This window comes from Anastrepha obliqua, chromosome 3, assembly GCF_027943255.1.
Source record: "Anastrepha obliqua isolate idAnaObli1 chromosome 3, idAnaObli1_1.0, whole genome shotgun sequence".
Lineage (NCBI taxonomy): Eukaryota > Metazoa > Arthropoda > Insecta > Diptera > Tephritidae > Anastrepha > Anastrepha obliqua.
In genome coordinates this window covers 119,842,915-119,987,093 of record NC_072894.1, presented here as the reverse complement: position 1 = coordinate 119,987,093, position 144,179 = coordinate 119,842,915, and the positions used below count along the sequence as shown (strand labels likewise).

Sequence of the window (144,179 nt, the reverse complement as noted above, 5' to 3'; positions counted from 1 at the left end):
GCGACCAAAGATTCCTTCTATGAGCGCCTGGAACGTTCCTATGAGCGCTGCCCCCGCCACGACATAAAAGTCGTGCTTGGCGACTTCAACGCCAGGGTGGGCAAGGAGGGAATTTTTGGTCCCACAGTCGGAAAATTCAGCCTGCACAACGAAACATCCGGTAACGGACAGAGGCTGATCGACTTCGCCGGGGCCCGAAACATGGTAGTCTGCAGCACCAGATTCCAGCATAAAAAGATACACCAAGCTACCTGGCTGTCTCCTGATCGAAAAACGCGAAACCAGATCGATCATGTTGTGATAGATGGAAGACACGCTTCTAGTGTATTAGATGTACGCACGATCCGAGGACCCAACATCGACTCGGATCATTACCTTGTTGCAGCCAAGCTGCGCACCCGCCTCTGTGCAGCAAAAAACGTACATCTACCTACGCAAAGAATGTTCGACATTGAAAAGCTGCAATCACAACAGACAGCCAGAAGATTCGCCACTCGACTCTCACTCCTGCTCTCCGAAAGCACTGCCCAACAAATCGGCATGCGCGAGCAATGGAGCCACATTTCTCGTTCCCTACGTACCGCCGCCGAAGAAGAAATCGGATTCCGGCGAGCCCGAAAAAACAATTGGTACGACGAGGAATGTCATGCTGCCGCAGAAAGAAAAGATGCCGCTTATAGAGCCACGCTGCGATCGGGCGCAACGCGAGCCATGTGGGATCGCTACAGAGAGCTGAAAAAGGAAGAGAGACGTATTATCCGAAAGAAGAAACGAGAGGCCGAAATACGTGAGTGCGAAGAGCTTGAGATGCTGGCCAACAGGAACAACGCCCGAAAATTCTACCAGAAAGTTCGGCGGCTTACAGAAGGTTTCAAGACCGGGGCGTTTTCCTGTAAGAACAAAGACGGCGATCTGGTAACTGACGTACAGAGCAATCTTAAATTATGGAGGGAACACTTCTCGAACCTGTTAAACGGTGACAGCTGCGCATGTCACAGAGAAAGTGAAGATCCCGATACCCCAATCGTTGACGACGGAATTGTCGTTCCGCTACCCGATCATGACGAGGTGAGAATAGCGATAACGCGGCTAAAGAACAACAAAGCCGCGGGCGCCGACGGACTGCCGGCTGAGCTATTCAAACATGGCGGCGAGGAGCTGGTAAGGTGCATGCATCAGCTCCTATGCATAATATGGTCGGATGAAAGCATGCCTGCCGATTGGAATTTAAGTGTGCTCTGCCCAATCCATAAGAAGGGTGATCCTGCAATTTGTGCCAATTACCGCGGGATAAGTCTTCTAAATATCGCCTATAAGGTTCTAGCGAGCGTACTGTGTGAAAGGCTGAAGCCCACCGTCAACCAACTGATTGGACCTTATCAGTGTGGCTTCAGACCTGGAAAGTCCACCATCGACCAAATATTCTCAATACGCCAAATCTTGGAAAAGACCCATGAAAGGAGAATCGACACACATCATCTTTTCGTCGACTTCAAAGCTGCATTCGACAGTACGGAAAGAAGTTACCTGTATGCCGCGATGTCTGAATTTGGTATCCCCGCAAAACTAATACGGCTATGTAAGATGACGTTGCTCAACACCAGCAGCGCCGTCAGAATTGGGAAGGACCTCTCCGAGCCGTTTGATACCAAACGAGGTTTCAGACAGGGTGACTCGCTGTCGTGTGACTTCTTTAACCTGATGTTGGAGAGCATCGTACGAGCCGCAGAACTTAATCGCTCAGGCACAATATTTTATAAGAGCGTACAATTGTTGGCGTATGCCGATGATATTGACATCATTGGCCTTAACAACCGCGCTGTTAGTTCTGCCTTCTCCAAACTGGATAAAGAGGCAAAGCGAATGGGTCTGGTGGTGAACGAGGACAAAACGAAGTACCTCCTGTCTTCAAACAAACAGTCCGCGCACTCGCGTATCGGAACCCACGTCACTGTAGACAGTTATAATTTCGAGGTTGTAAAGGACTTCGTCTATTTAGGAACCAGCATTAACACCGATAACAATGTCAGCCTTGAAATCCAACGTAGAATCTCTCTTGCCAACAAGTGCTACTTTGGACTAAGTAGGCAATTGAGTAGTAAAGTCCTCTCTCGACGAACAAAACTAACACTCTACAAGGCTCTCATCATGCCCGTCCTAACGTATGGCGCAGAAGCTTGGACGATGACAACATCCGATGAAGCGACGCTTGGAGTGTTCGAGAGAAAGATTCTGCGTAAGATTTTTGGACCTTTGCACGTTGGCAACGGCGAATATCGCAGACGATGGAACGATGAGCTGTATGAGCTTTACGACGACATAGACATAGCGCAGCGAATAAAGATCCAGCGGCTACGTTGGCTGGGTCATGTCGTCCGAATGGATACAAACGCTCCGGCTTTGAAAGTATTCGATGCGATACCAGCTGGTGGTAGCAGAGGAAGAGGGCGGCCTCCTCTGCGTTGGAAAGATCAGGTGGAGAAGGACTTGGCTTCACTTGGTGTGTCCAACTGGCGCCGGTTAGCACGAGAAAGAAACGACTGGCGTGCTTTGTTAAACTCGGCCAAAATCGCGTAAGCGGTTCTAGCGCCAATTAAGAAGAAGAAGAATATTGCATAAATTATCTGAAGACATTCAGTTGCTAAAGCCAAGAATTAAATTTTAAATTTGTAATCTATTTACTTTTGTAAAAGAAAAAGAGAATAAATAATTAGCGCGTACACTTCTGTTGGGTGTTTGGCCGAGCTCCTTCTCCTATTTGTGATGTGCGTCTTAATGCTGTTCCACAAATGGAGGGACCTACAGTTTTAAGTCAACTCCGAACGACAAATGGTTTCTATGAGGAGTTTTTTTCATGGCAGAAATGCACTCGGAGGTTTGTCATTGCCTGCCGAGGGGCCAACGCTATTGGAAAAAACGTTTTCTATCATTTTGCTGTTCCATGAACGGATATTCGAGCCTACGCACTTCCGAATGGTAGTCACGCACGCTACGGCGGCCACCTAAATTTTATAAGTAAATAATAATAAAAGTTGGATTTTAACAGGGCTGCTTTTGCAACACTACGTATGATGAGATCAAATTCGATATTTTTACCGAAAAGTTTGGTATTTTTTAGCATAAATTCACATACAGGGTGGCTGATGAATTTTGCTACATTAAGAAACTCAAATAACTTTTTTTTTAGTGTATGGAATTCCTTTATTTTTTTTTTTCAAGTTGAAGGTCATTAAATTTTATTAAATGTAGCTTAACTAGTTTTAAAAATAATTGAATTTAAATGCCCCCCATGCTCGTTGACACAAGTGCGGCATCTTAGTAAAAAGTTGTTCATTGCTGCTTTGAGAGTTGCGACAGGAATAGCCGCAATTGTTGCCCGAATGGATTGTTTTAGTTCATCCAAATTTGTTGGCTTTGTTTTATAAACATCTTGTTTACATAAACCCCACAAGAAAAAGTCAGGTGCAGTAAGGTCAGGCGACCTGGGGGGCCAACGAAATTCGGAGTTTCTTGAAATCAGTTTATTGGGAAATTTTCGTCGCAACTCTGTCATAACAGTCTGGGCTATGTGAGACGTTGCCCCATCTTGTTGAAACCACACAGAGTTGAAAGGAATTCTCTTTCGGCGTAGTTCTGGATAGAAAAATTCTTTCAGCATTTTCAAATAACGGTCTCCAGTAACCGTAACGGTGTGACCATTTTCTTCTGAAGAAACCGCACACCACACTGTCACGCGAAGAGGATGCAATTCCGTCTCGTGGAGTATCTGTGGGTTAGAAGTACTCCATATTCGACAATTTTGTTTGTTCACATTGCCGTTTAAATCGAAATGGGCCTCATCAGACATGAAAAGGCAGTTTAACATGTTTTGGTCTTCTTCCACCATTTGCAGGATCTTCTGGCAAAATTCCAAGCGAATCGGCAAGTCTGCTGCATTCAGTTTGTTAACCATTTGAATTATGTAGGGAAATAAGTCTAAATCTTTGTGCATTATTGTTTGCAAAGACTGTCGGCTGACACCAAGTTGAGCAGATAAGCTTCTTGTTGAAACCCTTGGATTGCTTTGTATAGCTGCAGCTACAGCAGCGATCGTTTCCTCCGTCCGAACTGGTGGGTTTCGATGATAAGGCCTTCTTGCGACTGTTCCTTGCTCAGCAAAATTATTCACCAGTCTCATTATGGTCCATCTGCTCGGGAGATCGCCGCCAAACATCCGCCTGTACTCTCTCTGTACCAAAACTACGGACTCCAGTGCGTGATAGCGGCGGACTATCCAAATTCTTGTTTGCGTGTCCCAGTTATCCATTTTAATAAATTTTAAAGATCAATCCGCAAATTGAAACAAAAATGGAACAGATAACTTGAAAAGAAAAAAAGTTATTCAATTTTTTTTGGTAGCGGCTTTCATCAGCCACCCTGTATAACGCTTCCACTACGAGCTTTATTTGTTTGTTTTTCAGAGTGTGTGAAAAATAACCTATGAAAATTTTCATGCAATAATCTATTACGACTTTCGATGTGGCCACTGTGAGACCACCACACCACACTTAGGCACTGTGGGACGCTGGTACAATGAGTTCCAACGTGGCAGAAACCATCGATGCTGTTTGTCAATTGATAACAGAAGATCGAGGCATTACATTCAATAAGAATACTTGGGCGTCAAGAATATATTTATTCTCCTTAGATACCGCACAATTTGACAATTTCCTAATGCACATGAGCAGGAAATAAAACAGAAGACGCACTTCAAGGCAAATGGTCGCCTTTTTTCGGAAAAAAACTGGTCATGTCGCAATTGTACCACTGGAAAAAATTAAAACAACTTAAACAGTCAATTGAGTGGTACAAAACTTTTTTTTTTGCCAGATGTTTGTGGAGAATTAAAGAAAACCAACCGCCGAAGACGAACCATCCTGCACCAAAACAATGAGATCTCTCGTATCGGCTCACACAAGAGAATCTTCGAGCACTCAAAAGATCGAATTAATAAGTCATTCGCCTGTTTTGGCACCTACTGATTTCCTTTTGGGCCGAATATCAAAAATGAAATGCGAGGATAACGTTTTTAAACGCCTGAAGAAGCTGTTGAACCACTTCTGGGTAGAAAAAGTGCGAATGCAGAAGTGTACTGACTTCCAAGAAAAATATTTTGAACAATAATAAAGCCATTTTCAAGCCAAGATATAAAAAGTAACTCTCGTATTGTTTAAAATATGTAAGAGAAAATGTTCAGACCAAGTAATAAGAATTTGTTTCTTAATTTTTATGCTAAATGCAAGTTTTTAATTCAGTTCTACAATTTACCTATTATTATTGTATGCAAGATATAGAAAAAACGGAGTAGTATATTAAAGAATTTTGATTTTCCCATACTTGGAAGCGTGTACGTTGCTTGAGATATGTAATCTACGCCTTACACAGGCAGATTGGCTGCAGGTTGACAGCCCATAAGACGAGGAGATCTATCGATTAGATAAAGGTAGCTCTAAGAGGTTAAAAATTATGCTCAATGACACTTTTCATAGAGATGTTCGTACAAAATTATTTAGACGAAATCAAAAATTGGGGAAATATCAGTTTATTATAACAACACAAAGTTTTTCTGTAGAAACATATCAGAGACGTATGACATGTGTACACCGAATGAAAGGCACTCCAGAGATAGGGTTATCGCGGTTTTTGCCATTTAATAAACGCTTCCATGAATATCTTCACATTCCTGATTGACACCATAACCAACTAAATATTTTTGACCGACTTCAACACCTTACTCCTTTTAGAAATCCCTTTTCGCGCTTTTTTTATTTTGACGAAAAGTACAATAAATATTTCCTCCTCACTTTTCTCACCATCAAAGCATACTGAGTCGAATGGAAGTCGATTACTCTTAGCGATGACGCTGGATCTAAATTCGTAAACGTAATTCGTAAACGTTTTATAAACATTTGCACTTCGTAAATAAAGTTCGGTTCTTGCTGAACTTAGGCACTCTAATTTGTTTGTTTTATTGATTTTTATCTTAGCAGAATGATTTGTATGACAAAAGGATATATATGCTTTATATATATTACCTATATGGTATATGTCATAGTAATCATCCTCAAGATTTTTCTCCATAGAAATAAATAATATTCATAACATATAATAATGAAGTAAAACACGTCTTCTTCTGTCAAAGAACTTTATTTCACTCTCCTTTTTACAAAAACTCTTCTTAACTTAAAGTTTAACTAATATTTAACATTTAATGAGAATGGGAGAAAGTAAAACTAGCAATGAATGTAGGAATGCATGTTGTGTGTATGTTGAGTCCGTGAGTAAGCGTGTGGGTGTAGAGTGTGAGAAAGTATGTAAAGCAGTTGTTGGTTTACATTAGAGTTAGCATAAGTAATTAAATATAAGAGTAAGATTAAGTTAGAATTAAGAGTAGGTATAATATAGGAATAGGGTGATCATGTAACTAAGTATAGTAGTATGTAACATTATAATATAACTATATACATATGTTCGACATTTAAAATGGGACTCATATAAAGAACTTTTAACTTAAATAAGAATATAAATATTTTTTGATTTCAGTTTGTTTTTATTTATTCATGTGTACTCGCATGTAGGAAGTACAGTTATAAGAGTTAATTGCACTTAAATAAAAAACAATGAAAAGAATTCGATGTTGTATGAAATTTTGCTCACACTAAATTGGGACACTCCGTTTATAACTCCCAAAAGCAACAAATGCATAAGCATTAATATTTTGTATTTCCGCTTATTACCCCAAGTAAGCGCCGTGGCATACTTTCAATGAGTTTTCTGCAATAAATGAGCCACATTTTTCCCATTCCTCCAGGACTGCTTGTTTTAAATCTGACTTACTGCTCATGCATCCTGTAGCAAGTCTTTTTTTGAGTTCTCTCCACAAATGTGCAATGGGGTTCATGTCGGGAGATTGAGCAGATGTAGCCAGCACATTTGAAAGTTTTACAGACAGTAACCAATTCCGAGCATTCCACGACGTGTGCTTAGCATCATTGTCTTGATAAAATACAAAGTTTTCACGAATACCAAGCTTTTCTCCATTGCTGAGAACATTTTGTTTTAAAATGTCAATGTACTCTTAACCATCCAAATTCCCATCAATAATGTGTACTTTTCCGACGCCACGTCTTTTTAATATTTTTGTCCTCCAATTTTTTTCCAGGCATTCTCCACACAAAACGCGTGCCGTCTGATCAAAAGATATTAATTTTGGTTTCATCCGTAAATAAAACCTAAAATGCAGATAAATTCTGGTAAGATTTTGAATGCTAAATTGCTATTTTTCAATGAAAACCTCAGACCAAAAGTCCACATTCTCATATTGGAACTTTTGCGAAAACTTCAACCTAGGCTTTTTTTTCGAAATAAGAGACTTACATCGTGGCGCCCGTGCATAAAATTTGTTTTTTTTTTTTTTGTAAGTAGTGTAGGCGAATCGTTTTCGAAACTTTAAAATATTTTTCCTCCTTTAATTTTTTTTTTCAATCTACAGCAGATAACATCGGATTCTGTTTTGTAAAACGGAATATAAATCTACAACTCCGGTAATTGATTTTCGCTCTGTTTGTTAAGTTAGGTTTTTTATCAAAAACGTTGGCCCTTTTCTTATACCTTTTAATAATATTAAGCACTGTAAACTTTTTTTACCAAAAATTTCACTAATTTCACGAATGGACTTCTTATCTTTGTAGTTTTCTATAATAATTTCCCGTTCTTCAATTTTTGTTTGACGCATTATCGAAAAATGATGTTAATTTGTCGGTAGTCACTGAAATACTACTGGAAATAAACCATTTGCGATTTGATCTTAAAATTTGGTTTCTGTTTATGGTTTTTGTTTTCAATGAAGTTAATTCTTATTATTGTACTTCTTACATACTAGTGTACATAAATAAATAGAAACAAATTGAAATCAACTAATATTTTTTTCTTATTTAAGTTAAAAGCTCCTTTCCCTGGAGTGTCTAATTTTGAGGGTGGCTCACTGTAACTGTGAGGTTTTTCCCCAAATTGATCATAGTCGGCTAATGAACTAAGAAATATGATGCTCTTTGTTTAGTTTTTGATACTGTTTAATCATATTCAATAAAGATTTTTTAAAACTAATACATGGGTGCTTTAGAAGCTAAGTATTACAACATTAAATTATTTTTATTTTAACTTAAAAAATTCAAACTACAACAATTTATTCACAACTTTGTTAAATAATGTCTGGTATACATATGCAGTTCTGCAAATCTGTAGTAACTAAATGTTGCTTGATTTGAATATTTGTGAGTATACTTACATACCTACATCTAGAAGACCTCGTTCATGCGGATGATATTTGCTTATTATCACTAAAGCTCTCCGACATGCAAGCAAAAGTCGACGCTCCGTGCGCCATGTCTGGTAAATTTGGCCTTAAAATCAACTTCGACGAAACGAAATCAAAGAAAATTAACACCAAAAATTACAACAGGCTTACCTTACATGCAGAGAAATTGAAAGATTTTACATAATATTCGCTGAGAATAATGGGTGAAAGGATATTCTGGCCTGAGTAAATAAAGCAACTGGCGCGTATGTACAGCTACGCCAAATCTGGAACTTATCACAAATATCCTTTCAAACAAATATCCAAAGCTTTGTAAACACATGTATGCTATGATGATTTATATAAAAAGTGCAACTTGGAAGTAATGGCTACTTCTATCAGATTACGAAAATGGAGGTGGATAGGCCATAGACTGCGAAAATATGCTACGAAAGTCTGCCAACAAACTCTTGAAGGGAACCCGCAAGGAAGCCGCAAGAGGGCCGCCCTAAGACTACATGGAAGAGATCGCTACAAAAAAGTCGATGAATGCGGGGAATCATGGAACGAATTAAAATTGCTAGCCAAAAACAGGACCAGGTAGAAATGCTTCACTGAGGCCCTATGCTCCAGTGATGATGATATTTACATGCAGTTCATATGCACTCATGCACTTTCAGTTAAGTTTCTACATAAAATGAGTCAATAAAGCGAAATAGTTTTCAATAGAAGACAAATTGGGATAAACGGATATATCAATGCATAGTAAAAAAGTGTTTGAAATAAATTAATGGCGTACCATCCGTTACCGCACACTGCTCGCGTCTGAAAATACTCCAACTGAGACCATACAAAATTCATATTTTTCAGATTTTTAAAAATTTATTTATTTATTTATTTATTTTTACAAGAGTAACAATTATAAATAACTGTCACACGTAAGTACAAAGCGCTGGCTGCCAGGGCCTTCGGCTTATGATAACATAAACTTAAGTATCTATATACTATACATACATAGTAACATACTAATTTGTTTTTTTTGGGTGAGGTTAAAGTTAAGGGAGGAGGAACTATGGTGGAGGGGAAAGATAGTTTTTGGGGTGAGTGTTAGGGATAGCTGTTATGGATTGTATGGCTTGTTCAGAGCTTAATGATCTATATACTTAATTTAGTTTGTGAAATGAATTTACAAATTAAGGAAATACTATTAATATCTGTGTTTCTTAAGGGGTTATACGCAGTTATGGAGTAAATAAAAGACGGGTTGTCAAGGATTTATCCTGAAGAAACTTCAGAATATTTTAATTCGAAAATTTTTGGCGGTTATAAAAGCATCCTTCAAGAGCGTAACAAAATTTTTTATTTATGAAAATGTTGATTATAGAGCGCGCTGCAGGCGATTTCTGGAACCTCCTTTAAAAAAAGACGATTTACGGTGTACATCGTAACTCAGGATTGGATTATCTGAAATCAAAAATCCAAACAAATTTTGTTAATATATTAGATTATCTAGTAATTAATCGTTCGGCTAATCAAAATAGTGAATTTTCACAAAATGACAGCTTTTAAAAGAAATGATTTCGATTTTAACGTTAAAATTTGGCCGTAAATTGATTATAAAATGGAAAATAAGTATCAGATTTACAAAAGGAACGATTAATTACTAGAAAATGTATCTTTAAAGATTGAGTTAAAACGGTTGACCGATCAAACAAGCCGTTTTCGAGATATCGTGTACACCGACTTGAAAAATGCCGTTTTGAAAAAAACACGTTTAAAGTTTCAATACCTACCTTAAGGGGTTAGGGGTAGTCAGAATTTAAAAAAAATCGATTTTTTTTTTTGCATTTTCTTAAAGTATAATGTTTTAAAAATATTGTGTAAAAATTTGAAGTGAATCCGACAAATACTTTTCAAGTTATTCAACAATTAACAAAGGGCGCTCGGCCGCTCCGGAGCCGATAGCAAAACTTTAAATGCGTTTTTCTCAAAACTAATATATGTTTTTCAAACTGGTGAACACTGTAACTTAAAAACCGCTACGTAGATTTCAATAAAATTTATACAGCTTTTGAAAAACATAAAAAACTTGTGCCTGATCGAAGGATTTTTTTTTTTCAAAAATTTCGATTTTTTTTTAACAATTAACTGTTGGTTTTTTTTTCTAAAATCTGGAAAAAATTTTCTGAGGCCGCCATTTTGTTCATTTTGAAAAAAAAAAAAACTTCGATCAGGCACAAGATTATCTATTAATGAAACTAATTTTTCTTGTCCGATTGGTTTTAGATGAATCTGCAAAGACTTGTGATGTTCACCGCAAGGGACTTCTGAAGAAACGGGCTTCACACAAACAGCGATAACTTTTGCAATTATTAATTTTTTTTTTTTTGAAATTTTGGTGAAGTCAAGTTAAAACATGATGTTTTTATGCTATGTTTTTATTTTTGTTAAATAAATTAATTAAGTAGCAAAAAAAAATTTGTGAAAATCATAATTTTTTCGGGCCTCTGACTACCCCTAACCCCTTAAAACGTGCCGAGCCATCTCTACATATTTAGGTATAACTCCGAAAGTGTTGCTTAGATCTACTTCAAATTTCGTGCGTATACTTTTAAATATATGTACATTACAAAAATGCAATAAAAAATCGATTTTTTTGAAAGTCATAACTGCGTATAACCCCTTAATAAATCAGTGGGCTTGCAGTTAGGAAACATCGCATTTCTACATTCCTCCCATTTTTGGCAGTAGTCAGGAGTATGTAGTGTTGAGTAATCGATGGAGTTGCAGTGAGGACAGAGTAGTTTGGGCGAACCATTTAGGAAAAGAGCGTGAGTAGATATTGAATGGCCAATCCTGAGTCGTGTGAATTTTTTTAGAGTTTGACAGGCTATATTAGAGGGATATAAAGGTTTTGCTCCGGTGGGATTGTATTTCTTATAAGGGTGCTGAAAGGTATTCCAATTATTTGCGTAAAATTTATGCAAATGCTCTTGTACCAGCTTTCGAATGTCTTTGTTAGTAATATCATCACTAAAATGTAATGGTTCATGGCCGGCTTCTTTAGCCCTGTTGTCAGCATACACATTTCCTGGTATCCTAGAATGGCCAGGAACCCACATTACTTTTATATATTAATCGAACTTTTTTTATATTAATCGTAAACATATTTTTAAAAAAAGAAGCTTAAAGCTAAAGAGTAGTACTTTGCGATGCCGTTGTGGAAAATTAAAAAAAAAAAACTTTACCTTGCTCAAAAAAAAAATGTAAAAAATGGTCAAAACCTGTATTTTTTGACTATTTAACCTCAAATTGCCAAAAATCCTGATGTGCTGCAGCATTTTCAAGGTCATATTCGTTTTTAGCATAAAAAAACGTTCAAGAACCACGGTTTTACGGTTGTAGAAACTGTAAAAAAGCTAGATTTCGCAGGCCTGTGTTATTGGACTAAAAAGTTCTATAAAAATAAAAGCCATTAAATTTTATTATAAACTCTTAAAAACAGTATAAATGATAAACGCGGTTTCATGCGAGTTTTTTCGAATAATTTAGATCGACATGAAACCAAATTAGGAAATATTCAGTAAAATGTAAAATAAATTGTGACGCTTCGAGACAAAATGCCAAATAATCCAATTAAACCGCATTCTTGCATTTTTTTACTAGTGTTATAAAAACCAACATCAAATTAAAAAATAATCTTTTTTTTTCCTTTGCTTATATGTAAAGTACACATCTTCTTAAACACATTCTGCACAACAAAAATTATCATGATAAAATGCAGGGAATACATAGGAGATTCATTGCATAACCCAAGCGAGGGCACAAGTGATCCAAGCACCGCCCATAAATACCCCTTATACTCTAAAAAATTGGTGAAAGGGCTTGAAAAGTGAGAAATTTCTTTTTCTTTCTGCCCGTAACAGCCGGACTTTTCTTCGCAAGTAAAAATTGATCAAAACTAAAAGAGCATATCAGTTGTTTTTTGATTACATGCAATTGCGAAACAGAATTTAATAAAAAACAACTAAGAATTTAAAATAAAATAATGACTGATGGCCTTGTAGCCTTGCTCTTGTGTCTAAGTTTAATAAATAAAAATAAACTAAATACATGTATTTTTTTTTTTGTGCATGTTCGTACTTCTGGACATTCTATTATCTTTAAGGGGGGGGTAGGGTCACAAAATCGAAATTTTTTTTCTTCACTCATCTTATAGTAAATCATTTCAAGAATGTTGTGTCAAAATTTTAAGTGGATCGGAGCAGAACTCTCAAAGTTATAGCCTTTGTAGGCACTCTACCTCGAATGCGGAGCATCGATAATTTCTCAGAGTCATTTTTTCAAACGCGTTTTTCCCGAAACGACTTCTTAAAAGTCGGTGCCAGTCACAACTCCGAAACTATTCAACCGATTCTTTTCAAATTTGGCACACGTTTTCTAAATCAAAAATACCTCCCACCTACACTGTTTTATGTTTATTTTTTTTTTAAGGTTGTTTTTCACTTACAAATATGGCGAAATTTTTCGCCAAAAATGCTCGTTTTACGTTTTTTTGCCACCAAAACTACAAAAATGAAAAAAAAAAATTTTATTAATGTAGGGGGGAGCATTACGTCATACTTTAACTGAAAAATTCGACTTTTTTAGTTTCAGATGATTCTACGACGAATGCCGATTGGCACCGCAGAGCACCTCTCGAAAAACATATCTCCAAAAAAACTCTGTCATGGGCTTATTTGTCAATATTTTAATATTAATATTTTTTAAAAACTTATTGAAAAGATGTACAATAACATGCAACTGATTTTATTAAAGTATCTTAAGCCATATTTCTGTAATAAATTTAAAAAAACAGTGTTTTTTTTAGCGCTAAACCCTACCCCCCCTTAAGTTCAAACAACCTAATAAGATGCTTTCTACTTAAAAATTACGTATACGCATTGGGAACCTCGAAGTGTCGCAACGTACACCTAAAATTCCTATTGGGTACTTGCGCATAATAACTTAGCGAGAGATGGCACAACTAACGTATACCGAGGTTATGTTTAGTTGGTAGCATCTTTTGGAAGAACACACACCAAGACCAGCCAGACCAGCCTATTTCTTTGTGCTTGACTTTCGTTTGAATCGAGAAAGTCGAGTGATTTTGCTCTAACATCACGACAACGCACCAGCTCACGCCTCAGTAGTTGTGGTCGTAAAATTAATGGAAATAGGGTTTCATTTCGCTTCAGATCCACCCTATTCTTCCTTTCCTTCCTTCTCCTTTGGGTTCCTCGAACTACTATTTGTTCCCTAAAAAAGATGATTGCAGAAACTAATGGCTATTTTTCAGACTTGGACAAATCCTATTCTTTGCAAGGGATCAACAAACTAGAGCAGCGTTGGACGCAGTGTGTAAGCCAAAGAGGAGACTATGTCGCAAAATAAAAACGGTGTACCCCACACAATTATGTAATTTTTATTTTTGCACGGGCTTTTCAAACGACCCGGGCATATTGAAAACCTGTAATTTTCTTAACTTTGAAAGGATATTTTCGAGTCTATTTGGTTAGATATACCATACTATATAGCAGGGATGGCCAACTTGATTAGACCCAAGATATACTGTTCACTGACGACACCCTGTGGGATCTACCAATTACATACTTCTTGAAAACCTTAATAAAACAGCATAGTTCAGTACACAATTATGTAGTCTTTTTATTTTATTAAGAAGAAAAACATAAAAATTACTCTAAAAAACTGCTTATTTAGTTGAGCATTCGTGTGAGCATTGGGTCTGAGCATCTTCTACTAGATTAGCAAAATCAGGTTTGTAGTTGGAAATTGCCAACCTTAAAGAGTCCAATGTATGAGCGTCTGTCAAGCGAGAACGATGTTTATTTTTTGTTTGTTTTAAGTACGAAAATGTTGACTCACATAAATATGTTGAACCAAAACACGAATGCAGTTGTTCAACACATTTCTTCAAATTTGGATATTTTTCGTTGGAAACCACTGCCCAGAAATCTAGACCTGATGATGATCTTGCTTTTAGAAATATGTCGCAGCGCAGAGTTATAATTTCGTTTTGAAGTGTCATGTGGTCCACTTGAAATGTATCTGCAAATTTTGTAGCTATTTCATAGATATCACTATGATCAATGGAATTATTAAACGGATAATTGATGAATTCCACCAACTTCTCAATTTTTTTGAAATCACTAAAGCGAATTTCGAAGTCTGATTCCACTTCCTTAATTTCTGCCGTGTACTTGTCAGGAATGAAATTGTAAGTAATATAGTATGTTTCTCAACATAATCCTTGATGTTTACAAATTGTTGAAATTTTTTTCTTTTCGATGTCAATTATCATAGACGCTACTTGACTTTGAAATGCTGCAATAGAACTTATCATTTCTGTTACTGTTTTATTCTTGCCTTGTAGTTCCAGATTTAATATACTCAGTTTTCCAGTAAAATCTGCTAAAAATGCTAAATCACATTGCCAGTCTAAATCACGCAATTGCTGACATTCATCACCCCTCTCTTCAAGAAATTTTATTATTTCGTCCAATAGATCCTGAAATCTTTGCAAAAACTTGCTTGGACTTAACCATCTTACGTCAGTGTGTAATGCTAAATCTGGTTCCTTCTCATCTAATTGCTGTTTAAAAAGCCGCCTTTGAAGAGATTTTACTGTAATGGAATTTACAATCTTGAAAGAAATGTCCATCACATGTTTTGTGTTTAGTCTCTTACTAGCCAGTACTTGTTGAATTATGCAGTGGTAGCTAATGAAGTCTGGAAAATCTTCGTCTTTGTGACAAAGAGCAATAAAACCATTATGAATACCTGTCATTGCAGGAGCCCCATCTGTTGTCATTGATACGAGTTTATACAAAGGTAGCTTAATCCGGCTAATATATACTGTGAATTCCGTGAATATATCAAGGCCACGAGTTTTTCCTTTTAAGGAAATCATACTTAGCAGTTCTTCTTTTGTCGAGAAATCTTCAAAGACCATCCGAATAAAAATAAGTAATTGTGCAGTATCAGTGATATCTGTTGACTCGTCAAGTTGTAGCGAAAAAGCAACGCAGCGGACGATATCTTTTTGTAGCTGTTCGTTTAGATTCTTACTTATTGTTTCTATTCAGCGCATCACAGTATTTCGAGATAGCTGTAAACCATGAATAGCTTTTTTAATTTCGTTTTTGTTTTTGAAATTAACGAACAGCGAATCTGACACTGCTTCAAAAATTTCCTTGATGTATTCTCCATCGGAAAAAGGTTTGCACTTTTGTGCAATTCTATAGCTTACTTGGAAAGAAGCTTCAGTCGCAGCTTTACTTTGCTCAATAGACCCAGAAAACATGTTTTCTTGGCCTTTTATTTGCGATTTTAATGCTTGCAATTTACTCTTTCTTATTTTGCTGTTAGGTGGAAAGTCAGCTTGATATTTACTATGCATTGTGTTAAAATGACTCGATAGTGCTCAACCATCGATAGTGTCGATAGTTTACCACCTTTAACCCTTTAATGTCAAAAGTTGCTTATAGGCAACATTATATATTTCTACGCGTAGTTTCTATAGTTGTTGTTATTTTTGCTAACGGTTTTTTTTACAGTAACTGATGTGTGTGGGCATTTTCTTGAGAATTTATATTGAGAAAAGCTTAACAGGTGTTCATTTGCGAGCTAGTTGAAGTGGTGTGCTGACGTGTGCAAAAAAAAGTGAAAATAATCGTTCTATAAAAATTCAAATAAAAACATAATACGTAAGATTTTTTTTATAAAAAGTGAATTTTATTATAAATAACAGGTAAGAAAATCAAATAAAGTTTACAAAACTAAAATAAAGTTTTTTGTTTTATGTCAGGAATTTCGCGAACACAATGTTGCTTATAGGCAACATTTGGCCATAGTAGCAATAATATTTTGTATTTTATTATTTTAGAAATGCGTCCAAAAGGTCTTACAGATCTAGAAATAAAACAGATAATAAACTTCGATTGGAATAATTCTGATGATGAAGAAGATGAGGAAGAAGAAGAAGAGTTATATGATTCGAATCTGGAAAAATTCATTGAAGAAACGATGGATAAAGTAATGGAAAGAGGGGAAAACGTTGAAATAAATTTGATAGACGGTATTGTTGGAGAAGATGAGCATGCTGATGAAGAAGTTGAAAATGTTGCGGACACAGAAAATATCGCCGAGGTAAGTTATGAAAAAATCAATCTGGAGAAATTGAGATGGAGGAACGCGGGCCTAACCGTTTTTGAAACTGCTTGGAAAGAAGATCAAGTTTGTCGAGAAGTCAAAGTGCCAATCAAATACTTCAATGAATTCTTCGATGATGAAATAATAAACAAGGTTTGCAACGAAACAAATCTGTATTCAATGCAAACTAAAGGAGTAGAGCTAAACTGTTCGCCATTCGAAATTAGGCGATTCTTTGGTGTACTTCTTTATTTAGGCAGTATACAAGTTCCAAATTTGAGAATGGCTTGGATGCCAAACTTCAGGTTAACGGCTGTTGCAGATTCTATTTCAAGAGCGCGTTTTGAGAAAATCAAAGAATCTTTCCACATAAATGATAATTCTCAACAGCCGGAGCGCGGATCAAATAATTTTGATAAACTGTATAAAATACGACCATTATTAAATAAAATCAAGGAAAAATGTAACAGCATAGACCAGGAGGAATGCCAAAGTATTGACGAACAAATGATCAAATATAAAGGACGTCACAATTTGAAACAATACCTTCCAATGAAGCCCAATAAGTGGGGCTTTAAAATGTTTACGAGAGCTGGAGTTTCAGGTATCGTATATGATTTTGCTCTCTACGTAGGAGAAGGAACATGCCCATCTTTTGGACTAGGGATATCATCAGGTATAGTATTGCATTTAGCCTCAACTGTTCCCTCAAATAAAAATTATAAATTGTTTTTTGATAATTGGTTCGCTTCCATAAGCCTGATGATTGCGCTAAAGGAAAAAGGTATATTAGCAGCAGCAACAATACGAAGCAACCGGATGAAAAACTGTTGCCTTACGGATGAAAAGGAACTTATGAAAGAAGGTCGTGGTTCTTATGATTTTAAATATGAAGCAACATATAATTTAGTTGCATGCCGCTGGTACGACAATAAGAGCGTTCAACTGGTATCAAACTATATAGCTGAAAATCCAATTTCAGAATGCAAACGCTGGTGTCGCAAGCAAAAAAAGTACATAAATATAGCTAGACCTGCTATTGTTGGTTGTTATAACAAGCATATGGGAGGCGTAGACCTAGCTGATATGTTGCTAGAGTTGTATAAAATCAACCACCGTTCCAAGAAGTGGTATATGCGTATAGTGTATTGGTGTCTTAGTACAGCAGTAGTCAATAGCTGGTTGATGTATAGAAGGGACCTAAAAAATCAAGCTGGGAAAACGAAACATATGTCATTGTTAAATTTTCAACTGATGATATCAAACGAGCTTTTACACGCGTCTGATATGGAGCCAGTAAACCAACGCAAAAGAGGTCGCCCATTGGCAGCTCTTTCAAGCATAGACTCATATTCATCATCACCGTCGTCTCCAGCACCATCAAATATTTCAAAGGTTTCATCACAAGGTTCATCGCAATCTACAAAACGATCATATATATCTAAACCTCCAAAATCCATCCGCCTCGATCAAGTCGGTCATTGGGTTGAATGGGGAGCAAAGGGAAGGTGTAGGTTATGCCATACCGGGATTCCAAAATCCAAATGCTCAAAATGTAAGGTACGTTTATGTTGTAACCCCCCAAAAAACTGTTTTGTTTCATACCATACATAAAAAGTTAATAAAAGTAATAAAAAAATAAATAAATATCAATATTCCTTTGTGTTTTGAAATATACCACTATGGCTAAATGTTGCTTATAGGCAACTTCTCATAACTGTAAAACCAGAAGTCCTAGAGCCTTGAAATTGATATCAGTTCATATTTAGGACTCTAACATCAACCTAACGTAGTAAAAATATTTTTAACTGCGCCCACTTTAATTCTGACATTAAAGGGTTAATGCGTGCAGCAGTGTTGCGCAGTCTGGTCCACGTATGTATAATATATTGTATTTATATTTTTTTGACTTGCCACGATCGACTGGACTAATAGTCGCGATCGACCGGTCGATCGCGATCGACCGTTTGGCCACCCCTGCTATATAGTGTAATCAATGTTTCGGAAGCCTCAAATGATGAAAGATTCAAATGATTACAATATCTAACTTTCTGTTTGATATCGTGCCTCTTATGACTTCTCCTCAATTCACAATTCGTCTGAATCTTATCAATACTTCCACGTAGAAAAATGCGAAGAATAATAACACTGTAGGAACGCTATAGCGCTGATAACTTTATTTTCTTTGTTTATATTGTCTCTCAAGAGATTTATCGATTTTGTTTGAATAAAAAAATAGCAGTCTATTTATGATTCTTCCAATATCTAACACTAACCTTTGGCCATTTTCAATGGATTACAATTAATTTTTCCAATTGTGAGCAGTTTTAGACCTATTCTCCCAAATTTTTATATATAAATTTTTTGTATTTTGTGTTTACTTTTCCGAATTAATGCATTGTTTTGCTTTGGCTGTATTGGAAAATCTTTCTATTTTCTTTTTATTGTTCGCTTGCAATCGGACAACAGCAGTCATGGAGTGAATTCTCGTGCAACAAGAATGGGCTTGTTTAAAAATGAATTAAATAAAGATAAAAACATGTTTGAAAAAATAAATAAATTAATTAATTACAACCACTGTTTATGAAAAAAGATTATTATTTTACATATAAACGAACAAATACACTATTAAATAAAAATATATTCACGAAACTCTTCAGAAAATATTTTAATGCAGAATATTTGTAATAAGGGTTGAGGTTTGATACCAGATCAGGTTCGCCCATTGTACAGAAATACAAGCGAAAACGCTCTTCTTCTTCCTATTTTTTGACAGGTACCTAGGTTTGAGTTTGACAATCATCTAAATGTGTAATAGGGTAAGTGCTTGGTATTTTTGCTTCAACGTATAGGCGGGGTTGCTATGGCAAAGTACAATTTTATGGTAACCTAAAATACAATAGAATATCGAAAAAATATAAAGTAATATCTCTGATTTTGAAAATCTACAATACAAATAATTTAATTCTATATATTTCTTAGCTATAATAATGCTTTTTAATTGAGAAATACCTGAATTTGTACGACATTTTTTAGATTTTGTATGAAATTTAATCATTTTATATGCAACCATGTTACACGAAAGAGCGTTTTGAAATCAGGTGATATCAGCTGTAGGCATTTTCAGCAATTCAGCATTTTCGGCAATCAGCTGAGAGTGTTTTTTTCTTATGCATCTGTACAATGCTTGTATCAAGACATATCTATACAAGGTAGTATCCAAGGCATTTCTATACAAGGTAGTAGCATTAGAAGAGCTAATTAATTCGCCTTGAGCGAATTGGCATTTCTGTCAAAAATTTGTGCCAAGGCGAATTTGCTTTGTTTACATATTTCTTTGTTTCTACATTGTTACTCAAAGTATTTGTAGCAGTTATATTGAAACACAAAAAATAAAGATTATCCGTACATAATATCATAGTATTATTGCATTGTTGAATGCAAATATGGTGAAATGTGTATTGTGCGCAAACCTATGGTAAGCAAAATGGGTTCTTTTTTCCTTTCCTTTCTTTTTGTCTTATGTGTTTCAATTTATGTTTCAGATCTCGGTATGGTAGACGCTTATGCTGCAGAAGGCGATGTGCTTGTTTTCCTATACTAAAATATGAACAGCAGGCTGAGCCTCTTGTCCAGTGAAGGTTATGGATTTCATTAGTCCCAATACGTTTGAATAAAACGCAAGTCCTTTGGTGTGTAGTGGCTTCGATTGGGGGTTACATTACAAATGAATCAACGGAATGAAGATGAACAATTTAAATGTCAATTTAAAACACTAATAATGGCTGGTTGCTTATTTGCGGTAAATGGACACTGTTTCAAATAGATTGGTGCTTACGATGACGGTATGGATATATTTGGTGGTAAAAATATTGAAATATCTTTTCGCAATGTTATGGCACTAAAGAATATATCCGCATTTGCGAGTAGGACACATTTTCTGCGAAAGACGGCCCCATTCAGTGCCCGATTGTAAGGATAGCATGAAGCGCAAATCATTACATCCAAAATCCAAATAGTTATTAGTTTGAAATAAACTAATTTTTTATATGCGAACAAATCCACTTTTAATTCGTAAATTAGCAAACAGTTTTCCCCTGCATGTAAACCAATTTATATATTATACATACATATGTGTTCTCCTCATACCCACGTGTCTATTTGGTACATATATATATATGTATGTATACATGTAGTTATATTATTAAAACGCTAGCTTTGTGTAGTACAAAACGAATGTAATTCATATACATAGTTATCATAGTATAGTTCATCATAGTCAACATCAATTCTATAAGTTAAGTAAAGAAATTGTAATAAAAAAGACAAAAGTAGTTTGTAAACCTTTAAGCTTAAATAAAATATGGCTAATTCGAAAAACTGTTCAGAAATAAATTATGTGCTTCTTTTGTATTTTAAGAATACCATTTTATTTTCCTTTATATATACACAGTCTGTAATAAGTTGTTTACGCCCAAACGCCCGAAAACACCCGCCCGAATCCACACGCCCGAATGTATATTTCCCCGAATTGACAGTTTCCCGAATTTTTTTGCCCGAACGTCTTCGCCCGAACCCATTTGCCCGAATCCTTTTACCCGAAAAGAAAAAAAAATTTAAAATAATTAAGAATTAGTATACACTTGAAGTACATGCAAGAAAAGAACAAAAGAGTGCTATTCCTTTATTTATTCATAACAAATGTTGTCAAAATTCTTGTGTCAAATTCATCAGTCAGTCATTCGTTCTTAATTATTCATAAAAATGGAAGAAATTGAGGAAGTGGGACAACTTGTCGGAAAAAAATTAATAATCGGAGGATACATTTATGTCAGATCCAAACCGTCGAAAAATAATCAATTCTATTGGGACTGTCAATTGGTTCGAAGAAAAGAATGCAAAGCGCGGGCAATTACATTGCAGACAGTTTCTGAGTTAATAGTTTTAAAAGGCCCTAAAAAATCTCCTCATGAACATCCGCCCAATCAGGATACAGCGAAAGCGGAATTAGTGAAGGTTTACAAAATTTTGAATTTTAATTATTTATTAACATTTTTATATAAAATTTATTTTTATTTTTTCGGGCATTTTTCGGGAAAATTAATAAGATTCGGGTATTCGTATTCGGGCAAATTTATTCGGGTAAATTATTTTCGGGTGATTGGGTTTCGGGTGAATGTCCATTCGGGCATGTGTTTTCGGGATTTTGACCTGGAATCGTAATAAGTTATTAGTTTAACGATATTTTATAACGTAATAAAGAATTTCACAACTGATATAGAAAAAAAAACCGATTTAGTTTTTCATCTTTAATTTATTCAAATAACATTTGTCGAGACTTTTTATAGTATCCCTTTATTCACTAGCTTTTCGGCAGCTTTTCAATTTCTAGTTATGAAATCCTCATAGCAGGTGCTGCATATAGGAAGTATTTCCTTGCTTACTTGCATTTACATGCACATCACCCCAACGCAGACCCACAAATGTTGATGATGATTCACATGTATAATTTCTGTCTGCAAGATATTAATAATATTCAAAATATACTTTTACACTTATCTCTCCGCAAATTTCTTTTTATCTGCTCTGCTTATTCATTTAATAACAAAATCGAACACTTTGTTATTATGAAAAAAGTTGTTTGCGTTTATTTACTATTCACAATCCAATTCGCCTTGGAAATAATTATTTTGACACTTGTGCCAAAAAAGCAAGAACAAAATACATGTAACTTTTTGTTTTTGTACAACTGCTATTACCTTGTATAGATATGCCTTGGCTTGTATCAACCAGATCAGGTTCGTCTAACTAATCCAGAAACTGTAGTCTAACGTTGGTGAACGTGGCTGCCATAAATGCACGCATTGTTCTGTTATGTACTCCAAATCCATCCTTAAAGTACAATGTTCATTTTTTTACGTCAAAAATCGGAGCAAAATTAAACAGTTGCCGATAGACTTAGGGAGAGTTGTCAAAAATTCTGTAAAAAGTTAACTGGTCAAGAGTATAACGAGGAAAGTGAAGCACCACCAGCCAAGAGACTCAAACAAAACCCCTTTCGAGTATCGAGTGGCTATAAAAGAGTTAGAAAAATAAAAACAACAAGCTCTAAATGTGAAATACATATTTGCAAAAGCCATACCCCTCGAAAATCTGCAGTATGCAGATGACGCTCCATTACTCTCGAATGCGCATCAACATATACAAATAAAATTAAACTTACCTCAACAAGAGTTCGCAAAAGCAGTACTCAAAATTAGCATTAAAAAAACGGAATCTATGCGTATCAAAACTAACAACGTTGCGTTGCAATTGGAAAAGAAACAGTTTTTGCTATTTGGGAAGTATCATCTCCACAGACGGTGGCGCAAAAGGTGACATTTATAACCGAGTTAATAAAGCCCGTAACGCACTTTCTAGACTTCGAAATATAAAGGGTGTTTTTTTTAGAGGTTAGGTTTTCAAGATTAAATAAAACGTATATAATTTAATGTTATGGCCAAGAATTTAGCTTTATTATAAAGATAAGGGTTTGCCATTATGTTTTAAAAATGATTTCGGGCAAGTGGCCGCCGCGGCTGGCTCGAATAAATTCCAGCCGAGAGGCCCAATTTTCGACCACTTTTTGCACCAATTGGGGCCGTATGTCAGCAATAACGCGTCGAATATTATCTTCCAAGACGTCAATCGTCTCGGACTTATCTGCGTAGACAAGCGACTTCACTCAGCCCCACAAGAAATAGTCCAGCGGTGTTATATCGCACGATCTTGGAGGCCACGCCACAGGTCCACGGCGCGAGATAATGCGCTCACCAAAAGTTTCCTTCAATAAATCGATTGTTGCGTTGGCTGTATGGCATGTAGCGCCGTCTTGTTGGAACCAAAGGTCGTCCACATCAACATCGTCCAATTCAGGCACGAAAAAGTCATTAATCATGGCTCTATAGCGCTCTCCATTGACTGTAACATTATGGCCGGCTTCATTTTTAAAGAAATATGGACCAATGATTCCCTCTGCCCATAGAGCACACCAAACAGTGACTTTTTGAGGATGTAACGGCGTCTCAGCAATGGCTTGTGGATTATGTTCACTCCAAATGCGACAATTTTGCTTATTGACATACCCATTCAACCAAAAGTGAGCTTCATCGCTGAACAAAAACCATTATTTTCGAACCGCGCGAACCACCAACCAATCAACCAACCAAACGTTGTTCAGGTGTAAGTCTATTAATTATCAAATGGCAAACCAAACTGAGCATAAATCAAGTGACAGCTGCCAAAAAGACCATCTAGGAAAAAAGTAGTGCCAACTTGAAAACCTAACCTCTAAAAAAAACACCCTTTACATATAGCACTACAACAAAATCATTATGCTGTACGTATACGAAACTTGGCTTGTGACATCGACTACAAACGCAAGCTGCAAGCGTTTATAAACAGATGTCTGCGTCATATTAAAGGGTGATCAATTTAGAGCTATCGGATTCTAAATTGCAATAAAACAACGGAAACTCAAATTGATTGGGCAATCTGTATTATTTCTGTGTAGAATTATTCATGACATATGATAATCTCTTTCAAATGTTGGCCGCAACTGCGACGTAACTCGGCCATCGGGCTGTATGGCAAGTAGCGTGGTCTTGTGGGAACCACTGTTGTAGAGATCACAAGCTCTAATTTTCGGCATCAGTTTATCATGGCGTTCGCCATTTGACATCGTTCGCCATTTGCCGTTACATTGGCGCCAGCCTCGTCTTTGAAGAAATATGAGCCGATGATTCCTCCAGCCCACAGGCCGCACCAAACTGTTGTTCCTGGCTCTTTTTGAATGGCTTCGGGTTTTGCTTATTGACGTAGTCATTAAGCCAAAAATGCGCCTCGTCGCTGAACAGCTATAATTATAAGTTGGCCTGAGTGCGCAATAAACACTTTTCACAGAGTGTCGATTTGCGTAATAAAATTGTAGGATTTGTAATCGTTGTTGAGGCGTAAGTAATGATGAAATGTCAGTGAATACTGAAAAAAGCTATGTATTTAGTTTGACAGTAGTCACGCGTGATCTGTCAAAAAAACCATATTGTACTATAAAAAGTACCTCCAATCTGAACATACAGGAACATCGTTTAATGAACTAAGACCTAGGGTCTAGAAATAGAAATGTTTGGAAAACTTTTGTTAAATTCTTAAGCACCTAAAGGAATATGGAATAAATAATAATGCCCATCCACTCTGCACTCATTTCTACGAATCCATCAATTCAGCTTTACCAAAAACGAACTCAAGCTAAGATTACATATTTACACATTTGAATAGCAGGTATCTTGTTGACATTTGTCTTAATTTTTTCATACAATTTTACTCTATTTGGAAAAATTATTATTTCTTCTTTGTTCTTTCAGCTTTCAGTTTTCTAAATCAAATTAAAAAGCATAGCTTATCAATAATAAGACAGTTAAATGAATGCAACCTTTTATTTCAACATATTTCCTTTCTTTTAGTGAGATGTTCATAAACATTTTTTTTTTGTACCGAATTAATAAAAAAATTTATATAATCTAATTTTTTCCAACTTTTTATAGTTCTAAGTATGATAAATAAGATCATATAATAATAAAATATGGGTGGATAACTGGCTTGAGGACCATGTCCTGTAACTCGCTAAACATAAGACCGAAGTCATCCTGATGACACGAGGTCACATACTCCTTGAGATCAGCATGTAACTAGGCGTACGTCCCTAGTAACTCAAAAAGCGGTAAAATACTCGATTGCAGGCTTACGTTCTGGGCCCAGATACGGCACGCAGCTATTAAAGCAGCGAAGATCACGGGAGTGCAAAGCAGACTAATGGCGAATATCGATGGACCAACACAGAGTAAAAGAAGGCTGATCATGGTGACCACAAACGCAATACTCCTGTACGGCAGAAATATGGGGAAATGCAAGGGGCATCAGCATTCAGAGTTGGTTCAGCCTGCAGCACTGTCTCAAGCGCAGCAGTTTTGTGATCAGCAGAAAGAAACCTATCGACCTCATGGCATGGGAACGAGTGGATGCGAGAGATACCAGGAAAAAAAACATACCACTATTATCGCCGCAGAACGGAGATGCCAAACAGCGATGCGGTGGCAAAGCCTATGAGACACTGAATGGAGTGGTAGACGTACGGCAAAGGTGATTCCTACAATAAGCAACCTTGGTTGCCTTATGACTACTTTCTAATGCTAAAAAGTTATATCCAAGATAGAAAATTTTACATTAAATATAATATAATATAACGACAAATGTTCATACATTGAGCCTATGAACGCAGGAATTCCCCAAGGCAGTGTATTAGGACCAACTCTGTATCTTATCTACACCGCAGATTTACCGGAACCTTCTTCAGGAAATAGCATGATTGCGACGTTTGCAGATGGCACTGCACTAATGGCATCTCTAGAGACCCGAAAATAGCACAAGCAAATTTAAAAAGATTGGAAACTCTGACGCGATTACTGATACGAAAGCTCAATACTTAGGCATTACAATTGACTCTAAACTAAACTGGAAGAACCATATAATAAAAAAGAAGCGAAATTAAAAATCGTTTTCGACAACTGTACTGGCTGCTAGGACCTCATTTAAAGCTCTCGCTGCAAAATAAAACCTTATTTTACAAAACGACAATTGCACCAATTTGGAAGTATGGTATAGTAGTTTGAGGCCCAGCTTCTAAATCCAATTTGACAATACTGCAACGTGCCCAGTCGAAGATACTTAGAACAATAACAAACGCACCATGGTATATACCAAACGCTGACATTCACCGAGATTTAAACATCGATACAGTTGACGACGCAATACAAATTGCGAGCAGCAGGCACATAAGCACATTTCTGACGCACACAAATCCGACGATGAGGAAGCTTCCTGCTGAAGAAAAATTCAATAAGAAGAGACTAAAACGAAAAACCCCAACGGACCTCTAAATGATCTTGAAGTGCAATGGCCTTACCGTATCACTTAACTATCGAAATATCTTTAAAACAAATTACTTATTGTTAATTTAGAGAAGTGTACTATTTTTTGGAAGCAATAAAAAAAACAATAAGCAAATGAGTTGAAAGGAACTTCGGGGAAGTTGGCTATTTCATGACTCAGTTTCTCTCGGGTTACGAATACTTCCGCAAATACCTATACCGCATGGGTAAGGTAAGCGGCCCCAGGTGCATATCAGATAATAATCAGACAGATGGCTCGTGGGAAGAGATGTTTTGAGGTGATCGGCAAGATGCTTGAACACGAGGATAACTGTAATGCCTTTAAAAGATACGTTGGATGCTTATTGCGAAGGTATATGTGGACCTCGACGTAGAACAACAAAGAGAAGCCTCACAGAGACAGAAGAAGACGAGCCTATAGTACGAAACTGGCTACAAGCGTGTTGGACCCAGACGTGGGTGAATAAAACTGGTCCATTCGTCGTTCTGGACCCTGCCGTAGTAATGCAGAAAGTAGTCCCTAGAAGGGAGTCCTCCCAGAAAAGGAGGAGGGATAGTTTTAGGGGGCATATCATTCGACGTAGTAGACGACTCTCACTGCAAGTGCGAAAGCATTTTGAACCCCATCCAACACACCAAAAAACTAACAAAAATGTGGGTCGATAACAACCATAGTTTGTAATGATTTTAGCATGATGTATGCCAGTAATGTAGGGTTAATGAACTACATACAGGGTAGCTGATGAAAGCCGCTACCAAAAAAAAAATTGAATAACTTTTTTCTTTTTAAGTTATCTGTTCCATTTTTGTTTTAATTTGCTGATTGATCTTTAAATTTATTAAAATGGATAACTGGGACACGCAAACAAGAATATGGATAGTCCGCCGCTATCACCCGCTGGAGTCCGTAGTTTTGGTACAGAGAGAGTACAGGCGGATGTTTGGCGGCGATCCCCCGAGCAGATGAACCATAATGAGACTGGTGAATAATTTTGCTGAGCAAGGAACAGTCGCAAGAAGGCCTTATCATCGAAACCCACCAGTTCGGACGGAGGAAACGATCGCTGCTGTAGCTGCAGCTATACAAAGCAATCCAAGGGTTTCAACAAGAAGCTTATCTGCTCAACTTGGTGTCAGCCGACAGTCTTTGCAAACAATAATGCACAAAGATTTAGACTTATTTCCCTACAAAATTCAAATGGTTAACAAACTGAATGCAGCGGACTTGCCGATTCGCTTGGAATTTTGCCAGAAGATCCTGCAAATGGTGGAAGAAGACCAAAACATGTTAAACTGCCTTTTCATGTCTGATGAGGCCCATTTCGATTTAAACGGCAATGTGAACAAACAAAATTGTCGAATATGGAGTACTTCTAACCCACAGATACTCCACGAGACGGAATTGCATCCTCTTCGCGTGACAGTGTGGTGTGCGGTTTCTTCACGCTGTATTGTCGGGCCTTATTTTTTTGAAGAAAATGGTCACACCGTTACGGTTACTGGAGACCGTTATTTGAAAATGCTGAAAGAATTTTTCTATCCAGAACTACGCCGAAAGAGAATTCCTTTCAACTCTGTGTGGTTTCAACAAGATGGGGCAACGCCTCACATAGCCCAGACTGTTATGACAGAGTTGCGACGAAAATTTCCCAATAAACTGATTTCAAGAAACTCCGAATTTCGTTGGCCCCCCAGGTCGCCTGACCTTACTGCACCTGACTTTTTCTGTGGGGTTTATGTAAACAAGAAGTTTATAAAACAAAGCCAACAAATTTGGATGAACTAAAACAATCCATTCGGGCAACAATTGCGGCTATTCCTGTCGCAACTCTCAAAGCAGCAATGAACAACTTTTTACTAAGATGCCGCACTTGTGTCAACGAGCATGGGGGGCATTTAAATTCAATTATTTTTAAAACTATTATAGTTAAGCTGCATTTAATAAAATTTAATGACCTTCAACTTGAAAAAAAAAAAAAATAAATGAATTCCATACACTAAAAAAAAAGTTATTTGAGTTTCTTAATGTAGCAAAATTCATCAGCCACCCTGTACTTCGATCCCTATGCAAAGATTTTAACACTCATTCCAGCACTTTTGATATATCGAACTCATTTTATACCGTCAATCTGATGATTTTGTTTTGTTGGTATCCAACGTTTTAGATCTCTATGCTTAACAAACTTCTGCCATTTTCAGTTCGACATCAAAGTAGAAATTACTTCTACGCCATGCAGTCGTCGTCTCTCGCGTCGGTTGGGTGGGAGAAGGGCTTGTAAAGAATGGATATTACAAATTAATCTTATTAATTAGTCTTTGATAATCAATATTAATAATGACTTCGATAGTTACCATCGGCAAAGGAACAAGTTCTAAACTATTGTATGCAGTTCGAAATAAAAAGTTTTGCATATATCAAAAGAGTATTATAGCGACAAGCTCCCACTTTATTGTAACGTATTTAGGTAATCATCTCCTTATAATTAAATTGTACTACAATTTTAACTAACTTTTTAGGTGGTATTCATATTTATGTGTATGTATATATGTAGATAGGTATTGTATTGTATTTATAGAACACTTGCATATTTCTGGTTAATATAAGCTTTGGTGTGATAATTATGCGTACGAATCGAGGCAGCCAGAGTTTGAACAAGATGCTGATCCCTTTTGCTTGAAGACGAATATGAGTTGAGGTCGCGTCCACTAAAATCGTAGGCAATACACAAAACGAAATGAAATAAATTTAGTGCAATAAATTTATATAAACACAAATGAAAGTATTCAATATTTTACCAAATCATGCAAGTGCAAAAACTACTACTGATTATCTATAAGTAAAAAGTGTTGTCTTTCAAATGTCTAGAGACTGTTTTCATGCGTCGCAATTTACCTAGCATTGCTTGTTCTTAGCACACGTTCAGCCCAAGTTTGTGCTCTTGGTATTTCCCTTGAAACGCCAACTTGCTTCTTATCCAAGTAATCGATAACATCATCATAGTAATTTGTTCTGTAGTTGTACATGTATTTATACTGCAAGAATTGTGGTCTAAAAGAAGAGCACAAAATAAAATCGCATAGTCGCAAATTAAAATTCCATATAATTTGTTATGCCTATGGCAAAAGTCCAGTTGCGTATGTATGTCTTACCTCACCCAGTGACGATATAACTGCACGGGCTTCCGATAGCCATCATCTTCAGGCGGCGGTGGTGGTGCTGCCTCTTCCCCTTCGGCAGCACCTTCAGGTTCTGCTTCGCCACCAACTGGTGCACTCTCAGCGCCACCCGCGGCACTCACGCCACCCGCGGCAGGTGCAGCGCCGGCAGCAGCAGGCGCAGCGGCTGGCTCACTCTCACCCTCATCGAAACCCCATGGATCCTCCTCATCGGCCATTATACGAGTTTACTTAGAAGAGATGAAACAAAAGAGGAAGCAACTACATATTTTATTAATTTGATAGGTATGACACGATTTTAAATTTTTATAACTGCTCAAACTTCAAAGATCAATACAAAATTATTTTGTATCAGGGCATTTCATTGTTTGAGTACTTTTAAATAACAAATTCATAGGCGTAAAAATTTCATTAAAACTAGGAATGTACCAAAATATGTAAATAATCACTTAGATGCTACACAGGTACGAACGAATCTACATCGAGTTGTTATACAGGGTGAGCTAGATAAGACCACCCAATGTTCAACGCGACTAACTTTTGTATTTTCTAATATTATAATTTTTTTCTTTTTTGATAATTGAATTCTTGGCAATTTATAATGGATGCATGCAGCATTCAACATACATACACACAAGCGTTGAAATTATCGACTCACTATTGCTGAATCTGTGGGGATTGCAGATGCAATCGCTATTAAAGGCAAATATCCAACACCCTAATGGATATTTTGCGCTCTAACATGGCCATGCTTAGGAGAGTAGGTTACTCGGTATAAACCCCGCACAAGCTAAAATAATTCTCTTTACAAAGAAACATTGGCTTCTTATAACCTTCCCGCTAGTTTTTAAGGGTATGGAGATTCCTTTGAGGAAGAATGTAAAGTATTTAGGACTCATTAGAGGAAACATTATATACTTGCAAGAAACCAGTCGGTTTTAAAAGGAGTTAACACCTCGTGTTACACATTGGCTCTATATTTCTGTAGTTAGGCCAATCTTAATATTATATATAGAAAATTTGGATTTTAACCATCTGTTCAAAAGGCGAGTTACGCTAAAATCATGAGTGAGACGCAATAGTTGAAAGAAAATTTCTTACAAGAGATGTGACCGCTCGTCTGCAGCAAACAGAGCTAAGCATACGGCTATTAGCGCGGAAGAAATAATTTCACTGAATACATAACTCGCTTCTATCGAGCGCTTTTGTAGAGGCATAGGAGCTATCAATTTCGATGACTATGATTGCATAGCTGAAAATGGAAAACTGAGTTGACATTTCTGTTCAGTAAGGTTTGGCAAGTTATTATGAATCTTTTAATGCTAGAACAACGCTTTTAAATCGTGAAAATTCACAAAAAAATCAGCGAACAGCTCATAGAGCGAAGTGATGAAGAAAACGCCGAAATGTCAATTTATCGCATTTATGCTGATTGGGCTCAATTAGATTTAGTATTTTATTGGAAAAAAAATAAATGCAATCTACGAGATTTCAATAAAAAAAATCATTCTAACAGTAGTTCTGTTTTGTATCATCGGCGGCCGCCGTAGCCGAATGGGTTGGTGCGCGACTACCATTCGGAATTCACAGAGAGAACGTCGGTTCGAATCTCGGTGAAAACACCAAAATTAAAAAAAACATTTTTCTAAAAGCGGTCGCCCTTCTGCAGGCAGTGGCAAACCTCCGAGTGTATTTCTGCCATGAAAAAGCTCCTCATAAAAATATCTGCCGTTCGGAGTCGGCTTGAACTGTAGGTCCCTCCATTTGTGGAACAACATCAAAACGCACACCACAAATAGGAGGAGGAGCTCGGCCAAACCCCCAAAAAGGGGGTACGCGCCAATTATATATATATATATTATCTTTTTAAGTTCTCAAGCTCTTACAAAAACACCCGATAAAATACAAAAAAAAAAATTAATATTGCAGAAAAATAATTTTATTAATTACTTGAAAGCAAATAATTTCTGATTTTTGTTGAATTTTTTATTTGTGTGTGCATGTTTTATTTTAAAACGCAATCCTAATACTTTTTGAATTAAAAAATAAGTGGAAACGCTATTCAGAAAATACTTTTTTAATTCGAATGTTCTCAGTCATAATTTGCGTGATGCCCATATCTTTATACTTAATTCATCTGTTCTGTCATTTATTATTTGCTTTAAGATCTAGATGGCAACGCTGTACACAGCTAATTTTAAAAAGTTTGGGTTATTCTTTTGAGCGCATTTTGTTTAAAACCCATAACCTAAATTTTACTTAAATTTTGTTATTAATTTCTCAATATAATTTAATGATTTTTTTTCTTTAAAATTAGTTGGCAACGCCCTTTAAAATTATTGTTGGCTTGAAGCTATCTTTAAATTAGAATCCATCAGTCTCCATACAAAATCCCGAATCCATTGGAATTATAAATTTTATTATATGCCAGACTAAACAAGTTTTTTTTATTAACTTTATCAGCAAAAAGCACTATTCTTGTCATCCCTAACCGCACCCTCACATTCTCATTTTTATACGCAGCGCAGAATACTAGTGGCAAAGAACCTTATACTTTTGTTTGCATAACGGTTATTTGTAACAATCTAACGGCAGCGCATGAGATGTAAACTTATGCATGTAGAGTTACGAGTTTATCAAGAGTGACAGAAACAAAGTTGCTTCCTTCAGAGAATGAGTGACGTCACATTGGTGCAGCTGCATGAAATAGATGTGAAAATACGAACAGAATGCTAGAAGAAGAAGAAATTACATCAACAACACATAAATAAATTGCACAAGTGCGACGTCACACATGCAGCAATTCTATCAAATTCGCTGAGAGCGAAGTAGCGGTACCACGATCGACGCTATCTTATTATTCTCTCCATCGTGGGAGTTAATCAATTATACCAAGTGTAAGAACCAACACATTGTCCCATCAGCTGTCCCATTGTTCAGTAAAAAAATTGAGTTCTCTCAATAAAACTCTATACACCTGTGGATTTTGAATTTAGTTATTGATAAACGTTGATAAAAGTTTGAGTAGAACTAATAAATATTCCGCCCTATGCTCCGTCTAGGAGCGATAACATCATACGTTCAGGGAGATGTTTTTTATAGAATTCTTTAGTTCTTCCTAAAAATATCATCTAAAAGTATACTTTATGTTAACCAAGGAATAAATATTTATGATTCCCCTAGTTACAGAAAATATTACCCAAATTTATTGGAAAGTGTGATCATAAACAGAAAAGCTTTAATTGAAAGTGTTTAATTAATTTAAATAAATATTCTTAAAACCCACTAGAATATCATTTTCACACAAATATGAGCGGGCGCATATTCGTTTTGGTCACACCTAAGCATTATTTGAAAGCAAGCACGTAACGATATACTCATACACGTAATAAAACTTTTGGCATTGCCAACTGTAAACATATACGAGTATGTGCATATATAAATATATTGAAAGCTTTGATTCCATCCTACTCTATTATTAAATTTTTTAAGTTAAGGATATGGCGATAACTCAAGCAAGTTGTACTATGCAAATTATACATTTTTTGTGAAAATTCTTTGGCATCCTTAATACTCCGATCTCGAAATTAAACTGGGTTGAAAAGTTTTTAAATTAAATACCTTATGCACATAAAAACCTGCTCATAAAAACAATCTGCCGTTCGGAGTCACCTTAAGTCCCTCCATTTGTGGAAAAATAGCAATTATATATACATATATTTATACACACATACACAAGGTGGCATAAAATTAATCACCCTATCGGAAGATTTATAAGCTTTGCAAATGTCGTCATACGTCAATAATAGGTATTATATTTGCTTCTTGTGAGCTAGACAGCTTCAGTATGCAAACTGACAAACAAGGGAGTACGTAAAGGTCATTCAATCATTTTTATTTTATACTTAGGAAAAAAGTTATTCAAAAACAAAATTGAATAATTAATTTTGCGCCACCTTGTATATGTACATTTCATTGCAAAAAGCACATTTGTGAATAATTAAAAAATATTTTTTTAAACTTAATTTTCTTAATAAATTGTTTTTCATAAAATAGCTTCTATTGCACAAAAATGTTTCCACATGTAAAGACTTTAAAATGTATACTGAAAAAAAAACAAAATAAAAAAACAATTGGAGTGTCGTAAGTATTGTGTTGTTGTATGTCGTAAACTTTAAGCGGCTAAAAATATATTCAGGGGTTCGCAAGGTATCGTGCAAGTCATATTATAATTTTTCCCACAGCTAGACAATATTTACTTATCAAGTACCTTTACCTGCATTTATTTAACCATTTATTTAAAAACTTTACGAGATAACAAAATGCGAAACTTGCGACACCTTGTGAACTACTCAAATGATCTACTATCTGTTCACAATTTCTTATTTAATAATTACATTTGAAATACTCTTCCAAAGGAATTTCGGCACCACCAGCTTCACAACTCTCTGTCTCTTCCGCTGAATTTATGTCTCTAATAAATAAACTCTTTAAAAGAACAAATCTATATAAAACTTTTGAAGTTGTAATTAGCTATTTTTGTTTAAGAATGAAAATATGTACATATCGAGCATAATTCCTAGCTGTTTTAGCTGCTTAAGCAATGAGCTTAAAAGATTTATGTTGCAACCCAATTTTTATAAATAAATTTGGCACCAGTTAAATAAATATTTTTAAATTAAAAATAAGTGATAAGTAAAGGAACGTACTGGGTATAGCCAACACCTTTGTTACTTTAGAATCGCTTTAAATTAAAATTTTTTTTAAACTCTCTTAATTACGGTTGTGGGTGACACTGGGAGTTGATTTATTAAAATTAAATTTTTTATTTAATACTTCACTAAAGCGAGCGCTTTTTTATTTCATTTAGCGTTGTAAATATTTTTTAATAAATACTGCAGTAAAAAAATTGGTATAAAATTACTCAACCTGATTGTAACGAAGTATGAAAGGCAGGTCTAAACTATTTTTTGTTTTAAACTCAAACGTAAATACATGGCATTGAAATTCAAAAAATTTAAAAAAAAATCGTTAAAGACAAAAGCTTAAATTAATTGGGTAAATAATTTCACTTGAGTTTATTTTTAAACGCGTATTTGTTTGTTTAAACATTTTCGCACCTGGCGTCAAATTCTAATGTTATCAGTTGCAGTTATGTAATCGATTTGATTTTATGCGTGCACTTATCGCATTTTAATGGTATTTCAATGGTTTTTAGCGTTAAATCTACGGCGCTCGCCTTATTTGTAAAGCAATTAATATCAATGTCAAAATGTTTTCTTTCCAATTTATGTTCACATTAAAATTCTTTAAATTGCGTTGATAGTCGTTTAAATTTGTTTGGCGCCTTAAGCGTTGCAACATTATCAGCTAGCTGCAATTATGCAATCTTTGTCCCCTACACATACATACATATATACACATGCATATGGACAGAGGACAGAGCTTATCACATTTCATTTGTGACATCACTTGCAATTTTCAATTAGAATCCAATGGGGAATTTTATAATTCGTAGCGAGAAAAGTATTCCCTTCGTAGCACAACAATCGAAATTTAATAAAAATGTATAATTTCAAAATATTTCAGTTAAATTTCATATGCAGCTTTGTATGTGTATCACTTTTGCAACTAAATTTTATATGTGCATACATTTGAATGTATGAAAATTTTTGTCGTATGCCGTTGTATGTATTTTAATGCGTATAAATCCTCAACAAATGCACAATTAAATTTGTAATTGCTTCAAGTAATTCGCTATTGATACCTTTAAAAGGTTGATGTTGATTGAAGAGGTATACAAAAAACACTGCAATCGAGAAAGTTAATTTAGAAATTGGAAGCCTAACCAATTACTGAGGCGAAGGATTTTTTGCATTTTATTTTCAATGTTTAGCCAATCAGCGCCAAGTAGACAACTACGCCAATTAACACCTATGCGAAGACACTTTTAGATATAAAGAAAATACTTATTTTATTTGGTGTAGCAATGCACATTGATTAATTACGGTTGGCAAGTAGGTACCAGATAATAAATTTTGAACGCTTGTTGCACGCACAGGGTCCATTGCAATTATTGCATTCAACAAAAGAATACAAAGCATTTGGCAGCTGATTGCTTCAAATTTTAAAGTACCGTAAAGCATTCTCCACATGTTTTTCGATCACACTGAATGCATGGCATTTTTATTAAAACCACATAATTCAACTTAAGCTTTTTTATTCACAATCGCAAAATTTCGTTTTGTTACACGTGAAAATTTTATTGTCGGTCGCTTGCTTGAAGAAGGGGAATATGCAATATATGTAGTACCGCACGCGTTGAAAAAAAATGTAAATGGAGGATAGAGGGGTATATTCCCCATCCTGAAACTAAAAATCGCACGCTTCGGCGGCTTATAGTTTTCAAGTAATTTATTGTTAACATTTTGTAATTCAGAGAAAGGTTAGTGCTGCCAGACACCTCAAATCAGAACGGAGTTTGTATTTTTTTATTGACTTCATTATTTATTGCTTCTGTTAATTAACATTTACAATATTTGAAAACTTATTTTAAAACGCTATTAATTCAGTCATAATATATTTATCATATACATATATGCAACTAAATTTCTCATTATTAACTTGTGCGGATGCTTCTAGTGATGCGACCGCCAACAAAAATATTAAAAAAAACAAATAAATAATTGGCGCGTACACTTCTGTTAGGTGTTTGGCCGAGCTCCTCCTCCTATTTGTGGGGTGCGTCTTGATGTTGTTCCACAAATGGAGGGACCTACAGTTTCAAGCCGACTCCGAACGGCCGATATTTTTATGAGGAGCTTTTTCATGGCAGAAATACACTCGGAGGTTTGCCATTGCCTGCCGAGGGGCGACCGCTATTTGAAAAATGTTTTTATTAATTTTGCTTTCACCGAGATTCGAACAAAAATATTATATAAGCTTAATAGAGTAATTCGAACAGGGTTTTTCTTTTCAGCCTCTTATGACGACTCTCTTCTCTCATTAAACATGTTGCCAAAGGTATTTGGGTGCAATAATATGTAATATCTGTTTACAGCGGGTTGCTGTGTTTTTTATTTATTATTATCCTTAGTACTTTAGACTGAAATGCCTGTATTATTTCAATATTCGAGCTGGCTGCATACCCCATAGCTGGATACCAAATGGGTTTGAGAATGGCCTTATACACGAGGATTTCGTTATGGAGCGACAATTGAGGTTTTTTGATTAGTAACCAGTCGAAAAAGATAAGTTTTAAACCCAAAGCTTTTGATGAGGATGAGAGTTTTCCAAGTGAGTTTTGAATACATATGAATGTCTAAATACATACTTAGTTTCAATGAATTGTGGGATCTCGAAGTCATTGAGCTTTACTGGGTGACAGTGTTCAAAAATACAATCCTCATCAGTCCAACTTTAGCTGCGCTATTATCTACAGTATTTTTGCTTAGAACTCTTTTTAGCGTTGGCAGCTTTCGGCCGCGCTTGAAAAAATAAGCCTTAAAAGTTAAAACGTCATATGTGTGTGTGTAGTAAGAATCAACACTGAACTTAAATACTTAATTTTTATTCGTATTTTTATTTTTATTTGCAGGCATCCGGCAACACAATACTGTTGTCAATTCCAATGAATTGTTATTCTCGTTTAAATTTGAAAAGTCGTGAGAAAGAAGTATAAAAACCAGTAAAAACACGTGTGTGACTTGATTTTTTATGGATTGACGTGAAGTTTAAGAGAAAAAATGAAACTAAAGTTGCTGAAGGCATTTTGAAGGCAAATAATTGCAAAACTATTATTTCCGGAATATTGGAAGTTATAAAGGTTGTTGAGGAACCACTCCCTGACATCTCCACCAACTGTCATTAAATAAATCATTATTTATAGTTTGCCTAGAATTGTTCATACGACATTACACTAAACTCAACCCAAAAAAAATTTAGATACTTGAGAGAACAATTGAGCATCGATTTTTAAGTCCGTTATCAGCCGTGATAAAGAAGTAATCGGGATGAAGAACTTGTTTCGTGGAGGGAGCCTGAGAAACGGCTACCCCACTCCTGAAACGGAGAGGTAACAACGAAATATACTGACATAATCAATATGTTACATCCTTTTTCCCATATAGATCATTGATTGAAGGTCGAGCCATGTTTTTCTGAATGAAAATTATTGTTATTATATTTAATTCCTTCTTTACCGACTATATGTCCAAAGAAAGGCCAGCATTGGCCTTGACACAGAATAGATACTCTCAGCACAGAAAAAGGAGACCGTGGATTATATTGACACAATTAAAACGAGATTTAAAGTTCCAGTTTGGTTTTTTTAGTTCATTTTTGTTATGAATTGTACTTTAATCGATAAAATTTTATAAATGAAATCATGGTCATGATAAATTCCTTCTTTACTTGCCAAAATTTTGTTCCGTAAAATAATTTCAAAATTTATGTTTTGATTATTTTATTGTAATTAACAAAATTAAATCTCATATGAAAATTATTTCATCTTATATGAACATTGAATAGAGTAAATTTGCGTGTATGAGACTTGTAGTATCTACGCATGTGTAAAGACTATACAAAGTGAGAATGCAACTACCCTGAAAACGTTTTAGCCTTCTATTCGTACTGCAGTGCCGCGTGCCCGAGCAAGTTCGAATTCGAAAGAGTGAGTCGTAGACTCCCGAAATCAGTAAGAGTAACTCGGAGAGTGGAGGCATGCGCAGACCACGCGTTAGCTCTGTCTTTCTTACTCTTCAACAGAAGAAAATATTAATCCTGGCAATCCTAATAAGGATAATGGAAAACTTTTATCAAATTATTGCATTGTCATCGGTCCTTGATAGGTGTGCAAAATTCCAAGTCGATCAGATTTTTAGAAGCCAGTGAAAATTAAGCTCAAAGATTCCGTTACATACATACAACCCGAGCTAATAAAAGTGTGTTAAAAACGTCCGCTTTACAAGCACAAGTACATAAGTACTTCACCGAATACATAAAAAGCTTCACTTAAATAATTCGAGTCATAGAGATCTTCAGGGTAGAGCAGCTCAAGGGGCTATATTGCTGCTAAATAGATAGCCCCTCGATTTAATTCGAGTTATAGAAAATTCGAGTTTTAGAAGTTTAAGTTATGAAAGTTTGGATGTATATACTTATACTCGTATATATCGAGCTTAAGACCTAGCTGCTTTAGCTGCCCACGCAATTAGCTTATAAGATTTATGCTACAAATCAATTTTTATAAATAAATAAAAAAATTGTCACTACTTTTTTGATTGAAATTGAACAGGTAAGGTTAATGGATATTTTTCTATTAAAAAATAGGTGTTAGACAAAAGAACGTACAGGGTATAGCCAACATCTTGGTTGTTTTAAAATCTCTTTATATGCATTTTTTTTTTAACTCTCGTAGTAGGTGTAATTTTTTAATACTCACAGTAAAAACAGTAGCTTATTGGCATTTTGATAGCGGCTCTGTCTATTGCTATAAAGGGTTACGGGTAGTCAGAGGCCCGAGAAAATGATGATTTTCAATCATTTTTTTATGCTAGTCAATTGTTTTATTTTACAAAAATAAAAACATAGCATTAATACATCATATTTCGTCTTGACTTTAGCAAAATTAAAAAAAAAAAAAATAATAGTTGTAAAAGTTATCGCTGTTTGTGTGGAGCCCGATTCTCCAGAAGTTCCTTGCGGTGACCATCACAAGTCCTTGGAGATTCATCTAAAATCAATCGGACAAGAGAAATTATCAGGAAATATTTTTCAGATTTTCGAGTAAAAAACTGACAAAACCGTTTAAAAAAATCGAAGTTCTTGAAAAAAAATCCTTCGATCAGGCATGAGTTTTTTAAGTTTTTCAAAAGCAGTATAAATTTTGTTGAAATCTACCAAGAGGTTTTTAAGTTGCAGTGATCACCAGTTAAAAAAATAGTTTTGAGAAAAACGAATTTAAAGTTTTGCTATCGATTTATGCAGAGTTATACGAGTTATTTAATTACTTATACTGTGCCATCTATTCCTGGGCCATATAATAGTTCTTCAGCCGCCGTAGTAGTTTCCAAAATATGGATTTTTTGTTGCCTACGTAGCCTTCTACCACTTTCATACGTGCAGCATCCATTTTTTCAGCATACGAACGCTACGGAGCGCCCGAGCACCATTTGTTAATTGTTGAATAACTCGAAAAGTATTTGTTGGATTCACTTCAAATTTTCACACAATATATTTAACATATTATACTTTAAGAAAATGCCAAAAAATCCAATTTTTTGAAAATCCTCACTACCCCTAACCCCATAAAGCTAACCTACAGCTCAGTGCAATTGCTCAGTGGCCACACTCGATGGAGGTGCAGATAGGTACTATATTTCCAAACAATGTTATTCTGTAGGTCCCGGAGGAGGTCGGCCAAACATCCAAAAAGGGTGTAAGCGCCAATTAAATATATATATGGGGCATTCTTCGCCAACCGGACACCCCCATCTGCCCAGAACAGATTTTATAAAAAAATTTTTTCCCTATGCCGAAATAAAAGCTTATGTCATGTACTTTATATTAATTTGTTATGTGGCACTTTTTAAATACTAAAAAGCCATTCCTTCCAAATCTCAAAAAAAAAGGAAGTGATTATTAACAGATTTTCCATTTCTCCAGAAGAAAAAAAGTTTTACTGTGAAAAAAATCCTGTATTATGAAAAAAAAAATTCCAATTTCAGCAATTTCCTTCAATATTTATATTCAGCAGCGAACCCAGAAACCCCCGAGCATCATGTTTGAGGAGAATTCACAGTAAAACTTTTTTTTCTTCTGGAGAATTGGAAAATCTTTTAATAATAACTTCCTTTTTGTTTGAGATTTGGAAGGAATGGCTTTTTAGTATTTAAAAAGTGCCACATAACAAATTAAAGTACATGACATAAGCTTTTATTTCGGCATAGGGAAAAAAATTTTTTATAAAAACTGTTCTGGGCAGATGGGGGTGTCCGGTTGGCGAAGAATGCCCCATATATATATATATATATAATAAATAGTTCAACAAATCTTTATTTGAATACTGCAACGAAGCTTGGCTTTTAGCGTCATCCATAGTTTTTGAAGTACACACCCCTCATAGTTTTAAAAAGTTATTTGAACGCATTAATATCAAGGTGCATTCCACATGATAGCAATTACAAAATTATTGAAAAATTTCAGATAAGATATATGTTAATTCCATGTGGTTTTAATATTTCAGGCCGTGTTTTCATCGATTTTTGTTCCAAACCCCTCTTTTACTTGATTTTTAATCAAACCGAGCCTATTTCTAAATTCCCTTTGAATTCTACTTCAGCTTCCTAAACAAAACACATCTGTTCTGCTTCACACTTGCCAGCTTTTAAGGCGCATCCGAAGCATCGAATCCATGAATCATAAATCAAATTTATACGAGTAATTATCAGTATTTGGCACAATCGAAAACTCGAAAGTTTTCTCAACAGATGGATTCTAATTACAGTGGCTTAAACGCTTCATCGTACATACTCAGACGCTAACTTTAAAACGCTGTAATAAAGGCCAATGGATTAGAAACTGAATACTGTAATTTTTAAGGGCATAGAATTTTGTACGATTATTCTTTTGGACGTGAACTCTATGGTTTTGTTTATTTCTGTTTCCCACTATAAAAATATTAAATTAAATATTATCTATTTATGTCAATGGAGTGTACTCCAAAGAAGTGACAAATATGCTCTTCTCGAAATTTAATTAATTTACAGTTTCGAAATTCTGTTTTAATGTTTAACTGTGAGTATGTACGATTAAACGTTTGAGCTACTGTACATATTAAATCCTTTGTTTTGCCGAGCTTCTCCACGTATTTGTGGTGTACTTCTAGATGTTTTCCCACAAATGGAGGGACGTATAGGTATATGCGGCCTCCGAACGACAGATGGTTTTTTATGAGGAGCTTCTTCATGGTGGAAATATATTTGGTAGTTTGCCATTGCCTGCCGAGGGGTGACGCTATGAGAAAAATCCTTTCCTATCATTTTGATGTTTCGTGCCCACAGTGAACTTTGAACCCGGGCACTATCGAATGGTAGTCACGCACAAAATATTCTGCTTTGGCGGATGTGGTAAACAAGGTGTGTTAAAAAAATAAGGCGAATTTTCAAATAAAACTTCCTGCATAATAATAAGCAATGAAAGCAAGGATTATATTATTTGCAAAAACACGCATTATTTCAGGAATTGCGGAATTGAAAAGGAATAAAAATACGTATAATATTTATTACCATTTTCGGAAATTTATGCAAAAACAAATTATACTACACATATACATGCTTTATTTAAGGGAGCGGTAGGGTTTTTAGGGTAAAAAAAATCGATTTTGGTTTATTTGAGAAAATGAATGTACATACTCTCAAGAATGTTGTGTCCAAATTTTAAGTCAATCGGTGCAAAACTCACGAAGTTAGAGCATTATAACCGTTGGCCGCTCCGACTCGGCTACCTGCAGAAAACTTTAAATCGATTTTCTGGAAAACGACGTTTTTCAAGTCGGTGGACACTTTTTCTCTGAATCTACTCGACCGATCTTCCTGAAATTTTGTACACACTTTCTCTACATAATTACCGAGGTAACCCTGGGAGGTTTTTTTTTCAATTTTTATTTATTTTACAATAAACAATATTATGCGATTTATCATCTAAAAATCGCACTTCTACTTCAAATGTAAAAAAAAATTGAAAAAAAAAAATTTTTTAATAAAAACTCGACAGGGTTACCTCGGACAATTGATTACCTAATGAAAACTCTTTGATTTTTTGATTTCAGATGATACAATGCTGAGAAAAACTGTCCACGGCAAATTGCCTTTTTTCGAGACGTCTGCGTAGATCTGCTGTCAACGGCTCAATTTTGTATATTTTCTTATGAAAATTTTTGAAAATATTTTTGAAATATGAGTTTACAGTATACTAATTGGATAAATAAATTTACATGAATCATCTTTCCAAAAAAAATTCATAAATAAGTGCATATTTTTAGTGGAATTAACCCTAACCCTCAAATAATTAAAGAAAAAAAACTACATGGTCGTTATCGATTTCCGAAAGAACTGAAACAAGTAATTTTTGTTTTTACTTTCTTCTGGTATCAGAACAAAATTATCGAGTACTGAATAAAAATCGATTAAAAGTATTGCGTACTTTCAAGTGTCAAATTATATTCAAGTATAGCATAAAAATTTACATTATAAAAATTAGGCAATCTTTTGTTATTTTTAATTATTGAACTCATATTAATCTCTCTGGAGTAGTCTAAAACAAGTTTTTAATATTTCTCCAAAAAGTCGTACTTTTCAGTTTCGTCACATCTAGATTCTTTCACTAAGCGGAAACTTTTCAAAATCAACTACAAATAGAAGTTTCAAGAAAAATAATCACAAAAAAAAACAACAGCAAATTGAAATTTACATGGCCTACTTTGACTTGAAGAGATGAACGATAGTTATGGCGTTGCCATATAGCAAATACTGCAAAAGAGTATCGATGCCAAATAAATTGTGGCACATAATTAATCACACAGCTCTAAACTCGAAAAGAGCATCTAGTAAAAAAATTACTTGCTCGCAAAGAAAGTATTGGGTATTGACTTGCAAGTAAAGGTATCGAGGAATCATTAAGTATGACACCACGTAAAGTCAGAGAGATGGCACAACTGCGCAAATCGAGGTCATGTTTAATTAGTAGCATCTCTTGGAAGAACATACACCAAGTTTCAGCCAACTCAGTCTTGTTGTTGTTGTTGTAGCAGTACCTTTGCCCTGTCAGTGTAGTGTAATCACCGGTCGTCTTCGTCTAGCTCATCTAACGGTAGGCCCAGGAAACTAGCTGTTTCGACGGGTTGGGTCCAGAGGGAGAGAGGTGCTAGATGAGTGGATTTGATGGGGCATGTGAAAAGGTGGTTAGTGTCGTGCGGGATGCCTTCACATGCCGGACATATGTTTAGTATGTCGGGGTCGATTCTGGATAAGTAGGAGTTTAACCTGCTACAGTATCCAGAACGTAATTGTGCCTAGATTACGCGGGACTCTCGGGGAAGTTGGAGCTCTTCGTCTGCAATTGGTGGTGGTTGAACGGCATTCAGAGGTCGGGAGCTTAAGAAGGTGGTAAGAGTCTCCCGATGAATGTCGTTTATGGCCTGTCTGTACGCTGTCCGATCCTAGAGTGGTCTGTCTGTTTTGTCAAGGATCTCGTCCACGTAATTTAGGAAGTGCCTCCTGATGTGCCAGTTTGTTATGCTCCTTCACAGGTAGCATATGAGCCTCGTCGTGCAGGTGTTATATGGAGGACATCAGGAGACATCCTGCCGCGGTCCAACTCGGTCTATTTCTTAGTGTTTGGCATTCGTTCGAGTGGATGGAGTCGAGAGATTTTCGATCAGCAGTTGGGGTCGCAAAATAGAATTGGCTGACAGGAAAAAGATTTTATTCAAACGAGGAGGTGATTGCAGAAATGAATGGCTTTGAAACGGCTCAACAAACTAGACCAGCGTTGGACGAAGTGTATAAGCCTAAAAGGAGACTACGTCGAGAAATAAAAAGGTTTACCCCAAACAATTAAGTAGTTTTTATTTTTGCACGGACTTATCAAACGAGCGCTTATCTCTAAAATACCTATAATATATATTAGAGAAGTACGGAATTATTTTATTTTTATTTATTTAGAGGTAAAACAATATATAGTATATACAATAATTATAATTAATGTACTTAGAACATCCTGGCAGTGTCCAACTTAGTCTTGTCTAACTGTCATTGGGGGAACATGTTGAACTGGTCCCTTGTGATTTCGGCTTGTATATCTCTGCGCTTTATCGTTAGCTTTGTGCCCATCATAAACAATACTGTAGCAACCTCGGAACGCAAATCAGCGGATGAAAACTGATTCAGCTGCTCATTCTTACAATATAAAGGTATCTTAAAATAATAATATACATACTTTTTGTAACTGTGGCTACGGCTATTTGCTTTATAGATCAGATGTGCTCATCTATACACAGCAGACTTTACAGGGGATTTTACTTACAAGTTTCGTTTACTGTTGTCAATATTGGTCTTATCTTAAAAGGTCTATCGGCATCAAGATGTTCTCGAGGAAGAATTTTCATTAATGTGTATGAATTACTTCAAATTTGTAAATTTATTCGCAGCCATCCTTTACCAAAGATGTTCCAATTTCATAATTCTTTAGAAAAAATTATATTGGAGTTCCTAATTTCAAAATATCAACAAGTAGTTTTGTTTTTACCTTCCTGTAAAAAGTTGCAAAGCTGATGTTCATTAATGGCAGCCGTAGTACCAAAAAATTGAGAAACCCTGAACTAAACTTTATACCTACATCTCTGGGGATTAATATTGCTCATACGACGTGATTAACATAAATTATATTATATAATATTATATGTATGTTCTCATAGAAATTAATAAAAGTTTGATAAGAGACTTAATAACCTTGTCCATATATTATAGAAGGATTACTAAATCCAGTTTTGGTCGGTTAGTATATCAGAAGCCATTTTCATATCTGACAGCAGAAACGTGTCGAAAAGAGAGAAGCAAAAAACACCGGATTTTCTACTCTATTTCACGCATGAACTTTGGCAATTACATCCATATTCCGAAAAAAACAATATATTAAGTTTTAAGCTCATCAGGCATTTTACCCTTATTATTTTCTAATATATAAGAATACATAATTAAAAATAAAAGAACCCAACAAACACGACTACAACAACAATACAAAAAATCAACCAATTGCACAGTTAAAAACCAAAAATTATAAAATGTTTGGGAACTGTTGTAATCAGATGAAATGGTGTCATCAATTTCCGTTGATTGATTGGACTTCAAATATTCATCCATCTTTGTTTGCTTTGCTCTCCTTCGATTTTTTTTTTTGCATGTTATTGTAGTAAAACATTTCAAAAATACCGTGTTAAAATTTTAAGTCAATCCGAGCAAAACTTTTTAAGTTATAGAGCATAAAGCCGAGCCGCCTCAAACATCTGCCGAGACGCAGCGTAGTCCGTTACAAACTTTAAACGCGGTTTTCTCGAACCTTTTTTTTTAAAGTGCGTAGTCATTGGCATTTGAAAACTACTCAACCGATCCTTTTGAAATTTTGCACACATATTTTACATATAAAAAACCTCCCCCCAAAGTTTTTTTTTCACCATTTTTTTTATATTAAGGTGGTTTTACACCTACAAAATGGCGGCATTTTTTCGTCAAAAATCACTTTTTACTTCAAACGACTACCAAACGGCTGAAAATGAAAATAAATCGTCAAAATAAACGTTGGGGGGAAGTTTAACTCATACTTTAACTAAATTATTCGATTTTTTTGATTTCAGATGATTCTACGCTGAGATATGCTGACTACTGCAAAATGTATTTTTGAAAAGACGTCTACGTAAATGTGCTCTCATTCGCTCATTTTGCAATAGTTTTACATGAAAATTTTATCAAATATTCTTGAAATGAAAAAGAAAACGAAAACATTTTTATTTTCCATGTATTTGAGATTAATTGTTTATTGCTTGTTATAACTTTTTAAATATAAAAGTTAATGTGTTTGAGGATCACATTGTAATAAACGAACAATTGATGGGTCACTCTTCGCCCCCTCTATAAACTCTTCGAGGCTCAATTTGCCGTCTTTATTTCGATCCATCTGTCTAAATATTTTATCCGTTCGTTTCTCTGGCGTACTTTCGTCTTCCGGCATTTTCATAACTGAACCAACCATTTTATAAATTGCCTGCAAATATAGAAAAATAAATATAAGTGAATAATACATATATGTACCTTCTACTCAAATATGAACGAGACGTTATCAATAAAACGGTCCGCGGATGACATATGGCAAAAATAAATTTTTTGTGTTTTGGTAGGACGAAGAACATACTCGAGCTTGACTTGTTTACATTAGCACAGAAAACAAACTATGTGACATATCACGCTGAAATTTGCCATGTAAGCTTATAACAGTCCTACCAAAACACAAAAAATTTATTTTTGCCATATGTCATCCGCGGACCGTTTTATTGATAACGTCTCGTTCATATTTGATTAGAAGGTATACACACTTATGTGAGTGATAGTAGGTATAATAGATTTTGACTGACCGTGACGATTTCCAACATTTCTTGTCGGGAAATGTAGCCATTTCCATCTAAATCATACATTGAGAACGCCCATTTTAACTTCTGCTCTAATTTGCCGCGAGATGTCACACTCAGCGCGCATAGAAACTCTCTGAAATCAATTGTGCCATCGCCATTGGCGTCGAATGTTCGAAAAACGTGCTCTGCAAACTAGATAAAAAATTTTGGAAGCAATTTTAACAAAAGCTTTTCAAAATTCATAACAAAATTTAAAAAAATTCCAAAAAACGTTTTGGTACTCCTAAAAAGTTAACAATAATGCAATAAAAAAAAAATTAATAAAAATTGTCAAATCTTACCTTACTTGCATCACCGTACGGAAAAAAATTCCCATATATTTTTTTGAACTCCTCTACGGAGAGATGCCCACTAGGACAATCTTTTAAAAATCCTTTATACCATTCCTGAATTTCTGCATCTGAAGTTAAAGACAAACATTTTTATGAGTACTTTAGATGAGTTCAGTCAAATTTTTTATAACTTAAATACATACATATGTACACATACTCGTATATGTACGCGTATATAGCTAGAATTTGCTAAGCGTTGCTAAAATTTTATTTAATATAATTGTAGCTATTTATTAATAACACATCTATCGATTATAACAGCACTGTGTGACAGAGCTAACCTTCAAACATAAATATGACATAATACTGCTGACATTCCCAACTAGAAATAATCGAGGCACATCAGCAGTAACATACGGATTGCCTTGACTTGACGCACTAGTTTGGTCCCTTGTTTAAAATATTTTTTCGATGTGGCGTCCGAATTCGTGAGTTATCTCCACAGACAGGCCACTAAACATGTTCCTTGGTTTAAAATTTAAATCTACATATGCCTCTCAAACTTTTCCCATATTTAAAAAAATTCCTGGCAAAACTTGGCCCTACTCTTGTTACACCTTCCCCACTTTTATAGTTACTTGCAATCAAGAGTAGCTTTTTTCAAGCAAAACTTTCGGTAATGCAAACAGCTATTTAAACAACAACAAATTAAGCGTCCGCAGTTCATAGTATCAATTAGGAGGCTTCAAACGGGAATATAAGAAAAAAGTATCCAGGTCCCATCTTCTTTAAAATGATTAGAAATTTCCTTCCTAGCCAAACAGATGAATAGTAGAAATATCTCTGCGCCTGTAGCGTAGCTAATAGACCATGAGGAACAACTACAGTTAAAAATTCTGCTCTACTTGTATATACATCTATATTTATATATATATAGGTAAAACGGTCAATAACCACACACACATATGGCTGTCGTTTCAAAAACCTGAAGATGGAATATTTATCATGCAACAGTAAAAGTTTTCCAAACATTTCATATGCACCTTAAACTATCAGTTTTATTTAGTAAAGCTTTGTGCTAAGATAAGATAGATAAGAGTTTATTAAGTAGAAAACGTTACAAAATTTATGTTATCGCAAAATTTACAGAATATGATATAAGTCTTAATTCTACATCATTATATTTGTATATTTATCACAGGTTTGGTTTTTTAACCGATTTTTTCTTTTTTTTCGAAGAAAAAAACTACTATGAAAAACCTCCGCTATACATCTTACAAGCTAGGGTTAATCTGTACGCATTTAAGTACCAGGGCCTAATTGAACATTAAGAAAGTTCAGTTATTAGTAGTCCGAAAAACTGGAACGAATTTTGAATCTTTTAGTCAAATTTTGTATTTGATCTGACAAAATCTTAGTTTTTGATTCATCATGAAGCTTTCTGGTGGAGAAATGCCATGGGAGTCGTAGCATCATTTTGAGTACCTTATTTTGGCAGATTTGCAGTTTCTTAACATGTGACTTTGCGATATTACTCCAGGCTGGACAGGCATATAATATTATTGGCTGAAATATAGACTTATAAATTATTAGCTTATTTTCATCACTTAAGCCTGAGCGTCTATTTATTAGGGGATATAGCATTTTAATCGCCAAATTTACTTTCTCCTGTATGTACTTTACATGATCGCAAAAAGATACTTTTTTATCAAAAATCACCCCCAGATATCGTACGGTATTGGCCCACGGGATATCATAACTACCTAATTTCAAACCTGTACTTGGTATAAAACACTGACTTCTTTTTCTAGTGAAAAAGATAGCTTGCGTCTTACCAATGTTTAATTTTATTTTCCAAGTACACAAGTAGTCTGCCATGTTTTGTAGTGCATCTTGAAGTTTGGTTACGATTTGGTTACCAAACGCGTGCGAATAAAATATGCCAATGTCGTCTGCGTACATGGCATATGAACAGTTGGCTAATTTGGGAAAATCAGAGCAATAAATAATGTACAGTAAAGGACCAAGTACCGATCCCTGGGGAACTCCAGCGGGTAATTCGATCATGTCAGAGTATTCGTCATTCAGAGACACGCAAAAGTAACGATTTTTTAAAAAGCAATTTATGATTTTTACTAGTGGTAACGGAAATTTTAAATTTATTAATTTGTAAATAAGACCATCATGCCATATCGAATCAAAAGCTTTCTCAACGTCAAGAAGCATTAAACCGGTTGATTTCTTGTGATCGAAGTTAGATTTGACGTGATTATAGATTCGTTTAATCTGATGAGTCGTACTATGATGTTGCCTAAATCCAAATTGCTCGTTTGGTATAATCTTATGGGTGTCTAGGAACACGGATATTTTATTTTTGATAATTTTGTGCTAAATTTTTAGTTTTCTCATCAATCTATTTTTTTTAATTCGTTGCTTTTTATACACAGGCGTTTACATGAAATTAAAATTTAAGTACTGTCATGTTTTTTATCCCAATTTTACAGCATAGAATAATTAAATTTCTGTCAAAATATTTTTGATTTCTAATTTATTTAAATGAAAATACAAAACCAATACAATCAATGAAAATGAGAAAGCGGGACTAAATGGTTTGAAAACGTCAAAAATATATTATCGGCCGCCGTAGCCGAATGGGTTGGTCACCATTTGGAATTCACTGAGAGGTCGTTGGTTCGAATCTCGGTGAAAGCAAAATTAATAAAAACATTTTTCTAATAGCGGTCGCCCTCGGCAGGCAATGGCAAACCTCCGAGTGTATTTCTGCCATGAAAAAGCTCCTCATAAAAATATCTGCCGTTCGGAGTCGGCTTGAAACTGTAGGTCCCTCCATTTGTGGAACAACATCAAGACGCACACCACAAATAGGAGGAGGAGCTCGGCCAAACACCTAACAGAATTGTACGCGCCAATTATTTATTTTTATTTTATTATATATATAGGACATTAAAGTTTCAAAGCACTACATTAAAAAAAATATGGTTTTAAATACTTATACCCACTCCATGATATCAACATGGAAATCAAATGACATTTTTTTTACAATGTCTACATTTACAATGTCTTTAGAAAAATGCATCCTTAGATATTCTTGAATTTTCCTTGTGAATTATTTTGAAAATAATCTATACTAATATAATATTATAAAGAGGAAAACTTTGTTTGTTTGTTTGGTTGTAATGAATAGGCTCAAAAACTACTGGACCGATTTTAAAAATTCTTTCACCATTCGAAAACTACATTATCCACGAGTAACATGGATTATATTTTATTTTGGAAAAAAATAGGGTTCCGTAAGATATTTGGATTTTTCGGACACAAACTGAAAAAAATCTTATATATAAAATAAAGTCAACTATTTGTGTGTGTTCACTAACCGGCCGTGCCTTTGCACCGAATTAAACCAAACTTACACACATTGTTAATAAGGTATTGAAGATGGTTTCCGTGTAGTTTGGATACCTATTGGTGGATAGGGCTCGAGATATAGGTCAAAACGTGGACCCGGGTAACCTTCGGATGTGTATGTACAATATGGATATCAAATTGAAGCTGTTGGTGAATGCTTTAGTACAGAGTATTTTTCATGCCGCTCCGTGACTGGGGTCTCGAGATATAGGTCAAAACGTGGACCCGGGTAACCTTTGGTTGTGTATGTACAATATGGGTATCAAATGAAAGCTGTTGATAAGTGCTTTAATACGGGGTAATTTTCATACCTATTGATGACTAGGGTCTCGAAATATATGCCAAAACGTGGACCCACCGTGTCTTTGCACCGAATTAAACCAAACTTACGCACATTGTTAAGTAAGTATTGAAAATGGGTTTCGTAAAGTTTGGTTGTAATTCGGAGCAGTGGCAACGGGTACAGCGTTCTTTTGAACCAACCATAATGTCGCTTACTTTTTTAACGCTTGGGGCGGAACTGAACTGTCAAATTGACAGTGTGAGTTACAATGTGTCAATATTTCTTTCTGATTTGGATGCCATAAGGAAAAAACGTAAGTGCAACATGTAAAAATTGTTCATTTTTTTGGAGTGGATTTTGGAACAGTGAATAATTTCTTACGAAATTTGAGAATTTAATGTGAAATCCGAATGAAATTATGTGTTCGTGCTCCAATGCTTAATAAAACATATAAATTGAAACGAAAAATTCATGGATGATCAGGAAAAAAGACGATTGTTTCTTAGTTATTCATATGCGTTGATTTGAAATTTAAAAACAATCTTCTTTTTTCCTGATTTTCAATTTATATTTTATATTTACTCAAACACAAATAGAAAAACAAAAAATATTGTTTATGCCAAAGCGCTTGAATAAAGAATAAAGAAATAAATAATATGAAACCCATATATTTTCTGTTCTAAACTATATCTATTCTATTTTAGTGTGCCCAGCGAAGGGGGCCGGGTTTGCTAGTATGAAATAAAGTATACGCAATGGATGCCTCTGTTTACGTTATTTCCTCTAAACCTGTAAAATCCTTTAAAAAATTAAATTTATGAGAAAATTAAAAACTGCGTACGCATCATTACTATATAAATCCTAAAGTTTCACGTGAATATGAAAATTTTCCTTCATAACAAATCAAGTCGATTTTTGTCGCACGGTGTTACATTATACATATTATATGTTGTTGCTACTTGGGCGAGCTTCTCATCCAATTTGTGGTGTGCGTCTTGATGTTGTTCCACAAATGGAGGGACCTAGTTTCACGCCGACTCTGAACGGCAGATATTTTTATGAGGAGCTTTGCCATTGCCTGCCGAGGGGCGAGCGCTATTAACAATAAAACTTCAGCATTTGTAATATTGTGATTGATTTATTGGTTCGCTTGAAGCATTAACCAAATAAGAAAAAATAAACAAATATAGGAATTTTTTTTCTTTCATTTATTATTTAAAGCTTAACAGTTTGTGCTGCCACCTTGTTTATAAATTACTTCGTAAATACATTAATACATACATTGGCCAACAGCCAATGTTCAACCGACTCGGAGAGGCTGACCGGTGTGGGGCCGCTGTTTTACGAAGATGATCTCCTCGCTGACATTGAGGGTGGGGAGATCTCGGAAGAGGACGTCGAGGTCACGATGGTGGAGATAAAACGGACAGATTCTCATGAAGCTGATCCAAATTAATCTCCACCACTCCAAACTTGCGTCCGCGCATCTTTCCGTCCGCTTGGCTGCCGGTGGACTTGACATAGCCCTCATTCAAGAGCCGTGGATATACGGCAATAAAATCTGCGGACTCGGAGTGAAGGGCTTTAAACTGATTGCCGTACAACACAGAGGTAAGATCCGTAGCTGCATCCTCGCTAAAAACAATATAAATATCTTCTTGCTCCCACAGCTTAGTAGCGGCGACATGGTAGCGGCAAGCATCGAGCTCGGGAAAACCGGCTTTTGGCTAGCCTCCGCCTATATGGCCTATGACAGGGATGCTCCGCCGGACGAAGTCCGTACTCTGGTGCAGGAGGCAGCCCGGAAGAACAAACATTTGGTTGTCTCCTGCGACGCAAATGCTCACAACATCCTGTGGGGAAGCAGCGACACTAATGCTAGAGGTGAGTCACTACTAGACTTTATCTTAGAAAATAGAATTAGTGTTTTGAATATAGGCTCAGAGCCGACTTTTGTTACCATGAACAGAGAGGAAGTTTTGGACATCACCCTGGCTTCCGACATGTTCTCTAATCACATTAAAAGATGGCGAGTTTCAAACGAAAATTCGTTCTCAGACCATCGGTATATTGAATTCGAAATCGACACTAAGTCTCCCCAAGTTAGTCAGTTCAGGAATATACGGAAAACTGACTGGGGAGTTTACAATAAAAAATTAAGAGCTTTACTGCCAAAGAAAGCCCCCAAAAACCCCACTACTTGTGGGGAATTGGATGAACTGGTTAATCAGGTAACTAAAGCAATGAATAGCTCGTTAGCAGCCAGCTGTCCGGTTGTCCAACCCAGAGGGAAATCTAAACCACCTTGGTGGTCCAAGCAGCTAACCTCGCTACGACAATCCCATAGAACACTATTTAATCTGGCCAAGGCCACGAGAAGGTCAGAGGACTGGCAAGCCTATAAGGCTGAATTGAAAAACTACAAAAAAGCAGTTAGAACTGCGCAGCGTGAATCATGGCAAAATTATTGCAAAGAAATTGAAGAGACTTCAGAAGCGGCCAGATTAAGAAAAATTCTCTCAAAGACGCCATGCAACCTAGGCTACCTACAAGGTCAAGGGAATACATGGACTAAGTCAAGTGAGGAATCATTAGGTCTTCTCCTAGACACACACTTTCCAGGAAACAAGCCGGTGGAACAAAACCATTCCGCCAATAATGAAAGGCAATCCGACCTAGGAAATCTCTTAGTCACACACTCAAAAATCGAATGGGCTATTAATACTTTTGGTCCTTATAAATCGCCAGGAACGGACGGTATCTACCCCGCTGAACTGCAGCAATCACGGGGCATTGTACTACCGTATATTAAAATTGTCATTAGAAGTTGTCTTAACATGGGCCACATTCCGCTAGGATGGAGGGAGGCAAAAGTCTCCTTCATACCCAAGGCAGGTAGGTCCTCACACACTAACCCTAAAGACTTCAGACCCATCAGTCTAACGTCTTTTCTTCTCAAGATCCTAGAGAGAATAATAGATGAATACATACGGGGTGTCGTGCCTTTAAATAGGCTCTCTTCGGCGCAACATGCCTATACTAAAGGGAAGTCCACAGAAACCGCCTTACACTCACTAGTCGGGTTGGTGGAAAAAAGCTTATCAGACAAAGAGTTTGCATTGGTTGCTTTCGTAGACATAGAAGGCGCCTTTAACAATATAAATGCAAACGCTATAGTAGATTCATTAGAAGACTTTGGAGTTGAACCACATGTCGTAGCCCTGATAGAAGATATACTCATCAAAAGAAAGGTAACGGCTAAATTAGGAAGCACTACTCTAAGCAGAAAGGTCTGCAGGGGCACACCGCAAGGTGGAGTCCTCTCCCCTCTTCTTTGGACTTTGGCAGTAAACTCCCTGTTGCTGACCCTGGAAAGAGGGGGTTGCCACGTCACAGCTTACGCAGATGACGTAGCAATCGCCGTTAAGGGCAAATATCCTAACACCCTTATGGATATTATGCGCTCTAACATGGCTACGCTTAGAAGCTGGACTGAGAGTAGGGGACTCGATATAAACCCCTCAAAAACTCAAATAATTCTCTTTACAAAGAAACACAGGCTCCCTATAATCTCCCCGCTAACTTTTAAGGGTGTGGAGATTCCTTTGAAAGAGAACGTCAAGTACCTAGGACTCATATTAGACAGGAAACTCACGTGGAAATCTAATATTGAGGAAAGAGTAAAGAAGGCCAACGTTGCACTATACACTTGCAAAAAAGCGGTCGGTATCAAATGGGGACTTACACCCCATATTACGCACTGGCTCTATACTTCGGTAGTTAGGCCAATCTTAATGTACGGAATACTTGTATGGTGGCCATCTGCTCAAAAGGCGACTTACGCTAAAACCATGAGTAAGGTCCAAAGAACAGCTTTTTTGTGCATCTCTGGCGCCTTAAGGACTACTCCAAACAAAGCGCTGGAAGTGCTAATCAACTTACCTGCCCTAAATCTGGTAGGAAAACACGTGGCCGCCGCCTCGGCGCTCAGATTAAAAAGTATGGCGCTATGGAAAGACCGGTGGTTTGGCCACGCTTCCATTTTGCACTCTGTGAATAGTCATAAACAAGAAATAGACTACTCTATCCCTAGACTCACCTTTGAAAGACTCTTCAAGACGAGTATACCGTCAAGAAGGGAGTGGCATACAAGAAGGCCATGGAGAAGGGGGGAATTAAACTTTTATACAGACGGCTCCAAGCTAGACGATAAGGTTGGCTACGGAGTTTTCTCGAAGGAATTAGGACTGGAATTATCCGTTCGACTACCAGACTACTGCAGCGTCTATCAGGCAGAGGTATTAGCTATAAAAGAAGTGGCTACTTACCTAAATACGCACGCCCTAACAAAAACGACTATAAATATATTCTCGGATAGCCAGGCGGCCATCAAATCAATGAATGCGGCATTACTAAGATCGAAGGTTGCACAGGAATGCCGGGCAGCTCTAAATGATATTAGTGACGTATTCAAGGTCAGCCTTATTTGGGTTCCGGGACATAGAGATATTGAGGGAAACTGTAAAGCAGATGAGCTAGCCAGAAAGGGTACCGCTCTCCAACTGCTGAGTGATAAAAGTACCATTGGAATACCCATGGCCACGAGTAAACTAATAATAAAAAACCACTTTATCCAAGAGGCCAATAGGTCATGGAGAAATGAAGATACGTGTCTAACAGCTAGGCTACTATGGCCGCAAATAAACAAGAAAAGAACAAAGGAATTGCTTAGTCTCTCAAGAGACAATATCTCGAAGGTCGTGGCTTGCTTAACCGGTCACTGGCTATTTGGCAGGCATTCCTCGAGGCTAGGAGTCTTCTCCCATGAATATTGCAGAAGTTGCAGAGATGAGGAAGAGGAAGAAACAGTTGAGCACTTCCTCTGCAATTGTCCAGCCCTAGCTAAAATCAGAGCAGGTTGTCTAGGTAAATACTTTTTTAATTCTCTTACAGAACTGTCTGGCGTAGGGTTGGCATCAATACTACGCTTCATAAAAACCACGAAATGGTTCCACGAAGGAAGATAAACGAGGTTCCCGTGTAGCACAGTGGTATCACAACGGACCTGTAAGGTCTAAGTGAGTTGGTCGTGCAGACCGACTACCACCATAACCTAACCTAACCTAAATACATTAATGCATGGATTTGTACAAATTCTCCAGATAGCCTCATGAAATTTCAGACCAGGCTGTTTTAATGATTCGAATTAAACCATTTTTGTCTTCAAATTGTTGCCAATTCTCATAAACCTTACGAGCTAGGCATCTCTAAAGATTTTCAATAATGTTGAGACCTGGGAATACGGTGTCCATGCCAAAGTTTCAACGTCTTGAGACGCAATTCAAATTTTGATCACACCCGAATTGTGGACAGGTCCATTATCCTGTTGAAAGAACCAATCAATAGGTCCAAATGTTTGACGAATCTCAGGAGAAGATGATTCCAACAGAGCTTTATAGCTGTTTGCCGCCATTTTGTGGCCCACAATTTTAAATTCGAATGCGGCATAATACGATATTGCTTCCCATACCATAACACCACCTTCGTGGTTGTGATGTAAGTCATGGAAATAGTAATTATATCCATCCGGATCATCCAGATTGAAGTTCTTTTATTACTTTTCCCCATTCACCGGATCGTTATTCGTAACAAACCTCGTAATGTGGTCTCTTGCAAAATTTAGGCGGCGTTGTTTGCGAAATTTATTCAAAGGTGCTTTTTTTTGTACTTTGTATGCTTCAGATGTGGCGCTTTTAGAATAGCACTTCGAACGTTGGATTTAGGCTGCAACATTTTCCATTTCTTTAATTTTTGTGGTTGGAAGGGCGGAATTTGATGTAATCCTATGGATTTTGCGGGTTTCCCTCGGTGGATGTTTTACGTAAAGATCCACAACATTTGGATTTAGACCAATCTTTTTAGTAATTTGTCGATTTGAAAGTCCCTATGAAGTCAAGACTTTGGTTGACCCTTTTTCATCTGTTCCCATTTATTTGAATTAAGAAGGTTTCGACCAAACACAATGAATGCTTAAAAAAACGATCCCTTTTCCCAGCTTTAATGCACAAATACAGGTCCCGCAGGGTCGAAATGTAACCAACTTCAAACCGCTCGCGCAGCTGATGAACGGGCAGCTGTCTATTAGTTGGCTAAATGACAGTCCAGAGTATTGTTTACAAGAGCGCATTATATTTGGCGGGAAGATCACAAACAGCGATTGTTCGTGAACTCAAGCACCTTAAATTAAATAAAGTTTTTGTTTATCGCACCACTATTCGTTACAATGACATTGGTAGCATCGCGAAACGTCATGGAGGTGGGCATCAAAAGACTGCAACGTCATATGAAATGGTTCAAAAAGTGAAAAAGCGACTTGAGCGAAATCCCCGACGAAGTGCCAATCAAGTGGCGAAAAAACTATAAATATCTGACCGTAGCATCCTCTGCATACTGAAAAATGATCTCAAAGTCAAGGCTTACAAGATTCAAAAGGCGCATGATCTCCCACCAAAACAGCAACAAGTCAGGCTTGAGAGAACGAAGGAGTTGCCTCGCTTGGCCAAAAGCGGTCAATTTCCGAACATTGTGTTTTCTGACGAGAAAATTTTTCAAATCGAGCAATTCGTAAACTCCCAAAACGATAGGGTTTATTTTACCGACCGTTCATATGAGAATTTGAGTATCGATTGGCCACCAGGAGGCAGCACCCTCTATAGATAATGGTTTGGGCCGCTGTAACCGCAGATGGGCGCTCTCCAATCGTTTTCATCGAGCCTGGCGTCAAGGTAAATGCGAAATATTATCGGGAAAGTATTCGGAAGGTTGCTTTGAAACCGTTGGGAGACAAACATTTTGGCGGCAGACCATGGACGTTGCAACAGGACTCGGCACAGTCTCACAAAGCTCGAGTGAACCAAGAATGGATAAAGAACAATGTTCCGAACTTCATAACGTCCACACAATGGCTCTCAAATTTACCAGACGCGAATCCGATGTATTATTATCTTTGGGCGATTTTGGAGAACAAGGTACAAACTAAGATTCAAGAGTCTCGAGGCGCTGAAAAAAGCCATTGTCCGCCAGTGGGCCCAAATACTTGCAAGTCACATTCGGACAGCTTGCGATTCGTTTCTAGACCGTCTCAAAGGCCATAAGTCAAGTCAAAAAGTGGTAATATCGAACAAAAGTAAACTTATTCTTAATTTTGTATTATTTTCACACATTTTTTACTTTGAATTGAATACAAGTAATTTTCCAAACTAAATTTATGGCCTTTTTAATTGGTTACACTTCGAGTGCCGGACCCGGTAATGTAGCAAACTGAGTGCCTCTGAAGTGAACCAATAAATCAAGCACAATATTACAACTGCTGAAGTTTTACTACTGCGAAATACCGTTAGATGGAATAACGTTTTGATGCATGTTTAGTTTCGAGCAAAGTACAGTCTTCACCTGAAGTGTCAGAAACCCTTGTGGTACTAAATCAAACCGGACTGTATATCAACCACTTTTTATAAAGCTTTCTACTGCCCGAATTTAAGATAATTTTATTTATCAAACTTAGTTATATATTATTTTACGTTTTTGTTAAATTCTTACCTGTGAATTCTGTGTTTTGTTTTAGGTCCTCTAAGACTTCTGGCTTCAATTTACTGTTTTGCTTTCCCATTTTGATTACTCATGCTTTGATTTCTCTGAAAAGGGTAGGAAGGAAGCAAATATGTATTTTCAACAACATTTTGTAAAGAATATTTTTATCATTAAATGTCTACAGAAAATAATTAAAAACTACTAATTAATATATTTTGACTTTATTACCGTTTATTTTCAATCTGATCGTCTTGCCTTCGAGCTTGAACAGTAAATTATTTGCAAGCTTGAATGGTGGCTTGAATGCACATTCGAAAAATACGATAATACATACATATAGTAGATTAATGGGCAAAATTTTGATCTAACACGAGGAAGCTGCTTAAAATTCATCATCTCAACTAAACTTTTTGTAGTTAGTTTACGAATAAAGCTGTAAAAGAATTGCTTCGAAAAAAGTAAGCGATTTTACGAAATTATAAAACATTTGAATTTGTGTTTACTAAATTCAAATACTTATTTGTGTTGGTACTATAAAAAACAAACTGCTTAAAACAAACCTAATATAGTATTGAAGAGTAAGCTTAAAAAATCTATGATATTTTGAGCTTAAGCGTAGAAAAAGCCAACTGACTACATATACGCCGTCTTAAGCACGGATATGGAGCTGCAATTATATTACATATACGTACATATATACCCAAATTCGTCGTCAGTCTATTGAAATCACTTGTTGGTGAGTGGTAAAAATAGCTATTATTTTATTTTTCTACATTCGCATACGAAGAAACAAACACAATGACTTGTGCGGAATTTGTGGAACAAATTAGTTTCAGAGGTTTTGCACTTTTTTGTTTACTTATTGTTAGTTTTATTAGCTAAAGTGCACTTACACGCTAAAACGAGCATTTCCGGGCAGAAGCGTAAAAACAGAAGTAAAAAACAAATAGAGTTCGATACAAACACAAGAGGTTATTTTGACGATATTTTGCAGTTTTTCTTACTATACTTCTGAGTAACTTTATTTGGTAATACTTTTTTATCATATCTATTTTTCGCACTGCAAATTTCGTTATGTATTTTTATAGCACGTCATTCGCTGTTTTAAATAATATTTTTTAAATGAGAATTTATTTCAATGAACAAAACTTATTGAGGCACTCAAATTAGACGAATTTAAAAAAGCCAATATTGCAATTTTTCACGAATTGTTAGTGCATTACAATCACCCTGAATAATAAATTTGTGATAATGTGTAGTAATATATCTTTCAGTGTGTAAGCAAAATATTTATGTATATATTTTTTGGCAGCAATTACCATTAATAAAATAATAAAACAAATTTAGGAAAATATTTTTAAACGAAACAAAACGAAACGAATCGAAAGCATTGAGCTACACAATAATTTAATAATTTTATGGCTACTGCTTCTGCTAACGTAAATGCCTACAAATATTTGTTTTTACTTAATTAGGTTTACTTTTCATCAACTTTCTCGCAACAAAATAAATTAAACAAATAATAAATAAAAAAGTGTCATGTATACTTAACGCGCCGAGTTGAGGTGAAAAAATGTATCACTTAGAATGAGACAGGGTATGACATAACCTCAAATTAATATACCACTGAAAATTGCACATCCTCCAAAAGCTCCTCAGAAAAACCATTTGCCGTTCGGAGGCGGCATAAAACTTTACTTGTAAAACAGAAACATCAAGGCGCACAAAACCAATAGGAGGTCTGTTAAGCACCCAATAAAAGGTGTCAGCGCCAATTATATACTTATATTTATATGTAGATGTATATACCTATATGCACAGTCACCGTCCAAAGAAAATGTAGACCATTGAAAAGTTTTGACTATTTATTTATTTCAATTATTCTTTTATAACAACAATGTTCATACTACAATACAACAAAAACCATATATGTAATGCAAAGTTTCACACTTTTTACAAAATTTGTAAGAGTTCGGCAAATTTTCATCAAAATTTCAAATTTTTTACTCAGAATTTCGGAAAAAATTGCAAGCATGCAATTTTGTAGCTCACAGCACAAATCGAGTTGCAAAACTTAATCGCACAGGCACAATTTCCTATAAGAGCATACAATTGCTGGCATATACGGCTTTGACGACCGCGCTGTTAGTTCTGCCCTTTCCAAGCTGGATAAAGAAGCAAAGCGAATGGATCTAGTGGTGAACGAGGACAAAACGAAGTACCTTCTGTCATCAAACAAACAGTCGGCGCATCCGCGTATCGGCACCCTTGTCACTGTTGACAGTTATGATTTCGAGGTTATAAGAGACTTCGTTTATTTAGAAACCAGCATTAACACCGCTAACAATGTCAGCCTTGAAATCCAACATAGAACCTCTCTTGCCAACAAGTGCCACTTTGGACTAAGTAGGCAATTGAGTAGTAAAGTCCTCTCTCGACGAACAAAACTAACACTCCATAAGGCCCTCATAATGCCCGTCCTATCGATTGGCGCGGAAGCCTTGGATAACAACATCCGATGTGGCATAGCTTGGAGAGTTTGAGAGAAAGATTATGCGGAAGATTTTTAAACCTTTGGAACAATGAACTGTATGAACTTTACGACGATATAGACATAGCAAAGCGAATAAGATATAGCGGCTTCGTTGGCTGGGTCATGTTGTCCGAATGGATACAAACGCTCCAATTCTGAATGCTTTCGTCTCCTTTGTGTTAGAAAGATCAGGTGGAGATGGAGTTGGCTTCACTTGGTGTACCCAACTGGTGCCAGTTAGTACGACAAAGAAACGACTGGCGCACTTTGTTAAACTCGGCCAAAGCGCTTAGGCGGTTATCGCGCCAATTAGGAAGAAGAAGAAGCACCTTTGGTATAGTAAAGTGCAAGTTTAGTTTCAAGTAGGTCAAATATATCATGATTCTTGAGAATTTTTATTGGTCGCCTTCTGTGCATTTTGTCCATTTTTTAATGTAAGAAAACTCGCAACACCGTCAGAAGAAATTTTTTTTTTAAATATACTCAATTTTTAAACCACTTGAAATCAAAATTGAATGATCTATAAAACTGCGCCGGCCGCCGTATCCGAATGGGTTGGTGCGTGATTACCATTCGGAATTAACAGAGAGAACGTTGGTTCGAATCTCGGTGAAAACACCAAAATTAAGAAAAATATTTTTCTAATAGCGATCGCCCCTCGGCAGGCAATGGCAAGCCTCCGAGTGTATTTCTGCCATGAAAAAGCTCCTCATAAAAAATATATGCAGTTCGGAGTCGGCTTGAAACTGTAGGTCCCTCCATTTGTGGAACAGCATCAAGACGCACACCATAAATAGGAGGAGGAGCTCGGCCAAACACCCAAAAAGGGTGTACGCGCCAATTAATATATATATAAGGTTGTCAAAAAAGTCTTTCGGTATTTCCGCAAGCTTGTCTTTGCAAGCGCGTAGTTCTAGTTGTATTCGTCGCATCGGTTCACGCTAGAGCTTTTTGGAAAGCTCTTTTCACGTGCTAACACGTGTTTGATTAATTGTTGTTTGCTTTTAGTCGTTCGTGAGTTATAGCGTCGCAAACATGGAGCAAAATAAAGAGAAAATACGACATATTTTACAGTACTACTACGATAAAGGCAAAAATGCATCTCATGCTGCCAATAAAATTTGTGCAGTTTATGGACCCGATACAGTTTCCATTTCCATCGCACAACGATGGTTTCAACGTTTTCGTTCTGGTGCAGAGGTGATGGAAGATGCGCCACGGTCCGGAAGGCTTGTCGTCAAAAATTGCGATAAAATCGCTGAATTGATCGAAAGAGACCGGCATAGTAGCAGCCGTAGCATCGGCCAAGAGCTGGGCATGAGTCATCAAACCGTTATAAACCATTTGAAGAAGCTTGGATTCAAAAAGAAGCTCGATGTATGGGTGCCACACGACTTCACGCAAAAAAACATTTTTGCCCATATGGATGCATGCGAATCGCTTCTGAATCGCAACAAAATCAACCCGTTTTTGAAGCGGATGGTGACTGGCGATGAAAAGTGGGTCACTTACGACAACGTGAAGCGCAAACGGTCGTGGTCGAAAAGCGGTGAAGCTGCCCAGACGGTGGCCAAGCCTGGATTGACGGCCAGGAAGGTTCTTCTGTGTGTTTGGTGGGATTGGCAGGGAATCATCCACTATGAGCTGCTCCCCTATGGCCAAACGCTCAATTCGGACCTGTACTGCTAACAAATGCACCGCTTGAATGCAGCACTCATGCAGAAGAGGCCATCTTTGATCAACATAGGCCGAATTGTCTTCCATCAGGACAACGCCAGGCCACACACATCTTTGGTGACGCGCCAGAAGCTCTGGGAGCTCGGATGGGAGGTTCTTTTGCATCCACCGTATAGTCCGGATCTCGCACCAAGTGATTACCACCTATTTCTGTCCATGGAGAACGAGCTTGGTAGTCGGAAGTTGTCCACAAGAGAGTCCTGTGAAAATTGGCTCTCCGAGTTTTTTGACAATAGGGAAGCGAGCTTCTATAAGAAGGGCATTATGAAGTTGGCATCTCGTTGGGAACTCGTCATCGAACAAAACGGCGCATATTTGACTTAAATCGCATTATTATAACCAATTTTATGAACAATTGAAAATTCAATAAAAATGCCGCAAGACTTTTTTGACAACCTTATATATACTATATATATATATATATAAAACTGCATACACGAAATTTTTTTAGAAATTCTGAGTAAAAAGTTTGAAAATTTGGCGAATTTTTACAAATTTTATACAAAGTTCGAAACTTTGCCTTATATGGTTCTTGTTGTAATAAGAACTATATTTTTTTAAAATAATAATTCAAATTACACAATAACTAAATCGTCGAACTTAACCAAATGTGGTGTACACTTTCTTTCTCCCAGTATATACCTATATAAATTGCATACAAAAGACATAATTAATTTGAATATGATATTCAATTATATGATATTCATTATATTATGAATAATGAAATAAGAGATATATTAATTACATATTTATATCCTTTTAAGCCCCAATCTTGCCACACACGTTTAAACCATTAAAACAACGTTTAGTTAATGTCTGGGAACAAGATACCCTGCCTCATACTCGCCGGTTTAAGTATGCATGCATGTATGTATGTATGTATGTGTGTATAAAACATTGAAACACAGTGTTAATTTTTAGTAGATGCCTTAGTATTCATTTTAGGAAATGTAAATTTATAAATTTTATGATATAAATGATTCAATAAATTACATAAACCGCAATGGGTTATTTTTATTTTTGTTTTTAATTCATTTTGTTTCTTTTGTGTTTTCTTTGGTTTTTGGGATTTGTTTTCATGGTGTTTATGGGGCCAACATTTTTGAAAGTTCCTCATCTTGCAGACACCCTTTCAAGAATTCATCTTGAGTTAATTGACCATCATTGTTTTCGTCCATTTTTGCGAAAATATTTTTTGCACGCTCTTCAGCAGAATCTGCTGGTCGATTCGATGAACACGCGCCAAGCATATCGTATATGGCCTGCAAAAAAAAACCAATACACATACACTGAAATATACACATACGTATGTACATAATTAAAATTATGAACACAACATTGAAGTACAAATTAATAGGCAAGAGAGCTTAAATTAATGGTTTGAGCAAACGTGAACTGACGGTATAAATTAACAACATAATTACTACATTTGAGCAAATAGACCAAAAAATAAAAAATAAATAAAAGCACACAAACACAAAAGGAGTGTTGTTTTTTTTTTGTTTTATTAGCCTTGCCAAAGGGTGACCAATTAGCAATGACAGTTTTTCCAATGGTTATGTTTCAGCAGATGCCAATCACCATCAATCTCTAGAGTTCCAAGTTGGAATATAGAGTGTTAATGTTGAGTAATGAGTAATGTTTTCCAAGTTTTCAATGGCTTCCAGTAATGTTTGCCATTTTTTACGCATAATTTTATATTTGTCGAACATTTGGAAATTATTAACGAAATTTTGGCTTTGTTGTAAATACAGCGATCCGAAGATTATCTTTCCGAGGCTAATTTTTCGCCCCGCACAATTCACAAGTGTTCTGCCAGGCATCAATGCATCCACAAAGACTAACTGTTTGTGCGCTTTATGGCATAGTGGCTGCATCGATCTAAATGAGAAAGGAATCAGGATTACCGTGAACGATCTTCGCTATAGAGCCATATTAGCCGACTTTGTGTGGTCATAGCTCGAGAACATAAATATATCAGAATGCGTCTTCAATAACTATAAAGACTATAAACTGGATACCCATTTGAATGTTGAGTTTTTTCACACATCATGGCAGAAATGTAGTTTCAAAATACAGAATTTATATTATCGTCCCCTTAGTATAATAATAGCCTATGTGCTCATAGGCTATTATTTTTTTATTGAATTTTTGGATTCTCCATCGTCGATTTTATATGTGGTCAAAATTTTGTCAAATTCTAGTTCCACAAAGTGGGTCAAAACGTCAGTCAAAAAATAATAAATATTTACAGACATAACGAGATTTGAGTGAGAGCTACTTTCGACAAAAAGTTTGAAACTCATTTTCTCAAAACATCAAAAAATTTATAGGCTATTTTAATACTAAGGGGACGTTATGTTCCACCGGTTGTTGCTTTATTAAAATTTCTTTTCATATTGTTCTTATCTGGTCACCCTATAATTACTTTAATAACTACTATAATGAATTTAACTCAAATAAAAAGAATAATAAACACGCACAGTGTATGTATGTATAAATGCACGTCATATTTGCAGCTATTTCACGCACATGTTTAAAACACATCGTGTTATTTTACTACCTGAACAATTTTCGTCATTTCTTGTATGTCAATAACGCCGTTACCATCTACGTCGTACATACGAAAAGCCCATTTAAGCTTCTCCTCGGGAGTGCCGCTCGATGTAACGTCTATAGCAAGAAGGAATTCCTGTATAAAAAAATTTAAATTGTTTAATGAAAACAGAGAAATGGTAATTAGTATTTGAGAAAATTTTAGGCTAGTTTAGTTTACAAACACTTATAAAACCAAAAATAAGAACGAATACCAACAGAGAAAACTAACTCTACTCTCAATAGTTCTTCTGATACATCAATACTACCACCATTTTAGATTCAACAACTCATTGGCGCTATATTGAGAAGGGTTCTTAGTTATAAAGTACACAACTATTTAATATAAAAACTAATTGTCAAATATATATTATTATATATGTATGTATAGTTTAAAAATTCTCTTTGACAGAATTCAACGAGTAAAAAAGTTTTTTTAAGTATGCTCTCTTTTCCCTGAATTTCTCTAATCCAGCCTCATCATATAAATCCCGCATAAACAAATAGAGAGTAGAATGCCGATTTATCGCTGTATTTTTTGTTGAATAGCATTAAGAGGGAAACTGACTGTTCCTCTCTTTTATAAATGATTAACTTTTCGGTTCCTATCAGGTCTTTACGTAATAAATATCCTTTGTTTAATAATTGTAATTTAACCTTTTGATAATGATATTTTTGTAGTGAATAAAAAATATTGTACAATAAATAAAATTAATTTTATTGTCAAATATACTTTTGTAATAAGGAAGAACAACTGTTTATTGATTTCAGAATAAATAAACAAATAAATAACCTTTGTTTGGCCGAAATATCTAATTGATAGGTAGGTAGCACATGTATACAGGGTTTGATTGAAAAGTAATGAGCCTTATTTTTTTAAGCAGTTTTATTACTCGTAAACCTTTTGGCTTATACAACTAATATTCTTCAAAATAGAACCCTTGAGCGTCAATAGACCGCTGGTAGCGGTCCTTCCACTGCAGGAAACATTTTTTAAACTCATCCGCCGGAATCGCGTTCAATTCGGCTGTCACAGTTTTTTGGATCGCTTCGATGGAGTCGAAATGCCTCCCCTTCAGCTTTCTTTTCAGGCGCGGGAACAAGAAGAAGTCCGGAGGGGACAGGTCTGGGCTGTCGGGAGGGTGGGGAAGCACCGGAAACCCCATCTTCCCCCCGGTTCACATCTTCGTCTGTTTGCGTCGTCGAAGGCCTTCCAGATCGCAGTTCGTCTTTGACGTCCTCGCGGCCTTCCTTGAACGACTTGTGCCAGCATTTTACCTGGGCACTGGACGGAGATTGGTCCCCGTAAGCCTCCTTGAGTAGCCCAATGGTTTCGGTACTCGTTTTGTTTAGCTTTACGTAAAATTTGATCGAGTAACGTTGCTCCAACGATCGCTGCATTTTCGCCACTGCAAAATCCTAACACACTTACAAAACAGCTTTCACGCGCGGAGCGATGTTGACTGCACCGCTGTTGCCTGCGAACTGGGACCGGTTTCTAGTAGAAGGGAAAGGTGCAACGATCATTTTCCCCCACCAGCCGATTCGGTTGATCGCTTGGCAGACGCTCCGTGCGGGAAGGCTCATTACTTTTCAATCAAACCTGTAAAGAAGCTTTGTTTCATATTCATAACTATGAAACCGGAATTTAAAAAATATTTCATTTCAAGTAATGATCATCGTGAGATATACAGTTTTTCCATCTTTCAGGAATTTTGTGAAGGCTTCGCCGCAAAAAAAATGTTAATCTTTTAAGTCCAACCGGTAAATTAACCATTTTTTACATATTTTCGTAAGAAGCGAAGTGTTGCTCTACAAGTGTCTTTCCTATCGATCCTACTGAAATCTAAGTGAGCTCAATATGGCGAATGAGTCGTGCTTAAAAGTTAAGCACCTTTCACATTTTCCTGGCACGCTCTGCTCATCAGAGAACATTACGGGAATCTTTTAATATTCTGGAAATATGTTTAGCACAAAAGTTGGCTAATTTAATAAAGATGAAAATTTAAAGAGGTTTTTGAAGCTCATGTCAGATTACGAAAACTAGTTATCACTGATATCGTAGTTAGAAACAATGAAATACAAAGTGGCGCAAAATTAATCATCCAATTTTGTTTTTTAATAATTATTTTACGAGATAAAAAGATTTTAAGTGATAAAATTGAATTTGAAAAAGGCGAGCCAAGAAGCACCGAGAGAATGGTAACTCCATAACACTCAGGCTAAAAAGCCCATTGCATTCGAAGCACTGGAAGGTGAAAGGGTTAATAGTCTAGGAGGAAAGGAGAGAAGTGAAGAGAGAAAGAGATAGGATAGAATAAAAGCAGAGATAGAGAAAGCAAGTCCTGTGAAAATTTTCTAGATTCTTTGGCAAATCTGGAAATATCTTCCAGATTGAGAGAACGAATATTAATCATTCTTATGACAACCCAAAATTCGTAGCCTTGCTCTAGAAAAGGCAGGGCACTCACAGAGAAAATGTTCAGTGCTATCCGGCTCCTCTAAACAAGACCGGCAAATCGGGTCCTCACTGATTCCAATGGTGGTCATATGCTCAGTGATGGAAATCTTTATTTTAACTTTTACGCGCTCCATTGCTTGTCTGTTTGTATGCTGCAGCTGCCTAGTTCGCATATTCCAAACATGATTGACGTACGACGCCATTTGCAAAAAATAATAAATCTTCCGAAAGAGTGATTAATTTTTGCGCCACCTAGTAAAAGCTTGTAATATTGTATGTACATATGTATATATTATATGTGAAGAGATATCGAAATCATTCGCGCTCTCTGTGAATAGATTCCGGTTTCATAGGCATATATGTATGTAGTATGCCTAGTTAAATGATAAAGAGTCAACAACGTATTTTTTAATGCTGCCAAAAGCCAATTTATTTAATTATTCATTATTTTTCCGAAACTATTAATTTCACGAAAAGTGTGAATTAAGTTTTTGATCTAAAAATCATGTCAAATAACAAACTTGGGCTTTGGTTCAAAGGAGCAGCATATCTACTTGCTACGTATGTTTGTATGTACATACATGTACATCGTCAATTGGCTTCTGTGACTATTTATATTTTTATTTGATAGATCGTAATATAATTGGTAATGTATGTTGGTTTGTTTGTTTGAGTGTGTATCCATTTAGTTTTTCTTCTGCCCGTATCAGTACAAACGTCATACCAATAAGCCTATATTGCACAATACTCGTATATTGCCTTTGCAATGACAGTTTTGTATCATTCCCTATTTTCAAATTGTTTGTTGTTATGTCAATATAAGTAGTTGTTATTTTTCTCTCTTGTAATTTTTTTTATTGTCTGTGTGTGTTTTTTTAGTTTTTCAGGCTGTATAAAATCAATTACAACACTTCACCTCGTCTTTCCATTACAAATACACACACATACACACGGCCACATACAATAGTTTTTCCGAGGTGAAACACATGAATGGAGGAGGGCAGTTCGTGTAAGCGAGGTGAATGCGGTGTGACATGCGGTGGAGGTCGGTTAATCGTGCGCGCTGAAAGGAATGCTTACAGAAATAAATCCATTTAATGAAGGAATTAAAACAAAGGCGGCACACAAGTATCCGCACTGCGTTTTTCGCATTGTTTTTTGGTTCAAAATAAATATAAAAACCAAATGCTCTTTCTTGTCCTCTCTTCCCCTGCCAACAATTTAAACTGTACACTGTGGTGACGTAGCTGCTGTACAAGCCAACAGCAACACACCCAACAGACAACAGTCATGGGCTCGAGTATGAGCAGCACTTAACCGCAATAGAGTGTAGGCCACATGCGACAGCCGACAACGAGGCAGTACTGTAGAGCAGCATTATTCGTTGAATGACTTAAACAGCAACAACAACAACTTAACAGCAACAGCAAGGCACACACCATTTACTTCCCCTATTCTAAAAAATCATACTACATATTTAAGTTTTTGGTACGGAGTCGAGTCGCATGTAAGTACATACATACATACATACATATATACATATATGTAAATATATAGACTTTTTTGTTTCAACGTCCAAGTAAAAATAATGGAAACCAAAGGAGACAAAACAACATTTAAACAAAGTCACATTTTCTCATTGATGAGGACACTCTGAGGACATTGATGATCAAAAATTGCATATTATGCTCTAATATTCTTACATCTGAGATAAAGTATATAGGCATATATTGTATGAGGACACATGCTCCACAGTTTGTATATAAAAGTATGAATATAAGTGTATTCTTTGGGTCATGTATTTATTGTCAAACGAGCAGGAATCATAGTTTCAACACTGCGCACAGTGTTTCGACAAACATTTAACAAAGAGAAAAAAAATTAATTTTACCATTGATACTTAACCTGTTGATATAAGTTACTTCATGATTAATCCTTATTATAAAATCTTTTATAAAGTAAATTATTAAGGTGCAAGTGAGACCTTAGTGGGAAAATTTGATTACCCCGCCGTTGGCGAAAGTTCTGTTGTTAAAGTGCGCGAAAACTACTCATGTCAAGTACAGGGATCGTTTGAACGATTGTATAAAGTGTAAGAGGTAGAGTGCGGCCGCCGTAGCCGAATGGTTGGTGCGTTACTACCATTCAGAAATCAGAGAGAACGTAGGTTCGAATCTCGGTGAAACACCAAAATGGAGAAAAGCCGTTCGAAGTCGGCTGAAAACTGTAGATCCCTCCATTTGTGGAACAACATTAAAACGCACACCACAAATAGGAGGAGGAGCTCGGCCAAACACCCAATAAGGGTGTACGCGCAATTATATTATATATATATATATATATTAGGGCGGGTCGATTTAAAAATCGCTCATTGCTCTGTGAAAATCGTCAGCTAGGGATCAAAATAAGAAACTTTGCCGAAGGAAGCATACCTCTAAAACGAATTTTGATGTACCCCAATTTAAAAATATCACCATTTTTGGCATTTACATGAAAAAATCAGCTAAATGGCTATGTTTTTTCTTTATTTTTATTTATTTATAATAATATCTATTTTTTCTCTTAAGAAATTTATTTAGTCAGAACATATGTAAATGAAAAAATTAATTTAAGTGAGTTATAGAAAAGAAACTAAAAAGTTCGACCCAAATTGAGGGACATCAGAATTCGTTTTAGAGGTATGGTTCCTTCGGCAAAGTTTCTTATTTTGATCCCTAGAATATGATTTTCACAGAGCAATGGGCGATTTTTTTGCCTCCCCACAAAAGACACTAAAAGTTCGACCCAAATTGGGGGACATCAGAATTCGTTTTAGAGGTATGGTTCCTTCGGCAAAGTTTCTTATTTTCATCCCTAGAATATGACTTTCACAGAGCAATGGGCGATTTTTTTGCCTCCCCAGAAATCGACCCGGCCTAATATATAGAGTGCAAAAAATTAGCGAAAAAGAATCGTGGATTAGGCTTGTAGTTGTATAAACAAATTCTTGTACGGTGATTTGTAGTCAGACCGGCAAAAAGCTCTCGGTCTCTATCGCTTAGCTCTATATTTACGGAAGACATGTACAATTTGAGCCAGTTGCTGGTGTAATTCATGAAGAGTCTCTCTCACCATGTCAAAAACGAAGCTTCAGCTCTCACCGATCGGAATAAGTGGAAAGAAAGACTGAAGCGTAAAAAGACGCATCAACTCACGCAGCTGCCAAATACTCTGCAAGGAGTGACTCATTTGTGTAATGCAAAACCATAAACAAATTGTTCGTTAGTTACGATTATTACCTAGTTACAATGAAAAAATGTACAATTTATCAAAACGTAACTTTCATCAAAATTGTTTTCTAAAATTCTCTCCAGTTTTTCCTTTCCGCAAGTTCGATTCATTTTCAATCGCCTGGAATTTGCAAGAATTTTTATTTTATATTTTTAATTTTGTGCTGTTGCAATCAATTTAATATAATATAACTATAACTTTGAAATTCATCGAGGTATGTGAATATATATAACCTCGAGATCCGATCTTGATACTACTTATAAAATCAAGCAATACAGTTAAAGGAAAACATATGCAGATGGTAAATATCTTTACCTTGATAAGCATTGCCTATCATGAGTGGTCACTTTAGTCGTTTGATAAATTAAAAGTCTTACATCACTATCGGTCAATGTCAATGGCAAACGAAACAAGACATCGCATTGCTAAAGTGCTTAAGTTAGTTAAAATGAGATATAACTTTGCTTGTTTGCCTGTCGGATGTCAACCGCAAATCTACAAAGAAGATATCTATCGGTTGAATTTTCTATAGCTGAGATCACGTAACTTCAGAAACAGGCTGCTGTGTGTAACATTCAGTAAAATTATCGATTGAAAAAATAGACCAAATAGCGGTAATGTTAAAAATTAAGCATTTTGAAATTGAGATGCAGTGCTATTTTCGTGATCCGGACCAAGCTACAAACCGGGAAATTACAATTTTTTTGCTCTATAATTCGAATAACACTTGGAATAATGCGTATTTTTGTTTTGTTTTGTATATTCTTGCTAAATAAAGGTATTTTATCTTTAAATTTGTTCATATTCATTTATAGTAATATTTTATTATTGTGTTAATTGCTACAACAGGCAGACAGTAAATCATTATTGGCGTGTAATTATGTAGGTATAGTATATTAAAATATAAGTAATAAAGTGGTAAAACGAACTCACACACCTCGTATCATATCACCGCGATAAAAGCAGACCAACATGATGTGTTCAAAACAATTAAAGCTCGGCACTTTTCTTACAAGAAAATAAATTTAAAATTAATACATCTATTATTAAAAAACAAGCTAAATGAATTAATATTGCGTCTTAATTTTTTTAGTTCTGTTTTTATGTTTTATGTTTTTTTTTTTATTTTTATTTTTTTATATTTTTTTATCTTTTTTTATTTTTTTTTTATTTTTCGTTTTCAATTTTTTTTTGTAATTTTTTTTTAATATATTTATTTTTTATTATTATTATTTTTTTTTAATCTTTTTTATGCAATGCTATGAAAGCCAAGGCGCATTACACATATAGTATCAGTATCAGCTGATTTGATAGTTTTCTATTTATTTGATCACTAAGTAGTAAACTTCTATTTGAGTTACTCTAAATTGTCAATCTCTGTTCATAGCTTAAATTCAGGGACCAAAAGCAAAAACGAAATACATTGTTCGTGTTATTTTTGCTCTACTGCTACTACCGAACATGAGCCTTGAACAACGCTAAATATCTTCCATAAAATTGGATTCTGTTGTTAATTTTCATACTGGCCGTCTTCAATTTGCTATTCCTCTGCTCGCTTTGGGCGCGGCTCGCTTGACGAAAAGTTTGCATGCAAAGGCAATAACAAGGTTATCAAGCCAGAATCACCTCTAGCGGGTATGGTTACACCTCATAAAACTGGTACAACTCACAGTATTCAATTTTTAACAGGTCTGGTCTTAAAATAACGGTTCGCATGCCTAGTTTAGATTAAAACATTTGAATATAAAATTTTTTAAATATAAATATTGACTACTTATATAAAATTTTAAAGTCCCACTAATTACTTCTTCTTTTTTATTTGTCTCTATGTACATCTAAGCAACGCCAATTTACACTCAGTTAATGGTACTTCTACTACTACGAATATAATGCCTTCACTTCTGATAGTACACACAGTGACTTACAAAAGCATTCATGGATACTACATGGCAATAAACTTAACTTGTTTTTAGTTTCATACTTTGGAAGAATTTTTAGGGCACGAAAAAAATCATTACTTGCAGCTATTGATACACAGGCTTAAATGTTTTTTTTTTTACAAAAGTCACACACATTTACCGTTTTTTATGAAAATTTACGAATTTAAAGGTAGAAGTGAAGTAAAGAAGTGAAAAATATTTATTAAAGGAACTATAAGAATTATAAATAATTATATTACATTAAGAAAACAACCACTAGCTAAGGCTGTCGGCCGATTTATAACGGAGCTTTGACTACGTTTGCAAAAATTTATCGAAATAGCAAAATGAATAAAAAAACACAATTTTTATACCAGGATTATGAGAAAATGTTCTTAATTTCTCACAAAAATTGCTTGTGAGCTCGAAATTTCACCCAAAACTATTTTTATGGGTCGAGGCTGAATCAAAAGACGAATAATCAAAACGTTTTTCTGACTGGGAAAACGAAAGTAAGGGCAACAAAAATAAAGATTGAGGTTGCAGAAATGAAAGAAGACTACATTGAAGATTAATTCAAATTTAGAAAACGCACTTTTTGCTCATTTCAAAAGTGTCCAATAAAGAATGTGATAATGATTTTGAATGATTTGCTGTATGCGAAGTTTAAATTACGGAATTTCAAATGAATGTGCTACAGTTTCAATTTTGAAAAGTTTTGCAAATAATTTAAGTCATACCTTCTTGCCTTGGAGTTGTCAGAATGATGGGAATATATTAGACTTAAAAAATCAAAACAAGCTTTATAATAAAATATAAAAGTATGTAGTTTTAAACCGTGTCATTAAGATACGTACATAAATTGGACTATATATACATATACATATAATTGGCGCGTACACCCTTTTTGGGTGTTTGGCCGAGCTCCTCCTCGTATTTGTAGTGTATACCTTAATGTTGTTCCACAAATGGAGAGACCTACAGTTTCAAGCCGACTCCGAACGGCAGATATTTTTATGAGGAGCTTTTTCATGGCAGAAATACACTCGGAGGTTTGCCATTGCCTGGCGAGGCCGACCGCTATTAGAAAAATGTTTTTCTTAGTTTTGATGTTTTCACCGAGATTCATAATCATAAGATTGGGGTTTTGAACTACTCACGAAATATGTGGGCAAGAGATTTGTTTACTTATTTGGAATCAGCAGTTTATGTTTTTAGATAAATAAATTTGAATCTTCCAAAGAACAATTTTTTAATTTTAGATAAGCAGCTAAAGTTGCCCCTTCCAAAATATTAGAGCTTAACGTATAGAAAGTGCCAAGTTGCTTGAAATTTTTTGGTCAAATCTTCGTTTTTGTATATCAAAATGCTTATATTCTAAACCACAGAGTGTTTCGAAAATTTTCAGTATTCTGATCAAATGATTTTTTATATCCAGCATTCCAAAACTGGAAACGAAAGTATTAAGAAATCAACCAATGATTTAATTGCAACTGAAAAATATTTCAGCTGAATTTACACGGAATTTTGCGTGAGATTTTAGTTAAGGTTTGAATTTTTGAATTTGAATGATTTTTTATAATCAACAAATGATTTTGTTGCAATTGAAAAATATTTAATAAGCAAAGAGTTCCTGAAAATATACATATATTTATAATATAAGGTTGTCAAAAAAGTCTTGCGGTATTTCCGTAAGCTTGTCTTTACAAGCGCGTAGTTCTAGTTGTATTCGTCGCATCGGTTCACGCTAGAGCTTTTTGGAAAGCTCCTTTCACGTGCTAACACGTGTTTGATTAATTGTTGGTTGCTTTAAGTCGTTCGTGAGTTATAGCATCGCAAACATGGAGCAAAATAAAGAGAAAATACGGCATATTTTACAGTACTACTACGATAAAGGCAAAAATGCATCTCATGCTGCCAATAAAATTCGAGCAGTTTATGGACCCGATACAGTTTCCATTTCCACCGCACAACGATGGTTTCAACGTTTTCGTTCTGGTGCAGAGGTGATCGAAGATGCGCCACGGTCCGGAAGGCCTGTCGTCAAAAATTGCGATAAAATCGCTGAATTGATCGAAAGAGACCGGCATAGTAGCAGCCGTAGCATCGGCCAAGAGCTCGGCATGAGTCATCAAACCGTTATAAACCATTTGAAGAAGTTTGGATTCAAAAAGAAGCTCGATGTATGGGTGCCACACGACTTGACGCAAAAAAACATTTTTGCCCGTATGGATGCATGCGAATCGCTTCTAAATCGCAACAAAATCGACCCGTTTTTGAAGCGGATGGTGACTGGCGATGAAAAGTGGGTCACTTTCGACAACGTGAAGCGCAAACGGTCGTGGTCGAAAAGCGGTGAAGCTGTCCAGACGGTGGCCAAGCCTGGATTGACAGCCAGGAAGGTTCTTCTGTGTGTTTGGTGGGATTGGCAGGGAATCATCCACTATGAGCTGCTCCCCTATGGCCAAACGCTCAATTCGGACCTGTACTGCCAACAACTGGACCGCTTGAATGCAGCACTCATGCAGAAGAGGCCATCTTTGATCAACAGAGGCCGAATTGTCTTCCATCAGGACAACGCCAGGCCACACACATCTTTGGTGACGCGCCAGAAGCTCCGGGAGCTCGGATGGGAGATTCTTTTGCATCCACTGTATAGTCCGGATCTCGCACCAAGTGATTACCACCTATTTCTGTCCATGGCGAACGAGCTTGGTAGTCGGAAGTTGTCCTCAAGAGAGTCCTGTGAAAATTGGCTCTCCGAGTTTTTTGACAATAGGGAAGCCAGCTTCTATAAGAGGGGCATTATGAAGTTGGCATCTCGTTGGGAACTCGTCATCGAACAAAACGGCGCATATTTGACTTAAATCGCATTATTATAACCAATTTTATGAACAATTGAAAATTCAATAAAAATACCGCAAGACTTTTTTGACAACCTTATATATATCTATATAAATTTAGTAAAATAAATGTTAAACTAAAAAAATTTGTCTTGAAATTTTATATGTGAAAAATTGGATTTACTTGATAAATTTACACCTTTGAAAAACGGAAAGTAACAAGAAAAGTACGCAAGCTTCATTTTAGTATATCTAGCAGCGTCATTGATATTTGTGCCCATAATTTTGAATAAACTATGTTTACCAAAATTTGTATATTCATACAGGACAACTTTTGTCGCTTCAACTCGTTATTTGTGATGCTAGGACTCTGTCAACACCCTTGGTTTTCTCGATCTTCTCAATGTTCTTGTTGACTATAGACTAAATACTAATAATTACAGGGTACGTGTACACACCGGGAAGATCAAAAGAAAAGCAATAGTTGAAGCAACAGAAGTCTCCCTGTATGAACGCGGTCTAATAAAACTTGCCTGATATAAGAAAAGAGAGTTGGCAGTAGCATATTTCAAATATGTAGTAGGTTGTATCAGTTTTATGAGGTATAGCCACACTCGCTAGTCGAATCCTACTCGATTACTTTGTTGTTGCTTTCACATGCAAAGTTTTGGTCAAGCGAGCAGACCTTACACATAACGAGACGTGTTATAACAACAGAAGCCATAGCTATCGTTACGGATCGTTCCTGCGGCAGTCAGTTCTACGTTGCCAGAACGACCCGGATTTATATCCGGCCAAGAACTGTCATTCTAGCAGCATACCCCATACATAAAAATATATACCTTCTACTCAAATATGAACGAGACGTTATCAATAAAACGGTCCGCGGATGACATATGGCAAAAATAATTTTTTTGTTTTTTGGTAGGACTGTTATAAGCTTACATGGCAAATTTCAGCGTGATATGTCACATAGTTTGTTTTCTGTGCTACTATAAACAAGTCAAGCTCGAGTGTGTTCTTCGAATTCTCTTTTATGACTTCAATTGTCTCAAAATGTTTTCCACGGAGCGGCAACTTGAGCTTGGGAAACAGGCAAAGTGATAGTTGCGGTGTACAGACGTGTTTTGGTTCGCTCCACAATTGTGTTTATTTTCTAGCGAATCCGTCAATTAGTGCCTATTTAAAAACATGCCTTGCACATGCAAGCAAAAAGTCGACCGTGGTGAACGGAAAATACAATGTTCCAAATGCAAGGAACTTTTCCACTTGAAATGCGTTAACTTATCGGAAGCTGATGCTGACTTTTTTATCAACTGTGAACGTGACTTTCTTTGTGCAGTTTGCTCTAAAGTGCGGCGAAACTCAATTCGGTCCCCGCCTCCACCCCGCAACACACTTGATGCATTGCCGCCTGTGGATGATCGGGAAATTGTGATTGTGCCAGAAAAACAACAAGGACCATCTGTATTTCAAAAGGTAAATAATACTCTGCAGAAAGATGAAGAAACGGAATCTGCGCTCATTGCTGTTGTGCAAGAACTAGCTGGGCTTAGAGCAGAGAATATTCGTGTGCTTTCTCTGCTCCAATCTCTACACGATGATAAGCAATTGCTTTTGGGAAAGGTTGATAACCTTCAATCAGAAATTCTCTCTATGAAGAGTTTACTGAATAACTGCTTTACTGCAGTAAATCCTGAGGCTGTTAATGCGCCTATTTGTGCTGATGATAAGACTAGCTGTATCTCGCGCACTGCTAACACAACGAATCCAATGTCAACAACTGTGCCAACTATTTCTGCTGCCAACAATTTTACTTCGAATGCTGCTGCTGACGCCTCCGCCTCTATCTCATACGCTGCTGCTGCCTCTGCCTCTGAGACTTTGTCGCCGTCTGTTGTGCCTTTCGTTCGCAATCGCTCTCAGCTGTTGCCTCGCCCAATTGTTGCTAGTGCAGTTGATGCTCCCTCCGGTAATGTTAAGAGCGTAAATAATAATTTACCTTCGCGGATAATTGCTTCTCAATTTCCAAACTCTTCGCGGGCTCCCACTGATTCTGCCTGGGTCTCTGTTGAGACTAAAAAGAGTAGACGTAAGAAAAACCAATTACGTGTTGTTGGTTCTGGTGTGAACAACGAACTTGAGGTGGCTGTACGCTATAAGTGGCTACATTTGTCATCTTTCTCACCTACGGTGTCAACTGATAACATCATTCAGTATGTTAATAAACATGCCGGCTTAGATACGAAGCATATCTTATGTTATAAGCTTATTAAAAAAGAGACAAATGCGGACTCTCTTAGGCATATAAACTTTAAGTTAGGTGTTAGTGAACATAACTATGATGAACTACTTAAGCCTGAGATTTGGCCTGCTAATGTATCCATTCGTCCTTTTAATTTTTTAAGCAAACAAATAAATCAACCGCCGCAGAATTAGTTGTCTGTGCTAGGCCTAATAATCGAAATAATAGTCGAATTAAGATTTATTATGAAAATGCGTCCGGCATGCGTACTAAGGCAGAGCATGTACACTCCCTTAGTTCGCAATTAGATTATGACATATTCGTTCTTGTTGAGACCTGGCTAAATGCAAGTTTTTATAACAATGAATTCTTTGACCCGAACCTATTTAACGTTTTTCGAAAAGACAGAGACGCTGCAAAAACAGGGTGCTTGCGCGGGGGTGGTATTCTTATTGCTATCAGGTGTCACTTAAACGCATTTTTGTGCCCCCTCATGAACGGTGACTCTCTACTGGATCAGATCTGCGTCTGCATAAGTAGTCGAAACTCACAAGGCTCTTTATATCTGATTGCCTCGTATTTGCCGCCTGAAAGTTCATACGAGCTGTACAAAGCGCATGTTGACAACATAGTATATCTTGTCCTAAATAATTTAAATGACAATAATTTATGTGTGTTAGGTGATTTCAACTTGAGTAAAATAAATTGGTGTCCTAGTGCCTCTAACTCTATTCTCATACCAAACAATGTAACTGCAAACCATGAATTATATCTTATTGATAATATTCTTAGTCTTAATTTATTTCAAATTAATAATTTTGTTAATTCTCTGAATAGAATCTTAGACCTCATATTTGTAAGTGATAACATAAACTACGAGATCAATGAATGTTTGAATTCCATAACTCCAAAAGGTAAGCATCATTTACCCTTAGTGCTCAAAATCGACTTTTATACTTTTGCTACAACTGCATCTGATGTCAGGCAATCATTCAATTATTCTTTATGCGATTTTGTCAATTTCAATGACTTATTACTTGACATTAATTGGGATAATTTATTTGCTGAACTCGACATATCTAGTAGTTTTTCTGCGTTTAAGTCCATTTTGTCTAAACTCTGTTTAGATAACATTCCGCTCAGAAAGAAAAAGCCCTATAAATTGCCCTGGTATTCTAGGTCTCTGAAAAAGCTTAAAAATCTTAAAAATAATTACTTCAAGAAGTTTAAATCTACGAAGAATCATTTGTACTTCGTTAAATATAAGCAATCGTTAAAGGATTTCAACGATTTAAATAAATCTCTCTATAACAGCTATATTACCAATATAGAGTTAAACATTAAAGCGAATCCCAAAATCTTCTGGAAATACATAAAATCTAGAAGGAGTAGTGCCAGTGTTCCCACTGGTATGTTTTTCGATAATAGCCAAGCGCGAACCCCAACTGAAACGGCAAACTTGTTTGCTGAATTTTTTAAATCTAATTTTGCTGACGACGAACTTGATTGCCCATCCGACTTTTCTTCTGACTTAGATTATGCCCTGAACTTTGGAGGTCTTTGCCTCTCTTCTGAGGATATTAGTAATGCTTTAACTAAATTGAAATCATCCTCTCAAACTGATGCTGATGGACTTTCAGCAGTTTTGATAAAAAACTGTCCGGCCTTCGTCTATCCCCTGAAAATTATTTTCAACAAATCTTTATCGTCGGGGTGTTTCATTGACGCATGGAAACTCTCTTTCATTACGCCCTTCTTTAAGAGTGGCAATAAAAATGACGTTAGAAATTATAGACCTATCTCTAAGCTGTCGACTATCTCCAAAATTTTTGAGCATGCGGTCTATGCAAAGCTGAGTTTTGCCGTTAAATCTTTAATTTGCCCTAATCAGCATGGGTTTATTGCTAACAGATCTACAGTATCTAATCTGGCCGTTTTTAGTGAATACTGCATTGATTCTTTCTCCGCTGGCTTCCAGGTCGACTGTATTTACACCGACTTTTCGAAAGCCTTCGACAAAGTTTCTCATAGAATCTTAGTTAAAAAATTAGCTAGTCTTGGCTTTCATTCTACATTTCTGCAATGGATAAACTCTTATTTGAGCAATAGACGCTGTGTTGTAACAATCGATGGTATTTCATCTACTTCCTTTGCTGCCATCTCAGGTGTTCCGCAAGGAAGTATCTTGGGACCGCTTTTATTTGTGTTATTTATTAATGACATCAAAAGTTGTTTCACATTTGCTAAATTTTTACTTTATGCTGATGACCTTAAGATCTTCTCAGCGATCAAGACGCAAGAGGATGCCATTAAACTTCAAGCCGATATGAATAGGCTTTATTTCTGGTGCCAGAACTCACGACTTTCGCTGAACTTATCTAAGTGCTTCCAAATATCTTACTCTAAAACATCTAATATTTTGTGCACTAAGTACAGGATCTCGGCATGTGTCCTGCAGTGTGTTAGTGAGTTTAAGGACCTTGGCGTCATCTTCGATAACAAATTCTCTTTTAATAACCATATAAATTATATTACTTCTAAATCTTTTTCGATGCTGGGCTTCGTCAGACGGAACGCCACTAAGTTCTCTGATCCCTATACCATTAAGTTACTGTATACATCTTTTGTTAGATCTCACTTAGAATATGCTGCTTTTATTTGGAGACCTTGTAGTCAGCAAGCTATTAATAGAATCGAACGTGTGCAAAAAATATTTCTCAAATATGCCCTTCGGTCCCTGAATTTTATTGATCCCATGCCATCATATTCTGCTCGTCTCATGCTTATAAGTCTCAAGTCCTTAGAGATTCGTAGGACTATACTGTGTCTGTCTTTTACTCATAATATTATTACTGGAGTAATTGATTGTCCCTACTTATTGGAAAGAATTCGATTTAATGTTCCCCAGCGATCTCTTAGGAACTTCTACCCTTATTATGGGGGTAACTGTAAAACTACGTATGCCAGCAATGCTCCCATTACTCGTGCTTTACGGGAATTAAATGCCGTTCATAATGATGTTTTTCTTGATTTCTCGCTTTCAAGAACAGCACTTTTAAATCTTTTGAATTCTATATTATAGTTAGTTAGTAGCTAGTATAGTTTTTAAATACATATAATATATTTGTAGCTTAATCTAAGCAACTTTTGTATCATAGTCTGTAAGGATTGTAATTCATAGACTTAAATAAATAAATAAAATAAATAAAATAAATAAAAAGTCACATGGAGCCATATCAGGCGAATACGCTGCTTGCGGAACGATATTAACATTATTTTTGTTCAAATAATCGCGAACAAGACGTGATGTGTGAGCTGGTGCATTATCGTGATGCAAGAACCATGACTTGTTGTCCCACAATTCCTTCCTTTTAAGACGAATGTTCTCGCGCAAACGCTTTAAAACGTCTAAATAATATTCAGCGTTAACCGATCGGCCTTGCGGAAGGAACTCCGAGTGCACCACACCTTCGTAATCTTTGAACGATTTGTACCACTGGAAAACACGTGCACGCGATAGAGCAGAGGCCCCATAGGTTGTCTGCAACATTTTTAAGGCGTCTGAAGCCGAAATTTTGTTGGAATAACAAAATTTCAAACAAATTCTTTGTTCAACTTGAATTTCCGTCGTTAAATTCGAAGAACATACTCGAGCTTGACTTGTTTACAGTAGCACAGAAAACAAACTATGTGACATATCACGCTGAAATTTGCCATGTAAGCTTATAACAGTCCTACCAAAAAACAAAAAATTTATTTTTGCCATATGTCATCCGCGGACCGTTTTATTGATAACGTCTCGTTCATATTTGAGCAGAAGTTAAGTTTGTTGGGGGGTAAATCGTCATATGAAACTATGCTGATATGTTCAGCAGTTCTATGTAAAAAACAAAGGTGAAGATTAATGCCTCTAACTCCTCAAAAGCTGGGTAGTTTTTCTCTTGTGTGGGGAAAGGGTACAAATACTCATAACAGAAGGATTTAACGGGTTGAAATGTACCGAAAAAATGTGTCATAAAATTCTACTATAAGTCGCTTAACAGATCAAAGCTCAAAATTCAGCGTAAACGCCAGAAATATTTAAGTCAAAACGTAAATTTGTTTTTTTTTTTCATTAGCATGTATTGAAAAAAATGTATGTATTAGTAAATTGTATTCCATTTTAACATTATTTCTGGTGTTTAACCCTTTCGGTACACATTTAATTGACAGAAATTCTGCGTTTGGAATTTTGTGGGCAATTAAAAGCAGTATATTTTAAGTCATAATTAATTTATTTCATATTATTTATGGTATAGGTATACTCCCAGAATATACTTATGTAATTTTAGGCAATTAATTAATACAAGACTTTCTTCAAAATTATCGCTATCACTTCGATAAAATGTATAAAAATATATTCCCAAATAATGTTCATCACAAAGCTGAAATTACTTGTTATGTTTCCACTAATACAAATTACTCTCAAATAAACAAGAATGAACAATTTAAATATTGCCTCCATTCCAATGACGTATCAGAACATCGTGTGGGAAATTACCCAAATAGGCTAAGCTGGGTTAGGTTAGCCAAGTTGCCTGTCAAAAACAAGACACTGGGTGGCCTTAAGGCCCATTGTGATACCTACATTTAGTTTCTATCCCCTAACTAAGCGGTTTAAACCACTTAGATTTTTTTTAAGAAGATAACTAGTCCCTCCAGTGAGACATTTTGCAAATTTCCCAGATCTCAAAATAATAGCCAAGATATTTGGCCGCCTTCTTTGAAGTGCAGGGCATTCACAGAGGAGGTGTTGTACCGACTCGATTTCTTCTTCATATCCACAACTTCTGCAGAAGTCGTTGTGACGTACACCCATTCTACTGGCTAAGGTGCCAGTGATGCAATAACCTGTTATAGCACTTGTGAGGAGACTGGTAGTTGATTTCGGTTTCGCAGTGTACAACCAGTCTCTTCGGGGGCGTGGCCAAATAAATGCATGACATTCTGATACGTCAAATATGTATATCCAAAGTGTTAGGTTGAATTTTGAGCTTTGGTGTATTAAGAGGCTTATAATTCTTTATTTTCTAATAAAATCGTTCGGTATAAATTGAAAAAGGCCGATAATTACTTGTGTCCCCCAAGGTAATGCTACAAAGAACACTGTGAGATAGTAAACATTTTTACTGCACGATTTTTTCACATGCACTACTATAGGACATGCCACCAGGCACAAAACACACATTCGTTCTTACTATTTGGTTCACTATAAGATATGTATATTTTTTCACTTACCTTAAAATCAATATAACCATTTTTGTCCATGTCGAAGGTGCGAAAAACGTGATCACAAAACTCCTCGGCATTTCCAGATGGGAAGAACATTTTGTACATGTCCACGAATTTGGCCGGCGTCAAACGGCCATTGGGACAGTCTTGCTGCAGTAACCCCAAAGAGGAAACACGAAAATAATTGCGGTATGTAGTAAGTATGCATTGCGTGCAGATGATGTTGTTTTATCCAGCGTGGTTGTTGTTGTTGATTTGCATTATGTTCATGCAGGGGTACAAGTATGTATATGGTGGTATATTTTGTGGCGCATTAGTGTGTGTTAGGCAAAAAGTAAGAAACATTTAATATGCAGTTACCTTGAATCCTTTATACCATTCTTTAATTGTGGCTTCATCGTAGCGTGTATGAGATTTCAAGAATTCCATATCCTCTTTTGTGAGACGGTCTTTACTACTTAAGCACCCCATTTCTTTTTCGAGCTAATTAAAAAGTATTACAGGTATATTGTATTTTTCACTTTTGACTTTTTACTCGAGCACAAATACTGCGTGTGTAGGTTTTATTTTAGTATTATTTTAAACTTTTTTTTTGGTTTTTGTTATATATCGTATTTATGTAAATTGTAGGCGGAGCGGTGTAACGGTATTGATGATAAATCTAGTATGTGTACAAGTATGTGGATAAAACCTGCTCTGCTAAGTTAGTGCTAAATTGCTAAGCGTTGTTAAGAAGCTGGTAGTGCTGCCGTTCCGGCTGTTGCTGCTGCTGCTGATGCTAGTTTCACGCTTGCTATTTGTTGCCTTAAAGCTTTTAGCTTTTTTGCTTTTTAATTTGTGCTTTACTACTTTTCGTATATGTATGTATATTTTTTACTTTTGAATTAAATTTTTTTTTTAATTTTTGTTTTTTTTGTCGTTCTAACTTTACACACCGCGAGCAATCTTCTTCTCTTTTACTAAACTACATTGAATGGAAAACGACTTTGTGTCATTTAACTTCGTACAAATGCAATAATTTAAAATCGATAATATTTTTTTCATGTAGGCTATTCCATTTTGAACTTCAAGGAATTGAATCAATGCAACAATTCGTAATCGCTCCAACGATACGTAAATCGATTCATTTCTATGCGAATAAGAAAAAAATCGTGAAAATATAACTACAGTATATCTTTCTCTTCAACGCTTCTGTTTGGTTTTTGGGTTACTCCTTTGTTTGTTTTTTGGGCGTTTTCAGTTGTAACTAATACAATATTTCCGTTTAGCTTCGCTTTATCTACTCGTCTAATTTAATTTAATTTAATATGATTGTATACAGTTGATATTTTTTGAAAATCTGTGTTGTGTATTGTATGAAAGTCGCTGCTACTAACAAAATGCAATAACCAGGCTAGGAGCGAACGGACAGACTTTTCGAGTTCGATAGTGTACATGCGCAGTAAGCGGGTCCTTTGAATGTATACACTGGCTCACTCGCTCGCTGGCAGGCTGGTTGGATAGCAGCAATGAAGGTTTCATTTTCAAATAAACTTCCGCGAATATGCTCGTACAAGTGTACACACACACATACACACTCACACACGCACACATAGCCACTGTCACATCGTGTTCTACACCCTACAGGAAAATTTTGAACTACTAAGATGAATATCTTCACAACTAGCATTAACTTAGTACATTCAGGGTGCTCCATTAGGACCTCCCACTCTGAAATTCGGAAAAAACGCCGCTTATTCGAAAAGATTGTATACATGGAATTAATATGCGTTTTTAATTATTATCTCTGAGGTCAGGATTGTTTTTTGTAAAAGACCTTTAAAATTTTAGACATAATTAGTTAAGAAAAAGAAAACAACATAGAGCGAAAGCGGACTGTCGAGAAAAATGGAGGCATATTGAAGAGGAGGCAATGGTCCACCCCGGACTGTAATGCCAAGATGAGTTAAGAAAATTAGAAGAAAAATGTGGGTATCAGATATAAGAGAAAATTCTCTGGAATTGAGAATCATTGGTGTACACGAACGAATAGGTATTGAGGATATACTTTTAAGACTATCCTTGGACATCCTTAAAAACTTCCCACAAAAATATATAAGGAAGGCCTATATATTATTTCGGATAGCGGATAGCCAATAGCCCTGGTAGCTAGAGATTTTATCTTAGATTAATCTATAATTTTAATTATATTTTAATAAATAATAATAATAATAATAATATTTCAAAAGATTACACTATTTTTATTCAAAATAAGCTTTTTATTAAGCTGATGAAATATGTTTTAAGCTGATTATTTTTAGATCTCGCCGATTAACAAATTTCCGTACAAAAGAGATCCGTACGCCATGCGAAAAACTCCCCTGGTACGAGAGAAAAGTAACCGTTGGATTTATTACTAATATAATTATTAATACGAAGATAATCCTTTTGGCTGAATTGATGGCAATAATAAAAGCCGTGTCACAGGTTGATGCGATACCTGGAGATGATATCTACATTTTCACTGGTAGCCAGTTGACGATAAAATCTATCACAAAGCAGTCGACAACTCAAAGTTAGCCATGAAATGTCGCAAATTTTTTAACGATATGGCAGTCATTTTGACATTGTGACATTGAAGGTAACTGTAGAGCCGATGAATTAGCAAGATTCGGCACCAAACTGACCGATTAGTACACAGACAGTGACATAGGCATACCCTTACATGTCTGAAGCTACTTATCTTTGAAGAAATCGTAAGAGCAGCGAATGAAAAATAACGTAATGAAACCACCTGCAGACTCGCCCGACAGTTGTGGCCGACTCTCAATGCACAGAATCTCTGCTAAGCCAAAATAAGCACAGTCTTAGCACACTGATTACAGTTATAACAAGACACTACCTAATGAACAGACACGCACAGAGGATGAGCGTGCAATCACATGATTTCTGCAAAAGCTGTCTAGAGGAGAAAGAGACGATCGCGCACCTCCTGTGCCATTGTCCCTCTCTATACAGACGTATGTTTATCATTTTAGGTAGACAAGTTATTAATGACTTCTGCAAAAGCTGTCTAGATGAGGAAGATGAAGAGACGATCTCGCACCCACTGTGCCATTGTGATGCTCTACCCAGACGTAGGTTTACCATTTTATGTAAACAATGAATTGGAAGATCGCATATCTCAGGAATCTTCTAAAATTTTTGAAAAGTGCACACTACTTTTAGGAGAAATGCGGCATCACAATGGGCTATGAGTTTGAGTGCGTCCCACAGAACAAGCGCTTCAACCGAACCTAATCCTTTTGACAAAATTTTCTATAAGATTGACAATGGCTCGTCAAATCTCAAGTTTCAGTTCAAGAATTATCTTCTGGTTATTGATATATGTATGTACACTTGTATAGGGTCCGCCATATAACTTTACGGAATTAAAAATGCTATAAAAAAGAAACTACTCAATATTTTTCCAAACTGTTTTTTTTTTTATTTTGAAGTACAATCCTTCCGGTTAATGATGGAACACAACTTCATTCATATGGCTGCCTCGGCTAGCCATGCACCATCCCATACGATCGGTCCAACTTTTCAACCCATTTATTACGATTGTATGCGGCTGTATTTCAGCTATGACATCGCGTATGTTGGTCTTCAGTGCATCAATTGCTGCTGGTTTGTTGGCATAACACTGGTCTTTGACGGCACCCCAAAAATAATAATCCAACGGCGTCAAACGGTTTTTTTCGCAAAGTAACGCACATACGCCTCATTCGGTGCTTTTCTTCTTCCCATTGCCGTACGTAATTTTCGTACACATTCTGCAACATTACCATGATTTTCAAAGTAATGTCGCAATATTTCCCAGCGTTCTTTGAGCTTATACACAACCATTTTCGTTCAGCCGAAGAATAAAACTAATTTTCTGTCAAATCTGATGACAGCTAAGTGTTACCATTCTTCAAATAATACCTAGTTCAAATCCGTAACGATAGATGACGGGCCCTGTATATACTTTGCCAAAAAGAAGTTATTTATTATTTTAAAAGAATAAACGCAGTCGAAAATGATCGCTATGTCAACCGTATTTTCGAAGAAGAACACCGCAGTCGAAAGTTACAAGCAGTGACTTGTGGTAGAAGCATCACACGGTGAAGGATTATCTTCCTAACGCCCAAAAGAGGACAGTACTGATTGTTACAAAACCAATAAGTTCGATAAACGCCTCCCCAAAGAATATGAAAAACTGACACTCTTTCGCTTTTGCTGCAGGAGGCTGTAAGTGAGTGCTCTCACTAATTGCTGCAAAGTTTTCAATACACCGACCCGCACGGACATATATAAGTATAGGTTTGTTTTGCGTTTAAATATTCCACTTTCAAATATTCCACTGTACGACGAAAAGGTACGTTATGGGGTCTGAAATCCATACATTTTCGACAGTTTCCGCAAAACTCTCACAATCTCGGTAGCGCATTTTCACAATTCCCACGAGTAATTCTCCATAACTAAAACTCAAAATTCATAGGCACCCTGTACAACTGACATAAAAAATGGCTCTAAATTTCCAATAAGGCGGTCTTAATGGTGCAGTGGGAGGTTTAACCAGTAACAATTTTATAAAGTTACAGACAATATTTACAAATATTTTAGCAAAACAAAAAATATTTATTCATCGCTATATTTTTGCTCATACCACACTTGACAAACACCTTAATTTTATTATATTTTTTCCAAACAATTTCTGTATGCTAATTTTTAGGGTCTGGTCAGACTGGCTTTTTCGACTTTGGACGTGAATTTAATAGACTTGAGCTTTCAGGTAGCTTCCCAAAATTAAATTTTCTATAGATTTATATAACTTTTTAAAAAGGATCCTCGAATAGCACGAAAAACAGGCCAGACAAGTATGCCCAACCGAAGGTTTAATGGAGAGTTAAACTGAATGAACAAATAAAGGAAAAACGCGGATATTTTTGAAAAATATCGCTTGCTCTCTTAATTCTCCCTTTATTATTTTTTTAAGAGCTTTTTTCAATTCAGTTTATGTTTAGTTTACGGATGTATTTTACATGACTGAGCTATGGCGAAGTTTATAAATTCTAGAAGTGATAGTAGTAGCTTAACCATCCCATTAAGCACTATTTAGAATTTAAAGAAATCGCAAATATTTTATAAAAAATAAAAACACTTTCTTTTTTGAAACAAGTTGAATAAGATGATATTTTTCGGAATGATACAATTCTATGTAATGTATACAGAGGAGCCAGTTTCGAAATGACACGAAGAGCACCACTGCGAATGCGTTAAATTTCCTACTGAGTGTATGAACTTATTCAGGTTATTGTAAATACTAGGCCACTCGGGCACAAAAAGCACGACTATATATAGTAAGTGCGTGTGTCTTATTCTTAAGTCCTAGGGTTACCATTGCAATTGTTGAAGGACATCCACTATGTAATGTGGTACTCTATGCTATATAAGAGCCTACAATACATTCAACAGTTAATTGTAACGCATAGACTTACATGTACATATACGAAAATTTATACTAAACACATACATATACGCATCTGTATGCCAGTGTAGTAATATTCGATTATGTGGATGTGTTTTGACATTTAGTAGTAAGTCAGTTACAGTGATTGTTCTGATTTAGAGGGGAAATTATTCTAACCGAGAAAGAGTTTTCAACAAGATAAATTAGGTATGTATGTAAGTACAAAAGCCATTTCGGAAATATCATGCTTATGATTTACAAAAAGATGCTAAATAATGATGTGGAAGATAAGAATGCTTCAGCGCAGCTAAAAGTTTTGGAAACATTACGATGATGAGATGATGAAGAGTCACAAGACACACACACAAAAGAAAAGTTCCAGAATCATGGGGATCACTATGGCAGGACGAAATATGCACAAATGCATGTCCTTCTATTTTAACCCTACCAACATGGTTAATATATAATATAACGGCGTTTTAAATCACGACGAAACGAAAAGCCTTATTTGTTAACGCATATTTCGGCATATTTTGCGATAAATAGATGACATTGCATATCCAAAACCAAATTGGCCTAATTACATTTTTAATATTTTTTCACATATTTATTTCTTGATAAATTTGTAACCAAAACCTTTTAAATAATTTAAAAAAACTGCATACAGCAAATTAACCCGGCGTATACGAGTAGATCGTTTGATATTAGAGCAGCTCTTCAAGGAAAACGGGATAGATATTCCATAAACGCCAATTTATATTTCTTAATGTATAGTAAATTATGGCTATATGCCAAAATAAAGGACTTTCAGAAGTGACGCCTAGATGTCAATAGCGAATAATTCCTAGACGGTACCTTTTTTATGTCATCTTTGATATTACTCAAGTAAACGGATGTACAATTTTACACATTAAAGCAACGAGTTAAAATGATTGAAACTTATTAATAATGATCTTTAAGAACAACGTATCGCAAAATTCGTGATTCTTTGGTGGAAATACTCGTCCGAATGAGTTGAATATTAAAGGTCTGGCAGGTCATAAACTGGACGTTTTCTTGTGAATATTGTTGCTGTAGTGCACACTGTTGCTGTCCAACATCGATATCTCGACGTTCGCAACAATTAGGCTTTCATGACTCGACTGTTTGGCGGATTTTACCTGGAGATGTGGTCATAATGGACATTTAAACGATGTCATTTTTTCTCAAATAATTCCTAAGAGACGTTTTCGAACGAAAATAGCGAAATCTGAAAGAATCTACATTTTTAAATATATTGAAAACCCTTTATTTTCAAATTAAAATAATGTGAACTCTATTTTTCTTTTAATATAATTACTGGAAACTTTGATAATATGCCAAACAACAGGGACACATACATGGCACAATGTGAAATCTGCCGCTAAATAAATATGTTGTCATTTTTTTTTTGGAATTGGATCCCATGCTCCCTGAACTGCGGTCCACAAATAATCAAATTTTTCAAATTGTTACTTGCGATTTCTATTTTGACAACATTTTATAAGTTTTCTATGGGATTCAGGTCGGGACTTCTTTATGTAGCCAATGCTTCACTGTCTTTGCCTCGGAACATTGTTCTGTATAAATATCAAGTTTAATAGTATAGAAGGGCTTCACAGTACAGTAATCATTCGCATTTGGTTCGATTTTGATCCGTTCGGGAAATTTGCTCTATTAAATTATCAACTGTTCCAGCCCAGATTACAATGACACCATTTAAATGTCCATCACGGGCACGTCTACAAGGAAAATTCGCCAAACAGTCGAGTTATGAAAGCCTAATTTTTGAGAACGTCGAGATATCGATGTTGAAGGTTGTTTACCAACACTTTGCGCTACAGCAGCAATATTCTCAACGCAACGTCCAGTTTTTCGTCTGTCCATCCTTTTTCTATCTTTGACAGAACCAGTTTCTTAAAATTTTTCATCAACCTTTGAATAGCCGACTCATTCAGATGAATTTGAAGATGAAAGTTTGCAAGAAAATAGGATTCATTGTCTGAAGGAACAACCAAGTAAAATGCGGAGAGGAAGAAATACGCTGCTACTTCAATGACACGCAAATTACGATATTGAGTTTTTCGATGAGAAGTTGCTTGTTTTAGGGTGTGCAACTAAGTTTTAAAGGATTTAAAACATATAGTTATACTAGTGTCAAATTGTACTGAGTATTTGTGTAACGAGTTTCATGTGAAAGCGTCATCATTAAGTGTCGTTTCTTAGTTTGTGTCATTTCGTCGAAGTGTAAACAAAAAATTTTTTTATACAAAGACTATGTCAGCTTTTGTGCCTACAAAACTTCATTCGCGGGAAGCATAGCTATTTTGCTTCCATCTGAAGAAAAGTGCAGCGGAAAGTTATCGGATGCTGTGTGAGGCTTACGGTGAGAATGCTCCATCAATTTTAACCTGCGAGTACTGGTTCCGACGATTCAAAAGTCCCGGACCATCGACGCCAAAGCCAAATATCCATGGCAGCAAGGTAATGCTCTGCATTTGGTGGGACCAGAAGGGAATCGTTTACCACGAACTACTGAAAAGTGGTCAGACGATAAACGGAGCACTCTACAGACAGCAACTTATGCGATTGAAGCGAGCAATTGCGGAAAAACGTCCGGAATGGGAAACCAGACATGAGACATTGATCTTTCATCGTGACAATGCTCGGCCGCATGTCGCACAAGTGGTCAAAACCTATCTCGATGGTAGCGGATGGGAAGTTCTACCCCACCCGCCTTATAGCCCAGAACTTGCACCATCAGATTACCATTTGTTCCGGTCGATGCAGAATGCCCTTACGGGAGTGCGTTTCACTTCGGTTGAAGGTATCCAAAATTGGCTTGATGAGTCCTTCGCCTCCAAAAGCGAGCAGTTTTATTGGGACGGAATCCATGCATTACCAGAGAAGTGGGAAAAAGTTATAGTAGTGATGGACAGTATTTTGGATAAAATAGGTTGTACCAATTTTTAACAATAAATTTTTGAAATCGAAAAAAAAAACCTTTAAAACTTAGTTGCACACCCATACAAACAAGCCACAACCCACAGAATGACCTCATCTATGCAACCAATATACTCATATTGAAAATTTCAGCTAATAAAAAGACTATCGAGATGTCAAAAAACTGCTTCTGTTATGATTTGGGGAGCCATATCTGCAAAAAACAATTGACAAAAGCGAAGAAATTAACTTCGGAAGAAGTGTTTGAAAATATACCTATTGCTTTCAATCAGACTCTGCCCGGCTCACACTGGTGCAAGGGCGAAAAGGCTTGTTTTATTTCGGCATATGAATGGCCTCGATCTGCTTCGCGTCTGAATTCTTTGCTTTTCTGCATATGGGGATACAAATATAAAAACTTTAAGGGGGTCCTCTAGTTTCTTGGGTCGAAAATATCGAATTTTTTTTTTTTTTCATAAATCACATTTACAACATGTGTTAAAAGTATGTGCTGAAGGATTTTTCGATATTCGAAGTGGCTCACAAGTTACGGCCTTGAACGGAGCAGGTATACTTAGCGCGCTCAACGCTGCGCGAACTTTGAAACGCGTTTTTCTCGAAACACTATTTTTCAAAATAGTGACCACGATATTTCAAAAACTACTGAACCGATCTTGTTCAAATATATACCTCATCTTTAATATATTATAAGCCAGCGATTGAACTAGGATTATCATGATTGCTTCGATAGAAATTTTCCTATGAGCGAAAAAATTAAGAAAAAATAAGTAAAAAATAGAATTTAATTTTCAAAAGTGTATACAAAAATTAATTTTTGTAATTAAGAATTCATTCTAGTTCAATCGCTAGTCTTAAATATGAAGATTAAAATGTCGTTTGGTTTTTCGATTTCAGATAAGCCAAACAGCCGCAATCTTGGTCACCGTCAAGCACCTCTTTTACTTTATGTCTTCTTGTCGGCCACTATAACTTTTATTCTATTATATGTTTTGTCTTCAAAAAATTTGTAAAGCTCATTTAAATGTTACTAAAGATTATGTGAACACAATGAGATTTATTATTTTGATCGTTTGCCCGTTAAAAATTATTGAAAAACCCGAAAAAACAGACGAGAAACTAGAGGACCCCCTTAAGTTGAATCAATTAAAGTACCGCTTACAAAAAATTTGGAATGAAATTTCAGCAGAAATCGTGCGTGATACTTATACGAGTTTTCAAAATCGTGCTTTAAAAGCAATGAAAGGCGAAAGGTTTGACCTTAAATATACTTGTACATACATAATGCAAGCTAATAATGTTACCAATAAATTAAAGTCAGTGTAATTACAGTAATTAGAAATACACTCGAGGGTTTGTCATTGTCTGCTGAGGGGCGAACGCTATTAGAAAAAAGTTTTACATATTTATTAATCTTCTTTCAGGCCAACTTCAACCAGGCACACAAATCATATTTCATTCTATATATTTTTGAGCTGAAATCTAAGATGGAAAATTCAAACAAAGCCTGTCTAACAAGAAGCATACCACATCTTTCTCTTTGGCTATGCATTTGGAGCTTGAGAAGTGGAGCCGCTAGTCGCAAAAAACATAGACGGGATAAACATTGAAACAAAGCAGTTTGGAAACCGTTAATTTTTTTTTTTTACATATGTATTAAGGAGAGGATCGTTGGTGTAACTGAAAGTCATCGGATATCAGACTGCGCCGCCAAAGTAGTATAGATTGTACTGTGAGAAAGAACTTTGCCACTCAATCGCTTACTCAATGCAAAGCAGCAAAAAGTAGAGCTTATATGCATTTTATATTTGGTATTTTGCATTACATGGATATATACATAAGTTGCCTACTCTAAAATTATAGAAAGTAGGCAGCAATGATGGGAGTCTCCAAAACGCATGTGCACTGGCTGCTTGCTTGAGTAGGCGAGGAATACAGGTATTTTGTCTCGTGTGCATCACCAATATACACGTTTTTCAGCGTACGCCAATCTGGCATATACGTATCTATGTAAATACATATACATATATATGTATGCACTATTTGCTTGTTTTTTTATTTTCTTTTTTTTATCTAAAAAGTAGACACCAGTGACAACACATATTAACACATTTTCCTGCCTTTACGACACAATGTACACAAAGTTCTTATGTTATATACGTATATGCGCATGTATGTATGTATGTGAGTATATATTTTTTCACGCTCTAGAACCCTACCCGCGCGATCGACAAACTAAACTGAGCGACAAATTAATTCATTTCACAAAAATCCAGCGATTTCGCAAGATTATGACGTATTTTTGAAAATAGAAATACAAGCATTAAATTAAAAGCTAGAAATTAAATTTGAAATAAAAAATTTAGACCACCTTCCACTTATGCTATGAAACGAATTTTGTGTTTCCTTACTAAAAAAAAAACTGTTGTTTTACTTTAATTGATGCCAGACGCATACTTTTTGTTTCCTGCCATCTTAAGTGTTCCTTCAGAGGAGGCAACGAAAAAAATTCGCTTGCCTACATTTTTATACATGTATGTATGTATGTATATACAAGCATACAATTGTATTGAGCATTAAAAAAAAATTTAGAAGCGTTTGTACACATGCATATGCATATATGTTTGTCTTCATACTTAGGTAAAGGGCATTTCAAAAGTAACGCCTAGACGGTATCTTTTCTTTTTATGTCTTTTGGACATTTGTCAAGCAGACAGGTGTACCTTTTTACACGATAGAACAACGTATTAAAATGATTACATTATTATGAAAATGGTCGGATTTTAGTGATGCAACTCATTTCACACTGGTTGGATTAGTCAACAAAGAAAACTGCCGCATTTGGTTGGAGAAAATTCTCGAGTAATTTCAGAAAAATCATTACATCCACTAAAATTTGTTGTTTGGTGTGATTCTTGGACTGGTGAAATAATTGGCTCGTTTTTCTTCAAAAATCGAAAGAGTTGTTACTGTCGATCGACATCGCTACAGACAACTGATTGAAGAGTTTTTGTGGCCGAAGCTTGCAGGCATAGACATAGTCGATTTTTATTTTCAACAGAATGGAGCCACAAGTCACACAACACGGGACAGCACTGCATTATTGCGATCTAAGTTACCCGGTAGATTAATTTCGCGTAATTGTAACATAAACTGGCCACCTAACTCCACTAAACCATCGAAATTGCTGAACTCAATGCGATAATGGGTCAACGAGCACTTGAAAATTTTAATTTTCGTATGACAGCCTGTAGACGTGCTCAGGGGGCACATTTAATTGATGACAATGATTCATAGATTCAAGATCAGAAATCCATTATTTTCTCGATAGATGGCTGTAGTGACTGATATCTCGTAAAGTGTCTATCAAAAAATTTAAAGTTTATGTTCGTTGTTAAGGTGACAATTCAAACTAAAAAAAAACGTTTGTTGTTTTTTTTTGCTCCATTCAGACAGGGTGTTAACAATGGTAGTCAACAAAGAGAAAATTTGGTACATTTTATAATTTTTTCATTGATAAGTCGAATATGCAAGCCAGGCTGCTGAAATTTTGAATGCTGTTTATAGTACCGATACAATACCAGCTAATTACGTGCGATTTTAGTTTCATCGATTCCGTTCCGTCGATAAAACCACCGAAAGAATCGAACTTAAGGGGTAACACCACTGTAGAAATTTCAAAAAATAGATTTTTTTTTTATAAGCTTAAAAAATTCTTTGAACCTTTTAAAATACAGAACAAAAAGTTTTATACGTTATCGAAGTCTATTTCATAAATATTTTAAGCTTTTAACCAAGCGTTAGTGACTGCTACCTAACGACTTCTCCAAATTTCCAAACTTTAAACGCGTTTTTCTCAAAACACGTTTTCTGAAATTGGCACGCAGCATAACTCAAACAATTTTAAATATTTTTAGTCAGGTTTTTCACTACGTCTGTATAATAACCTTCTTAAGAGAAGAGCGTAGGGGATTTTCGATAGATTAATTTAAACGATTGTTATAATTATTTAAGTGCCGTTTTTTTAGTCCAAAATAGAGTTTTTTCCTTCAAATGCTTGCTAATTCCACAAAAATAAATATTTTTTAAATCCCCTACGTGTTTCTCTAGCTATTCTTATCTAGATTAAGAAAAAAAATGTTTCTTTGTTCCAGATTAAAATTTGCACCCTCTGTGCTGCGTGCCGCGGAGCTCCTTCAAGAGAAACCACATTACAAAAATGTCTCCAATGCCGCCATTTTGTAAAATTTTTCGATCAAACTTTGTAGTTTTGTATTTTAGTATATAAGTAATAACTTCCCAAATCAGAGTGATTGTTTCCCCTTTCCTTCTATACAAAAAAATTCTTTAAAAATCGTATTTATTTTACGCGTGCACAGTGGTGTTACCCCTTAACCGCCATGTTAGCAGTCGTAGTATCACCTAAGAGCTAAAGATCGACCATAAAACAGTTTTAAATCATTTGCACAAAAATTTGACGAAAAATAATGGATTACTTTTTCCCCAAACTATAGAATTGTTAAGAGCTGTATTTTGAATAAAAATAGTGAAACCTGAAAGAATCTAAATTTGTACAAGTTTCATATTAAAACAACATCTTGGCACGCCTTTGCAAAGACCCTTTATTATTTGATTATTTTTTATCGCTTTTGCAAATTTTTATGGGTTAATCCAATTTTTTTTTTTTTTAATAAATATTTTTGTCAGTCGCTAAGCTCTTCGAAAAATATTATGATGGACACGAACGGTAAATGATTTCTTCTCTTTTTTTTGTTTTTGCAAGTAAAAAAATTTAGAACACAATATTTAACCGCACTTCCAATTTGAAAACGATCGTAAGATTTATGGAGGTGCAGCAAGGACAAGCTCAGTCAAGGAGGTACGTATTTCGATGTATTCCCGTATAAATTATATTTTCTACAAATTTGCGGGTATAAACTTTATAAAAGTCGATAGCCTCCGGTTTATTTAATGATTTTTTTGTTACTTAAGATGAAAGCTTAAAAAGAAATACAAAAGCAACAAAAGTCCCCTCCGGACTTCTTCTTGTTCCCGCGCCTGAAAAGAAAGCTGAAGGAGAAGCGTTTCGACTCCATCGAGGCGATCCAAAAAACTGTGACAGCCGAATTGAACGCGATTCCAGCGGATGAGTTTAAAGAATGTTTCCTGCAGTGGAAGGACCGCTACCAGCGGTGTATTGACGCTCTAGGGACCTATTTTAAAGAATATTAGTTGTATAAGCCAAAAGGTTTAATAAAACTGCTTAAAAAAATAAGGCTCATTACTTTTCAATCAAACCCTGTATAATAGGAACAAAGAGGTACAGACAATTTTTTTTTGAAATTTTCTATCCGTTTTCTAAACTTTAAAACGGAATATGCAACTCGTCTTAGGTAAATAAATCTGGAAACTCTCAAAAGCTATAGGCCTACTTTATCATTAACTTTGTCTACAACATTATTCAAGGGACAGTGGACTGCCTTATCTCTTGGAAAGGAAATGCAGTTTATGACTCTCCCATCCCTTCCTAAAATGTTCAAAACAAGTTTTCAATCAATGCTCCCTTATCCTTGCGAGAATTCCCTATAATATCTCAAAATGTTATAATAGACTTTACTTTACCTAAACCAGTTTCCTACACAAACAAACGTTTATTGTTAAACATTCTTTATTTTTTTATTTTATTTCTAATCGTACGTCTATATAATATATTATAATATTATATGTGTAGGTATATGTAATATTGTAATACATACAATATTATGTGTATTAATAATACATTCATAAAACAGTTTTAAACTATTTGCAAAAAAAAATATTTTAAAATAATGGAACAAACAAAAAACGACAAAAGAATTTTTTAGTGTGAAATGTCACCTTGACAACGAGCAAAAACTTTAAATTGTTTGATCGATTCTTTACGACATATCGATTACAGCCACCTACCGAGAGCTTGAAATAATATACCCTATGATCCAAAAGGCACCGGGAAGATGATGTTAACTGTTTTCTTCGATTGCCAAGGCGTAGTGCACCATGAGTACCTTCCATCGGGCCAGACAGTCAATAAAGACTATTATTTATCCGTTTTGCAGCGTTTGAGAGATGCTGTACGTCGCAAACGGCCGGAAATGTGGGCAAATAATTCTTGGATTTTTAATGATGATAACGCGCCATCGCACCGAGTCCAAATTGCGCTGTATTATTTGACCAAACACCAAGTAAATACCATCGTGCAAGCACCGTATTCACCTGATATATCCCCGTGCGACTTCTTTTTGTTTCCCAAGTTGAAGTTACCACTTCCTGGAAGGAGATTTCAGTCGATAGAGGGGATCAAAGAGAATGCGACGAAGGAGCTGAAGGCCATTCCCTTCAGACGGGTCGTATTTTGAAGGAGATAAAATAAATTTGGTGGCCGCCGTAGCCGAATGGGTTGGTGCGTGATTACCATTCGGAATTCACAGAGAGGTCGTTGGTTCGAATCTCGGTGAAAGCAAAATTAATAAAAACATTTTTATAATATTTTTATAATAGCGGTCGCCCCTCGGCAGACAATGGCAAACCTCCGAGTGTATTTCTGCCATGAAAAAGCTCCTCATAAAAATATCTGCCGTTCGGAGTCGGCTTGAAACTGTAGGTCCCTCCATTTGTGGAACAACATCAAGACGCACACCACAAATAGGAGGAGGAGCTCGGCCAAACACCTAACAGAAGTGTACGCGCCAATTATTTATTTTTTTTTATTAAAATAAATTTCCATGAAATATGCATTAACACGTTGGCTGCCAAAGCCTTTTTAGAATTTTGATCGTTCAGTAGCAGTGTCATTTAAAAATTTTGGTCACCTGAGACCAACAATTTATTTATGTTCTTTTTTATTTCTTAGTGCCTAAAAATAAGTTTTGACTACTCGCGACTTTATTTTGGTCGCTAATTTTGCAGTTATAATGGTTTTTTTGTGTCGCACATTTTCGTGCGACATGGCCTGGAAGATCATAAAACATGTTGTGGGGCCACGTCGCACGAAAATGTGCGACAGTAATTTTTTGTAGTTTTTGAGTTGTATTTGATATTTTTGGTTTATTTTACTTAGTTTTTCACCAGGAAGCGAAGGCAACGAGCTTTTGAAAAACCTCTTGCTGTTATTGATTACAACAAAGCCAAATTAGGTGTTGATATATCCGATCAAATGACCGCCTACGCCACCACTCTCAGAAGAGGTGTTAAGTGGCTTTTGAACTGTTACTAGGAATGTCTGTCGTAAATGCCTTTATAATATATAAAAAGGCTCCAAACAAACAAATTTCAATATCCAAGTTCCGGTAGGAGACTTCAAATGCTTTATTGGACTTCATGTCTCCAGAACCCATAACAAAAGGAAAACATTTTATAGAAAAAAGAAAGGACGACAACGGAAAAACAATAAGGCGTGGTTGTGTATTGTGTTATGCCATGTCAAAAAAATCTGCTGATAGAGTAACAGCCAGAAAGAGCTTGAAAAGGACCACCACCTACTGCCAAATACACCGCAACTATGTGTAGAATGTTTTCCTAAATATTCCCACCAGAAAAATTAATTTTTGCACTGATCTCCATTAAAAAATTGAATTTTTAATTTGAAGTTTATTGTTTTTCTACTGATTTCCATTTGAATTTACATACATGAATATTTTTGTATTTGTTTTGTTCATAAATGAATTAATTTTTAAAAGAATTAATAAAAAGACAAATTTTAATTTACAACTTTTTTATTATACAAAAAAATACCATTAAAAATACACAACGGCCATGGGAAATACACCAAAATGTTCACCACAGGCCAGAGAATCCAAATTCTATGTAAAGTTCCATATTAAAATGTACAAAAATGTGTGACGTGCCCTCAGGGTAACACTTACGTGTCGCGCGCAAATGTGCGACGTGGCCTCAGGGTAACATTTAGGTGTCGCATGAAAACGTGAGACTTGGCAGCCAACGTGTTAATTAGTCTGTAAGAATTTTCGATGCATAGACTTAAATAAATAAGCGCGGGTTAAATTACCAACATTTTGATTTTATAAGATTATTTATGGCATTTTGCGCTGCTAAATAATTTCGCACGCGTCTTATGAATCTTCATTTGGCAGGTCCTGCTAATAACACAGGTCTACATATTTTTTGTTTTTTCCTTTTATTTTGATACTAGCTTCTGATATTCATATGCTTGTGGACTGAAACGATTCCAAAATTGACCATCCCATCATAGTTTTGTGAAAATTGTGGGTAAACCCCCATTAAAACGTGTTTTTGGGTATTTTTATCAGAAACCTGACGTGTTAAAGCCTTCAACCTATACTCAAGTTAAACCTTAAATCTTATAATATTATATAATATACCATATATACGACTTCCAAAAACATAAACAATTTTGAATGAAATAGGTTCAACCCTTTTCAGGTCTCCCTTTACATCAGGTCTCCGTAATCGTATGCAGCTGTGTAATGCTTTACATTTGTTTTGATATTTGTGATAAAAATTTGAATATTAGAAATAAAGGAAGACAAATTAATAAACAATTAAACCCCAAGTTCTTTAGCACAACAAAAACACCAAAAAACCCGATATAAGGCCACAAATGTTGAAGCCACTTCCTATGGTGATGCCCAAACGACCTTCAAAGCTATTTAAACATTTGATGACACACTTCTCCATTAGAACGGCAAAGATAACGAGTAGAAACATCAGGCCTCTTCACATTCATTTTAGATAACAAGTGGCCATACGTTAAAGAAATCAAGGTTGAAGGAATGTGAGTGAGAGTATGGAATCTTCACATGCACGCTTTACGCCACTAAGCAAATATCTAACATATTGTTTTTATATTGGTTAAAAGATAGGACACGTGACAGCCGTTACAAAGGGTTCAAGTGCATGGGATATTGACTAGTAATCCAAAGGTCGGGACTCGATTCTTAGATGATCAGATATAAAATATTACATAAGACAATTTTCTCTCGACCAGCGACTACATGAAATTTCCCCTTCCGTCATTTGTAGAAAATCTGTACGACACACATTAAGAATTGAAGCAGGAATTTGCTCCAAGCCTACTAAATTACGTATAGCCTATAACTATTTATTATCATTTTACTTCTAGACGCATCAGCATTTACTTGTATGTGTAGCAACCTACCTTTAGGTGAGGAAATTTCTAAATATTAGCTGTGTGAACAGGCTTATTACGTCTTCTAAGAAAAGGTTTGAATATAATTTTTAATTGCATATTGAAATTTTTCGCTTTCGTAAAAAGCAAGTTAATATGTACATCACTGCGTTGCTTTCTAAATGATGACGGCATACCTATGCAAATAAAACGAACCTAATTTTCTGTTTGCTCAACTGTGAAAAGCAATTCAAGCAAACATGTGCATACACATACACACTTACATACATACATAATATTTGCAATAGTGGTAATTTACAGTGAGTGTCCATGAAAACGGTACAGCATTTTTTTTATAATAGCTTTATTATTTTATGCGAGTTGCAAAGGAATGTTGTTGTTGTAGCAGCATAAACAGTCCCCAAGCAAATACAGGGTTTGCTACTAAGGTGATAGTTCTTGGCCCGATATAAATCCGGGTCGTTCCTATTACGTAGAACCAACTGTCGTCGGAACTTCGCAAACGAATATTTCAACAGGGTTAACTCAGCTATGGCAGTACTGCTGCAAACTGTCATTCGCACAATTAAATAAACAAAAAGCAAAAGAAAATGACGTATGAACTGACATTTTCCAAGTTATTTCTTGATACATCAGAATAGTGCCATAATTGAAGTCAAACCAAAACGTGTAGCTTTTACGAGTTGGATTCTACTGGGTTAATATATACGAGATGTGTTGTTGATTTATACGTATATCGATAGCTAAATCAGTGTTCTTTTTCAACTGGTGTGCAACAGAATATGGCTAATGTTTCCAAATGGTTTGTTTCTTCGTCAATGCAATTTAAAAATATAGTTCATACTATAAAAGTGTGAATTATAAATCCATACTTAAAAAAAATTAAGAGTACAATGCGATTTAAGTGCAGCCCCTTGACATCTATAGCACTGGAGAACAAAATATGGGTTTTTCTGTGGTTTCTATAAATTATTTTGTTTGGATTCACTCTGACGCATTAAGACGTCATTTTCGAAGTGAAACGTGGTAAATATTTATCGTTGTCTGAATGAAAAACATAAAATTAGCAAATATGAATAATGAGTAAATATGAATATGAAAAAAATAAATGAATTATAGGAAAAATTTATTTTATTTCTTTTCGTAAACAAGCTGGCAACGTTTACGAGAATCAAAAGCGAAAGACGTATTCAATGGCAACACAAATAGCCGACCAACAAACTTGTTACAAATGCGGCAAACCCAACCACATCCCGCGAAACTGGCTATCAAAACAAAATATTAAAAGTTACGAGTTCGAATGCACGAAGTGCTACTGGAAATATTAGTGACTATATACGACCAGCGACTGTTCTTCGCATATGAGTTCGCATAAACAACATTTTAGCATTTTTAGAGAGATAAGAAAACCACTTCAGTTACAAAAAATCGCTTATCAACAACAAATTAATATTATTTATTACAGATAAGGGATATGACACAACGTTTCGGCAGAGCAAAGCAATTGTTCTGAAAAAAGATAAACCGGTTATTATTGTTGTTGTTATAGCAACTTACTGATCCCCGCGATCATGAGCCGTTGTTGTGAATCTCATCTCACGCTAGACCAAGGAAACAGGCTGTTTTGCCAAGTTGGGACCAAAGGGTGAGAGGTACTAGTTTAGTATGTAGGTGCAATGAACCGATCTTTACGGTTGGTAAAGCGATCTACGGAAATGGGGAGCTTATTTGAACCTGAATATCTGGATAAGATTCTCTTAAGGTAGTTTTGATAAATCCACTGGATTCAGAAAACGCAGACAAGATAAAGTACAAAGAAAAAATTGAAAACCCAGCTTCCTAAAGTCACAAATGCGGAATTTAGGTACCCAGAATCTCTACATTCTTATATACATATGTAATTTGCCTTTATACCCTTTTTGGGTATTTGGCCGAGCTCCTCCTCCTATTTTTGACGTGCGTCTTGATTTTGTTCCACAAATGGAGCGTCCTACAGTTTTTAAGCCGACTCCGAACGGCAGATATTTTTTATGAGAGGTTTTTTTATGGAAGAAATACACTCGGAGGTTTGTAATTGCCTACCGAGCGGCGGCCGCTATTAGAAAAAAACTTTTTCTTCATTTTGGTGTTTCACAGAGATTCGAACCTACACCTTCCAAATAGTAGTCACGCAACAACCCGCGGCCGCCGTAGCCGAATGGTTGGTGCGTGATTACCATTCGGAATTCACAGATAGAACGTAGGTTCGAATCTCGGTGAAACCAAAATTAATAAAAAACATTTTTCTAATAGCGGTCGCCCCTCGGCAGGCAATGGTAAACCTCCGAGTGTATTTCTGCCATGAAAAAGTTCCTCATAAAAAATATTTGCCGTTCGGAGTCCGCTTGAAACTGTAAGTCCCTCCATTTGTGGAACAACATCAAGACGCACACCACAAATAGGAGGAGGAGCTCGGCCAAACACCCAAAAAGGGTATAAGGGCAAATTACATATGTATATAAGAATGTATATAAGAATGTAAGGGTGTACGCGCCAATTATATATATTAGGCCGGGTCGATTTGTGGGGAGGCAAAAAAATCGCCCATTGCTCTGTGAAAATCATATTCTAGGGATCAAAATAAGAAACTTTGCCGAAGGAAGCATACCTCTAAAACGAATTCTGATGTCCCCCAATTTGGGTCGAACTTTTTAGTTTCTTTTCTATAACTCACTTAAATTAATTTTTTCATTTACATATGTTCTGACTAAATAAATTTCTTAAGAGAAAAAATAGATATTATTATAAATAAATAAAAATAAAGAAAAAACATAGCCATTTAGCTGATTTTTTCATGTAAAGGCCAAAAATGGTGATATTTTTAAATTGGGGGACATCAGAATTCGTTTTAGAAGTATGGTTCCTTCGGCAAAGTTTCTTATTTTGATCCCTAGAATACGATTTTCACAGAGCAATGAGCGATTTTTAAATCGAACCGCTCTAATATATAATATATATATATATAACAACCCACGGCAGCCGTCATTCTTATAGTTTGCGTCAATGAAATTCCCAGTGGTACCAGATATTCAGTGATAAATATACGTTAATTCTCTTTTTGAGCCACTTAAGGGGGGAAGCTGGTCTAGAGCGCAAAAAATGGGCATATTTTATGAATTTATTTTGACTCAACAAAGGAATCAATCGAAAATCTGTGAAATAGGTTTAATAATATAGCTTTCATGGTACAAATACAAAATTTTTCGTCTGAATTAATTTCAAAATGGCCGCTGTCCAGCAGTTCTCCTAAGGCGCCTTTTTTTCTAGTGGGTCCATTGACGAAGACGTAAACTCCTTAATTTTTGTCCTGGATCAAAAAATAAAATTTTTTTAGTTTCTATATAACAACAGAAAGAGACGTACGTAGGATTTTTTCGATATTTTGTTTTTTCGCGAAATGGTGCACGTTTGAACAAAAAGTTACAATTTTCACTATAAAGAACGACATAAAATTGTTGATTAAAAAAAAAACTATGTAATATAAATAAAAAATCCTACGTACGTCTCCGGAGAAAGGTATTTCGAATGTATTGTCAAAATTTCGTAAGAATCGGTAAAGATTTGTTCGAGTTATGTCTTCGGCCAGTTTAAAAAAAGTGATTTCGAGAAAAACGCGTTTAAAGTTGTAAGTAGCGTTCGGGGCATACCTGCGAGGCACTGCCGTCGAATGAAAAATTTGGGCATTTAGACATTTTTGCTGGCATCCCTCATTTGGTATATTATTTCTAAGACCCTAAAGCACCTTTTAAGACAAAAAAAAATTTTTCGATTTTTTCAAAATTCTAGACCAGCTTCCCCCCTTAAATGCGCTCCATTCTTTTGTTATGATTATGCCGATTATGGTCTATGTAGACGAACTCAATCATGACTTAAAAAACTCAATCAAACTCGTGCTGAAAATAAGAGTTAAAATCCAGTCCAGCTAAAATATGGTTGCGGATGAAATTTCACCAAAATGTTAAACAAAAAATACCCTTTATTTTTAATGCAACGCAAATGCATAATGGAAATTTTATTTTATTTATTTAAATGAAATACAATTATATAAATAAAGGCCGTAGGCCTTGGGAGAAGAACTTCCAGGCGAAAACGGCAATTCATCAGCGAAGAACAGGACAAAGAATGAAACATAAATTTTGCTCATAAAATTGCTTAGTATTTTTGTATCCACTTTAAGCCTTCTAATGTTGTCGTTTTTGGTGTATATTCGCATCCAATCCAGTCATCATATCCAGACAATTTTATTAAGTTAAAAATGTATGAAAAATCCAGCTCTCCAACAACATCTGGTTCATGACGGTGTGGTACTTGCGCAATTTGAATATGTCCAATAATATCTTTGAAGTCGGAGAAAGCGTTTGTAATATTACCCCTGATAAGTTGCAAGTGGAATATATCGACCATTAATCTAATATGTTTGCTATTTATTTCCCTGATGACGTCACTTGCTGTATCAAATGAGTTCATGAAGTATGATGGTAGAGAGATTTTATTGATTGGCTCAATCACGCCTACAATTCCCGCCTTTTCTAAAATTTGTGATGCATATTTTAAATTCTCTTTGTAGGCGATCAATTCCTTCGTTCGATCTCCTTGTGAAAGACCTGCCATTAAATGAATCTTTTTGCAGCTGACGGCCTTAGCAAAACTGATTGTTTCATTGAGTTGAGATTTAAAGCTTTCTTTGGCATGGGGCCAACTTGTATTCCCGAACTTAGAGTCACCTGGTGACATACAAAAATAGTGATATGAGTATAAACTATAATGAAAGATCAAACGTAATGAACTGTAACTTGCCAGGGTCAATGTTAATTAGAGCAATTTGTATTCCAGTCTCCTCTTTTGCGGCTATTACGTTTTCAAGTTCTTCTTTCGGAAAAGGTATTTCAACCGATTTAAAGCCAGCGCGGTGGGCCATTCGAATTCGCTCAGAAATACATTTTCCTTCAGTGAATAGGAAATTTAAATTCGCTGCCAGCTTCGATGCCATTGTTCTCAGTTATAATACCAAAACTACACTGACAATCCAAATATTCGAAATACGGTGAAGTGATTTCTTCACTGATTAAAAGATAGCGTAGTTGGAAGGCTTTGGCAACAATCACAAGTGTTGATGTTTTTAATCAGTTGAGAGAATACTTTATGGTATTATTCTTATGTAGTACATACACTACACAATTTGCGAACTAAATGATGGGGACAATTGTAGGTCATTGATAAAATAATGAGATAAAAAGGTTCTCGTTTTCATAATCACCTTCCTCTCTCTCTATTAGCACAAACAAGTTGAATATGCCAGCAAACAAGTTCCAGTTATGGTAACACCTTGACTGTCCCTTATACCGACTGCCAGGTTCTTCTCTTCTCTTCTGTTTGTCTTGTTAGTGATAATATACTCGTATAGTGATCGCTGTTGAATTTCGTGAAATGAGTTGTCGTATTACTGTTTATTTGTTGTTTGAAGTAAAAGCGGTTTTGTCCAAGCGCTGACGCAAAGGCTTTCGTGCTGTGATTTGGGGAGAGACACGAAGCAACACAAATAGATTTGTAAAAAATTATACATAGACTATGATACTTAGTAAAATGCATGTTAGTTGGATTTTTTTTTTCTTTTTATGAACAGTGATTAGTTTTTAAAACATACATTTATTTATACTCGTACAGCGAAGTGTATATATTGTCAGAGCCAAAAGAAAGTGTACACGACATATAAACAAGTTTGGACTATTAATTCATTTTTTTTTTTCATAAATACAATAAATATGTCGAATTTTTATAAATTTTGTATAAAGTTTGGGAAATATTTAGTATAATGTCTATCGCTTTATGTGTGTATCCCCATCTTAAAACTGAAAACCGCATCTGCCGGAGGCTTACTAGTTTTTAAGTAATTTAATGATAAAGTTCTGTAATTTAGCGAAAAGTTGGTGTTGCCATACACCTGAAATAAAAACGAAGTTCGTATGCAGGGATGTTCAGTGGAAGGTTCATTGTAAAACTGCAGTATTTTTTGCTGTAACTTAAAATTGAAAAATATTTTTGAAAATAAAAACATACAACTCATTTAAACTTAAAAACAATGATATTAAGCGTATCACAAAAAATAATAAAGTAATTAAAAGCCAAAAATTACGGTTTATATGTGTATTGTATTGGTTCGATCAGTTTTACAAATGGGTCCTCATGCATAGAACTTTTTTTGGCATGGGCGGCCTTCGGTCGCGCTTCAAAAAAATAACTTTCATCAGTCCAACTCCGGCTACGCAATCCACAGTATTTTTGCGTAGAACTCCTTTTCGCGAGGGCGGCCTTGGGTCGCGCTTCAAAAAAATAACCCTCATCAGTCCAACTCCGGCTACGCAATCCACAGTATTTTTGCGTAGAACTTTTTTTCGCAAGGGCGGCCTTCGGTCGCGCTTCAAAAAAATAACCCTCATCAGTCCAACTCCGGCTACGCAATCCACAGTATTTTTGCGTAGAACTCCTTTCCATATTAAAACCATCGAACCCAAAATTAAAACGTCATATGCGTGTATGTAGTAAGGAGACACAATAACCCCCATCCCCATCATTAACACTAAACTCAAATACTTAATTTTTATTTTCATTTGCATGCATCCGGCAACACCATACTGTTGTCATTCCAATCTTCTTCTTATTCGCGTTTAAAATTGGAAAGTGATTGTATGGGCAAATGCATTTAATTTTAATAAAAATAATTCGAATATAAGAATAAAAATAAGTAAAAACGGGTGTGAGTGTATATTTGGTGAATTTAGTGAAGTGTTAAAAAATATATAGTGTAATGTGGTAAATTATAGTGAAGTTTCCGAGGGCATTTTGAAGGCAAATAATTACGAAATTATTATTTCCCGAATAATTTGGACTTATAAAGAGTGTTCCTTAATACCTCAGTAACATCTCCACCAAGTTTCATTAATAAAGACATTATAGTTTGCCAAAAATTGGCCAATAGACATTATTGTAAATTCCAGCCCAATTTTTTAGAAGATATTTTCACTTCAACATTTTTTACATAAACCGTGTCTATTGGCAAACACCGAATGTTGCCACTGTTGCAATATTGTACTTGGAGATTTTTACTTATTATTTTGGGTATTTTTTAACTGAACATGTAAATATTTATATATTTCATAACTGATCACTTCATTTTTAATATATTATGTATATATTTAATGCATATGTACTTATCCTTGCTTATCACATCAATAAATAGTATATAAACGAAAATGCAAGAGCGCAATGTTTCTTGTTTTGTGGAATTGTTATATGTATTTACGAGTACTAGTAGCGCCAGTGGTTGACCAGTAACGATTCTCATGTAAGTAGTATTTAGGTTTTATGTAATTTCAATTAAACTATACAATGTGATCAAATATGTACGTACATTTTTCTTTCTGAACCGTGGTAGCGATCCATAAAAATGATTCTGAAATTTCCATTTAATTTATTTTAAATGGAAAGTGCCACGCCCTCTTTTCCAATACCTAATACTTTTCGCCTTGAGTTAGACATTCGTAATTTATGTAACTGTATGAAATTTCAGTACAATAAATGAGCAGAAAAGCTGTATGGAGGTTTACGTTTGTATGGTAGGTGCCACGCCGTCTTTTCTACTATCTACCGCTTATCACCATAAGACAGGTATTGGCAATTTGTGTAACTGTCATTTCAGACAAAAGCGATTTGGAAATTTCAGTTTATATGGGAGGTGCGACGCCCCCTATTCCAATATCTACCACTTCTCACCATAAGTACCGTATATACACTTCATGCAAGAATGATAGATTTACCAAGTTTGCTATTTAGCTATGGTGAAAAAGAAAATTGTGAGGGGAACTTTGTTTGTCACGACACTTGTGCCTTCTGCTCCATCATTTCACATATATTCACACACTCGTCCAATCAGTCGTTGCTCAGATGGCAACGAAGTGTCATTGGTTAATTTTTTCGTATACCACTAACACAATCTTAAGTTTTTCATAAACAAACTACTTCGTGACCACAAGTGACGTCAGCGCATCAGCTGATTCTGTCAAACTTTGTTTTTTTATAAATTGTTACTAGGCGCATTCATTAAGGGTGGTGGAACTAGACCAACAACAATGTTTTTCTACGTTCGATTGTCTATGCAAAGTAGCAATTGGCAAAGTAGAAAAGAAAGAATGAATTCGCCTTGTTTCATTCTGAGCTGATAGCCCTAATATGGACACAGTGAAAGAAAACAAAACAAATCAGCTGATTTACCGATACCACTGTGGGAACACAGCTGAAAGTGTCGTACGGGAACACACCTATACCTATCCTTTTGGCCACACTGAATTCATTATTCATTTTTATTCATTATTCAATTTAATTTAACGTCGTTATTCGTTCTCAGAAAGAGATGATTCGAGAAGCGTTCTTGCAACTACAAGACATAAAAATTAGAGTTCTTTTACAAGTTTTATATTTAATCTTAATCTTGAATTTTCATAGGAAATAAAGCGTGTTAATTTTAGTATAAAAGTATATGTGGAGTTTTATTCCCCCACACCACCTTTAATAGATTCGCCTTGAATTGTTACCACAAAAACACGAAACTCTATTTCTATCAGATAGCTAACCTGACGGATAAGAAGAAGAAAATATATATAAAATTAAAAAACCAACAAGAAATAAATAGTCAAAACTTTTAAATATGTGGTGTACACTTCCTTTTGACGCCGACAGTACATACAGGGTGGACCAAATAAAGCCAACCAATGCTAAACACGAATAACTTTTTTATTTTCTTCTCGTAATACGTTATATTTTTCCTTTTGCTAGTTATAAACGAATACTTGGAATTTATAATGGATACATACAGAACAATGCGGTAAAATTAACGGCTTCTTCTACTCAAATTGTGCAAGCACTACATAATACCACAAGACCATCAACAAGGACAATAACATGTGTTTTGCAAAATTAGCCACACAAACTGATTTATATAATGTTATAGATGTAGCGGACTTCGATTTAAGTGATTATGTCAACAAGTCAAACTGTAGATTGTGGGACTCTGAAAATCTAAGGGTAACTCATCAACATCAGTTACACACAACTAGTGCGTGTTGCAGTGCGGAACAACCCAGATTTATAACCGGCCAAGTACTGTCACTCCAGCAGCATTCCTCATACATGTACGAGTATGCTGATACAATAATAACAACAACAACAACAAGAATATGGTTATGTCATGATCACGGTCGTAAGGATGTATGTGTGCAAAAATGTATGTCCTTGGAATACATCGACGAATGCCTTTCTGGACAATTTTAAGTACACCAAATCTAACTGAGCAAATTGATACACCAAAACGTGTATAATTATTCGACCACGGCTATCGTTTTTTTGATGCGTAAGAAATGTTGCACACTTCATGCTGCCAAAATTCTTTGTTTTTATTGTTTTTCTTCGCGCTCGTTCTGCAATAGAAAGGAGATGCGTAAAAAGTGATTTTCTTCTGAAGAAATGTGTATTGCACTACTTTTATTATTACACTGCATTGCAGTTGCCTTTTTGGAAATTGTCCAAAATTATAAGAAATTATTTAAAAAAATGCATACATTTATTCACATCAATCCGTATGTATGTATAAATAGGCGTATGTATGTATGTAAAATGCGTAAAATAAAAAAAATGTGTTGACCTGTATATATGTATGTATGTATATATATGTATGTATGTATATAAATGTATGTATATATATATATGTATGTATGTATGTATATTTAAGTAGATTCATTTCAATTTAGTGTCACATCACGAATATTTTTCAGACAATTTGGAAAAATTTTAAGTAATCATATAAGAGGAAAGTAGATTTATAGTATGTATGGCCTTTACTGATAATTCTTATTAATAAAGGGTATTTTCAAAAAGTATATACCACCTTGATCATAAAGTTTCCGGAACAACAGTCAGGCGCCGCTCTAAGTTAACTGATTTCAGTTCTGTTTTGTTTTTTGCTTTTTTTTTGTTAGGTTGCCACATCTGTCATTAACATTCCTACCGAAAATGTATTGTCATTGCTTGACATTTGTAAAAGTTACGTCTGTCTACCTCTGCACGTGTTTTCGATTTTTTAGTTTAAAAAATGGATGTAAATTTGCAAGGAGGCTTTATTAAATTTTGCATTAAAAATGGATTTAACGATCCGAAAATCTTAGAAATGTAGGGAAACTGTTTTGGAAATGACATTTCAAAGAAAACAGCCGTTTACGAGTGGTAAGAACGCTTCAAAAGAGATCGCGAGTCCATCGAAAATAAATAAATAATTGGCGCGTACACTTCTATTAGGTATTTGGCCGAGCTCATCCTCCTATTTGTGGTGGGCGTCTCGATGTTGTTCCACAAATACTAGGGACCTACAGTTTTGGAGGAAATGCACTCGGAGGTTTGCTATTGCCTACCGAGGGGCGACCGCTATTAGAAAAAAACGTTTCTATTACTTGATATTCATGCACGGAGATTCGAACCTATGCACTCCCTAAGTTAATTAATAAACGCAAATTAATCATCAGAGAGCTGGCAGAGGACTTGAACATTGCTTTTGGATCCGTTCAGGACATTGTAGTTAATGATTTAGGCTTGCGCCATTTTACTGCAAAGTTAGTCACAATGGATCTGAATTTCACGCAAAAAAGGAACGGCATTAATATCGCCAAAGACATAATTTCCAAAGACTGAATCCGACACAACATTCATAAAATGCAACACTACTGAAAACGAGACGTGAGTTTGTTAGTACGACAAGCAACCCAGACATTAGGCGAATGGGTAGAGATCTGCGAATGAACCAAGTCCAAAAAACCATATAGCCGTCAATCAAAAAAGAAAGCGATGCTTACGGTTTTTATTGATTACAACGGTATTGTACACCACGAATTTTTTGCCAGAAGGTCCGACAGTTAATAAGAAACACCATTTGGGCGTTATAAGATGTTTACGTGAAGCAATTCGCCAAAAATATGAGGATTTGTGCGAAAACAACTCTGGATTCTGCACCATGATAACGCATCGTCGCACAGCGCTATCATTATCCGTGAATTTTTGACCAAGAACATAACGAATACCATCCAAAAGTCACCTGATATGGCTCCCTACGATTTTTTGAATTTGATCGAATCAAAAAACATTTTAACAGCCGAAAGGAAGTAATGGATAAAGAAGAAGCCTTTGATGGCTACACACAAGAAAATATATTATAGTTCCAGAAATGTTTCGAGGGCTGGACCAAACGTTGGCATAAGTGAGTTGCAGTTGATGGGGAGTACTTTGAAGGCGATAATATCATTTTGAGGAATCAACTTGTAGATATTTTGAATCTTCTGAATATATTCCGGGAACTTTTTGATCAAGGTGGTATTCAAACTGGTATAAGCTGATGATATTTACATCATAGACAAAAAATGGTAACCATTTTTTAGAATCATAGTATCGGTAATTTTGAAAGTTAAAAAAGTCAAAAGACATAAAACCGATCAATAACACAGTAATTAACTTAAGCTGGCCATAACTCCAAGCGATTTGTGCCTAGTCCGTAGCACACACACTGTACACAAATCCATAAACCATCATTTAGTTACAATTGTCGCACTGTTAACATTTTTTTATTAACACCTGTAATTTTTCCGCTTACTCTTATCTCGAGGACGGTCAGTAAAAAAATGAGAAAATCCATAAACTAGCACCAAATCCCAGGTAAATGAAAATTTTCAATTACTTTGGATTTGTGCCCGCACTTCGCACCATGGATTTTCTTTCAACTGCAACAAATCGCTTGGAATTGTACCCTGTTCGTAGCCAGCTTTAGCGCCGTTTTCTTATCTTACCAATAGAGTAGGTTTTACTAACCGAGACGATAAATTGTTCCTCGCTTTATAGTACCTTTTGGCTCTTTTCATTTTGTCATCAATCCGACAAACAAAAATTTACCGATTACCAAATTCTAACCAGAGAATGATAAAGTAATGGTTGCCCCAAGACGGTCACCTTTCTCCCTTGATTTTCAACTTCTATATCTGGAAACTTCCTCAACCATCAGCGGGAGTTTCACCGATCTCATATGCTGACGATTGCTCGATATTAGCGCCCGGTACTAACATCGATGGCTTGCGTTCAAAATTGAACTACTACCTCTCTAGACTTTCTCGCTTCTTCACTGCTACTAACCTCCAACTTTCCCCCACCAACATCATCACTCTTAACCCAAGTTACTGGATGTCACCTTTGATAGTTTTCTCTTTCCCGGGGCATACAACCGCAATTATCACTAACTTCCAAAACCGCAAAAAGATCCTCAAATTGTAAGCCAGTAGCTCTTGGGGCAAAAAAATGTTTTTGGTGACATTTAAGGCAATTGGCCGGCGAGTTCTGAACTATGCAGCGCTAATCTGGTTCCCTGGTACTAGTGAACCTCCCCTGCACCTGAAAATTGCTCAAAGCTAAGCCACCTGACGATGTCCGACTTAAATGGCGATTTTATAAACGATATATGGCGTGTTTTGTTTTTGAGTTATCCAGCTCAGTATAACGATCAACTCCCATCATCCTCATCATATCATTTTTATGAGTGCTGCAGCACTAGTATATAACTTCTGTTTTGTCAATACGAAAAAAGAGAAACATAAACACCATTACAATCTTCCGCAAAAATTGTACTCGAAAATGCATTCGTGATACCTACCATAAAACAATATTCAGACAATAACTTCCTTTGAAGGAAAGTATAGACTTGGACTCAATCGTTAAAATAAACAATAACGGATATATTCTATCGGTGTTTCTCAAGAGCTAATCAATTCAAATGTTATCAATTCGCCGAAATGGCTAGCACAAAAATTCTTGGCCATTAGCTATGGTGAAAAACAAAATTGTGCGAACAACTTCGGCTGCCAAGGGCCCTGCCCGCTGGTTTCACACGTATTCACGCAATCCAATCTGTCGTTGTTAAGCTGCAATTAGTGGTACCGTAACCATAACTCCATGGCCGTAACCGTTATCATAGCCGCAACATTACAGTATTAGTCAATTAGTCATGCCGTAACCATACACAATTGATATTGAAGTAGAATTAATGACAACATTTGCATTCTGTCATAAAAACTCAAACAATTTTCTACTAAGTCAATTAATTTTTCGTCGTTCATTTCTAAGATTCAAATTTCTATCGCAAATATGAAAACAAATGCTAAGTATTTCACAGCTGCTTACGGTTACGGGGTTATGGCGTTATGGTCCAGCACCTATATTCGTTTACAGTGATGCCCATATGTTTGTTCAGAACAGATGGCTGCTATGATCACGGTTATAGCTAAATTACGGCACCACTAATTGCAGCTTTAGACGACTACAAAGTAACATGAGCGAAGGTTGTGATTTTTTTGGAATATCACTAATACAATAAATGTTTTTTTTGTAAACACACCTCCTGTTACGTCAGCCCATCAGCTGGTTCTGTGAAACTAGCTGAGAGCCGGCTGATATTGGCCACACCTGTAAACATCTTTTCACCATGGGATCACATCATTGTTGCATTTACGTACAAGGTTTTTATCTGAATCCAGATAATTGCCTTTGCACACAGCTAAAGTGATTTTAAAAATGCATAAAATTTGCCTTTTTTCATCAACAGCTCCTCCATTTATTTAACGCATAAAAATATTATATATATACATATATAATTGGCGCGTACACCTTTTTTGGGTGTTTGGCCGAGCTCCTCCTCCTATTTGTGGTGTGCGTCTTGATGTTGTTCCACAAATGGAGGGACCTACAGTTTCAAGCCGACTCCAAACTGCAGATATTTTTATGAGGAGCTTTTTCATGGCAGAAATACACTCGGAGGTTTGCCATTGCCTGCCGAGGGGCGACCGCTATTAGAAAAATGTTTTTCTTAATTTTGGGGTTTCACCGAGATTCGAACCAACGTTCTCTCTGTGAATTCCGAATGGTAGTCACGCACCAACCCATTCGGCCACGATGTCCGCCGCATGAAAATATTAGTACTGTTATAATTAGCATAAACAGTTTTATTGACGTTTTTTTAATTTTTTTTAGGGGTATATATTCTTTTCTTGTTCCGAAAAAGAGATCGATGATAGTTTAACTATAAAAAAAAGCGTATAAATATTCCTTCTGCATATTTTTTTATATCTATATATATAAAAATGAAATGATGTTCGTTTGTCCGCATTTTTTTGGGCCGATACGAGGCCAATTTTATTCGTTCTTTTTTCATATTATAGTGATCCACTAGGGGAAGGTTTTTAGCAAAAAAAAATTTCTTTTAAATATTTTCTTCATATAAAAAAAAGAAAAAATCAAAATATTGTCCAAAACAAAACTTGCTCGATTGTTAGATTAAAGTAAGTTTCGAATCGACATTCATTTTATGTGTAATTTTATGTGTACAACTTTTTTTGAATTTTTTGTATTTGTATTGTGATACAGAAATGTATTGTATACAGAAATTTCAAATGATTCGAATGAATTTTTTTTTTTTTTTTTTTATTTCTTCCATAAAATATTACACCTGTCGTTAGACAATAAGTAATTTTATTTACAAAAAGATGGAATGAGAGTGATATTGAAGGGCCAATGCCCCCAAGCTAATTTAGAAGAAATATATACATATTATTTAAAAACAAGTGGTTAACAAACAATGACATATACGATTAGTTGACAATTGATTACAAGGATTTTGCAAGATCTGTTGGTGTTTGACGGTTAAGCCGACTTTGGGTAGATTTTTCTTTATTTGGTAGTCTTCTCATCATAGGATTTGTATGCGTTAATATTCTATTTATGTTTCTTCTGCTAGCGCTTTGTATTGTTTCATCAATAGTATCGATGTCAAGGTCGCGATGAATATCTGCGTTAGGTATGTACCAAGGTGCATTAGTTAAGGTCCTAAGTATTTATGAAAATAATGTTTCAATTCAATTGAGCAATGCTTTCTTTGACCAATTCTTTATGGAAATGAATGCGATGTTTTCGGCTATGAACAAATGTTGGAATCGAATGAAAAAGGAAAGAAACGCGAAATGATAAAAAAAATTCTTGGAAAATTTAAAATGAATGGTGCTTCATTGGAAAAATTCAAAGGTAATAAGAACATACACAAGATAAAGTTAGAATTCGAATTTTTAGATTTATTTTGTTTATTTCTCATTTTTTCAGAAGTACACCACACAACAACTCATTCCAACTCTGATTTTGAAATCCTGTTGGAATTGGTGATCGATAATTTTGTCACTATAATGGTCAATGGAAATTTGCGTGTATCAGACCCTGCATATTATTGACCATATCAGCTTTTTATGGAACATATGGACCAAATAATTTAGTTTTGTTTTGATTTTTTGCAACATTTTGGTTTTCAGTTAATACAATAAAAACAATACTGTTTTTTCGTGAACACAAAATTCTAAATTTATTACGTTGTTTGTTTAGAATTTTTTTAGAAAAAAAGTAAATTTTTTGGTTTTGAGGAAATTTGTTTATTGTTGCTATTTGTGAAAGCGTAGATATTTGTAAGTATTTGACTATAATCCTAAAAGTTAATGGAATACCACTATGACACATAAAAAACATTTTTTCAAATGGGTGTTTTTCGAAAATTATAAAAAAAAATGTTTTCAAAAATTTTGAAGAAATAAAGTAAAATAAAAAAATTTTGAAAGCATGAAATTTTTTCAAAACCAAATTTTCCTCAAAAAGATAAAATAAATTTCTTCGAAGAGGTGTTTTTCTAAAATTACAAAAAAAAAATTTCAAAAATTTTAAACAAATAAAATAAAATAAAACTTTTTCAAGGGTATGAAATTTTTTCAAAACAAAATTTTCTGAAAACCAAACAAAATTAAAAAAAAAAATGGTGTTTTCAAAGCATTTCATATTCCACTATTAATAGAGAATAAATTTTTTCGATGGGGTGTTTTTCAAAGCGGAAAAAAATCTTTTTTAACAAATCAATTTAAACTTTTACAAAAGTATGAAATTTTTTCAAGAACAAAATTTTCTCAAAAACGTTAAATTAAAAAAAAAATTGTTTTTTCAAAATATTTAATTTTCAGCAATTAACTGAGAAGAAATTTGTTAGAGCGAAATGTTTTTCAAAACTTCAAAAAACACTTTTTAACCAAAAAAAATAAACCTTTTTTCAAAAACAACAGGAATGATAACATTGCCTAACAATTTCTGCACTTTTGCACAGTCTAAAGAGGCATTGATACAGAGTGTATTTCCAAACATAGTTCAACATTACAAAAACCATGATTGACTCAACGAAAGAGCAATTTTAGCTGGGAAAAATAAGGACGTCAATGATATAAATTCAGCTATTTTAGATCAAATACCTGGTGACATAGTTGCGTATAAGTCAATGGACACTATTACTGATCAAGATGAGGTCGTAAATTATCCAACTGAATTCTTAAACTCACTCGATTTGCCAGGCTTACCACCTCATAATTTACGATTAAAGATTGGAGCACCGATTATTATGCTGCGCAATAGTAATGTGCCCCGACTTTGCAACGGTACCAGACTCGCTGTGAAGAAGCTAATGGGTAACGTTATCGAAGCAACAATTTTGAAAGGGAAGTACAAAGGAGAAGACATTTTGATACCCTGAATTCCACTGATTCCGGCGGATTTACCATTCGATTTCAAACGTTTGCAGTTCCCTATTCGCCTTGCCTTCGCTATGAGAATTAATAAGGCGCAAGGACAGTCTCTACAAATGTGCGGTATTAATTTAGAATACCCAATTTTTTCTCATGGACAATTGTATGTAGCTTGCTCACGAGTTGGCAAACCATCGTCATTATTCACGCGAAAGATGAAAAAACCAAAAACGTTGTCTACCAAAAAGTGTTACAATAAAGTTCGAATGAAATTGTATCAAAGAATTTGCTTTGTTTGGTATTAATTTTATTCTCTTTCAGCAAATCATTGAATTCATCGTCTAGCGAAGCGGGCGAGGGTACGCTAGGTCTAAATAAAAAAGCTTTATTATATCATAAGAGTCTAGGTAATAATGCTTTGTTTTGCAGCGAAATTTGGGCACATTTTAACATCTTAAGTAACACACCATTTCTAAAAGATATAAATTTCCCGCGATCAACTGCTTTTTACAAATGTGAACACAAAAACAGTAAATATTGGCGAATGATTGTCATTATCACAAACGACTCCACGTATACGAATTAATGTACATATGTGTGTGCAAACATCCCTTTTTGTATTGAATTATTATCTAGTATACGCTGCCGCTATGGTGGCGCCCACTTCTGAACAACGCAGCCTCCTCTTTGTATCATTAGTATGCATATGTATATCGTTTTTTCTACGCTGTTTGCTTATTTGGCCAATCCAATTTTGGCCACACTTACCAATTACTTAATTAACGCTATAAGTTCGTCTTACATGCGGTGATGATGGTTGTATATTTTTTCTGCGTTAACATTGTGCATTATTAAGACACAGTAGAGTTTACACAAACTATTGAAAAATCAATAACATATTTTGAACACTTTAATCAAACACGTACTTCGTTAATCAATTGTATAGGCCAGCGTAACGTAACAGAATTTGTTATGTGAGCATTATTTTCTACAACAAATCAATGCGATAAATACAAACTTTCCAACTATTTAGTGTTTCTACTTTTGTTTGCAAAAAAGCGATAAATATTAAGTGGAGCACACCAGGTGATACACAATAATCCTGATGGAACAAAAAGAAAACTGACAAATCATAAATAGTTTATAATACGCGACAAGGTGCTAAAGATACTTGAAAAAATCTAATTTCATATGCTGACAGAATTTAAATCGTGTACATACAGCAGATAAATTTTATAATTAAATATGAAATTACTTGATACTATTTCCAAATGTGTGTTTAAGAAGCAGGTGATCACCAGAACATGTGAAAGCAAATGAGCGATATTTCAGAAATTTTTTCAATATTTACTAAAACTCTCCGAAAAGAGCACAGCAAATCCTGTATGTATTGGATAAAACAATTGCAAAAGGGTACACATCTAATCTGGCCCATAAACTCCTAGGAATGGTAATTGCTTATATCTTTTGAAATGCTTCGGTAATACTGGTAATTTATCTATAAATTTCTTAAAGATAGAATCCCAAAAAAATAAAAACAGTTCACGGATTTTAACAAATATAGTAAAAAAAACAAATATATTTGAATAAGCAATAGATTTTATATAATACAGTTTCGAAATACATTTATTTTCATTACCTTTTTAGGATGCCCTTTGAGATAACTCAAGGAAAAAACGGAGGTTGTCTTACAACTGTAGGTCCCTTAATCTGTGGAATAACATAAAATTTGGCCAGATGTTTTGCAATTATTATTGTTGCTCAAATTGTAAAATGTCAAAAAAAAAATTAAAATTCTGATAGGCTTATTAGAAATAAAATCACATTTATTTGTGAACACCTTATGCTTGCTTCAAGATCTAAGTCGTTCCTGAAACATTATATTGTCAATTGTACTAAATTTGATGAGAAAGGTTGAGTGTGCATATTTAGGTTCATTTTCCTTTCAAAACATTTTACTATTTTGTTTCTTTGGGAATTTAACTTTTGATATTTTGGGCACGCAATATTACTAAGATATTATGCCACCCCCAAGACCAAGGGGAGTGGGATATAATACAGGAGTCACAACATCAAGGCCCAGCCCGAATACACCGATGTCTGAGAGACAGCAAATGGCACTGCTTATTCAGATGACGGCGAACTCGACAACAGGTAAACTGTAGATTAAAATCACGGATAATTTAAAATGTATCGCCGAGTGTATTTCTGCTATGAAAAAACTCCTCGTAAAAAAGATCTGCGGTTCGGAATCGGCTGTAGGTCCCTCCATTTGTGGAATAACATCAAGACGCATGCCAAACACCCAAATATATATATGTATATAGTGTAGAATTATGGAGAACCCACGAATCATTTGCAGAGAGTAATACCAATAAAACATTAATTTTCAGAGGCCTCAAGATCGCACATCAAGAAGAATGAACATAAGAAAGGTGATGACGCCGAAGATGTTAGCTCCGCTGAAAAGCACGATCACTCCGAGACAAGTCGCGACAAATTAACTACTGACGAAATAAATTCCGAAAGCAAGAGTGAACATGATGGCATTGGCAGTGCAGATACGCCTTCCTCCAGTCAAGGTAAACGAAATTTCTCAGATGTGGATGAAGACGATTTTGATGATTGCGATGATGTGAAGAAAAAAAAACGCAAAGAAGTAGATGTCGGAAAAGATTCTAAACCTTCTTCAACCGCACGTTTACCAGGCAGAACAGAAAAGGCAATTAAGCAAACTTCAGCGGCTAAAGGTTCGCCGAATCCTAGCAAAAATTCAAGTTCAACAGAAAAGGATCAGTCTGACCTGGCAAAATCTAGTTTTGCAAAGCAATTTGAAGCCGACGCCGAGGATGAAGAATTCAAAATGTCAGACTCAATATATAGTGGTGGTTTAAAAGTACCGCCCTTAAAAATTGTTATTCCACAGCAGAACTGTTCTATAGATACGGACGGAAATTTATCACGTACCGGGAAAATTAACACATCGCGCAATGCTGCCCTACCCTATGTTGTGAGTTCGAACACAAATGATTCCAGCGAGCGTGAAGCACAATGCAGCAGTCCACATGAAAGTCCGATAAAAATAAATAATATATGCACTGTTATGGACGAGAAGAATATGAAATTATTAAATGAGGAGAAAAATCTGCATCGTGTGCTGCGCAGTTCGCATCGTAGTGGTATTACTAGTGCTGAACGGAGCTCTAACAACTCCTCACCACAAATGCAAAGCAGCTCACCTTCGCCAGCTTCATCCAATGCAAACGATGGAACTACGGATAATAAACTTTCCTTTACAAACGTTGGTGCAAGTCCGCTACAACAAAATCACGCTTATGAGAATGAGAACATCGTTAATTTACCAAGTCCATCTACTTCATCGACATCCTCATCGAAGGATGTACACTCACATAGTGTCGAATTGCATCCACGCAAGCGTAAAATACGCTCAAAACATGATGACAGTCATACCAACAAAAACAATGGCAATCATAATTCCAACACAGAAGCATCCTCAACAATTTCAGAATCACATTCACATGACTTTCCATTTACAAATTGTTTCCAAATGTATCTGAATATACGAAGACAGATTGAGAAAAAGTGGCGGAATATGTATCCGATCAAACCACGACCTCCGCAAGGCTACAACGAATATCTACTAAACAAGAAAACCTATCTATTGGCCAGTAATGAAAAGAAGGTTGAAACAAAAGCACCAAATACGGTACCGCTAAAAATGCAAGAAATATATCATTTGCAAGAGCAAGAACGCAATGCATTGCTACAGCGCCATATTGTAGAACGGGAAAAATTGTGCTTGAATGTTGAACAGGAAATGATTCGAGTTCATTCGAAAGCAGCGCGTAATATCTCATGCCAGCCGGTGCCATATTCAGTATGCACACTTCTTAAAGATGAAGAAGTATATAATATACCGACTTCTGAGCAGGATGAAAAAGATAAAAATGCGCGATATCGTTTCAATGGACGACAGCTACTGAGTTGGTTGCAAGATGTCGATGATAAATGGGATAAAATTAAGGTAAGGCATCATTTTACACAAACCAATCGTTCAGTAATTACCATGTACAATTTTCAGGAAGCTATGGTTTTGCGTCATCACAATGAAGCTGAAAGCCTTCATGCAGTACAGATGATGGACTGGGATATTGCACTAAAGAAACATAAATTATGGGACTACAAATGTGAAACTGTCACTGATAAAAACCATGTACCCATAGTACATGTCAGCGATGACTTTGATCTTTTACCAGCTTAAACTTATCCAAAATAAAGTGATATAAAAACATATATATGTTCTAAATCCGTGCTTTATTGCACAATATATGTATATTTAGATAATAAGTCACCCACCACTACTAGTGATTTTCATATTTTCAGCATCGCTGGTTTCGCCATGAGTGCAGTTGTTTAAAAAACTACTGATGTCTAAAACGCACGTGTGGAGACTGGGTTCAAGAAATTCATAAGTACCTAGTTTTTGACTACTTAGGAAACAAGATAGTGTTGCCTAGTATTTTAATTAAGTTTTCTCAAAATACATTTATCACATTTAATCTTCGTTCATCATTTGAATAAATAGCTCTGCTAATTTTTCTGCTTCATCAAGCATTTGGTCTCTTTCCATTCCACTCGACATTAGTTTAAAATTTTGCATGCTTGTGATCAAATTTTCAAAGCTCTCCAACTGTTCCTCCATATCATTATCAAGAGCGTCTGCATTACCTCCTTAAAATATTATTTCATGATTTCTTTACTTTTAATCAGCGTTCTGCAAAAATAATCTTACCAGGTACTTTTATATTTGACCAAATGTTATTTTTCAATACTTCAACAACTTCCTGATAGCCAGAGGTTTCACCTTTATCTTCTTCATTGCATAGCTCTATTACATCAAACTGAAATTTACAATCTTCTTTGACACTTTCGTAAGTCAGGCCTTGCTTAGTATCGTCGAAGAGTTTACTAGTTAAAAATAACCCCATCTCAATGTCATTGTTAGTCACAAGACTGCAGAAGTCAGGTATCTGATGCTTAAATGATTTCTAAAAATAAACAATACTTTAATTTTGTTAACTTATAAGCTGTATAGCAAATTACATTATCTGGGTCAAAGTAAACAATCAACACCTCTGTCGCCTTCAGAACCTCTTCTGGCATTTCGCTGACGTTTCCTTCATAAGGTAACAAAGCAATGGTATTTTCATAATATTTTGTTTTAAGGTCGCATAAATACGTCAAATACGTGGATGTGCCAAGGGAGATATTCTCCGTGTTATCAATATGATTTCCATTTGTGGTGAGGATATCTGAGACAGAGACAATTTATTCATTATATTTTCAGTCACTACCGTCACCATAAATTATGATTTTATATTTATTAAGTTACAAAATACCTTTAACTATCTTTGCTGCCTCCTCTTCTCCATTTGAGGTTACAATAACTATTGGCTTCATTATCACTTTCAATTAGCAATCGAAAAACATTAACATTTATACACCCACAATTGTTTACGTTTTGTTATATCAAAAAGGTTGCAGGAGAATCAATTGGCCCTTGCCTATAGCATGCTCCAAATGACAATTTTTTTCGACCAGAATAATATCTCCCTGTTTATACTCAAGATATCATTACAAAGTTTTAGTCAAATATGTGTATATTCAAATGTTACATTCGAATTTAAATAATTCAACGTATTTATATTAATTTATGAATGAATTTAGCATTAAATTGATTTTTTAGGCGCGTATGAACAATATAGGTATATTTACACTTGGTACTTTAAAATCAAGTTTTCTGAATCTCTCTGTACCGTACTGTGAGTCTTGTTCCATCGTACGTTTAGTATTTGACAAGTTGCGGCATTTCTCGACGTGTCAAAAGTCGCTTTATCCGAATACGTGTAGTTAGTTTAAATAATTCCTCTTGTATTAATAAAATAAATCAAAATGCATACTGTATTAACTCGGGGAAATGCCACCGTTGCTTACTCACTAAGTGTTTTGGCCTGCTTAACATTTTGTTGCTTTCTTTCAACTGTCTTCCTCGACAGCAGGACAACTGCACACGTAAACACTGTAAAAGTGCTAGTGTAAGTATACTTGTACTTGAACCGCGACTGAAAATTGTATAATGTATATATAAATTTATTGACATATTTTAGTAAAAATGTGCCCGACTATGGCGCTTCTCGTGAAAAACATGATTTGGGTTTTCTCACCTTCGATCTGGAGACAAATCTGACTAGTCTCTTTAACTGGAACGTAAAGCAATTATTCCTTTACCTGACCGCCGAATATAAAACTCAGGACAATGTTCTAAATCAGGTTGTACTGTGGGATAAAATAATTTTGCGTGGTGAAAATTCCGCGCTAGACTTTAAGAATATGAACACTAAATATTACTTTTGGGATGATGGCAATGGTTTGAAGTAAGTGAATTTAGTTTGCAGTTTTACTTAAAAAATTTAATATGTGCCATGTATTTATTTTTTCCATGCGTAGGAACAATAAAAATGTTTCATTATACTTATCATGGAATATTATCCCGAATGCTGGTTTGTTACCTACTATCAAATCACTTGGCTCTCACACATTTAAATTTCCCGCTGAATATTCCATAGCTGCAGTGTAGAAATATTTAGAAGCAAGCTGCTAACTTAAGTTTCAACAACTTGAAAAAACATTTATGTATATCATATATTATGTACTTTGTAATTTGGATCCTAAATAAATATAAAAACTAGAAATCTATAATATAAAAATAAGTCCGGTTTTCCTTCTTAACGCTATAACTCCGTTCTTTCAAACGCTAACTTAAAACCGGTATTGTGTTCACTGTGAAATTGAGGTTAAAGTTATTCGTTTCCTAACAGTTCAATTGGAAACCATCAAATTAATTACATACGCGTGTTGTGCAAATTTTTATTCAACTTCAACAGCAGGCATTTGTCCTTAAGGTGGTAAGTTGAACTGTGTAAATTATGTGGATCGTGCAAAAATTTTTTTTCAAAATTGCAAGAGCACAATTTAAAAATTCAAGCGAAAATGCAAGTGACTACGCTATTGGCGCAGTGCTGTTGCAACAAGGACAGCCGGTATGCTATATTATATTTCCAGAACTCTTAATAATCATGAGCAAAATTATGCTACCATCCATAAAGAGTTTCTGGCTATTATTTATGCAATCACATACTTCAGACCATACATACATATGTATATGGAAATAAATTTAAAATAGTCACTGACCACTGCCCAATTGTATATTTAAATAATAAATATGTGGTGGCTTTTAAAATTACAAAAATACGATTATGAAATAGAGTATGTGAAAGGAAAAAATAATGTAGTCGCAGATTTTTTGAGCAGAATTGAAAATGCTCCGAAAATAAATGAGAATAACGATAAAAAATCGAATTTTGAAATGTCTGATACGATACATTCCGCAGAGGAAGAGTTATTGGAGCATTTTGCTGTAAAGAGATTGTCAATAAATATAAGACACAAATTATAATAATATATAGCCCTGAAGCTGAAGTTAAGACATTGCATGGTAAGGAAAATAATTGAGGTTGACCCACTGCATAGTGAAAACACATTAAGAATTATATGTGAGAGGCACATTGGGGGCGGCAAGGTAGGAATCTTTTCTGAAGTTGAAGAGCGGGATTATCATAAAATTTAACTGTTGTTGATGTCCATGTTCTCCTGTAATAGCAAACTGGAATTCGTAAAGTGTACAAAAAGAGCAACAGATATATTGCAGGAAGAAGAACTGCATAGACAAATGTCTTTTCTGTCACAGTAATGAGTCGATACACAGTGGCATTGGAGAAACATACAACACATTGAAAGACAAAATATTTTACCCTAAATTCAGGGAGCATATTCAGTTAATAATAAATAACTGTGAAAAATTCCAACAAATAAAATACGATAGGAAACCAATAAAGTCTAAATTCAATTTGTCAGAAACCCCTACGGATAAAAACGAAATTATATATTGACTAGCAAACCCGGCCCCTTCGCTGGGCACACTAAAATAGAATAGAAATGGTTTAGAACAGAAAATATATGGTTTTCATATTATTTATTTCTTTATTCAAGCGCATTGTTTTTGAGTAAATATAAAATATAAATTGAAAATCAGGAAAAGGAAGATTGTTTTTAAATTTCAAATCAACGCATATGAATAAACAATCGTCTTTTTTCCTGATCATCCATGCATTTTTCGTTTCAATTTATATGTTTTATTAAGCATTGGAGCTTTTTTAACCATTATCCATTTATATTTTTCAAAAAAAAAAACAAACAAAAAAAATTGTTTTTACCACGAACACATAATTTCATTCGGATTTCACATTAAATTCTCAAATTTCGTAAGAAATTATTCACTGTTCCAAAATCCACTCCAAAAAAATTCACAAACAATTTTTACATGTTGCACTTACGTTTTTTCCTTATGGCATCCAAATCAGAAAGAAATATTGACACATTGTAACTCACACTGTCAATTTGACAGTTCAGTTCCGCCCCAAGCGTTAAAAAAATAAGCAACATTATGGCTGGCTGAAAAGAACGCTGTACCCGTTGCCACTGCTCCGAATTACAACCAAACTTTACGAAACCCATTTTCAATACTTACTTAACAATGTGTGTAAGTTTGGTTTAATTCGGTTCAAAGACACGGCGGGTCCACGTTTTGGCATATATTTCCAGACCCTAGTCATCAATAGGTATGAAAATTACCCCGTATTAAAGCACTTATCAACAGCTTTCATTTGATATCCTATTGTACAAACACATTCTGGGGTCCACGTTTTGGTCTCTATCTCGAGACCCTAGTCACGGAGCGGATGGAAATACTCTGAACTAAGGCATTCACCAACAGCTTCCATTTGATACCCATATTGTACATACACAACCAAAGGTTACCCGGGTCCACGTTTTGACCTATATCTCGAGACCCCAGTCACGGAGCGGCATGAAAAATACTCTGTACTAAAGCATTCACCAACAGCTTCAATTTGATATCCATATTGTATAAACACATTCTAGGGTCCACGTTTTGGTCTCTATCTCGAGACCCTAGTCACGGAGCGGATGGAAATACTCTGAACTAAAGCATTCACCAACAGCTTCAATTTGATACCCATATTGTCCATACACATCCGAAGGTTACCGAAGGGTCCACGTTTTGACCTATATCTCGAGCCCTATCCACCAATATGTATCCAAACTATACGGAAACCATCTTCAATACCTTCTTAACAATGTGTGTAAGTTTGGTTTAATTCGGTGCAGACACGGCCGGTTAGCGAACAGACACAAAAAGTTGACTTTATTTTATATATAAGATTTTTTTCAGTTTGTGTCCGAAAAATCCAAATATCTTACGGAACCCTATTTTTTCCAAAATAAAATATAATCCATGTTACTCGTGGATAATGTAGCTTTCGAATGGTGAAAGAATTTTTAAAATCGGTCCAGTAGTTTTTGAGCCTATTCGTTACAAACAAACAAACAAACAAAGTTTTCCTCTTTATAATATTAGTATAGATATATTTCATTTCAACAAACATTCGTTTGTTACCACAATAGATAAATTGACCAAATAGGAATTGGAGGTCAAAGAAAACTATATTGATAGAACAGCTCGCTAAATTCGGAAAACCGAAGAAAGAAATAATGGATAATGAGTTTAGAGCAGATCAATGAATACAATATTTAAATACTGAAAACCATCTAACAAAACCCAATAATCACACTGGTTATGCAGACATTGAGAGACTTCACTCAACCCTGTTGGAGAAACTAATAGGAATTGATGATGCAAGTCTTTCAACGTAAATGAGGATGCAATCGTTATAGCGAACTATAATGATCGATATCACTCAACCATCAAATGTTCTCTAAGGTTCGCCAAAGAAAGCATTTGTCCATCCACATTATAATGCAGACAAACAAACATACTGGTGTCAACATTCAAGTATGCAAAAAATACTTTAGTGAAACCAGATATGGAAAAGAAAACAAAGTAAATTATTTGGACGGTGCTGAGTAGGATAATAAATATTTAGATCGTAAATATGTATGTTCTTAGGGTGTATTTAACCCTTTCGCTACATCTTTTTATTGCGCCATCCAAAAAGTTCAAATTTTTGTCTGAGTATTTATTTTAGGACCAATAACAATACAAATAAATTTTTTTGTTTATTTTTTTTGCTAAGTGCTTTTTTTAATGTTGCCATATGGCAACAAATGTTTTGTATTCGTTTCAATTGCAAATAAACTTCTTCTGCAATCTAATGCAAGTTAACACCTTACGAGAAATTTGTTGCCATATGGCAACAAGCTCAGTTTTAAAAATTAACACAGCTTTTAAAGCTGCGAGCGAAAAAATATTTATATGCCAAATGACAGATTGAACATTTTTCTATATACTTTATTCAAAAATTGTTGAAAACATTTGCCAAAAATGCCTCAAAAATCTAAAAATGCAAAATACAAATTTCAGAGCGAAGTGCTATATGCCAGAAGGCTTTCTTTAAAAATGTTGTATTACCGATAGATAATGTGCGGTTATTATTTATTTTATTTCTGTTTAACCATTAAACTTCAATTTTTGAAAATATGTAACAAAAAGTTGATATTTTTTGCAAGAGAGTGTTGACGGCTTTTTAAAGTTTACTGCTGCCATAAGGCAACAATATCGCGAAAGGGTTAAGATTTAAGAAATAAGAAAAGGCAGTTGTTGTCGAGCAGCGAGGAAGATCAGTCATGGTCGCTTAACTTTTTATTGGCAGTTGTTGCCCAGCATTAAGGAAGACCGGTCATGGTCGCTTAACATTTCAAATAATAAATCGATTGAAAAACTATTTAATTAATGTTTATTATTTAACCCCGGTTAACAATACCGCAACCAAATGTTCACATAGAAAGTGACAAACATAACTCGCGCAACATTTGCCGAATTTTCGACACTTCAAACGTGATGCTTTTGACAATGTTGCCAGAATTTTACATCGAATGTGATATTTTCACAAATCATGCAACACTGCGGTTGTGATTGAAGCTCGAACAAGCCCTAAGTTACTTTTTTATTACAATGAGATTCAACGAGTTTCTGCATAAATATAGTAAACGAAAAGATTTCACTACAAATGACCCGTTTCTCGCTGCAATTCATTCAATTGACCATCGTAAACGGACGTTCCGTGTCAGCTGATACGCTGAACTAATGAAAATCACCACCGTTCTCTTATTCTCTTATTGAATATTCCGTAAAAATGTGTCAGCTGATTGCTTTCTCACCACACAGTGTTGCCAAACAGTCATGTTGTAATCATTATTAAAACAAAGTTAGACAAATTTAAATTTTTATCAAAATATGATAATTTAAAAACGCTGTTTAATAATGTTAATTATTGATAAATGAACTGAACCAAAGCCAAATGTGGTTTATTATACAATGATGTGTGTAAAATGTATGTATGCAAAAATATCAATCGCAACATTGTGTCCAAATTGGGTCGATACAACCAAACACAAACCAATGCATTTTGTTAATATGTAACCAAACAAAAGCAGTTGTTTTCTACCGGCTCAAGTTTTGGTAACGTCGATGAGTGTGTTTATATATACATATGTATATATATTTGCGCGTACGCCCGTTTTGGGTGTTTGGCTGAGCTCCTCCTCCTATTTGTGGTGTGCGTCTTGATGTTGTTCCACAAATGGAGGGACCTACAGTTTCCAGCCGACTCCGAACTGCAGATATTTGTTATGAGGAGTTTTTTCCATAGCAGAAATACACTAGGAGATTTGCCATTGCCTGCCAAGGGGTGGCCGCTTCTAGAAAAAACTTTTTCATTTTGGTGTTTCACCGAGATTCGAACCAACGTTCTCTCTGTGAATTCCGAATGGTAGTCACGCACCAACCCTTTCGGCTACGGCGGCCCCCCATAAGTATTATCTTATTTTTTTCGAGTTATTTCGGCACTTAGAACTAAATGTTGTGGCCCACTGTTATGAGATGCCCATACAACAAAAATGGGCCAACCATTTAGGCAGAATATTCTGCAGTAAAATTAAAAACAAAAGACTCATACATACAAACTTTCCAATTCCATTTAAATACAAAACTTTAAAAGTTCTAGGACGACTTGGTTTTATCTAAAATATTTTATATTTACGGGCTGTCCTTTGGTAGTCTGCTAAATAAACTTAGGTAGAAAAAACTTATACATAAGTCACTTTTTAAACATTAATAGAGTTACTCTTTTTGTTGTGGTTGGGTTCGTGAAGTTTTACACAATAAATGAATATGATTATTACGCATTACAAATACTTTTTGTGCTTAAATATATATAATATATATTTATATTTTACTTTAAATGTTTATGCTAATCAGTATGTGTAAGTGTGTGTTGTAAACTTATAAATTATTCACTTTTTATATCTTAATTTATTAACACTCAGAAGACGCAGTTTCTGTTGACAGTTTGTGCAAGTCAGCGTAGTTGGCTATGGCGCGATGTAGGAACTCGTATTGTGCCTGCAAATAATTAATTGATAAATTGATAAATGTACATAAATTATAATTTCACTTGACAAAGGTGTGCATATATATTAACCTATTAGTTTTGCAACTTAGTTTTCATTTATTTATGACTTTAAATATTAACGGAAGAGAAGAATACTCACAAATGAATTTAATAGCCTTGGCCGCTGAGATCGTATTTTTCTGGCCGTTGAACAAATATCAATGCCCTTTTCGGTCCTCAACTGTTGCACTAATATGCACATAGTCACAAATATTGAACTCCTATCGGTACCCAAACTGAAAATATTACATTGCAATTTATTATAAAATTTAATAATGGTTTTAGCTATGCGCATCAATTACCTGCAGTGTACAGTCAGGGGCGACTTACAACCAATGCTTGTATCCCTGTTATGATGATTTAACGCCTGGTCTACAAGCTCAATAATACCACGGCAAACTTCTGGTACCTCACCATCGACGGTCGGCCAGCCATTATATTGAAATTGTGTGACTTTTATTGTATCATCAATTTTACAATTCGTTACGTTAAATTCACGGCGTGTGTAATATGGACAGCTTTCGCTTTGCATATACTTTACAAGTATATGATCGTATTGAATTTCATCATCTGCCCAATAGCGTGGACATTTTCGGGGACCATCGCCAATCTAAAAATGAAATCCACAATTATAAAATATAGATAAATGGATATGAAAGTATGCTCTTCGACCATAAGGTATAATGTGCCGTCCACTTCGCACAATACTTCATCCAGACCCAGTTCGCTTATGAAATGGCCTTGACTTAATTGAACGGATATGTATTTTTTCGGTCATACACGGACGTCATTATAACATATATAATAGTATGACACATACATTAGCTTATGAGTTTGCATACCTCGGAGATCATCACGAGCGTGGTGATACTTTGTTCCGATATCATGCGCCAAAAATCTCCAATTGTATTTTCCAACGGATCTTGTGTGATTATAAATGCTTCTGAATTGTCATAACCCTCAATAAACGAGGCATTTATATAGGTGGAGTTCTCTTTCATTGGTATGGGTGTTAATATAACCTAAAATAAATGAATATTGGTATAATTATATAGTGTGATTGAATTTGTTTCTCTAGATTTGCAATAGTTGGTATATTTTGCCCATACTGGCTTTTTGTTAACGTTTAAAAGTTAAGATGCATATATGGCATATTTTTGTTGTTGCTGTTGTTGCAGTATTACTAAATTTGTATTAAACCAGTGGGCTTGTCATTTGTCGACTTTAAAATAAACATAATAAATATTCGAACTTGTCGACGTAGTCGGGCCAAACGAAAAAGTTGTTAAAGTAGTTAGTAGTTAGTTTGAGGAAACATATGCGGGTCGGGAGGATGTGTAGTTCAAAGTGCTATTTATCCAAAAAGTGATATTTCCCATTTTACGCGAGTTTATCGAGTTCTTTGTCTATAATAGATAGATGTTGGCCTCCAAAGACAAATTTTTAGAGATGAGGTTACCTCAACACGTTCACGCTGGGTCAATTTTCATGTTTTTCTTTATGTCGCCTCACAATGCGAATTCAATAAAATGAACGTTTTTAATGAATTTACGTTAAATTTTAATTGTTTTTTTTTTTTTTTTAATAGCAAAATCAAATGCTGGCCACCGCTGGTAAACACCGGCGTGAGCGTGTAAAACGAATATTGCCTATTGCAATAGCTTATAGGTGGTGAGCACAGTTTTATATCCTAACCCACCTCATTACAATATTTTTGGGAGAATGTCAACCAATATTTTGGATCCCTCACCCTTCACTGTGACTTTAATGAATACTGGCAAACTGTAAAGTTTTGTGAGATACTCGACCTCTCGGAATGTCAAACTGTTTCAGCTATAGTGTAAATAGTGAAGGGATAGATTGATGATGACAATTGTCTTTAATATGACTCCCTGAACTGCTGTGTATTGTAAAATTTTACCGAATTTTTTGTTTGTATTTCGATCATTGAATAAAAGTAATTCACCGACTTCGCCATATAATTGATAACAAAGTTAAACATATTCCATAGAAAAAGTAACGAGTTATTTTTTAAGAGCTTGAGAACTTTAAATGATAATACAAAAAAAAAAAAATATTGGTGTCATGATTTGTTTTTGTTTTATTATAATCTGTTAGATAATTTCATGGCATTTATTTTTTGAATATTATATCCGGCACATGTCCGCCGCGGCCTCGAGTTACATGGTACATTCGACGAGTAAAATTTTTGATTAAATCTGGCAATATGGTATCAATGGTGGCTTGAATATTGCAATAAATCGGTAGTTATTCAGTCCACGCTGTGTGGCAAGTTGCACCGTCTTGTTCGAACCAAATGTCGTCGATGCTTAGCTGAATATTTTTTGAAAACCAAATAATAGCTGTAACGGCAGCTCCTTCCTCATTTCGAAAGAAATAAGGACCAATGATGCCGCCCGTGCTCTATGAGCTTCGCAAACTGATTCATTTATTTCAAAGTGAATTTCCACAATTTGAAAGAGTTGTTCTAGCGATTAACGATTCACGATGACTTAACAAACCGTAATGAACAGATTTGTCAACACAGTTTGCCATTGTCATCTGTTAAACTATAGTTATCGATACCGATAGTTCTAATGCAGTTAAAAAAACACCCGATACCATTTTTGGGCGATGGATAAGAAGTGGCTTACATGAGTTTATTTAAGCTCCTACTTTAAGCAATGAAGAATCAGGGAAGCCCTTTGACTCATTTTAACAGTGTACAGTTGACGCTTTCCATTTCAATTCAACCGGGCTATTCGGGCCATGTTCTTCGATGTCGATGTAACTCAAATATGTTGCTCTCTGGTCAAAATAATGAGACACGTATTTTTTTGTTCGCCCAAAAAAATTTTTTTTCAAGAGTTATCGGCAATTTTGTTTTTCGGTTCGAAATCGATTTTTTTTAATTATATAAGAAAAATTTTTTTTTAAATGCCCATAACTTAGTCAAAAATGAACCGATTTTAATAATTCTGGGTTCAAAATGATCGCCATTACTTACACGAGCGACTTCATGTAGAAACAATTGCAAAAAAGTAGTTGAAAATTTTTTATTTAGCAAAAAAGAAAAAAATTGAAATTTTTTCGAAATTTAATATTTCAAAAAGTGTATTTTGTTTTTTTTTATAACTTTTTTTAAAGCAAGAGGACACTTCGAACTTGAATTGAGCTGAATGCCCAGTAGCTAAAATGAGTTGTTTTTGAGTAATGAATTTTTGAGTAAAAAACCTGTTTCGCACTTTTTGTTTTTTGGAAAATAAAAAAATTTCAACTACTTGTTTGCAATTGTTTCTACGTGAAGTCGTTCGTGTAAGTAATGACGATCATTTTGAGCCCAGAATCATTAAAATCGGTTCATTTTTGACTAAGTTATGAGCATATAAAAAAAAAAAAAGTTCTTATATAATGAAAAAAAAAACCGATTTTGAGCCGAAGAACAAAATTACCGATAAATTTTGAAAAAAAATTTTTTCGGGTGAACAAAAAAATACGTGTCTCCTTATTTTGACCAGAGAGCAACATATTTGAGTTACATCGAAATCGAAGAACATGACCCGAATAGCCCGGTTGAATTGAAATGGAAAGCATCAGTTGTTTGTGTAATGTAATGTGTAAAAATGCTTAGATATGTGTGCGGATCACTTACTCGATTGCGATCGTAAGGTATGACCGCCTCGTTACGATTTTTCGACATATTCTCCTCATTGCTTCCGACAGCCGAAGATTTTGCTGTTTCATCAGTTATGGCAAGAAGTTTCTAAAATAAAAAATGTGCCATTAATTACTTAAATAATACTTAGCTTAATCTCGTTTACCTCAAATTCTATTTCTAATTTGCTCTTATCCTTGCCATCACTCAACTTTTGCTTAAGGCTATCAATTTTACTGGATAGCAAAACAGCTGAAAGCTCCGTATTGCCAAATTGTGCAATGTCAAGCAAAGAACGGTATAGAAAAATGTATTGTTTCTGAAAGTTAAATATATGCGATATGCGAATTTAGTATATTAAGTATACGAATTTGTGCTATTTAAACAGCGCCCTACCAATGATTGTACAAGGAAATTTCGTTGATGCCGCAAATCGCAAACTGTGTTGAATATCGATACTTGATCTTCCTCTTCAAGCTGTTGTATAAGCGAATCCAATGCCACAAGCGTGCCCGTGCGACCAACACCTGCGCTGCAATGCACTAAAATGGGACCTCGTTGTAATGAGTATACGGCGTTGATTTGCCGCACAAATTTTATAATGCCATGTGGATGTTCGGGTGCCATGAAATCTTTCCAAACCAAATAATGATACTGCGTTATTTGGCGACGTTCCTCATCTTCCTCATTACTAGCCGAATTACGCCTGGTAACATCCAAATTGCGCACTAAGTAATCGCCTAATTTCTTTTCTGCTACAAATTTCACTGTTATTTCTCCAAATTGTTTCGCATCCGATATCTTTTCAGGCCAATATTTTGCACATTTCGATTTATTGTATTCTTCTAAATTTGTTAACATCACTATGATTTCCAAGTGCTGTTCCCAAATCATACGCCAGAAATCATTTACCGTACTCTCCATAGGTCCTTGAGCACAAATGAACTTCTTTCGCTCTTTGTAACCAATAACAAAATTAGCATTTATATAATCCGAGCCCTGAATGCCATTCAATTGCGATAATTTAACGCGTGTCTGATCGTAGGCCTTAATATCTGGATAGCGATTTTTCGAAGCATTTTCCTTCATATCGGAATTCTTAGTTGTACGATCGCTAAATCGATTTGGTAACATTTCGTATTCCCGCAAAAACCCATAATCTGTGTCCTTGTGGCGATTTCTATAGGCCGTGCATAAATCGGCTTTGTGAATTGGGCCGATATCTGATGATTTACCATTGCCAGAGCCAATAAAGTGTCTATGGTTTGGCGTCCGGCCTCGAAAGAGCGCACGACTAAAGAAGGGGCGAGCAAATAAATACAGATTTTAAATTACTATTTAACAAAGTGAATATTGTTGCACATACCTTAGGGAATCCCTTAAACTAATCTCTTCGCCAGGGACTGAGTTCTTTGTATTGTAATGGTGCAAGAAACATGTGGCCACAATAAGCACCAAAACTATGCCAATGAGAATTGCCAGCGCTTGTATGACAATATTAAGCACCACGGATAAATCCTGATCCGCTTGGAAGTTTTCGGGCACAGTACCAGGTGTGATAATTTCAAAGTAGTTACTATATGCAGTAAGCACAACGTCACCATCGCGTACTAGAAGGAGAATGTAAACTTTTATTTTTAAGCTGTGTTCTGTAAATATTAAATACGATAAAATTCACTTTTTCAAGTAAAGAAATTCTAGCTTTGAGCCGTTCTCAAGGCAGGCAAGTTAACGTAACCCGACCGAACCGGATTTATATACGACTAAGGGCTGATGTCATATTCCAGCAGTATATGCTAAAAATGTATATGTGAAATCTTTTATTCAGTTTTCACTCCAGAATTTATTGTTTAAGTAGTAAATTTTTAACTGATATGGCTAAAAAAACAATAGCGTAAAACAACAGCCTCACGATCGTCCTTCTCCACGACAGTCGGGTAGTTTTTAATGATATTACATCAACAAAAACCACATTATATGACCGTCTAATGTCATACCGTCAGTAGTTCAAAAGCAACTCTGTACTCTTTCGCGACGGCGCACTTGTACCATACTTTGCCACTTTTCGCGACGTCAGCCTCTGTGGACCGAAAAGTGGCTGCCATGTATAGACGACGTCAGCCGGCGTGATGCATAAAATGACTGCCGTATATATACGGCACCAGTCGCGAAAGCGTAAAACGTTTTTCTAACTTGGCTTTTATTAGCTTTTGATTTAGAGCTCAAGCGCTATTTGATTAGTCATGGACGCATCTACTAGAGTGTTGATGAGAACCTAGCTTTAAACAAGTTTTCAAGTTAGTCATACCTGACTATTTTGCCTATAACGTCTTTTAAAAATGTCAACTGTTTTTACTATTCAACAAGCACTTACCTATAACCTCCAAAAATCCAGTATAATTACTATTCATATCGATCTCGCCATCTACTATGTCATCTGACGATAACTGGTAGCTCGGTATTGCATTTGAATTTGATTCATTTTCACTCAGCATTAGGTTATCGAAACTTATATCACTGTTGATACCAGCAATGACTTTGGGATTGCGTCTACGCCTTCTTCGTCGCTTTTTATCCAAAATTTTGGAGGCTGCCTCGGTGAGATTGCTGGCCTTGAGTTGCTCGCGCTGTGACAATTCTGGCGGAGTTTTCATTACAGCTGAAGTAGCTAGAACCAATTGTAAGAACTTAATTTTTTAACTTGAATTCATATACGAATATTTTATAGTACATACCAACCGTATTCTCTGCTTGTGACATTTCGACTTTCGATACTGGTTCACGAGATTGAATACGCAAAAACGGCCGCCCTCTTAGGCAATGGCGGCAAGCTTTATCTGCATCAGCAGCACTAATGTCTTGATGTTCAAAGAATCGCTTGCCATCGCCCAAAAATATTTCTGATCTAAAATAAGCATCGGAAAACATTTCTGCTAAATATGCTCCACCTTCGGTATTATTCGGCGCATGCACCTCTTGGTAAGTGGATATGTTTAGCTTTTCGGGCGATACCAACTCATTCTTATTATTGCCCATTCGCACTAAATACAGGCGATAACAACAGATTGGGCCATTGCGTTCACTTATACGAGGCACGAAAAGTTTAAATACACATTTTTCATCGGGTGCCTTCACTTTTGTCCACATGATACGACTGATTGTATCTGGAATGGAAATGGGCATCGTACATTGGGCAGTGGCAGGTACACCGATTTTGCGATGTCGTGTAATAGCCGACACCGTGACTGTATAGTTTGTATTCGGATTCACACCGTTGTAAATTGTGCTGTGATGTGGATCGTCGACACGTCGTATTTTCGGCCCCCATGTTTCGTTGCGCAGTTTTCCATCAAGCTTATAGGTGGCGGAACCATCTAATTGTATATGGTATGAAACTACTTTTCCATTTGGCACTTTGGGCATATGCCACCTAACGGCAACTGAATGGCGCGTATTGTTTTTGTGATCGCAAGATATGTAAAGGTCGGTGGGTTCACTAGCAACACCATCCATTGTTGTACCATTCACCACTTCCGACCAGGGCCCACATTGCTTAGTAAGGTCACTGCAGGCTCTTACTTTAAACTCATACTCAGTAGCAGTTTTGAGATTGTCAAACATGTATGGCAAATTTCGAGAGTTCTGCTGGTAGACGGTCTCCTCAACAATACGCGGCGTTTCGCCAGCTTCTGAAACAACCAGCTCATAGTACTGAATATATGGAAGCATTTCAAGAGGCGGTGGATCCCAACCAATGGTAATAGTTGAAGGCGTACTACCTGTGGTACCTACTTTTGGAATAAAAATCGGATCTTTTTCCAGTGTGTGTATGGGTAGTGGATACTGATATGGTGCACCACTGCCAATACTATTCTTCGCACTGATACGCAGTGTATAGCTGGTGTTTGGCTGAAATTTCTCCAACACATAAGACGTATTACGCCCACCTATAATATGATTATAGTATTTCAAAGTGCTGGATCCCTCCTCTTTGTACTGTATAAAATATTTCTGCACTGGATCATTGCCATCGTTGACAGTCCAATTTAAATATATCTTATCCGCCCCCACTGCCTTAACATAGTCTATGCTCACTTGTGGCACATCCATAACTAGCACTGCCATATCCTTTTTCGATACAATCGCACCAAGTATATCGTACACCACACAACTATATGTGCCGTTTTCTTTCTTGTAAACTTCAGTCAAACTGAGTGTGTGATTAACATATGTGGCATTCACCAAACTGAGATTCGAGGCTTTATCCAAAAAGTCAACGGCTGAATTTTCATCCTTTAGCCATTTTAATTGTTTATAAAATGTTTCGTTGTGTGGAAACACTTCTATCAGGCAGTAGAGTTCCACAGCATGACCTATTCTTTGCTTCACCTTCTCCTCACTGCTCGCAGCGATATGCGGCGACTGCAGCACTTGTACGGTAAAGCTGGCCACACTGTCATTTCGTGTTGGTTCGCAAGAATAAATTCCCGCATCAGCAAATTGTGCATCGGTCACGAATAATGAACTTTCGTAATTGCGTTTCGTTTCCGCTTCGATTTCATTGATATTTTCAATGGTAGACGGCTTGGTGAACGTTGTGATCATCCTAGGAAAAAAGATCAAAGTTGAATAGAAAAACAAAAAGTAAAGTTTAAAAATTAAGAAAAGATCTTCGAATGAGTATTTCACAGTAATTAATTAATTAACGCTTTACCGCTCACTCAATTACGAGTAACATTTGGCTGATCTAAGTTTCCGATGAATTCTTGGTAATTGGATAAATATGCATTTGTGTGTATATGTATACGCACCTACATATATGGAAATTTCGAATAAGCATATTGAATCACAAAATTTATAAATTTTGGAAGTTTAAATTACAATATGCGGTAAGAAGTACATATATATTCAGACTATGCCCATTCATAACTTCCTCCTAAAGAAAATGTGTGTACATACTTCTTACCACAAGACTTTATTTATAAACAAAAATTTTATTGCATAATTGTATGTATGTATATCACGTACATGTGCATACATATACAAAATTACTTTTGCATATCAGTTTCCACTTTTGAAAACGGTTTAAAATTCAATACAAGAAGGGTAAAATTATGCACAAACGAAATGTTCATTCGATTTTTCAACTACTCAATTGAAAATAATTTTATTTTTTAAATCATTGGCATTATTACCTTTTGTTTTTATTCGCAATAACTTCTTCGTTGTGCTTCCATGTAACATTGCTTACAAACTGCTGAGTTGTATTACAGGTGATTGTAAAATTATGGCCAATCTCAACGGCTATCAGTTCTGAAAGATAAAAATTAATGCAGCTAATAAAAGATCATAACAAAAGTTATGTATATAGTTTTATATTTTATGTATAAAGAAAACAACAGAAGGATTTCTTAAAAAAAAAAAACGATAAAAATTGTCTTGATAGTTTTATACGCTATTAACATTACTAGTTTGCGCCTTAGGTTCCGAACAAAATAAAATTTTGCGCGCTATAATTCTAATGCTGCGAGAAAACTCTATTTTGCACTATTCGGGTAGAAGTGTCCTCCTGTAAGCATGTTAACTATAAAAATCATATCACATAGATACTTAACAACCATTTGTTTAAATTTTTACTTTAATGTATGAAAGGATATCTTTAATGACTTTTTAAATTGCCTGCCGTGGAGCTGCTGGAATTTGAAAAAAAAAAAACATTTCTTCATGTCAGCAGTATTTTGAAACGACGTCTGGTCTATTAAGCTGACAGTGGCCAACTAAAGGCATTAATATACATATATTACATTTACAAAAACTGAAAATAAACCACTTTGAAATAAACAGCTCTTGCCCGAGTTCAGAATTAACTACAGAAAATATTTATCGCATACATTAATAAGTAACATGTGCAGACACTGCATTACATTCTGCTATTTAAACCAATTAAATCTTTAAATTTTAAGACGTTTAAGAACTTCTGATTTCTAAAGAAAGAGTTGTATACATATATAATATGTCTGTTATGTACATATGTAGTTATTTCCCGGCTGTTCCCGTTTCTCACATCCCTCAAAATTTCTTACTGATTGGGCGTCGTCAGCGTACACTCATACCAGCATTTACTTTCGCATCCGTTTGATTTATCTACGGTGCAAATTAAAAAGCTGGAATTTTCGTTTTTTACGAAAACTACTAATTCAGATCTTAATACAATCTTTTTTTCTTCATATCTCCAACAAACAAAAATACAGCAGCACTAAATATATATACACACACACACCCACTTGTGTATACTCCACCCCGTTTACTGCTCTTTGGAAAATTTATGTGCACTTCATTTGTTTTACATTTCTGATTCATGCTAAAGCATTCATACCTTGAGATTGTATTCCTTTTAATTGATCATTAATAAGTAAAAACATGCAAATGAGTATTTGTAAAGTAGAAAACAAAAACATCCGCCTCCGGCACAAAGTGTATCGAAAAGTTATATTCGAAGTTGTTTGGTTCATTTTTTTGTATTTGTTGATGTTTCCTATGGTCAGTCGTCACACTTATTTAATAAAACCTTAATTCTATTTTTTTATGACAAGCACTATACAAAAATATTTTAAGTGCAACATCACAACTGTAAAATATTCGATATATACCGGACCCACAAACAAATTTATACTTCCCAATACACAAGGCAGGGTTTTACGCCTTATTCACTAAAATTCCACTTTGTTGCCTTTTTTGGAAATATGAAACACAGAGAACTCTAAAACCAGAAAACCGAAAATAGAATTACACCAAAGCATATTAAACAGGTAGTATTGGTAGAGCGACTGGTTGGATTTTCTTTTGACTACTTATTTAGTCTCTAAATTGTGAAATTTTGCTTAAATTACTTTAAACTGTCAAACTTCTTTTTTAGATTTTGATATTTTAAGGACCAAAAAAATAAACAAACTACACTGCCCTTGCTTATGCTCTACTGATACTGTCTATTTAATATGCCTTGAATTACACGGATTTCAGGTTGGCTTTCCATTACTATCACGGAAATTTTGCTTATATTATACATAGTATTTAACTTCGTGGACCTGATTTAAAAATTATTACACACAAATGTAGTCAATTTTGCTTTATAATTTATTTTTAAAATTATCATTAAGAACTAATAGGAATATCTAACGTTAAAAATGCATAAATTTCAAAAATTGTCCTTTTCATAAGCGTTTACATAGTCAATATTCACTCTTTAATGATTGAACTTTTGATCTTATAGCTTAGACAGACGGTGGCGTTTATCGGGATAAACGACTTAATTCGGAATTATATCAGGAATTAGGCGCACCTAATATGGATTGACAACTAGTCTTGAAATTTGAAAAGGTCGAGCCAAGGAGCACCAGGAGATTTGGTGGCTCCTAAAACACTCAGGCTAAAAAGCCCATTGTATTTAAAGCTCTGGAAAGGGGGTAGATAGTCAAGGAGGGAAGGAGAAAAGTATCAGAGAAAGAGGTAGGAAAGAATAGAGACAGAGATAGAGATAGTTAGTCTTGTGAGAATTTTCCAGATTCTTTGGCAAATCTGTAAATATCCTCCAGTTTTAGAGAACGAATATTGCTCATTCTCATGACATCGGAACCCAAAACTCGTAGTCGTGCTCTAGCAAAGCCAGGACATTCACAGAGAAAGTGCTCTGTGCTATTCGCTTTCTCCAAGCATGACAGGCACATTGGGTTCTCAATGATTCCATTGGTAGTCATATGCTGACCCCATGAGTTGTGTCCTGTAATGATAGCGACCATCAACCGAACGTCTTTCCTTCTAAGTTTTAATAGAAAGTTTAACAGTTTTCTGTTCGGTCTTGTTACAAAACACTTTGCAGTTCTGCAGCGTTCTAGACCGGGCCATCGCTCTTTATGTAGATTGCCCTCTTTAGGTGCCAAAAACAGTGGATACTGCTCAGATAGCAACTTAAAGATTTCTCTGTGTCCCGAAGTTCCGTCTTCGTGCCAGAAACCATATTTATGGAGTCTAAACATTGCTTTTATTGTATCTTAAGATCCAGGGGGAGCAAATCAAGATTGCATTTAGGGCATCACCAGAGGTTGTAGTCATAGCACCCGTGATGCATAAACATACACTTCTTTGTAGCCTGTATAGTTCCCGGATTGTGGACTTAACCATGCTCCTTCGCCAGCAGACCACAGAAGCGTAAGTGATGATTGGTCTGATAAGTGCTGTGTATATCCATAGGACCATAGCAGGTTTCAGACCCCAGGTTTTACCAAAGGGTCTACGGCATTGCTGAAAAATACTCAATGCGCGATTCACCTTCAGTGAAACGTGTGTCTCCCAAATCAGCTTCTTATCCAAGATTACTCCTAGATATTTAACTTCATCGGAAAGACCAAGTGTCACACTTTTCAGTACTGGAAGACTGAGTCCATCCAACTTCCGTTTTCTCGTAGACAAGACTATGGTTGTTTTGTTCGGATTAACGGAAAGACCTTGTGTCATGCACCAGTCATCGATTTTGTCAAGAATCCTCTGCACTTTCGTGCAAAGCCTCCTTAAGGATTTATCCGACGTTAGCGCGCAGACATCGTCCGCATATGCTTGGACATGAAAACCGAGTTCCTGTATCTCCGCTAATAGAGAGTCTACGACGAAGCAGAGAGAATGGAATATATCCATTTTACAATGGTTTGATTAACTCTGTGTCGTTCGGCAGAAGAACATATCGAGCCGAAAGTGGCATTATCAAAAGCCCCCTCAATATCCACGAACACGCACATTGTGTATTCGTCAGCTTCCAGCCCGGCTTCAATCTTGCTAACAAAATGTAAGCGTAAGGTTGATTCACATGATTTTCCACCCTAGTAAGCGTGTTGATTTCTACTAAGTGGACTTCTCGGCAATACCTCCACCCGAATATGTTTCTCCACCACTCGTTCTAGACTTTTTATCACGAACGATGTCAAACTGATTGGTCTAAAACTTTTTTCTGGTTTCGGAATAAATACTACTCTTATGCGTCGCCATTGGGATGGTATATAACCAAATGCAAGACAGGCTGTGAAGATCCTTTTCAGGGCCTCAATCAGCCTGTCTCCTTCTTTTTTAGGCATTGCTGGATACATTCCGTCAGGTCCAGGGGACTTAAAGTTCTCAAAGGAAGACAACGAAAACTTTATCGATTCTTTTGTCACTATCCGACTATCAATATACCAGCTGTACCTAGAGGTTCCACCGTTGCTACCGTTATTGTTCAAGTCACTCTCTACTTCAGAGAGAGTTCTACTACCCGGAGAATGGGCTTCGAGTAGAGCATTAAACGTTTCCGATTTTGAAATTGTCTATGAACCATCAGGTTTTCGAATGTAATCCAGCCTTACTGAGCGGTCTAGATGAAGGACCTTACAAAGTCGCGCTGTTTCCCTCATTTCTTCGACGTTACTGCAGAAATTTCTATAGGACTCAAGCTTGACTTACTCCGTACTTTTTTATATTCTCTCTGTGTAAGTCGATGATTAGCCCAGTCCTTATCTGTTTGGGTCTTAAAGGCCTTATTAAGAAGTTTTCTGGACCGTACATGAGGCTTCGACAGTTCCGGGTTCCACCAAGGAACCGCTTTCCCCTGTCTACTTTGCCCTAGTGGACACAGTTCCTCAAAGCAATTGATTAATGTACCTTCTAATTTGTTAGTAGCATCTTCAACCATTTCTACTGATTTGAGTTTTTTCAGGATTGGCAATCGCTCTGTTACAAGCTCACCATACCTGTCCCAGTCCACATTTCGAGGATTCCTACCGGAAGGTATTGATATTGTATCAATTCCCAGCCGGAATTCGATAAGACGATGATCAGAAAGAGAGTCCGTTTCCAAAAATCGCCATCGGTTGATTTGATTTCCAAATGACCTATTGCTAAGTGTTAAAACAATCACCTCTTGTCCCCTTTTGGTCACAAAAGTTGGTTTGTTACCAGTGTTTTGAATGATCAAATCGGATGACAGGATAAAATCCAGTAACTTGAGACCTCTGGGGTTGCATTTGCTGCTTCCCCATACAATGTTCTGTGAATTTGCATCACATCCCACTATTAGCCCCAGATTATTGGATTCTGCATACTTGACCACTTCTCTTAGCTCCCTCGAAGGAGGTGGCTGT

General features: G+C 35.7%; 8 protein-coding genes across 17 annotated transcripts; 2 read left to right on the top strand and 6 right to left on the bottom strand.

Moving 5' to 3' along the window:
- Positions 1 to 28,945: 28,945 nt before the first annotated feature.
- Positions 28,946 to 35,559, bottom strand: LOC129241837 (flightin). Of its 2 annotated transcripts, none has more exons than XM_054878362.1 (4): positions 35,477 to 35,559; positions 29,683 to 29,939; positions 29,426 to 29,581; positions 28,946 to 29,238 (listed from the first exon to the last, which is right to left on the bottom strand). In XM_054878362.1, the coding sequence occupies exons 2-4, from the start codon at positions 29,925 to 29,927 to the stop codon at positions 29,103 to 29,105; spliced, it is 537 nt and encodes a 178-aa protein (XP_054734337.1). In that variant the 5' UTR covers positions 29,928 to 29,939; positions 35,477 to 35,559; the 3' UTR covers positions 28,946 to 29,102. The 2 variants fall into 2 exon arrangements, with proteins under 2 accessions (XP_054734337.1, XP_054734335.1); XM_054878360.1 differs by having other exon boundaries at positions 29,683 to 29,970; positions 35,477 to 35,518.
- A 10,708-nt stretch (positions 35,560 to 46,267) lies between these two features.
- LOC129240164 (neurocalcin homolog) lies at positions 46,268 to 118,772 on the bottom strand. 4 transcript variants are annotated; one of them, XM_054875755.1, is made up of 5 exons: positions 118,659 to 118,772; positions 58,532 to 58,626; positions 47,233 to 47,351; positions 46,895 to 47,083; positions 46,268 to 46,527 (listed from the first exon to the last, which is right to left on the bottom strand). In XM_054875755.1, exons 2-5 carry the CDS (start codon positions 58,599 to 58,601, stop codon positions 46,333 to 46,335), a joined length of 573 nt encoding a protein of 190 aa, XP_054731730.1. In that variant the 5' UTR covers positions 58,602 to 58,626; positions 118,659 to 118,772; the 3' UTR covers positions 46,268 to 46,332. The 4 variants fall into 4 exon arrangements, with proteins under 4 accessions (XP_054731730.1, XP_054731729.1, XP_054731727.1 ...); XM_054875754.1 differs by lacking the exon at positions 118,659 to 118,772 and adding an exon at positions 118,535 to 118,642; XM_054875752.1 differs by lacking the exon at positions 118,659 to 118,772 and adding an exon at positions 118,501 to 118,615.
- On the bottom strand, positions 63,703 to 118,769 carry LOC129240163 (neuronal calcium sensor 2). Of its 6 annotated transcripts, none has more exons than XM_054875748.1 (5): positions 118,659 to 118,763; positions 83,757 to 83,879; positions 83,403 to 83,546; positions 65,356 to 65,484; positions 63,703 to 64,054 (listed from the first exon to the last, which is right to left on the bottom strand). In XM_054875748.1, the coding sequence occupies exons 2-5, from the start codon at positions 83,865 to 83,867 to the stop codon at positions 63,878 to 63,880; spliced, it is 561 nt and encodes a 186-aa protein (XP_054731723.1). In that variant the 5' UTR covers positions 83,868 to 83,879; positions 118,659 to 118,763; the 3' UTR covers positions 63,703 to 63,877. The 6 variants fall into 6 exon arrangements, with proteins under 6 accessions (XP_054731723.1, XP_054731722.1, XP_054731721.1 ...); XM_054875747.1 differs by lacking the exon at positions 118,659 to 118,763 and adding an exon at positions 118,535 to 118,614; XM_054875746.1 differs by lacking the exon at positions 118,659 to 118,763 and adding an exon at positions 118,501 to 118,591.
- On the bottom strand, positions 105,013 to 106,425 carry LOC129240162 (putative hydroxypyruvate isomerase). Its single transcript, XM_054875744.1, has 3 exons — positions 106,314 to 106,425; positions 105,857 to 106,242; positions 105,013 to 105,783 (listed from the first exon to the last, which is right to left on the bottom strand). Exons 2-3 carry the CDS (start codon positions 106,044 to 106,046, stop codon positions 105,209 to 105,211), a joined length of 765 nt encoding a protein of 254 aa, XP_054731719.1. The 5' UTR covers positions 106,047 to 106,242; positions 106,314 to 106,425; the 3' UTR covers positions 105,013 to 105,208.
- An 839-nt stretch (positions 118,773 to 119,611) lies between the features above and the next one.
- Positions 119,612 to 122,044, top strand: LOC129241274 (ankyrin repeat domain-containing protein 12). Its single transcript, XM_054877519.1, has 3 exons — positions 119,612 to 119,886; positions 120,126 to 121,777; positions 121,835 to 122,044. Exons 1-3 carry the CDS (start codon positions 119,754 to 119,756, stop codon positions 122,012 to 122,014), a joined length of 1,965 nt encoding a protein of 654 aa, XP_054733494.1. The 5' UTR covers positions 119,612 to 119,753; the 3' UTR covers positions 122,015 to 122,044.
- A 186-nt stretch (positions 122,045 to 122,230) lies between these two features.
- LOC129241275 (uncharacterized) lies at positions 122,231 to 123,301 on the bottom strand. Its single transcript, XM_054877520.1, has 4 exons — positions 123,153 to 123,301; positions 122,857 to 123,065; positions 122,546 to 122,801; positions 122,231 to 122,484 (listed from the first exon to the last, which is right to left on the bottom strand). Exons 1-4 carry the CDS (start codon positions 123,211 to 123,213, stop codon positions 122,309 to 122,311), a joined length of 702 nt encoding a protein of 233 aa, XP_054733495.1. The 5' UTR covers positions 123,214 to 123,301; the 3' UTR covers positions 122,231 to 122,308.
- Positions 123,302 to 123,602: 301 nt separating this feature from the next.
- LOC129241021 (signal peptidase complex subunit 3) lies at positions 123,603 to 124,523 on the top strand. The gene is made up of 3 exons (XM_054877140.1): positions 123,603 to 123,848; positions 123,921 to 124,187; positions 124,261 to 124,523. Exons 1-3 carry the CDS (start codon positions 123,706 to 123,708, stop codon positions 124,388 to 124,390), a joined length of 540 nt encoding a protein of 179 aa, XP_054733115.1. The 5' UTR covers positions 123,603 to 123,705; the 3' UTR covers positions 124,391 to 124,523.
- A 5,397-nt stretch (positions 124,524 to 129,920) lies between these two features.
- On the bottom strand, positions 129,921 to 140,695 carry LOC129240821 (tyrosine-protein phosphatase 69D). Its single transcript, XM_054876833.1, has 12 exons — positions 140,393 to 140,695; positions 139,212 to 139,329; positions 136,752 to 138,622; positions 136,391 to 136,684; positions 135,383 to 135,626; positions 134,413 to 135,310; positions 134,183 to 134,335; positions 134,014 to 134,124; positions 131,204 to 131,383; positions 130,664 to 130,971; positions 130,462 to 130,597; positions 129,921 to 130,312 (listed from the first exon to the last, which is right to left on the bottom strand). The coding sequence occupies exons 1-12, from the start codon at positions 140,526 to 140,528 to the stop codon at positions 130,226 to 130,228; spliced, it is 4,536 nt and encodes a 1,511-aa protein (XP_054732808.1). The 5' UTR covers positions 140,529 to 140,695; the 3' UTR covers positions 129,921 to 130,225.
- Between the last annotated feature and the right edge of the window lie 3,484 nt (positions 140,696 to 144,179).

Bases quoted from the DNA above. Each gene is read 5' to 3' on its own strand.
- LOC129240164 (XM_054875755.1), bottom strand. From the start codon at position 58,601: ATGGGAAAGCAAAACAGTAAATTGAAGCCAGAAGTCTTAGAGGACCTA. The intron at 47,084-47,232 runs GTAAGATTTGAC...TTTTTTATCTAG, and splicing joins CGTACGGTGATGCAAGTAAG to TTTGCAGAGCACGTTTTTCG. The intron at 46,528-46,894 runs GTCAGTCAAAAT...CTATATTTGCAG, and splicing joins AAATGTTGGAAATCGTCACG to GCAATTTATAAAATGGTTGG.
- LOC129240821 (XM_054876833.1), bottom strand. From the start codon at position 140,528: ATGAACCAAACAACTTCGAATATAACTTTTCGATACACTTTGTGCCGG. The intron at 138,623-139,211 runs GTAATAATGCCA...CTTTTTTCCTAG, and splicing joins ATTGCGAATAAAAACAAAAG to GATGATCACAACGTTCACCA. The intron at 131,384-134,013 runs GTAAGTGATCCG...CATTTATTTTAG, and splicing joins TACCTTACGATCGCAATCGA to GTTATATTAACACCCATACC.
- LOC129241021 (XM_054877140.1), top strand. From the start codon at position 123,706: ATGCATACTGTATTAACTCGGGGAAATGCCACCGTTGCTTACTCACTA. The intron at 123,849-123,920 runs GTAAGTATACTT...GACATATTTTAG, and splicing joins AACACTGTAAAAGTGCTAGT to TAAAAATGTGCCCGACTATG. The intron at 124,188-124,260 runs GTAAGTGAATTT...TTCCATGCGTAG, and splicing joins GATGATGGCAATGGTTTGAA to GAACAATAAAAATGTTTCAT.
- LOC129240162 (XM_054875744.1), bottom strand. From the start codon at position 106,046: ATGGCATCGAAGCTGGCAGCGAATTTAAATTTCCTATTCACTGAAGGA. The intron at 105,784-105,856 runs CTGGCAAGTTAC...TTTGTATGTCAC, and splicing joins TGCTCTAATTAACATTGACC to CAGGTGACTCTAAGTTCGGG.
- LOC129241275 (XM_054877520.1), bottom strand. From the start codon at position 123,213: ATGAAGCCAATAGTTATTGTAACCTCAAATGGAGAAGAGGAGGCAGCA. The intron at 123,066-123,152 runs GTATTTTGTAAC...TCTCTGTCTCAG, and splicing joins GGCAGCAAAGATAGTTAAAG to ATATCCTCACCACAAATGGA. The intron at 122,802-122,856 runs GTAATTTGCTAT...GTTTATTTTTAG, and splicing joins TTTACTTTGACCCAGATAAT to AAATCATTTAAGCATCAGAT.
- LOC129241837 (XM_054878362.1), bottom strand. From the start codon at position 29,927: ATGGCCGATGAGGAGGATCCATGGGGTTTCGATGAGGGTGAGAGTGAG. The intron at 29,582-29,682 runs GTAAGACATACA...CTCTTCTTTTAG, and splicing joins TTATATCGTCACTGGGTGAG to ACCACAATTCTTGCAGTATA. The intron at 29,239-29,425 runs GTAAATTGCGAC...CTACGATTTTAG, and splicing joins CTAAGAACAAGCAATGCTAG to TGGACGCGACCTCAACTCAT.
- LOC129241274 (XM_054877519.1), top strand. From the start codon at position 119,754: ATGCCACCCCCAAGACCAAGGGGAGTGGGATATAATACAGGAGTCACA. The intron at 119,887-120,125 runs GTAAACTGTAGA...ATTAATTTTCAG, and splicing joins GACGGCGAACTCGACAACAG to AGGCCTCAAGATCGCACATC. The intron at 121,778-121,834 runs GTAAGGCATCAT...TACAATTTTCAG, and splicing joins ATAAATGGGATAAAATTAAG to GAAGCTATGGTTTTGCGTCA.
- LOC129240163 (XM_054875748.1), bottom strand. From the start codon at position 83,867: ATGGGGTGCTTAAGTAGTAAAGACCGTCTCACAAAAGAGGATATGGAA. The intron at 65,485-83,402 runs GTAAGTGAAAAA...TTTTTTATACAG, and splicing joins ATGGTTATATTGATTTTAAG to GAATTCCTTCTTGCTATAGA. The intron at 64,055-65,355 runs GTAGTAAAATAA...TTTTTTTTGCAG, and splicing joins AAATGACGAAAATTGTTCAG to GCCATATACGATATGCTTGG.